Source organism: Dunckerocampus dactyliophorus, chromosome 5, assembly GCF_027744805.1.
Source record: "Dunckerocampus dactyliophorus isolate RoL2022-P2 chromosome 5, RoL_Ddac_1.1, whole genome shotgun sequence".
NCBI classification, from domain to species: Eukaryota; Metazoa; Chordata; class Actinopteri; order Syngnathiformes; family Syngnathidae; genus Dunckerocampus; species Dunckerocampus dactyliophorus.
The window spans coordinates 18607930-18752108 of NC_072823.1; the positions used below are offsets into that span (position 1 = coordinate 18607930).

General features: G+C 40.3%; 2 protein-coding genes and 1 long non-coding RNA gene across 4 annotated transcripts; 2 read left to right on the forward strand and 1 right to left on the reverse strand.

Annotated features, from left to right (window-relative positions):
- The first annotated feature begins 21435 nt into the window (after window positions 1-21435).
- Window positions 21436-34370, forward strand: LOC129181814 (uncharacterized). Its single transcript, XR_008570503.1, has 4 exons — window positions 21436-21553; window positions 25755-25786; window positions 32902-32947; window positions 34277-34370. It is a non-coding gene; the product is annotated as an uncharacterized LOC129181814 (long non-coding RNA).
- A 20233-nt stretch (window positions 34371-54603) lies between these two features.
- On the reverse strand, window positions 54604-59909 carry nr2f2 (nuclear receptor subfamily 2, group F, member 2). 2 transcript variants are annotated; one of them, XM_054777362.1, is made up of 3 exons: window positions 58848-59909; window positions 57763-58308; window positions 54604-56866 (listed from the first exon to the last, which is right to left on the reverse strand). In XM_054777362.1, exons 1-3 carry the CDS (start codon window positions 59296-59298, stop codon window positions 56592-56594), a joined length of 1272 nt encoding a protein of 423 aa, XP_054633337.1. In that variant the 5' UTR covers window positions 59299-59909; the 3' UTR covers window positions 54604-56591. The 2 variants fall into 2 exon arrangements, with proteins under 2 accessions (XP_054633337.1, XP_054633338.1); XM_054777363.1 differs by having other exon boundaries at window positions 57763-58290; window positions 58848-59908.
- Window positions 59910-67885: 7976 nt separating this feature from the next.
- On the forward strand, window positions 67886-94928 carry LOC129181107 (uncharacterized). Its single transcript, XM_054775817.1, has 5 exons — window positions 67886-68059; window positions 84896-85101; window positions 85214-85298; window positions 94289-94401; window positions 94496-94928. The coding sequence occupies exons 1-5, from the start codon at window positions 67886-67888 to the stop codon at window positions 94536-94538; spliced, it is 621 nt and encodes a 206-aa protein (XP_054631792.1). The 3' UTR covers window positions 94539-94928.
- The last annotated feature ends 49251 nt before the right edge of the window (window positions 94929-144179 follow it).

Below are 144179 nucleotides of genomic sequence, written 5' to 3' on the forward strand. Positions count from 1 at the left end.
TATGTTTATTTTATTTTATATATATATTTATTGATGTATGCTATACAAGTGAAAGACCATTTACCATTAAATAATGTATGTGTTTTTCAAAATCTATTTTAGTATTTTAATTAATGTATCAATTGTATTGTACTCAGAAATTACTACAGGAATTACTACTCAGAAATACACTACAGTTTTCATACAATAAGGAAAAAAACATTTTGATCAGCATTTTTTTCAAACTTGGTTGAAAAAAATTACAATACACCAAATTTACATTGGCAATTAAAATCCTTGCTGTAATAACACCAAAACAAGCAAATTACTCCAGTGTAAATATTACACGTTATAAATATTATAAACGATAAACATGCTGTTATTTATGTTAATAATAGAAATACTGTATGCAAGTACACTGCATCTCTTCGAATGTTTTCTCCTTCACAGGCTTGCAGAGCTCAGAGAGGGGAGGGGAAAAAAATGCTGTCGCACACTTTAATTTGCTCTATTGTAATGACGGGGCGTAGGTTAGTTAATTTCAATTTTTGATTTCAAAAGCTATCAAATACACCTCAGATGAGAAATCAATTTTCCCAGCTGCCCCGGCTTTGTGGCAAAAAGAGCGCCCGCCATTGGTGAAGCCCCTGTCACGTGACCCAGTCAGGGATTAGTTCAGGAGGCCGCGTTGCCGCCACCTCAATTACAGTCTGCCTCTTGTCATTTACCTCGAGAACACCTCATTCTCTCACATACTCATATTTAATTCATGAAAGTCTCCACCAGATTAATTGTGATATAGATGATTTAGAGCTAACCAGGAGCGCAACTTCGCTTTGCACGCCAGCAGCTTGCTTATTTCCTGTAATTCGGCATGAATTTAAAACAGTATTTAAACAAATATTCAGCAACTAAGAGGTATCTATATTTTTAACTGAATTCTATACTGCAGGAACGGTGATTTTAATTGGATGTGTAGCCAATACTATTATATTTACAATATGAAAGTGTGGCTGTGGGCAGGTTCACTGACCTCTCCAGTTCTGTTTCTAGTATTTCGGCTCCACGTTCTTCCAACCGTATATCACATGCACAATGAAACCAGTTTGATCATGCATTACACTTGCAATTACAAACTTTTTAAATGTACACAGCAGATTGAGCACTGGGAAGAAAAACATTTTTCATCTAAAATTCTTTTTGATGCATTTGACTGATTGTTGCATCTCTTGCTGTGTGTTTGTGTGCAAGCATATTTTACAATCTCATTAAGCCGTCGCTTTGGAAATTGACTCAATTTCAACAACAACAAAAAAAAAAAGAATTGTCAAACACATCCGACCCTCTTTTAGTCAAATTGGGAATATACTCAGTAATCAAAGAATCTTCTTCTTTCAAATGGATCGCTCAGCCAACCCTTGCAGAGTAGGCAATTTGCGGCCATATCATGAGATTATATCCATTTGACAGTTGTGTTATTCTATGATGGTTCCCATGGCAACTGTTTGGGCGAGGCCTCTGCGGAAACCAACCTCAGCTGTCATCTCTTCACCTAAAAGCTTTGTAATTGCTCTCATTTGCATACTACAATTAAGTGTGTTAGCTCACAGCAAGAACAATCAACCTCCACTAAAGACGGGGGATGCTATAATTATTATATCAGTGGATTCCTAGAACACATTACTGATGAGCCTGTCAAGCTTGATTCCTCCTCCATATACAAAGATACTTTTTCATACACATGCAGTTAGATAATGGGAACACACGCAGTACTTGGAAATGTTAAAAGGCTAAAAATTTACATTTTTTTAGTAAGTTTATTCGCAGTTTGATAGGGCCGTATACAAGAAATTTGAAGAATGCAGGGACACTTTGATATCCATCCTTTTTTTAATTAAACAAACTCAAACTAATCTAATGTAGGTCAAGATATGCTATAACAGTTGACTATATTTAAAGAAACTGCATATCCGCTTGTGTCATAATAGATTTTATACATATTATATAGTATAGTATATATAGTTATACTATACAACTATATAGTTGTGACACTGCTCCTTTGTAATTTTGTAAGCGAGGGCTGTGTTTAATTTAATTTTTAGAATATACTGCCGGCCACGACGGGCCCTCGCGTCAGACTTTGGATACCCCTAATTTAACCTCATCAGCGACCACATTAGCTAACATAATGATGCTCAGTTTTGATAGACTCTGTTGGATACGTATTCATTTCACAATATGTTTAATATTGTGGTTGTGCAGAACTGGTATTTTTAATATTTGATGACCTTGTTTGGAAATAAAGTAGAAACAACTCAGTGCAGTTATTAACCATAAAAATACATCTACGATAATGAAGTCATTGTTAAGTTAATGCCAATAAAAAGTAACATTATTCTCTCAGCAAACGATGTCATTGTATTTTTTTGTATAGAATCTAATAGCAGTATATTGTGCAGGTTTACCTAATGTTTTGGTCGCTGACAGTAAATCCTATTGATTTCCCAATCAAATTGGTTAAACTGGTTACAACAAAAACAGAAGCACTGTAAATTTTGGATCAAAATATTCAGAAGGAAGACTGTTCATCAAAATTGATGTTTATTTATCTTTCTAAAATGAAAACGCATATTGTATCTCAATCGATCGTGCAGGTGTGCCTAACAATTTGGGGTGTAAAATACACGCACACACTGTAACGCCCTTCCATTCATTAAGTATTATTTCTTAAGTATTTTAAAGTGACACAAATGACTAAAGGGCTAACTAACCTGCACTGTGAAGATGCCCAAATGCACTAAAATGCATCATTTATTGTTAAAACACTGCACTTGGAATGAAAAACACAGCAGGCATGAAATTCTTACCACAAACATGAATCATAAAAAAAACCTTTGCAAGAATAAATTGATGATCAATGCTAGAGCTTTGTCGACTGAATACAAACTTGACCTTAACCCTGCTTTCGATTGTGTACCTAATGATGTGACCAGTGAGTGTTGGTTCACGTGTATCCATGTCTGATAGGCAGCTACTTGTGATCCGGCGGTGTCGGCAGCACTCTTGTCGGTCTCCAATGCAACCGCATTCGCAGTGCCGGAGACAGTTTTGAAGCATCTCGTATGGAAGGGTTACATGCATGGCACTCTGAGCATTGCCCCCCACCCCCCTCAGATGTGCAGAGGCTGTAATGAAGAGCTCTTGAACTCGCAGGCAGGGACGCTGTGACAGGGGTTCAGGAGGAGGCCTCTTTTGGCTCTGTGGGATGGTACCACACGCACACACACTTTTAGTCATACATGCATCAATTTTCTCATCCTTAATGTTTTGGGGCTTGATGATTAAAGCAGGTGTCCCCAGCTATATTATCAAGCATGATATCCTGCAGCACATCTTTGGGCAATTCTTTGCCTCCAGGCCCTGTAATAACGGGCCACAAGCATCCCTCGCCTTCCTACACAAACTGGTCAAAGACGAAATGAGACCTGCATCAATTTTAATTTGTATTTATCCTTGTTGATGACCCACTCCCTCCCGCCGCCGCTGTCGATGTTGGAGGCACAAATTACAGCCATCATAGCTGTGATTCCAACAGCCCACGGTGCACTATCAGAAAATTAGCGTGGCTGTACACCACCGGCGGGTTCAAGGTGTCACAACACAATTATGAGACGGCGCCACCTGACGAGCTCTGACTGGTCACGGGTGTGTGACAACTAAGCTGGAGGGCTAGCACGTCTGTCACAAGCAGGCGATAAGTGCAGTCTCTATTGAGCTTTTTTTGATGCGGAATCATCTGCGACTTTTTTATTCGATGCACAGAATCCACAAGAAACAAGGTGATGATGTATGACGCAGGCTGCTTTCTGTGTGTCGTTAAATGAAGTTATCAACGAGAAGTCACATATAAAAGGAATGGTGGGAATCAGCTCGGGGTGACTTTCAATCAACCCTAATCCTTGTATCTCATAAAACTTAGAGCACAAAAATGAAGAGAAGCTCCTCACGGCGCTCTCTGTGTCAAGCCATTAGGCTGTGTGAAATGAGGTGCCACTCACTAGTTCTTTCGCTGCCGCGGCATGTCCATTGTGTAGACGCACTGCACGCATATATATATATATATATACAGTATATATATATATATATATATATATATATATATATACATACAGTGGTCCCTCTTTGCTTTGCAATTCAAATTTTGCTGCTTCACTCTATCACGGTTTTTCAAAATTACATTAATTAATAAACCATGCTGTTTCATGGTTGAATATGGCCTATTATTAGCCAAAACATGCGCATATTTAAACAAATATTATTTTTTTTTGCCTAAATTAAGCATTTTGTAGCATAAAAATGGCTAAGTGAACTAAAATACAAATATAAGGCATTGAAAAGACGCATTCAAAGATGTTGATATGTGGCGTCCTACACTGGTCACGAAGTTACATTCACACTGCAGGCCAATTCCATTTTTTTTCCTCATATGTGACCTGTATCTGATTTTTTGGTGTAAGTGTGAGCAGTACAATTCCGGTTGTTTCAAATGTGACTCTGGGCTCATTCAAATTTAGATATAAATCCGATATGTATCCAAATGTATCTACTGCAGTCTGAACAGTCAGGTCGCATATGTCTGACCTATATGTCATGGAAACTTGTGTTTTGCTGTGCAATACTTGGATAAAAGTACTCACAGATGTAAGCAAAAATGTTTGTCATCCATTCTTTCTAAAAAAAAAAGTGTTAGTGAAGCAGCTCACGTCAGTGTCTCACCACTCCTGGCTCCGCCATCCACCCACATGCTCCTCGGAACAGACATCGCAGCCAGTTCTCCATGAACTGCCATAGCCAAAATTCTTGCTCTCTTTGTTCTTAATATTCTATGCAGATGTTTAAGTAAGTGTTGACTCCTGTTGCACAAAATCTTTGAAATTGCCACACACGCGAAGGAGAGCAAAAACTGGGGCGATGTTTACTTCCGTAAACACACGGCAATGAGTGTGAAGTCATGTTTTGTGCATGTGCGTGGCTTCCCAGATGCATCGCATTCACATTTGGAAGTCACATTTTTAAAAGATCGGATTGTAACAAAAACTCAGAATTGGTAATCATACCCTGCTTGATTCCTTCCGCCAGAACAAAAGGCTTTTGTTGCAGGTTTGAATTACAATAATCCATAATAAAAACATGGGCTACTGCTGTGGTCATAACCCACACCAAGTTGAAACTCAGCCCTGAAACCCTGATGTCACTTCATGTCCGCTGGCCACTCAACTCACCTAGGGAACACATTTATCGCTGCGGGCTGCAGTAGCACTAGCCACAGGTGATTGGCTTTTGGGATCGGCGTTGAAAGGCATTTATCGGGATATACTGATCATGTGATTTTTCACAGAAATCGGCCGATACTGATCGGTTGATGATCAGAGCATCCCTAGTATGGATGTATATGTATATATGTATATATATATATATATATATATATATATATATATATATATATATATATATATATATATATATATATATATATATGTGTGTGTGTGTGTGTGTATATGTACACAAAAGTCCTATTTCTCTCAAATATTGTTAATAAACCTTCTGTTTTTGACGAGATAATTCATGCACCTCGCAGGTGTGGCATATCAAGATGCTGATAAGACAGCATGATTATTGCACAGGTATGCCTTAGGCTGGTCACAATAAAAGGCCACTTAAATGTGCCTTTTATTGTATTGCCTGGGCTGATGTGGTAGCTTATATACAAAATAGCCAAATTCTCTGAAACACCTATAGAAATGAGCATTCAATTTATGGGCACCAGGTCCGGTGGACATCCCTACAGTGAAAACACTGACATCTGTGGCATTGTGCACGTTTCGGGGTGGCCTTATATTGTGGCCAGTCTAAGGCACACCTGTGCAATAATCATGCTGTCTCATCAGTGCAACAAGTTTCCAAAAGAAGCACCATCGTGTGTGACTTTACACAAGATATGAAATCGCATTTTAAGATTAAGATTAATGATGACATTTTGCTTTTTTGTTTCTTTGGTTTCTTTTGTTACACTCATTCAAAAAGATGGATCACTATCATACATACCAGCACACAGATGTCACAAAACTTCAGTTTACCTCACAATACCTCAGTTCAGTCAGAATCAAAAAGCTAACTGCAATTTTGCATTTTCTTTGGCTTTTTGCAGCTTTTTGCGATGCTTCCAGATGATGAACGACCATTATGTGTGAAGTCATGCCAGATGTCAGCATATCACATGAAACCTCAGCATACGTCACCAGGAGCGTATTTAATCATTTGGGAGCATAAGGCAAGCCTATTCATTGGGGCCCTCCACAGTCTTCTTTATTTGAATTTTTACTAAATGTGAGTCTGTAATTTAAGCCACTTTTTTCAGTCTTTTGAAATCTGTTGCAGTTATGTGTTAGCTTAAGTTGCTAGTTACATAGCCATGTTTATACAAGTATATCCCCCTAAAAAGGATTTCGATATTAATGTTTATCATCTATCAACTACTGCATCCTTGGCAGACATAGTAGCGATGCTGTTGCCCTCATTTGTCTACTTTGTTGTGACTGTGAAAAAGGTTGACACCTTCGGTAGTTTTGATCAAATCTGTTTTCTGCTCTCCTTCTCCTCTTCTCTGTTCCACTGGAGAAAGTCCACACCGACAAGTTTCTTTCGCTCCCGTCTTCTGTAATCCATTTGCATCCCATTTTTCTGGCTTTTGTCCCAAAAACTTATTCCAAAAGATGCACCACCACCATGCATGACGTCACGCCAGGTACATATCAACTCGAGTGAACATATCGCTCGAAACCTCAGCCTACTTCACGAGATCTCAAGAGAACATCAAAGGGTTACCTCCGCAATTTTCTTTGCATTGTGGTTGCTTTTTTACAAGGTATTCTAAAAGGAATACCCCTTAGTGGTGGAGTGGTTCACTCTGCTGCCTTTCATGCAGACTGGATGGGTTCGATTACACCGTATCGCTGCGCACTGTCGCCTGTGCATTCATGCGTATGTGATGAAGACGCTCGTATCTTCTTCCGCTGTGGAACACAAACGTAAACAAGATGGCCGCGGTGCTCCATCGCGGAAGAAGAGTGGCATTAACGCGAGCGTCTTCATCACATTGACATATGAATGCACAGACAGATATAACACAGAGCTTTTTGTGAGGTCTAACTTTTTTGAGGAGGCATTTTTGTGATGCAAAGTATTACTCTTTTGAACGCATACTGTTTTGAGAAGCCAAACTCTTTACTTAAATGGCCCCAACAACTAAGCGGAACTGGACTCACGGGACCAACGGGGGGGGGGGGGGGGGGGGAGTCATTTTTGCTGTAGGACACTGCTGATGGGGATGTCATACAACTTCATGTCAAAAAATCAGAACTGTACCTTTAAAAACAAAGCCAAATCTCATGCAATCGGCTCGCTGTGCAAACCCCTCATGGAAAAAGCTGAAAGACAACAACATCCTAAACGGAGTGTCAAAATGAGAAGAACAATATACACTCGAACTTTAGGGAAGTACTCAGATTCAAAGTAGTAAGCGTCTACATGCACATCATCACATGTTCACCACGTCTTTTTTCACATTTGATAGAAAGTTTAGGAAAAATGAAAAGATTCACTGACTGTTTTACTGTTACGTTTTAACATTAAGTTAAAAAAAATCCCATTAAAGTCTTATGAAGTCGAAGCTGCAGTTATTTTAGGAACCAAGTGGAAGTTCTTTTGACTACGACTCCAGCAACAAAGGGGCGCCAGATGCTTGACGGCAATATTTACCCAGAGGTGGTGTGCAAGCGACAATGACGAGGAAATAAAGCTAATAAGTGTCACTTTGATGTGACAACAAATTATACATGCTTCTTTCAGATCATATTTCCATTGGGCAACACAGAGATACCCTGAAGCGTGGCTGTTAATGGGAGACTCCATCAGCCATGCTGGCAAAAGCCTGCCTCATTACTCACTCTAGCACAACTATGCCTGAGGGTGGTCCGTTTCCCTCAGCAGTCCCCTGGTTCACAGACCACTGTGAGACCACGTGTGATCTCTAGTATGCTCGGTTTGTTTAATTTATTTAGACAAAATAAAATGAAAGAGACTCATGTTATTGTCAACATTTAAAATGATGTGCTTTATATGGTGTGGACATTTATTGGATTTTTTTTTGCAGCTATCACCACTAATGGTCATTATACACCTGATTCTATAGCACCTGATTGGTATTCAGAGTGAATTTTCTATTCGTGAAGGTGCCAAACAGTCACATAACCTTCGGTCCCTCCTCTACCTGTGTAATGAATATTTTAAAACCTGAACGTGAATTTCTAGTCTTAGAGCCCAGTTTCCTCGTCATGTGCTTATAACCAAGCTCGCCGTGGTGATTTCTGCTGCTCTTCTCTAGCTAGTTCGATCTTCCCTGACAAAGTCAATAGGGGGCATCCTTCATCTGTCAAAACCCAAACATCGGAATATGTTTCATGCTATTTGCGTCTTTTCTTCTTGTGCCACTGATAATGTATAGTCTTCCATTTGTCAAACAGCCCAGATGATGACATTACCGCCTGGGTTACCTGGCAACCCTAATCAACAAGAGAGCGAGAGTGAGTCCAGAAGAGATAAAGCGGGGAAACAGGGTGACCCTCTGGTGACTGCCTCAGCCAGAGGGATGGCAGCGGCAGCTCACTGTGCATGTTGCAGTGCAATCTGTGGAGCAGATGGCTGGAGTCCCGGGCAGAGAGCAGCAGGTCTCAGCCTGCATGTCACCAGGATGGTTTGAACTGGCTGCCTCCGAGCTCGACTTAATACCGTCCCGTATCACAGACTTGTTAATAGTCTGGGCAAAAACTCACAGGGTCCCTTAGAAAAGAACAATAGTCCGTCTGTCTCCCTCACTTGTTTTGTGATCTCTCCATCCCTTGTGGCAAATGTTTGCTGCTATGCTGTGCCCTTCACTGGCTGAATAGACACTGTTTATTTTCTGCTTGGCTAGTAGTGGATTGCCAAAAGTTCTGTGTGGACACAGCTTTGTTTATAGATTTATACAAAAAATATATATATAAAAATGTCCCATTATCATTGATTGTTATTTCCATTCTCTTTGTTTAATGTGCAATCGTCCAATAATAATAATAATATTACACAAGGGCACCCATATTGTAAATTAATATTGCTGCTACTACTACAAATAATAAGAATAGTAACCATCCTTCCATCTTCTATGCCACATATCCTCACTAGGGTCGCAGGTATGCTGGAGCCTATCCCAGCTGACTTCGGGCGACAAACGTGGTACACCCTGGACTGGTCGCCAGTCAATCGCAGGGCACATATAGACAAACAACCACACTCATACTCACATCCATACCTATGGACAATTTAGAGTCGCCAATTAACATGCATGTTTTTGGAATGTGGGAGGAAATCGGAGTACCCGGAGAAAACCCACCCACAAGAACATGCAAACTCCACACAGAGATGCCCAACGGAGATTCGAACCCAGATCTTCCCGATCTCCTGACTGTGTGGCCAACATGCTCCACCACCAGGCCACCGTGCGGCCTCGAATAATAATAAGATAATAATAAGAAGAAGAACAATTATGATTATTAGCATTGTTGTAATTCTTAGTATATATATTTTTTATTATTTGTACTATTAGTATTACTTTGTAACAGTGGTCGTCAGTAGGCGGCACACCAAAGTTCACCCAAATAAACCAACGAGAGAAAGTGCTTGTTCATGCAGTGCTTCCTCCGCTCTGCAGGGGGCAACAGTGAGGCCCACGTGACACAAAGAAGCAGCAGGAGAAGAAGACTGCTTGCATCTCGGCCCGCCGACATTATCGGCCCGATATTGGCATAAAAATGTTATATCAGGTATCGGTATCGGGTTTTTTCCTGATAATGAAAACCGATTTTAAAAAAATGCTGTGTAAATGGACATTGTAATGTTCACATGGCCAGGATGACACCATAGTTTGTTCATATACAGTGCAAACCCACTTCCTTTCCCATTTCCACACGCTCTTGTGTTCCTGTCCGCTCTGACTGCCCTGCCTTGCTAGCTCCCCACGTTAGCATCTGCAATGCAAGGTGTTCGGTGAAGCACAAATAAGCTGCACTCCCTCAAGGTTCTTGCCAGCTTGTCGATCTTGCTCAGTAGTGAATTCACGTTTCCGATGATAATAGAAGGTACCGAAGGCTTGAATCTCCGCTTCCTTGCTAGCCGCTTGACTTTCATCTTAGCCCAGGCTCTGCCGCCTCGATATCAATGGGTAGACAGGGAATCGCACCAATGTGGGACGTCGCTCTCATGGCATGTAAATACTGTATGTACTGGAATAAACAAAAAGAGCTGCTTGAAAGGCAGCCACTCATGGCAGCAATGTTAATTCCACGACAGGAGATATGTTACACATATTGGTAATTGAGATTTGGACAGTATCGGGAAAAAAGTAGATAGATAGATAGATAGATAGATAGATAGATAGATATTTTATTCATCTCCAAGAGAAATTCACATTTCCAGCAGCTCTGCAAAAATGTCTTAATGAACTAACCAAGGTAAAATAAAATAACCAAGGTAAACCATGAGAGATAAGAAAAATAGATTACGAATAAATAAATACGGCTTAGATCATGTCAAATTTGTAGAGCGATAATACATAATAAATAATAATACATAGTAATAATAATACATAATAATGTAATACATCCAGTCCAGTCCTGACACGACAGGAGATGTGTGATGTTCACATATCAGTATCTGTTGATATCGGAATCGGAACTTGAGAGTTAGACGATATCGGCATATCGGTTATCGGCAAAAAAGCCAGTATCGGGCATCCCTAATTAATGTGTTTTCCACTTTTGATGACCTAGCATTAGCACAGTTGAAGTTCTGCTTGTAATGGCAATGGTGATACAGTCCTTAAGATGATTTATGTCTCGTGTCTTCACCTGATAAACCATGGCCTTCAAGTGCCATAGCCTTCAGATAACCGAAAGGTATCTGAAACATAAAAAAACATAAAAAATATACATTAAGCATTTTCCTATGTATGGAAACTTACGGCCCACCCTGTACATATATGCTGAGAAAAATTTTGACCCTCGGACCAATGTAATTGAGGACTTCTGTTTTATAATTTGCTTACTCTTATTAAAAGTTCTTAATATTAAAGGAGACCTATTATACTCATCTTCGGGCCTTTATATTGAATTACTCCTAAAGAGCAGCTACACACGATAACCCGCACAGAGAGCTTTCTAGATCTTCTGCAGTGTTTCCTTGGGTTTCCCACTCCGCTGTGATGAGTCACACTCCCAAACGCTTCCGAGGACTTCCGGACAGCTGCCGAACCCCACTTTCTAATTTTGACAGTATAGGAGTTGATAGTAAACTGCAATGTATCTTTTTAAAATGTCCGCTTTTAAAATCCAGCCCTGTAAGCACACTCTATAACGCTACACAGACAACTGCCTTAGTCCGATTACTTACACAAAACACAGTTAGGACACTGATTATTTGTTTGTTACTTACAGCTTGCTCTTCTGACTCTTCAACACGACCAAGTAACATTGGAAAAGTGTCGGACTGGTTGGACTTGGTGGATAGTCCAGCTTTGTATTGGCCAATGTTCACAAAACAATCCCATGTGAAGTGCCGTTGACAGATGAGCATATTTTTCTCTTGCTGGTTGGGAATCAGCAACTTCAACCACTTCTGGCTGTTTCCAGGGAGCCATTGCTAAAACGGTGAACAGAGCGAAGCAGAGCAGGGGAAGGGCAGGCCTACAGCGTGTATCTGGGCATACCCATATAAGGAAGTCCGGGTTGCATTGACGTCATTGGAACTAGGTGTTAAAAAAAACTCTGTAAAACACAGTGTGCAGAGCCATCCCAAATTGCTATCAGGGCTCACTTCCAAATGCGTAAACCTCATTATCTGACATGTTGGCATCGTTTAACATGAGAATACAACATTGTAACAACATTTATAGGTCAGAAAAGAGGAAAAGCATCATAGGTCCCCTTTAAGTTATTATTACATATTAAGTTATTGATGGCAAATGGTTCATAAAGTGTTTTTAATAGATTTAATACACTTTAACACATAATAAACTGCCATAATTAAGAAGAGTGGTACTCACCTAAATGCTTGCCAAATACTCAGCACACTTTTTTGCCCTATTGCATTTTCTTGCTATACGTGGGAGTGGTTAATTATTTAATTAGGGTATGCAGTGTTACAATTTACATTTAAAATATGATAAAATTGGACATGAAGACTGAAGATGGTCCCTATTTAGTTATAGCAAAATTAAAATGGCAGGAGAGTCACTCCTGTCAAAAGGCTTCATTTGGCCAGTTATGAGAGGTAGCAAAACATCAGACATTTGACCTCACCAAACGAGCCTGCACTAATAAGAATTTTTAAATGTGTATTAATGATTTACAAAGACTTGCTAACATGAACCTAATTATTAGACAATTTATAAACCCCAGTTCTAACAAAAATGTCACTAGGTTCTCAATAATGCGATATGTAAATATTTACAACTAAAATTTGATATATACAACATACAAATATATGCTATTAAAATTAACTTTTCTGAACTAAAAGCAATTTAAAGAAGAAACTCTCAAATCTGTGGAAAAGCCATAATTCTACGTTATATTGTAGTGTGAATTGGATTAATGCAACAAAACAATTAAAGCCAAAGCACTATTGAGGTGAATAAACATTTGCTTGACTTTTGTCCTTTTGCGCTCCCTTCCCTCCGCCTCGCTGCTTTAAAAAAAAATGCTGGTCTCAGGCAGGTAGAGCAGAACAGCCTTGCTGCCTCTCCTCTCTGGCTTCGTTTTGGATGAAGAGTGGCAGCAGGCAGAGTGACAGACTGCCCCCAGAGATGACACCTGTCACTGAGGGGAGTGCTGCTAATCTACAAGCCTCATTTTGTTTGAACTCTTTGTCACCTTACCGTCAAATCCTCCTGTCCTCAGCCGCTGCCAGTTTTTCCTCCCCTCTTGCTTCTCTTCCTGGCTTCGCTTGGCCCGATCACGCCACACTAGACAAAACAAAAGCTCCGGTACGGCACAAGGCTCTATTCTGGCTTGGAAATCTAAGCATACCTTTATAAAGGTGCTCTCATTTGCTTATAATAAGCTAGTAACCAGATTTTAAACCATTTACAGACCATTAATAGACAATGATGAATTTTATTCAAAAGAGCATGCCTTCTATATAGCAAGTGCCACACTCTTCTGTTCACATCTCCACTGTGAAAACCATTCACAGTCTGTGCCTCAGTGTAAAATGTAAAACATACCTATGAATAAATGAGCTGTTACCATTTATAACTGGCAAAGGAGAAACTCAGCAACATCAGCAGCAATTGTAAATGTGGGCTCACTATTTAGCAAACATTATGTCACGCTTGGCAAGCTTATAATGATGTATTGCACCCTATTGCAGGTTTATAATGTGTTAATAACAGTAACTAATGTATAAAGTATTAGGGTTTTTTATTTTAAATTGAAAGCTACAATAAGTTATAATGCTTTCCGATGTGTAAAACGACCCATGTAACCCCCTCCCCACCACCATACGACAAGAGGAGACATCCCTGTTCAAATGTTTTTATTTCCCAAACAAAGCCCCATTCATTCATATTGAGATGTGTCTTAGTTAAATTGATCTCAATAGAAATGCAGTCTGGAGTGGACCAGTCTCTATGGAGCAGCACACTCCGCCCCCTGGCCAAATATCTATATTGTCCACTTCTACAGACTGTGCTTTGTAATTATAATATAATTCATTATGTCCGTGATGCATGTGTCACAAAGGGGGAGTTCCCCCCGCCACCCTAAAAAAATCATTCTGCGTTGATCAAGCTGACCGTGCACATTGTTGTTCCCCCTTTTTTAACGCTGCTGCTTGGAAATCCCCTCTCACACCCCCAATAACAATAGATTTCCCGCTTTGCTTAATAGAGATATCAGACGCAAATCTGACAGCTCACACCAGCCCGTCCACGGGTGCTGACAAATATATAGGACACTGACAAGCCAGCTAAAATTCTTAATTCATAAAATAATGATGATATTAGATTATGTTTTTAGCGTTAATGCGTGTAACAAAATAATTCTATCAATTTGTCAACAGTTTGGAAAATAACATTACTACTAAGCCTCCCCCTTTTGTAGGATATTTTATAACCAACTGCCAAAAAAAGCCCAAAAGTCATATAATCCAGGTTGCGGTAGAGACATCAGCCAATTTGTTAAATGCTTCCATTAAGGGGAATTATCTTTTCAAGACACATTTTCTGTGGATGCGCCAAAATGGGGGGAAAAAAATACATCCCCATGTCATTTGGCTTGCATACAGTTTAATTTTGTCCTTTTGCTTATTGTAAAAAATAAAATGCTGCATCTTTGACAATAGGGAATAGTGCTTGTCTGCATCCAGCACAATGGCTAAAGTTAAATTGTGTGTTGCGTTATTGGACAGTATTCATGAGCAGAAATAACTGGTTGTTATTGCATTACAATGTGCAGTTCTGCATTGTGCAAGCAAATAGAAAATGCTATCCGGGGTTGCCTAATACAGGATAAAAGACCAACAATCATCTTTCCAATTTGTATCGCATTCTTGAAAGTGTTGCAAATTCAGTTGCTACCAAACATTTGATGACATGACCCAGCTTTTTGCAATTATGTAAACTTGTATTGTGTTACATCTGCTACATAATGGATTCACACGTGCAAAGTGCATTTCAGATTACATTATTAAAGAACTGAAGGGTAAATTAAAATATGAAAATACTGCACAATAGATAAATCTACAAAATGTGACATTTTACATGTATATTATGTATTACATGTATATTACATGTATGTAAGAGGCGCATTCACATACCGATAAGGCATGATAACCACATGTGTAAAAGTATAAAAGTGGAATCTCGGTTTTTGAACACCGAAGTTTTTGAATGAAGAAAATGTTTGCCAAAATTTTAACTGGGTTCTTGTACACTGTCTCGGTTATTACACAATATTGTGCGTAACAAACTTATATTTTACCCTTTGGCATGTTGAATCTCGTGGTATTACTAAAGATGTGGACCAACTACTCCCAGCATTGCTTGTTTATTCAGCCATCTTGGATCACACACCCAACAAGTTAGTTTACACACAACAACTTTTTACGGCAACCTGTAAGACTCATTCAGTTGGAAAACTCAAATGAGAATGTTACACAAACAAGCCAGTTTCTGCAGACTCAAGTGCCCACACAAAGAGTGCCATGCGGTTTTGATTCAGTCTTGTCGTGTTGTTAATACACTGCGTAAATCAAACGGAACATACACACAGAACATACTTGTTAGGATGTGCGAAAGTGGACACCACGACCAGTAGTCATTGTCCCACAGCTCACAGTCGCCCGTCTATGACATCATCAGTCATCAGACTCTGTAGTTCTTTAATACAGTTATGCCGCTGTTTTTCGTTTCAAGGTTTCAGTCAAGGTAAAAGTGATGTTTAATCATGTATCTCTTTCAGTCGTCATTTTGACATTATTTTAATTGAAATCTAAAACTATAATTGTAAAACTTTTTTTTAAAGTGTTTTGTGTTAACATTTTTGGGTGATTGGAACAAATGAATTGCATTACCATTGTTTCTTAAGGGGAAAATTGTTTCCATTTCATATCTAAGTCAGTGTGCAACACCAAATTGTAATTCAACACACCAATGTAACATAAACCGCAACACTAACTGAATAACACAAGTAAGTAAAATGCAGTACAAGTACATCCAAATGAGAAATATATTTTCCAAAGAGTGTTCTTCACAAGCATTGAGCGCTGACTTGTAAATGTATTTGCCTCTAAAGCTGAGGCAAAAAAAAAAAAATCATGAACTACATTAGTAGAAAAAGCACACGATGAGTCACGTGACTATTAGGAGGCAAATAATTTCATCGGCTATATTCAGAGCGTGTCGAAGAGGAGCTCTCGTCTTTGGCATCGAGAACTATCCAGAGCGTCTCTGGCGATTGGACGACCAACACAAATGGGTTGGTGCACCTATCCAATTAACACCCCGCCTGCCATTCCCTGTCAGGTCACATGCCAGCTCCCATGACGTGCTCTACCTGTCCGTGCTGCTCTCAACGCGCGCCTGCCTCCAATCTAGTATTAACGCCACTTCTCACCTGGTCACGCCGACAAGCCACAGATTAGACTGGTGCAGCAAGGAGATACGCAAGGCTCTCCAAATGAGGGCACCAGGGGTTATAATTTCAAAATTCAGTGGGGCTATTGTTTTGCCATTTCTTTCATATTAATTAAATGCTGAGGTGAAAATGTTCCTCACCCAAACTGCCTTTTTAATTCCTCCACAAGTGAACGACTGATAAGAGATTTTATTTTAATGAGCACCTGGATATTGGCACCAGTTTATAGCCTAATAGGACCAGTAAGCTACTGGGGCTAAGTACTTCTTTTGTATAGCAAAATTAGCAAAGATATGTGACTTTTTCTTTTGGTGATAAGAAGATGAATGTGCAATGTTTATATCATATTCATTGGCATATACAGTATGTTTATCGGGTTTTGGTAAAAGTCTGATCTTACACCGAAATTGAACTTAAATTAACTCCCAAGCCACTCACGCTGTACGCAGAACACATGGACATAAAATACAGCAATAAAACACTACATTACAAGGATGAAATGAACCTAATAAAGAGAACAACCTCCTTGTATCCCTGTGGTTTATTGGGAGGAGGAAGTAGAAGAGCCAGGAGAACCTGCAGAAGGTGCTGAAGTAGAGGATACAGGATCACTTCCTGAATCATCATAAGGCTCACAGGCTGCCATATTGGTTGTGGTCCTCCAGCCAACGTTCCATCTCAATAATGACACCACTACTGTATGTTGTTTAGTTGTCACTGTTGCTTTCATAGGAGCAGATCCTTCTACATAGTCAAGGATATGATCTTCACTCTTAATGACAGACCTCACAGTTGAACGGCTAAGACCAAAAGTGTGGCCCGTATTAGTGGGTGTTTCTTTCTCTCACAGCTTTCACTTCCATGGTGATGGCCTCTCTTTTTCTCAGAGCACTTCCACCACAAGATGCCTGGTAAAAATAATGAAGAACATAAAGTTCATTAAAAACAAACATTAATCATTCATCATTAATAAGGCCGTGAATGACATACACGTGTAAAGTATCCATCAGCGCTATGCATCTTTGCGTGCGGCACGTATTCTTCCATTGTGCATGCTGAAACAAGTTAGTCAAGTGTTTCTGACCAAAATTAAGTCAATTAATTCAGTTATGGAGGTTCGTACTTAACCACGAAATAGCAAAAGTCAGAGCGACGTGACCTAAGGCCGAACTAGAAATAAGTTCTTCTACGATGATCTACGGTCACAACAACTTTTATTAAACCTGTTGTTGACACAAGTCTGGTTCAATTTCAAGCGTTCATAATGTTGGCATATTTTTAAAAGCTTTTCCACAAATGTGCCTTCTTGGCAAAGATGCAGTTCCACTTGCCACTTTGCCAGAGTATCTCAGGACATGTGACACAAAATGCATACATTACTCTTGCAGTTGAAGTCCATTGCATTTCTTAAATGGTCCTTTTTGAGGTCATGTTCCACACAGAAGCGACAATCCTCAGTCAGCCAATCAAGAGACATCAGTGTGTCCAGTGAAGTGTAGTGTACTGCTGCGACTGATACAAAGACCAAAGTGTAAAGTTGGATGGTAGGGGCCGGGTCTCTTAGGACCCATTATGGTGAAAAATGCATACTGAACTGAACTAAGGCTTAACTAATCTAATATTGCAACTTCTTATTACAAAGTCTTAGGTCTGTCTTGTCTTTTCCCAGTAAAAAAATTAAGTTTTTGTGCTTTTTGATAGCGGTGACCACCAGTGATAGAAGAGTGACCGAAGTACTGTATGTCGGCAGGTAAAGAAGGTAGCCCAAGCGTCCAGCAGCACCATCCCTGTGGACCAAGTCTCAGGTGGTCCTCTATGCACAATATAGATAACAACTGATACAATTTGATACAGGAATCCAGGTTAGTATTGAAAAAAATTCAATAACACTTAAGCCATGGTTTCTCCCTTTTGTCAGCGTGTGCAAGGGAAATAACATTATAGGCCATTGGACAGCGATACGTTCTGCTGTCATGGGATGTTAGAAACCATTAACATCGGGAAGACCTATCACTTTGCAGGAGTGAGTATGGTATGTGAAAGGTTACACTCACCTCAGTGGATCCCAGTGGTTATTAAGACAACACTTGTGGATTCCAGTGGGCATTTTTAAACAAAAAGAGCCTTTTTATTGCACTGCAAGTTAAATGCACAGACACGCTGACACGCAAAGAAAAGCGGCTTTGGCATGTCATTAGGAATTCTTTATTCTGTATTGTGCATTCAGACAGGGTCTAATTGAATTAGATTCAAAGACGGAGACTATTGCAATAAATGCCTAGCTCATTTGTCTTTGCTTTGCCCTTCTTTTTTTAAGTGCACCCTTTAACTAGATACCTAACACAATCAAACACGGGCCACGTGCATCACATGTCGCAGCAATTGGATGAAGTCATCAAGGACTCGCTAGCGTGGTATTGCACTCTCATGATGTCCAGTTTCACAGAAACATTTAATATCTCATCTAATTCATAATGATCAAAATGTGATTTAAAAAGCTAACCTGATTTCTTCAAACAGTGACTGGGGGTGTTTATTTACTCAACTGCAGAGTGTACCAGGTGTCTGTTTGTAGGAGTTGTCTATTTGAGAAGCATTTACCAGTAAGGGTGGATCTCGAGTCACTGCTGTCCTTTGATTGGGTAATTGTTAAGCCTCATATTTACAGTTCCTATAAGTTTGTCCCTTCATTTTTGGTTCCTGTCAATATAATCCATTGCTGTTGAAGGCAGAGATTACTGTTCCCTTTTACGTTTCCAAATGATGCAAATGAACCCTCAAAAGCAGACAAGTGGGAGCGCTGCCGTTGCCATTTGCCTGGTCTTATGGCCATAATTGTTTCTGTTAGTCGTATATTTCATCAACAGAATGATTTGCTTGGTTTGTGTTTCTTGTTTATAGACAATTTTCCACACACACTTGCTATCCTGTCATGCTATTTCCCTTTAAACCATATCAAGGTGTAGTATACCGAACCAAACTACCACTTGGTGGAAACGTGGCTGTAATAAAGATGACTGCACCTGCCTAGTGGCAAAGCCTGATACCTTCTGCTGTGGGGTAAAAATGAGGTTTTTGTTTGTTTACAACGAGCCAAGTGATTAATGGAGAGGCACAGCATCGCTTTGAAGAGAGGCTACGACTTTGGGATATTTGCCTTAGGTAATGATTGCAAAAAAACATATTCCTCAGTTTGGTTTTAAAAATTGCAAAACTATTCATGTGTTAGCAATACTCACATTGGTAGCAAGGACTGTTGTCTAATTAATGAGCAAAACTGCAGACGCTGTTTTAATGACATCACACACATGAAGAGTGGGCATGAAATGGGCTCAGTAACAAAGTAAAAAATGATATTATGTCAAAGCCAAGAGAAGTGGTTTTATTTCCTGCTGTAGCAACTACAAAGTAGAAGAACCGAATCCGGTCCTCCTGCTTCGCTCACTTTGATAGTGGACCGGCGCGTTATAAATAATGTATTAAATGATTTACAATGCAGAGAAAGAGATCTGCTATCAAGAGAATGAAAATTCATTTACAAGTGCATGAAAAAAACATGTTAACTCTTTGCAACCTGGCCAATAAAAGACCTCATATTTTGTTCTTTCTAGCATTGTGCAGGTTGAGAGTGTTTGGTTTGCTTTTTTTACAGTTTGTGGTAGCTTATTTTTCTGGCAAAAAGGTGTTTGTGGTCTACTGGGACCACTTAAAAGTTTATGCAGAGCACTAGCCAAGTTGGACAAAAAAGGCCTTGAAGTATACACACACAGGCCCCTTTCTCAGAGCCTCTCAGTCTCGGCTTGGGGGAGTGTTGTTGGTTTATGAGAGGGAAAATAGCCCCAGCCCTCCGCAAAAGTGAAATGGGATTAAGGCCTTTGTTCGACCCACAATGGTGAGGGGAATTAGCAATAGTTGTAGGCACTTAGAAGAGCTCTCACACAGAAGCTTATCCCAGATTTTGCACAATAATCATTTGAATATCAACAGTGTTTTGCAACTACAGCGCTAATGTATAAACCTTGCTTTAGGATATCGAAATCCCCCAAAAGGAATTTCAGCACATGGCTACATCCCAAATGTTAACAAGTTTTTTTTGTGCAGAATTATTCACTTATAGACTGGTTGGACTTCATATTGGAGAAAAAATAACGGATACGGTTGTTGTGCTCTAAGCATTTATTTCAGCGCCATTTTAGGGCTCCAGTTTGAGAAATGTCTCTGGGTTTTGCATTGTTTTACATTTTTGACAGTACCTCGCGAGTTCTAACCGGGAAAAAACAGCAAAAGTTTAGTTTTGCTTTTCTGTTGCAACGCATCTTAAGCCCTTTTCGGGGGAATCCACAGACAAGTCGAAGCAGTGCCACACAACGTTCAAGAAGTGTGATGGCCTCAGCGTTTTTTTGCCCACACACTGAAAAACGTATTGTCCGAATCACAAAACATTGAGTGAGATCAGCAGACTTGTCAAGAGGCCCTGGCTTGAATATGAATGATGAGAGAACAGCAGGGTGGTCCGGGCGCTGTTTTTGGTGTTAGGCAGGTGAAAATAAGCTGGAAAGTCTCTGCTAGCTGCCTTCGCCAGAAATCTAGTCTGGGTAAAAACTGACTGAACAGTCAAGCAAGACTATGAATTTTATCTAGCTAAAGCTGAAATGGATTCTGCAGTTTTTGGTCATCATCTATAGCAGAGCATGTCCAGAAATAGCTCATTTAAGTCCTGACATGCTGACATTGTAGATAACCCAGAGGTTTTTAGTAGATTTCGTCAGTAGCTGTCAAAAGTAGAAATTAAGACATAACACCTCCCCTTCTGTCCTTAGCTGAATGCCCTCGAGTGTCCGCATAGTCGCCACATTCACGAGGATACAATGATGCACAAGATGAATAAAGTTATCTCGCGCCTGAATAGGATGTCGCCAGTAGGAGGGAAGCGGGGGGCTGGGGTTGTGTTGCGCCCCCCCTTGGCTGAAAGGAGCCGCAGCTTTGAGGGCCCGGCAGCGCGGGGTCACGGCCCAGCTGCCTTTTAGGGGTGAAAGGGACACCAGCGGGGCCGAACAGCCTGGAGAAAGCTAACAAAAAGCGTTCCGTGTCAAATAAAGACATCCCAGATTGGACGCTGACAGATTTCCCCCTTTTTCCCCTGAAGTTGCTGAACACACTTTGCGCTTACAGTCTTAAAGCTGTGGTTTGTATCAAGTGTCCCACTCAGTGTCCACTTGTTCAGTTTAAGGCACTAAGTATTTTATTTTTAGTTTATTGGGCTCTCTGGTGAAATCAGCAAATCTTCACAGGTAGGATTTGATTTTTGAAATATTCTTTCTTATTTAATTTATTTAAAAATTCATCTAATCAAATAATTAGCCAAAAGAAAAGATTGGAAATGGAGTAAAACACCGGTGCGCTAATGTGTGATATTCGTGGCTTGGCATTTGAAAGCCAGACGGCCAAAAATGGAACCAATCAGTGTCTTTCCACATAGGGAGCAGAAATTCTTCCAGGTTTAAATTTAGGAGGCTAAGTAGGATAATAATCAGGCCACATTATAAGGAATTGCTCGATGATTTAGCTTGTCAGCATCAGCAGGAGCTTTGCCCAAAGATGTGGCGACCTGCGCCGCTGGGGGGTTCAAAGGCAATTTCCATGTTAAAAACTCCTGCGTGCTCCAGAAATCCCTGCGACGGACGGACTGTGAGACGATCAGAGTGTGTGACAGGGCTGTCGTGTGAGACAGAAACTGCTCTTGTAGCGTGATGGAAGTGTACAACTGTACAACAAACAGCCTGTTCCGGTTTGAATGCTGTAATCGTGTTGTTTTCATGCCTACCCAGAGGCGATGATAAAGAGACAAAAGATGCCTCTGTCAAGTAAGCTGTCAAAATGGGAAATATGGACTATTATATGTGTCGGACTGTAATTACACAAACTGTATAAAAAAATGTTAAAAAAAAGTAGTTCTTTCTTCTTTTTTTTTTTTTTTACTTTTACTCTCCCTTTCATCAAATGTATGTCAAGTGTCGTTAGTTATTTCATGCCAGTAAAGCAGTTGAGCCATTCATCATTGGCTTCATATTTAAATTCATTTTCCTTCAGGCTCCTTTTTTTTTTTTTCTACATATGTGCCGAGTTTACTTGGAGACAGATCATTTGTGGGAAGAATAAAGAGATCACTAGGACAGCGAAAATTTGTTTGATGAGGTACGAGATGAAGCAGTTTTACAAAAGGAGGGAAAACATGCAAGCGTCTTCATGTTGTGGCGGACAGCAAAGTTTACGTCACTCTGCATATAACATGTTTATAAACATGGTGTGCATGCGAGGCGTGCACTAAACCACACCTAGCTTGGTTTGTGCTTTTGGGGTACATATGTTTAGAATTTCTTTCATGTACTTTTTTATCACATTAAAAGTGCCACTAGCCTGACTTTATACTGTATGCCTGCTAGTTTTTACAAAAAAGTACATTTAAAAAATACATTTTTCAAAATTGGAGTATTACAAGTAATAAGTCACAATTTTACAGAAAAAATGGGTTAAAAAAAGGGTGGAGAAACGATGGTATAACGTCATGATAGCATAAGAAAAAAGTAGTCATTTAAAATTGCATTTTTACAAAATATAAAATAAGGACTAAAATACGGGAAAATATTATTCCCAAGTATTCCATGAAATAGTGGTTTTATGAGAACATAGCCATGATATGCTAATCATAAACACATGAGTGACTCTTGAGGATGTTGCCGAGTTGTGGGAATTTTAACACTCAGTCACTGAAGTTACGACTTAATCCTCATAAAATTCAGAGTTTTTGACACACAAAAAAATACTGCATTGGCGTTATTTGACAATATTCACATTATATTGCTACGATGCTGCGTCTTGGCTTTCATTATGGCCCTAAAACACCTTTGCTTTGTAAGCAGCAGAGTTGAAGAGAAAAGACAAGAATTGTGCGTGTGTGTGCGCGCGTGTGCGTGTATGTGTGTCTCTAACAATAGATAGAGGCATGATGACTTATTAAACAGAGCCAACCTGCAGCACTGCTTTTCTCATTACCTTTTCAATTCCCTGCCTTATAAAGCCGTTGGGTCCGGTGACCAAACTCTTGCCGTGTAATTCTCTGTCTCGGGCTGCTTTCATCAGCCCATTTGGTGGAGAAATATGAAGCTGATTTTTATCTCTCGCTCTATAAATTCACAAAAGACCCTCAAGTTGCCCCCCATCTACCAACCTCCCCCCATGGCTCATCTCAGTGATGTGCCCACCACTATTGCTGATCCCCAGCGCCTGATAAGGCCCCCCTCTTCTTTTTAATGATTTGACAGGCATCTGACATGAGCTGCATTTTTAATACACTTTTCTTTGCTTGTTTACACCACGCTGCTCACATGAAAGCACGTATCTATAGCATCGCTCTACAAGCCTATACAGCCGCTGACAGGGATGCCTGCCATTCTATATTGCACATCATGCTGTATAAGTCTCACAGGAAAACTAAAACGTGGGTACTGTACAGTCCAGTGCATTGAGAGATGCATGCAGACAAACTGAAGGATGATAATTATTAACCTATTTAAAAAAAAAATGTATTCAGGTGTACTCAGCAGTTAAACAGCCCAAATTTCAGTTTTATATGTGACAAAGGAAATATTAGTATTAGTTGGATGTCAAGTAAAATAAAAAAATGCAAACTTTTTTTTTTTTTAAATCAGTGTGGGCCTTACGCTCCTTGATAATGTTCTGATGTGTTTAACTGTATTTTTAGAACACGTGGGGGCCGATGTACATAAATAAATAAATAAATGAAAAAACATCTGAGGCCCGCAAACGGCCCCCGCGCCACACTTTGGACGTCCCTGATCTAATGAGATCCAATACAAGCCTTCTAATTTGTTTACCTTGTTTAGCTACATATGAGTGGACACATTTATTATTTTTTTTAATACCTTGTACGTTTTGTGCTGCTGTTGGTGCAGATGTGCCTAATAAAATGGAAAGTCTCAAACGGCTTGCTCGCACCCTTGAGCTCATAAGATGCAATACAAGAAAGTTACCTTTAGAAAGATAATAATGCTCAGTTTTGACAGACACCGTCAGAGAGTCATCATGAGAGATCCCTCTATTGTGCATCTTGTTTAGTGGCATAAGAGTGGACGTATGTGAGAAAAACGTGTCAGGGTGATGTTCAGTAATAAACATTGTTAGATTAATACGGCACGCTGAGCATTTTCTTTGTAAAGTCATTTTTGATCCATTCTTGGCGCAGGTGTCCCTAATGAAACGGCTCGATAGCAATTCTCAGCCATCATGTCACTTGTAAATTCCAAAACGACACATCACACGAGAGACAAATTACTTAGTGTGGAATCAGACAGCAAATAAGACAATAATAAGACAGTGACTGTCATATATGGTTACTTTGAATGTGTGTGTGTGTGTGTGTGTGTGTGTGTAAGCGTGTATGTTCTAATTCTCTCAAGTGCTTTCTGGCACTTTCGCAGTATCCCGGCATGCTAGCAGGTTTTCTTTGAAAGTCTATGGTGTCACCTGTGGGAGGAGGGTGGGGAGAGAAACTTTCATCATGCATGGCTAGCTAATCAATTGAAATCCAGCTTCCTTCACTCCACCTCCAATCTTGGGTGTATAACGTTAGAGCCGCTTTCATCAGCTCAGCCTTTTAAAAATAGAAATGCTGCTGTGATGAAAATTTCAGTTTGAAATGGATACTCCACTTCCCCACCTTAACTGTACCGTACGTGGAGTGGCTGTGACAGCTGACTCCAAACTTTTTCTCATTTAATTGTGCACGATGATGGCATGTAGTGGCATAAGAACACAGACGACACTTTGCTGCTTTTCATCAGCACATCATGGAGTGACATCTTCTTTTTGAATTAATTAGATTGTAATAATTACAAAGTTTGACAACACCTCAACGTGCTGTCGCCTCTATCAAAAACATTTCTGCAAATAACTCACTGCGGGGCCACTGTTGCATCATTATTTCATATTTGCTATCTTCACCTCCATGGGGAGAATATTATCTGCAATCATCATTGTCATCACGGTGATTCTCTTGCCTCCAAATAAGTCATTTAGTTGTAAAGCAGTTTCATTTAGTCTACCTATTCATTTTTTTCTCTCCCTGCTATCATATATCTAAATACAAATCTTCATCTTATAACTGACAGCTTATTACCTCTGCGCACGAGCTGCTAAATTTAATTCCAATGAGTTAGCTTCCATTTTCGGGATCCCATTATCCACTAATGTGGTGGTAGGCCACCGGCTGGAGGATGGGGAAAAATGGAATAAAATAATAATAATAAATGCCTTATATATATTTGTATTATTTAAAAAACATATAGAAAATGGTGACGTGGATGTGATAATAAGATGACAAGATATTTCTGAGCTTTGAAATAAATATTATACGCGTTCTTTTTTTTTGTCTTTGTAGTAATGTGGATTATATTTACCCCCTTCTTCTTGCAGAATTGTGCCACCACTGGGAGCATTTCGGTGAAGTAAGTAAACAATTATTATTATCTCTGATGTTGGCCTGAACAGCACTCTGTTAACAATGTGGCTAACAAGCCCATTAAGGATGAAAGTGTTCTCAACAGGTATGAGAGGACACTGCTGCTTTTGGACTCTCAGTTCTGAGCTGTGAATGCAGCATTAAGAAAGTGAGCGCTCCTCCTCTCAAGCGCCTCAAAGAAAGAAAAGAGAGGGGAAGAAAGTGTTACACAGAGAGCCTCGAGGAAGAAAAAAAAAAAAAAAAAAAGGTTGGAAATTAAAATGTTAGCTTTGCAAAACTAAAACGACAAATATAACAGAAAAACATCCAATCATGTCTGTAAAATGGTAAAAATGGAGAGTAATTATCTTCTCTTTTTCTGGCATAAAAATGTAATCTTTAATCATTAAAATGTAAAGAAAAAAAATCCCCAAATGAGTTTAGTGCGTTGATGAAATTTGTGCTTTAATTACATGGTAGTTAAAAGCAAATATAAGCTTGTCTCAGCCTAATTAGTCTAGTGTGCAAATAAGGCTTTTATGAGCAGACTTTCTGCAGCCGCAGCGGTTTTGTCTTGCAGGACTTCCCACTGAAAGGCTTCACGCTTGGATTATCCGTGACTCCATTGTAGAGAAAATAAAAAAGTTCTTTCTAACTTGCGACATTTCCTTCACACTTGATCTTTTACTGCTAAATTTTGAACCAACTTGCAAATATATACACAAATATAATGCGAATTCAACCAAAATAGGTGTGACCTTTAGGTGTTACGTAGCACAAAAAAAAAACACTCACTATTTTCAAAATGCAGTTATTTTGAAACAGGAAATAAGAAAAGCCACAGAATGACTGTAAATAAATAAAATGATATGACAGTTTGTCAAATGGATTTATCTTTATGTGCGACCTGCTTGTCTGCGCAAGTTTGCCAATGTTATCAGTAGTTTCCGCTCAAGAATAGCTTGAGGTGTTTTGAGTGTAAATCCGTCCAAAGCTGCCAGTGCTGACACACACACACACACACACACACACACACACACACACACAAATGCAGCATATGCTAAATACAGATAAGAGTATTCCTAATAGATCTGCAAAAAGTCTCCTCGCGCAGCTCAATGGATGTGCTTTGAATGTAGTTGATAAGTTGGCTTAAGCATGAATGCTGTAGCCCAACACAACATTGTGCGACTGGGCCGGTCCATCACAAACTCGCCTTCCAGTAAAGACCCCTTTCCAGGGGAGGGATTAGAGAAAAGCCTTCCAGATCAGCTCATGTCTTACTATAATTTATGATGAGAAATACTGCCATGCAGGGCTGGGAAAAATAGGCATATAGAAAAATATTTCTAAGCCTTTATTTATCTATTTTGTTCAACTAAAAAAGGGAAAAAGTAGTCGTGAGAGAGATGTTTGCCACATTTTGTCAATAGAAAAATAACTCGCTGTGACTTCTTCCAGTTATATTTGTGACAAGTTCTCTATATTTTAGCCTCTTTGCTAAACTTGAAAATAACTAATGTGATCACAAACCAGCAAGCCAGTAAGATAGATAGATAGATAGATAGATAGATAGATAGATAGATAGATAGAGTTTGCTCTCTTCAGCTGATTATGTGCTTGAGGAAGCGAGAGGCCGATAAGCCTCTTTCATCCTTCCAAGCCACTTAAAGAGCTGAAGCACCAGTTTGTGTTGCTGCACCACGACGAGCGAAGAAAACAACTCATTTGTGTGCAACAAAATGGCTTCTCTCTCTGATAAAACAGCACGCCACACCGAAACACACCTGCCAAAGGTCACAATTTGGCTGTTTGGGGAAAAAAATGGATCCATGCAAGTGTGGTGAAAAGTATGTGGAAAAAGTTGTAAGAATCAAGTTATAAATTACAAGAATAAAGTTACAATTTTACAAGAAAAGAGTCGACTATGAGAAAATAATTATTCATTCTATTCTTGTCATATTACATGGCTTTTTTCCTTATAATAATCCAACATTGTTCTTGTAAAATTACAACTGTGTTATTGTAATATTCTTAGTCGTTACAAAAAAGCGTGGCTTCGTTCTCCTAAAATTCCAACTGTAACATTCCGACTTTGGCATAAAATCCTGAGATCCTACAACTTTTTTCATGGACTTTAATTTAATGAAATTCCAACTCATGCACATAAAATTATGATTTTCATTCTGTGTTATTTAAGCTTCTTGTAGATATATAACTACATTCTCATAACAGTGCGACTTATTTCTTACATTGTTACTGGAACCACGTAAATGTACGACTAAATCTCATGATATTTAGACTTCTTGTAATATTATTTCTTCTTTTTATAATGCGATTTAATTCTTGTAATATTTACTGTTCTTATAATATTAGCCTAATATTATATTTGATATTTACTAACATATCACCACTTTTTCCCCATATTATAAAACTTCATTCTGGTAATATTCAGATTTAATTGTCCTTGGTTGAAATGTATTTTTTTTCCCCCGATTGATGTGACTCCCTCACGATAAAGCCATTAAAATAGTTGTGAATATTTCTTTCACTGTCAAAGTAAATGTTTGTGTTTAAAAAAAAAAGCAATTGAGTTGACTTTTAGGGAACATAATACAGAATAAAGGATTTTATTTAGAGCTATATGGAAGTTTCCGGGGTGTTCGAGGCGAGTCAGGAGGGCATCTCTTCTCTGCCTCCTTAATAAGCTGCTTCTGTGGGCCTCTACTGTAATATATTGGAGCAATAAAGCAATTCCAAAGCCAGCCTGGCCTTTTGACCAGCACTGAGAGTGTGGAAAGCAGCAGGCCACCTCTGCTAACTAGGCTTCCTCTCTAATATGAGATACCCATCCCCTGGCTTTTCACAGGGGGGGGCTTAGCGCTTGATATTTTCATTTGGTCCCTCCAAGATGCCACAGCGCCGCTTTAATCTTATGTTTGACGTTAAAGCACTGTGTTCATGAAAAGTCTGGCTCAACTTTGACCCGGGGGTGGTGCTGTCGTCGGAAAAAAATAGTGGTGGCGAGTGGGGGGGGTCGGAGCAGGCTGGTCTATCCTTGACCCCTCCCATTGGCCTGCCAAAGTCTTTCCCCTGCCCTTCTTAATCAGGTGGGACCCTTCCCTTTTAGCCGGAGAGATATATTCTTGCATCCAGCTGCGTCTTTAATTCCGACCAGCACAGATGTCCACAGATAAAGACGCGGCCCAGAGATGAGGAAGAAAGGGATGCTGCTGGGTTTGTTAATTGATTTAAGACCCAAGAAGGAGTTCCAGTGAAATGTAGAATTCCATGTACTTGCACTGGCTGCTTCATTCACAATATGAGAACCAAAGCAAGAGCTGTAAATAACGGCTTTACACAGATATTGTAATAGGAAGGAAAACAGCTCAGTCGGGAAGGACTATACTTGGAGCTACAGATTCTGCAGATAAAAATACTACAAAAATGGGATTAGGTGTTAGAGACATGGCAGTTGGCTTCCCAAGCCCTGCCAGTTGCACTTTAGCAAGACAAGAACCCCCCTTTGGAGCACAACATGCCATAGCCTTGTGCCATAATGCAGACCCATCTAAGATCTGGTTTGAGTTTATCAAAGTCGAGTTATTTATTTGATGGTTAAGTTATTTCAAGGCATGGGGAGCAGGTCTAACACCACGCTCCTCATGCATTAAAGAAAGAAACCTCAAACAGGAACAAGAATGTAGTGTAACAGAAATCAGTTGATTGACATTAAGTTGGCATAATTCATTTTGGAACAATGGTCAATCGCAGATTTGTAGGGATTTGCTTTTTTTTCACTGGACTATGCTTCCTGTCGTTTTCGCGAGTCCCCCCATTTTTTAAAAACTTTTTGCATATCCTCTTCTGCATGTGGTTGACTTTGGAAGTTGACACAATCAATTCATGTCGCTATTCCAGCCTTGCCAAGGCAGCAGGGGGCACACGTCCACTTGAGGAGCACCTGCCATAGGAAATAATGAAAATAGAAATGATCCACATACCAGGGTCAAGCTGCCACCATTATAAAACCTTTACCAGTACAGACAATGATGTGAGTGACATTTTAACGTTCTTACCTGTCATACAAGTGTAAAAAGAAGCGATCTATAGTGTAACTTCTAACAAATTGAAAAGTGGTCCTGCTTACTTAATGTAACTTCTTTTGTATGAAGTGGATCCCCACACATTTGCGATTCAGCATTAACAGCCCCGCAAATTTGCCGATTTTTGGTGAAATTGTTATTAGTATTTTCAAAAATAGGCCGTTTTATTCCACAGAAAGCACATCGTATTCACCCTAAGGGTAATAATAAATAATACAGGTCAAATGTACAGCATACGTGTACCACTGTTTTTAAAAAAAAAAAAAAAAAACGCAATTTTTATGTCTTTACGCTACACTGCTAATGTTTTTTTCGTCAAATGTAGACATTTTTCACTTTTCGGCAGTCCTTGAACGCACCATAGTTGCAGTGAAAGGCATTAAAATGTGTTCAATAAGTGTGTGAGGCATATTGAAGAGAGGTGGGGAGGGTTCTGAGGCTGAATGTAATTGAATAATTAAAAGTCACTCTTATTGCAAATGTTGATCCAAAATTGGAGAATGTCAACCTCAAGCGAGCAGGACAGTTTAAAAGAGCATAGGCAAGCCATGTGTCAAATATAGACACTTTTTTGGGTGTCTCCATTATTTGCAGAGTATAAACCCCTGCGAAAAGCAGGAATCTGCTGTATTCTTCTCTTATTAACATCTTCGTTGAAGCTGATTTTGCTCAAATTCCAAATTTAAAAATCCCGGGGATGTTTGACTTTAAAAGTTTTACTGTATTAATCTAATAATATGTGTAATATTATGGCCTGCGGTGGTTTAAGAACTGCACTGCATCATACTGAGAGCTGTTGTTGTTTATTTTGGCCACCTTATGTAGTTAGATGAAAGGGTAAAACATCACACAGTATAACACAGTCATCAATCTGCTGCCACAATAATAAACATATTGTTACATTTTCTTTGATCAATCCTTGACCATTTTTGATGCCGCTCTTGGCTCTCACTGAAATTGAATGTGCATGAAAATAGACTCTAAATGTAATCCTATGTACTTCCATCTCAAAGTATTTAGCAGTGACATTATTGATTAAAAGGCTAACTAAACATTAGTCTATTTCAGTTCCGATGGAAGCACCGCCAGTACCAATGTTGTGCTTGTATCAAAAACAATGCATGAGGTGGAGGAGCGTGCTAATGAGTTCCTCCTGATGGCTAACTGCCTCCCTCCTCTATCCAGCTGCGCCTGTTTGCGAGGCTGTTTTCCACGCTGTTGTGGTGACGTCCAGCACAAACAAGCCACTTCTCCGCGATCGCTCCGATGAGTTTGCCTCCTGATTGATGTGTGGAATCAATTGCTCCCCATAGCATCCATGTCAGTCTATTACTGCGCCGCACGCTCTAATGATAGGCTGTTCTCCAGCAGATTATAGAGCTGTGGCACAAAGCAACAAAGACTCGCTTCCCTGCATCTGACCTGCCCTGCTATAATTGAGAAAAAGCCTCGTTTTTGCTTGTGCAGGTAAACACACAAAGATTACAATGCTGATGGAAAGCTGGCTGCATCATAGTCACTTTTCTGTAATGGGATGTTGAATTATTAATATTGTCAATGAGTGGATCATTTGAAACATCTAGATTGTTATAATTTCATAGTGTACTGTATATTTCACAATAAAAGTCTTCCTCACATATCAAAAGGCATCAAAACAAGGAGTGTTTTCCTTAAGAGACTCCCCTCTCTGTAATTGTTCTTTTTTTGTTGTCAAGTGAACACACCATGCCACTCTTACTGCCAAGCTGACTACGGTCCAAACCAAAAAGTGCCAACATTTTGTGTTCCTCAGTATCATCCTGATTACACACCATGAAAGATGTTCTTGAAGAAACTAAGAACTAATTGAAAAGACTTTTGTCAATCAACAATAAGCATTTCCTTCATGTTGACCGCTCAGCTATAGTACAGTAGGCCTATGTGCTGCGTTTACAATAAAAGCGGATTACGGGGAAATATGGTGCACATCAAGTAAGTCCCTTGCCCTGAGTAAGATTATTCTGTATAGTTAGAGTTGGAAAAAGATGACACAAGAACCTGAGGCGAGACAAAAGACGTGCGGCTAATGAGACTGGTTAGCGATTCAAATTTATGGAAATGTTATTAATTACAGACACCTATCTTTCATGGCTGCCATTTGGCACTAAGGTAATTACAAGCAACAATGACAGACAAGTCCCAGCAGCGCAACAAGCAAACGCGATCAAAGAAAGCCAGGGAAAGTTCTGTACGCTGAACCGGGCCTGGCCGTGGGCAACCGGGCCTCATTAAAGTCCCACTGTGTTGATCACCAATTAACCTGCTTTGTTTGCTTTTGATGCAACACTGCTACTCCCCACTGATGAAGGTGGGCGTGTGCTGGAGGTGACCATCCCAAGTGGTGCCTGCTGATGAGGGCAGACACGCTGATTGGTTGATCCCAAAGGGTGATTGACAGCGTGGAGGTAGCGGGACTCAGTAGGGAATAATTAAGGCAAGAATGTGTTTAGGTGATGTGCTGATGAGATGCATCCATCCTGTGGATTGACATAAAATTATAATCTCATTAGGACTCCTGTAGAATGAAATGAGAGAATTTTAGGAGAAACAACAGCTTCTTTCACACAGATCCTGAAAAATGAGTGCATCAGAGGAATAACTGCACATCAGTGCATTTTACACAGCAAGGCATGCCATTGTCGTAACTGCTTCCACAATGCAACACCGTAAATTGTAATTAATAATTATGAGAAGACGTCAGCATCTGATGTGACATATGAAATACTTTTTGGACAGAGACAGTTGTTTTCAACACTACAGGTCGGGAAAAGTGAGTCTTGGATTTTGAACTTCACACTCCGGTTCCCGTATTGCTTTCACATAGGTGGCTTCCAGCCTCTGTTATAGCTCTGATACTACCTTAGAATCCAGGATCCAAAATTGGCTGGTTGACAGCTGTGATACTACCTCTGATGGTGGAAAATTGCCAGGTTGACTTTGTCCCCTCCCTAATTCTGTATCTATTCTGTTCACACAGAAAACGCCAGGCAGTGAGAAATCCATCCATCCCGCCTCTGTTCCAGGTTTGATACTACTTCTGAATCCAGAAAGTGTGTCATTTGCTGGCTCTGATACTACCTCCCAAGATGTAAAATTGCCAGGTCACTTCATCCCCTTTCATTTTGTGTCTGTGCTGTTCACACAGAGAAAAAGCCAGGCATGGCTTTTGTTTGATAGATAGCAATGTTGTGTGCATTTCTCTACTTTTTTGCATGACCTGGCATTTTTCCGTCTTCCGAGGTAGTATCAAAACCGGAATACAGCTGTGTGTCAGGGTATTTCACAATGCCAGGAACGGACACTCACATTTCCCATCCTGTTGTGTTGAACACAATTATCACTGTCGAACAAACAATATTTTTTTACGTCACACCAAATGGAATTGTCTGATAGCAGTGTGCTAATGTGTGAAAGGGCACAGTTACACTAAATATCCCTCTTTGCTGCATTCTGTGTAAAAGGTGCAGGCGAATAAATTCCACATCTTTGACAATGACAGTGAACAACTCAATTTAAACTTACCTGTGAAGGTCGATTAAATCTCAAGTGAGTTTGAGGATATTTCTGAATTTATAAAAGTAAATGTCCAACCCTTTAATAAGCCAGACATAATGATATTCATCGTCGCTGCATAAACTTGTACTAGCGAGCTCTTCTAAAGTTGTCAATCCCCATTATTTGTATTTATTACATTACAAATATAATAACTGAGTGACGATGTTATGCAAATATCACACTAAAGTCCAGCCGGTGTTTTTCAAGGTTTAGAGCAACAACCCATCAAGTTATTAAAGTCAATTAATTGACTGGGGCTCTGAGAGGAAGCTTAGCGCTGCAAGCAGATGAATAGATGAGACAATCTCTCGGCTGATTAGAAACTGCCATGCGACCAACAAATAGGCGGTCAGTCTTAACTTTTATTATGCGCCGTGGAGGTCATATTTAAAATGAGAGATTAGCTGCTCATCACAATATTGGTGGATTATCAGCTACCTGCAAAGAAAGCCACCCGCCCCCCTGCCTCGGGGGTCGATAAGAGTTTGACTGCATTTCGAATTAATTTTCCTCAGCTTAGAGAGTCGGGCTCCTATCTTGTTATTGATCACAGCGTTAATCCATAACCAAGCTCATCCTTTCCCCACGGAACGAGCAGGAAAATAGAAAAGGCTCACCGTGGAGGACTCTTGACTCGGAATAAGAACTAGAACAGACGTAGAATACACTCCCACCATGCAAGGCACTTCATCTTTTTCTCCTTCATTCATTTTTCTCTTCATTCCATTGGATTGATTTCCACGACAGCAGGGGCTCGTCACACCTCGCCTCCTTTATCTGTTTGTCTTTTCCAACAGAGGGACCTCCACTGTGGATGAAATGTAGCCCACAACCTTTGACCTTTTGGGTTCAGCATTTGTCTTCAGTCCAGTGACCACAAACAACCCCTGGTTTGCTGTAAATGTCAACGCGGCGGCGTCTCCGCCCTCTCGCCTGTGAAGCACAATGCTGCTCTCAACCTGCACTAATAGGACACTTTGATGGGAGCGCCGTCATCGGTGTCCTGTATTTGATATCTCACATATACACACACTGTGCAGCAGGCCTGCTGGCTTTTTGTGCTGGTGACTAATTAACACTGCACAATACAATTAACAGCAGTTATTGGGACATTAACATGAATGAATTTGGAAATATTTAAAATAAAAATTATATACAGTGTATACATATATATGTGTGTGTATACTGTATGTGTATATACAGTATGTATATACATATATATGTGTATATATATATAGTTTACAAAATAAAGAACAAATCACATTAAGGTTTACGAATCAGGTGTTTTTATTTATGTAATTTATTCATTAACAATTAAAAGTAATAAAATATTGTTAGTATTAAATATGATATATATATAAGTAATAAATAATCATACTGTATATAATGTATAAGCATTATATATTAAGAACCAAAATGTTAGTGTTCATTATTTTTGAAATATCCCATAACATTTAACACAAAAATGCTCATGATATGTAATTTAAAAAAACATATCCTCCTGTCTTTTTTTCATATATTTAATATGGCCTGAATGCTTCATAAAAGCTGAAAAGGGAACGTGATCCCACAAAAAATGACACTGATTACAGTGCAATATGTGTGCACTGGCAATTTACTGTGAGAACAGGCTTGCTATTCAGAATGTTGCATCACAAGATGCACAAAGACAAATTAATTTGCAATTAATTGATGCGTTAACATATTTGTATCTTGCATAAACTCCTGATGCAATTTAGAATATAAGAAATGTTATTTTTGGTCATTATCGATAGCCTACCTATTTTATCATTTCTTATGCTGCTTCACTTTTAATAGGCTGCTCTGAAGACATCCAGAAGACATCCAATTTTGAAGCAGTGTGCCTTGCCCTTCCCCCTTCCCATAAACACACACACACTTTTTCTCCTGTGCGGGCCTCCCAAGGTTGGTGTCTCTGCATTAGGACTCTATTGTTACTCACCGCTGGAAAATGCCCTTATTAATTGTACCTCTTTGTAAGGTGTCAGCTCCAGCCTCAGATTGAGATGGATGGATCTCTAGAGTCTGGCCTCCACGGACGCTGCAGCGCCTGTATGTGTGTGTGCAACAGTGAGGGCTGCCACATTGTACCTAAATGCTCGTGCTTTTTTTCATCATTACATGTTAGGAAAAAATGAATATCCTTCTCCGTAAGATAATTACCAGAATATCTAAAAGTCCGATCCACAGCAGTGATAAATATCCTTTTATTTAGTGTCCTGCAGAAATAAAGTTAATTAGGTGGATTGAAGCCTCTGTGAGATCAACAGCATTAACATCAAATCCTTTCCCTCTCATTAAAGGAAACAGAGTCCAGTTAATTGATGCATATTAATCCTGGATGATGCTCCTTTTAGCTGGAGAAAGACGCAGCAATAAGACGCCAGAGTCTTCCTCTTCAGACTGTTCAGGTTTGATCAGTACCCCATTCAACATATCCCACTTTGAAAGTTGAATAGTTATTTTTTTCCCCCACAAATGTGACTGTGCACAACAGTGTGTTTACCTGTCCATGATCATTTAACTGTGTTGTTTATCCTCTCTTCTGTTTGTTGAGAAAATATGTTTCATGCTCTTACTTTTTAGGGATGCCAAGAAATTATTTCAAAGAGCCTTCTCCCTTGAGAAATAAGTATTATTTTGTACAAAACATGCGCTTTAATTGGTAGAAATGAGACATTTTTATAATATGCTAAATTTCTATGAAATTAGACCACACTTGATTGTTTTTGTGAAAATCTTTGTTCTTTGTGACAGCATTTTTTGGGGGCTTGCTGAGATTTTGGATGCTCAAGTTTGCTGCAGAAAATACAGTGGTTCAAGTATTTTTTTTTTAAAGGTTTACTTCTAATTCTTGTCCAAACTCATCTTTTATAGAGTGTCTTCAGTTACATGTTAAGCCACACGCATGACTATAATGCAGAGGAGCCATGTGATTACTGTCAGCCAGCCATTGAAAGTAAAATGATATTATACAGATATATCTTTATATATGTGCATAAACTACTAACGTAATGTATTTGTTTAAGTTGTACTACAATTATGTGGGTTGAAATGCTGAACTTCCAAGTATTTCAATGTTACCATTGTGTGATTTTTGCTTTTTGCTGTCTTGCTTTGCTTTGCTTTAACTTAATGAACTTAATGTGCATGATGATGTGATTTTTTACAATGATAGTTGTGCATGTTGCTGTATTTATTCCATTCTCAAGACCGCCCTTCCTGCGGTGACTCCGCCCACTCTGTGCATTTTAAGTGAGTCCAAATGATTTTTTTTTCTGTATTTTAATTGTAGCTCCATTGCTTTAACTTGTAGATTTAGCAGAAATGACAAATGCCGATCTGCCCTTACAGTGAACAACTTCCTCTCATGTTGTCTTGTTAGTATTGTTGCATCATGCATTGACTCCACAGGCACAAGAATGAAGCAAGAGAGAACACAAATCCCAGGAAAAAAAAAAAAGAAAAAGCACTGAACATGAAATGATCCATTCCCCTCAGATCCCATTTAGAGAGGCCCTGCACATTTTTAAAGTGTCAATTGTTTTTGTCTCTTCAAGTGTAGATGGGATGTTTGAATTCCACTATTAAGTGCAGTGCCTGCTGAGTTAAATTATGGTCCCAGGGCCGCGGGGTGGGAGTAATCAATAAGAATACACGAGGCGCTGTGTAATGTGTCTGCTCCTAGCAGCGGGGACGCCGTCCCCCTTAGCCTGTCCCCCAGCAGGTTAGATAAATATGATAGTGAAACGGGGCACACTGGATTATATGATATCAATGTAGAATCAGCCAAGTGCTATTACACTCTCCTAGCCCACTGTGAGTACTATTGACAAGGTTGGCTTTGAACACGGCTCTCTATATCTGCAGCTCTCTTTCCTCATCTCACCCCCTCCCTCGACTACCATAGCTACGACCACTCTCAATGCAATTGCTTTTTTTATGTTGGTGCCTTTAAGTTGATGTTGCTCACTTTTTTCCTCAATAACCCCATGTGCATGCAACATATTGATTTCTATGATATGACCCATCCTTGTCTTTCTTTGACCCTTCCCTCCAGCGTCCTGACAATTAGCTGATGTTGTTGTTGTTAGCTGCTCACCGGTGGCTCATACAGTAACCTCATATCGCTGATCCACTCGCACTCTATTGATTGACTTTGGTTCCGTGGCAGTGAGGGGATCAAACCTGGCTGGTCTTAAGAGGCCATTATCAGCGTCTTCTTCAGATGGACCCGATACGGCCTTTCTGGCAGGTCGCAACCTCTCTGGCCTTTGTAAGCCCGCATGTAACTAACCTCCCCCTCGCCCTCCGTACTTACACACACACTCAAAGCATCATTATCATTCTTGTGTTAAATGACACGCAGGTCAAGAAAGCTGCTCCGTGTTGATGTCTCACATGTGAATAATCATGTTGCCGAATGTCACGCGGATGCTTTATCGATATAGATTTTAGCATAGAAGAAAAGACAAGATTATGCATATCAGCTACCAAACAAGTGCACAGAAAAAAATGAAGTCTTGAGAGTAATTCCGTAACTCCGTATACCTTTTTTTTTTTTTTGCACCACAGAGCAGCCCACTGATTCAAAGTGCAACGAATTAGTGGCCTCAGCTCTCTTGGAAACAAACCTGAATTTTAGATAAGGGGGGTTCATAATTGTCATCATAATTATCAAACATGACCAATTTGATCAGTTGAGAATCATGTTGTAACGTAACGTAACATTGTTACAATTGCTTAAAAAAGTTTCCCACCGTGTGCATTGATGTTTGAACGCGCCAAATGTCGCACAACAAAAATATTTTTGTGAAAAATAAGCCCGTGAAGTTCACACCCATTTTGCCATTTTCAACCGTCATTCTGTACGTGACATCAGCACATCAGTCGATTTCATTTCAACTGGCATCAAAAGCATTAACGTTGCATGCGGATTTACTTTTCTAGCTTTGTACTTCCTGTTTTTGTCCCATTCCCATTGGCTTGATAGGGCTCTCTTAAGCAACATTTAGTCTGCAAACAACTTTAATTTGATTTGTTTTGGGGGGGTTTTCTCCTCTGTCTGTGCTGTTTGACAAGCACGAACACCCTATGTTAGCTTCTGGCGCTAGCCGCGGGCTAATTAGTCGCTCACTGGCTAGCTGACACGTGCTTGTCACTTTTGATCAGAGGTAGTGTGAATGTTTTACGTTACACTTGTTGCTGACTGCATTTTATATTTGTGTGAGGTTTATATATCATTATTAAGACAGTTAAGTCTTATTGATTTTTAAAATGACAGTGGTTAACTTCTTTTTCTACTTGTATGACACTTAAAAAGGTTACTTAAAACAACATAACACCTTGGAGGTCCCACTGTATGAATTTGTTTAAAGGTAGTTTAAAAAATGGTTAAAAAAAATACTTGGTAAATGAAAAGAGCCTTTTACACTATTTTGGGTGGTATAAATGAAAAAGGTGACTTCACTGCCATATGTTAGGAGACATTTCATCCAAGAAGAAAGGAAAGAAGCTCTCCAGTAACATTTCATGTTTATTACTTTTATTCAAAATTGTGTCATGGGAAACAGGAAATGTCGGGGTGACAAGATAAAGTTAAAAATAAAACACCCAACATTATTTAAAATATGGCATTAGACAAAAAATGAGCTATGCAGTCACTGTTTTCTCTCAAGAAAACCAAAGGCCAACATTCAGTGCAGCAATCCAATCTAAAAGTCCAGGTATTTGTGGCCGTGGGTGTCGTCTCTCACAGAGCCCATTTGGCACAAGCTCATTTGCATAAGGTCAGCTCCGTGATGGAAGTTTGACGGCATCTCTTGTCTCTTAGCAACACTATTCCACTGGCGGCGTCTGTGCACATTTCCACTGGTCCTTGGCACTTATCTCTCCTCTTCTGCGCTCTAATGAAATGCCACCCAGCTAGCACACAGACAGACACAGCCAGTGCACTTCATAGAAATCAATATATGTGACAGCAGTGCAGGAAATGTCGCCTCTTTGCTCACTATTTCAATCTTTGTCAGGGGGGTGTTGGTAGGGGAGTGGGAGGTTGCGCCAGGGGGTTTATGAAGAAGTGAGTCAAAATGAGAGACAAATGACCAGGTAATTGGAGACACCTGCAAAACAAAAGGAGAGGTGCAAATGTGGGCAGTGATATAAGGAGGGGCCTGGCCTATGTCCATTTATTAGACAAAGAGGGAAAGATTTGAAGAAAAAAAGAAAAGACTTCCTACCCTGTGACTTGTCTAGCATGTTGACAGGGCTGCTAAGAGACGTTAATATCAGGTCACATGCAGGACAATCATGTCTCATCAGTGCTGAAGATGTCCTCCAGTTGTTGTTGTTGTTTGCAACTGCAGCTTATCCCATAATTAACCCTCTGCATGATGATGATTCCTATCATTCTGGTTGCCTTAGTCACATGTGGCCTTAAAGCATGTGTCAAAGGTCAAACTTTTGCACATTTATCACATTGTCAGCACAGTTTGCACCTGGTGTTGGACATTACTATTATTACACATTATATTATATCATATCACATATCATATCATATTATATTATATTATTATAGTTAAATGGAATATGGTAGGTTGGTTGCACATATGAAATTATAGGAAATTGTACGCCTGTCCAGTGTAATGTCAACTGCACCCACAGCCTGAACATTAGGTGCACCTGCACAATCTAAGATGTAAGCTTATATCAAATATTTTAATAACCTAATTTATATTAGAAACCATACATTTCTACACCACAATAATCAATATTGTTACATTAATACGTACACTTGACGTATGAATTGGAAGTAATATTACACGATGCTATACTGTGCTCCTTTTTCCATTAAAAAAAATGACAAAGAACCTGGTTGAATAGTTTTGTTTTTATTGAAAAAAATCCGTTTTTTCAACTTGCTCAAAATCTGCCTTACAAATGTTTGGGGTATTTTTTTTAGGGTCTATTTTTGTCGTTCATATTACATCAGCATCCATTGCGACGATCGCGTTTTGGATATACGAGATTTTGTGTTTCATAAATGATACAATGTTTTAATCACATTTGACTGAAGAAGATTTTCCAAATAAACATATTTGCTATTTTGTTACCTCTTTTTAGTTCATGATCCACAGCCAAAATGTGATTAAATCGGGAATTATTCCGTGTTTTAAATTGGAAAAATAAATAAATAAAATAAATTTAAAATGGTTGTTATTGAATCAGAATCATTTTATGATCCACTGCGGCAATCTCTCTGCCTATTTGTATTATTTCCACCGAACTGTTCTCGGTGTGTTTTTCCCCCCGCAGCCAGAGGTCTTCCTCTTGTGTCACCCCCCCGATTTTTTTTTAAAGGAGCTGAGTGATTTAAATGTCACCAAACGACTAATTATTCGCTTTTTAATTGCGACCTAATCCGCCCCTGCGTGCTGTGTGAAATTCCACCCACGCAAACGGTTGGCAAAAACAAACCTTTGGTGAACCGTATTGATCGCAACCCGTGCAAGTGGGGAGGAGGGGGTTGAAGAGGAGGGTCTGGTCTGGGTCACGGACTCCGTGGGTCCATCTCCACGTCATCATCCGCACACACGACAAAGTGTGTGTTCTGCAGGCGAGAGGGACACTGGGATTGTCTGGTGCCTCGCCAGTCCTGTGTTAAATGTTGTCACGATGGAGGGGAGCCCTCCTCCACCTGCTGATGAAATGTCAGCTGATTTCCACCTGCTTCTTCTACAACTCCTCTTTTTTGTTGTTGTCTAACTGCACTTTTTGTTCACGTTGCGCAGCACTGTTATTATGTCCCTTAAATCCTTCCATTTAGCTCCAGTTGAATTCGTTTAAACTGAACATTCAAAGCAAACAAATTCAATATTTGTACAATTTATTGAAATAAAAATTGCATCTAAAACGAATTCGACTGAAATTAACCTTTTTGAGTTGGGGAAAAAAAAACTGCCACTGAAGAACTACTGAATAAATGCACAACACCCAAAGCTTTTAGCAAAGGTTTTATTTCATCGACAATTGTGAAATATATAATAAAGTGAAATGTGGTAAACGTTTCTGACACACTCCGTTTTGACTTTACCAGCGAACAACACACTGAATTACTATAGTTAATATATTCACGTTAATGCTGTTTTTATCTTGTTACCTCTGGGTAATGAGGTCGTAATGTGTGACTGTGTGACTGTACACACGTGGAATGTTTAATTTGTCAGAAAATAAACGGTTAAACAACTGCTAAGCTGCAGCTCCAGATCAATACACTGTATTTTTAAAACACTGGAATTTTCTAGTAAAGTGTTTATGCTACATGAACGGGACTATTTTTCACCATTATGCTGTCACGTGCTGTGCTGAAAATACCATTGGCCTTTACTACATGGTACATTCTGCCTTATTTAGCATTTATTTGATTAAAACAAACATATTTATGCCTATTTTTTAACCTTTTTATTCTAATTACAAACACTGTAATTAAAAGAAATGATCATCCCCCAAAATGTTTGTAGTTTTTAACAAATCATATGGTGCACCGTTTGTTTTTGTTTTTTTTACAAGATTCGACTAAATTCGACTCTTGAGAAGCTAAATGAGAAGCTTCTTCTGTGACCTCTGACTGAGTCGCTCATGCCTCAACACATGATGCTAACAGCCAGCTAAAACTGCTGTATTATAACAAAAACATGACCTAAAAAACATATGAATTCAAACATGTAGGGTTTAAGGCTCTAAAATTATTCATAAATAAATAATAACATGAATTATGTTTGTGACAAATATGATTGTATGATTTTTTTTTTTTTTACAAACTTCTCCTAAATTTAAGTGTGTTGAGGTGTTAGGGTCAGAACTTTTATTTCCATACCTTAAAATGAATATATATAAAAAAAAAACAACCATTGTTGATTACACTATTAATGTTCATGTAAAAAGTTCTGGTGGGACTCTTCTATCCCATCTGACTGTCCCTCGCATGTCTCTGCAAAGATGCTAACAGCCAGATGGCATCATCAGCTCTGAAAATGTTATATTTGGTCATGAATTTTCACAATTTGAAAGTCCAAAAATTCAATATTAAAAAAAAGTAATCAGAATGAAAATGTTTTTTTTTTTCCCCTTAATATTGCATGACGCTTTATACACAGTCCTATTAATATTAGAATCACACCAGAAGTGAATTTGAATCGGAAAAAAATGCTCATCAGGACTTTTGTCTGTTTTCCCAATTATTGTAGAAAATCCTACTAAGTTCTGGTGGAACTTTTTCTCCTCATGTCTGCGCAAGGTGAGCACCCAGCAAACTCATCAGCTCTGAAAATGCTAAATGTTACAACAAAAAACCTTTTCCATAAGTACACAATTCTTTGTGTTAGGGCGTTAAGGTCCAGAGCACATATTTATAAAACTCACTACTGTATAAAATAAATGTATTTTTAATATTGTAACTTTTTGTACAAAAGCCTACTAAATTCCAGTTTACTACGAAATGTAAGCCTGCATTTTCGTAGCCACATGCATATATTTTTAGCAAGTATTGTATGATTTTTTATTTTTTACATGCAAACTATTACATTCAGGTGAAGGGGCTCTCTGATGCCTCAACACAGATGCTAACACCTGGCTAACATGAACATTCTGCACTAGAAATGCTATGTTTTGTCTCACAGTTGCTATATTTTTAAAAAGTAATTTCACAGGTTATGATCAGATGTTATATCCAGTCAAACAACAGTCAAAAATGTAATATTTGACTAATTTGTTTTTTTTTTCAGAAGAAAACACTACATTTATCCCATCATTTAAATGCAGTTAGGGCATTGTGTGTTTTTGTATTATTATTGATCACAAAAAAGTCATATTTTTACTAATTATTTCCCATTTTTGTACAAAATCCCACTAAATTCACATGTCACATCTGACTGAACCGCCCTCTTCTTGAAAAATGGTATTTGTATTTTCACACAAAGATGTACTAAATTGCAGCAGGTTTTCTACTGTCACACCTGGGTGACCTTCTCATGTCTGCACAGATGCTATCAGCCTGCTAACATGCGTCAAGACTCCCAAAAGACTCTCAGGGTGGACAGCGGAGCACGTTGCCTGACCGAGTCACCCGGCTACACCCAAATATTGTGCATTGTTGCTAAAGCGAGGTCAGTAGCTGACTTATTTCAGGACATGCTCTCCTATTAAGTATTCATGAATCCAAGTATTAGTTTACGCCGCTCTCTGACGATATCCTGGTGCCTCCAACCCCCACTACAAGGCTGCAGACAGGCCATCAGTCCTAGTGTACTTTCAGCAATGATATCAAAAAGGGTTTTTTTTTTTTTTTTTGGTCAAGCCAAAGAGAGGTCACACTAATAATACTCGAGGTCAGCGGTGGGAGCCAGAGAGTCTCCCAGTCATTATTCATTAGTTCACAGTTAATGACAGTTGCAGGGGGAACCAGAACTTGGAGTCGGCGGCCGTATGATGTCATCAACACATGCCAAGGGATTAGGAGGGCAGGCGGGGGACAAGAAGTGTGGATTATACAAAGAATATCACCACTATTCACATGCTGATAGATAGATGGGTGAATTTGTGGGTGTTTCATGGTGCTATTTTCCTTTTATAGCACATTCTAGACACTGTTTGATTAGATAGGAGTGGAGCGCTTTAACAAAGCAACACACCTTATTCAGTCATTGGCCGTGAAGCGAACAATGAAGGCCCGCCTACCCCGTCTAGCGGCACGTCTGATAATGACCATGCTGATAACGCCTCTTCTTTTATGACCCACATGAGAATCAACACAGCTCAGATAAAACATTTCACCAAGGAAATTGAGTCTATATATCAGCCCTTGCTCCATTTGTAATGTTTTATTAAAATGTCCCATGTTGTGTGCTTATATGCCACCCGGAAAAGTCTCCAGCGTCTATATATAACGTATATTTCAAGCAATTATTATCAATAACGCCTATTTATATGCCTGTTCTGCGGCAGTACAAGTCCAGTGTGTTTTTGCATTACGTTCAGATGAGTGAAGCTGTCAGATCAATAATACGAGCTTTCAGTTCTGCTTTCTGCCACTTCGGCCCCCCCCATCCCAGCAGTGCGGGGTCATGCGAAAATTGAAAGCGACAGTGGAAGCAGCATGTTGAATTGGCTGATTGGACTAAGCTGTCATGGCCCAGATCAGAGCTCTTTAACACCAGGCCTGCACCAGGGAGCAGCACTGCTAACACTGACCTCCTGGAAGGGAAGAGACCACTAAAGATGCTGTGCAACTTCACTCACTTACTCACTAAGCCTTCCATTTGAAGGCGTATGCCATAAACATATAACATCTAATGTCTCTGTTTATTGACGTGTCTCGCTCATGTTAAATTCCAAAGAAAAGTGTTCTTTTTATTCCAGATAACAACTTAAATCAGTGTTGTAATAAGGTCACCACATTATTAAACTTGCACAGAAAATTATGATTTGACGCCCCCCCCCCCCCCCCCAGCATTAGCCACATTAGCTGTGTTAGCATGACACGCAAAACAAGAATAAACATCCATAATCTCGAAACATGATTTAACTCACACGAAAAAAGTGACACGCCAGTTTGAACATTTTGAGCCATCCAATTATTTCATCCCTCTCGTAGCATTAGTCATATTAGCCATGTTAGCATGAGATCCAATATTCACCGCCATTTCATAGAACAATTTGAAATGAAAATGCTAACAATGCTAATAGCGAGAATGCTAACAGCTAGCATGCCAGCAACCTTTGTGTATACAGCAATCCCTCGTTTATCATGGTTAGTTGGTTCCAGATCCGACCGTGATAAGTGATTTCCGTGAAGAAACTTATTACTTATTACTTATTTATAAATGGAATATTTTTAGATAGTTAGACCATAGAAAACCTGTTTACGACCTTCTAAATATGTATTTTTTGCATTATGAGAGACCCCAGACATGAACTAACACCCCAGAGTCACCTATACACTAGTATTACCCAATAAAATAGACATAATAAGAGTAAATAAGACATAAGAAATAAGACATAAATAAGACTCATGCTTGTGTGCGTTGCTATAAATGTGTTCTCTAGGGGAGCTGAGTGCACGGCAGACAGGAAGTGACATCGTAGGTTCAGAGTTGAGTTTCAGCTTGGCGTGGGTCATGGCCATCACAGTAGCCCGTGTTTTCATTAGGGATTATTGTGCCTGGTTTGAGATCATTAAAAACCTGCAATAAAAGCCTGTTGTTCTGGCGATCAAGTCTGGTGCTTGTGTGTCTCACCGAACATTAGTGACACCTAGTGGCCGGTGTGGAATACTACATATCAAAATTTGAATGCCTTATAATTTGCCTTGGATTTTAGTTCATTTAGCCATTTTTATGCTTGAAAATGATTAACTTAGTCAAATAATATGTAACATTTGCTTAAATATGCATGTTTTCTAATGATAGGCCGTATTCAACCACGAAACAGCATCATTTCTGAATACATGATAGAGTGAAGCCCCAAGATTTGAAGCATGACGTGACGAGGGATGACTGTACTTTGTGATAACATTGCACCATCTTTTGCTTCCATAGACAGTTGCTAAAGTGCTAATGTCAATATGATATGAAAAATGCTAAAATGCAAGAGCTACTTGCTCCCTATTTTCAATTTCGGGAGAATCCCAATGAAATGCAATTGCTTATGTTAAAAGCTACCATGCTAGCATTGCAATTATGCATGTATCCATTTATGTATGTTTGATTGCAGAATGGGGGGAAATCAATCACTGAACCCCTTTATCCACTTACAGAGATATGAAGAGTCCCACATTTTTATGATAGGTTTATTATAACACAGAGTGAAAGAAACATTTCAGAAATAATAATTTGTATTTAAGTGAGGGAAATCTTAAGGGTATTTGATCTCAATGCAAAATGCAGCTTTATACTTGGTGGACAAACCCTTCTTGGCAAGCGTAGAGGCCAGACGTTTCTAGTAGTTGGTGACCAGGGTTGAACACATCTCAGCAGGGATGGTGCTTGGGTCAGATACTGCATTTTTCTGCCTCAAACATGCTGGGTCAAGTTGACGCCAAAGAGATCAATTTTAGCCTCATCTGTCCACATCACATTCTCCCAGGCTTTGTCTGAATCATTCAAGTGTTCATTGGCAAAGTCAGATGGACGTGGACATGTGTGTTCTTCAGCAGGGGGGACCTTGCGGAGACCGCACGATCTCAATCCATGACAGCAAAGTGTGTTATGAATGCTTGTCTTGGTGGATTTGGTCCCAGGACCCTTGAGATCATTACCCAGCTCCTACGTTGTACTTCTAGGCTGATGAGGCTGCCTTTGGAATTCTCTTCCGCTCCTCCATCATGACATTGCGGAGCTGGTGAATGTTGGACACCTTGCACTCCTCCACCTTCGACCTGAGGATGCCACACAGATGCGCAATAGGACTTAGGTCCATAACCATCACCCTCAGCTTGGAGGTGTGCTTGGGGTTCTCATCATGTTGGAATATTGATGCTGCTGCTCGGTTTCAGAGTGTTGGCAATCTTCTAAAAGCGTAGACCTATAACATCTTTATGTAGAGCAGTGGTTCCCAAACTGTTCACAGTCATGTACCCCTTCAGACATTTGACTTGAGGCCATGTACACCCTACTCCTGCACACTTCAAAATCATACACCTTTTTTAATCTTCATTAACTTAAAAATACTAAACATGATTAATTGGCTAATTAATTTTAGAGGAAGTAAGTAATTCTGGTTCTAAAACCTCTATTTTGCATGGTGAAATCTTGTTAAAAGTTTTACATGAGCACTGATAAATAGATAAGATGTGATGAATAAAAGACCTACGTACTGGTCCTACATGTCTTTTATTTCATCTGGATGTTGGGATCCTTCCATTTGAATGGGTTGAACTTGAGCTTCACTTTTGTCCACTTGCAATCGCTATGATTTAAGTCTGTATATTAATTTGATACAATATTGAAAGGGAAGGTTTAACAAACATGATAAAGCAATATCCAACGTACAAATGTACACACAACCAGCGATAAAGCCTCATTTTGGGAGGAATCTCCTCTCTCTCATCCTGACACGCACATACATGTGCATTGACAGGTTTTCACAGTGCAGGGATTGGAACACCAATATAAATTAAACCTTCAAGATTAAACACTCTTAATACACAACATAACCATCAAAGTTACTTATTTATTCATATAACCCACACAGAGCAATGAAGAACTTCACGCTGTTTCCTTCCTTCTCGCTGCGCGCCTCTGAACTATGAGGCATTAAGGCGACTTGTAATTGTGAGTGTTAGGCTTGTGAGTGTTAGGCACTAATTGTTTTTCATTTTTATTCACATACCCTCTGTGACAATTGGCGTACCCCACTTTGACGAAAAACAATTCATTTTTCCAGATCCTCTGAGAGTTCATTGCCATGAGGTGCCGTGTTGAACTTCCACTGACCAGTGTGGCTCTGGCTTCTCTTTGGCACTATTGCTAGCCATGACTTCTTCGCTAAAGGCCGGACTGCGCTGTATTTGTAATGCGAGACACACTTCCTGTTCCTCACTCAATGTGTATCATGTAGGAAATCAGTAAGCCTCTGTACCAAACCGAAGGTTTTGCACATAAAACTGTGATTACCGACACATGTATCGTATTAATAAGCTGCATTGCTATGAATTGAGCAGCCTGCATTGCTTGCGTTACAATCTACTGCTGCTGTGCAAACAGGCGCGTAATACGAAACTTTGTGTGGGATTTTCGTAGATTTTCATCTCACAAAAACCAAAAAAAGTTTTAGCTGTTATTTTGCATTTTAAAGCGTCCTGGATATTTGCATCAATCTCCATGAGTCCACTCACATCATACATTCAAATGATCTTCATCATGTTTAGCGGCTGAATGGATTGTTTCCTATCAGGTGGAGAAATAACTTATGTACATTTGATGTCCTGCTGAGAACCCTTGAACGTAATAATACACCACAACAGAGACACACCAGTGCTCAGTGTTATAAATCTGATGGGATTTGCATAATAGTTCTTGCCTGGCAAGAAGGAAGCAGGCCAGCGAGATCGTGCATGTGGCTTAGGGAAGAAGAAGATGCTCACAGACGATAGGATTTTCCATGCACCACATGGAGACTCGCAGCCGAAGCTCTCATTTAGGATTTTTCCAAATTCATCACAAGTGAAATGGTCTGTTACAAAGTGTTTTTTAAAACCTGCAAACCAGTGTCTTTCTCTATGAAACCGTCTTTAACCGAAAATGACAAACTTGCAGTTGTAGGCTGAAAGAATCAGAAATTTTGCTTCAAATATTTTATTGATGCTGATCCCTGCACCCAAAAAGTCCATGCTGTTAGTCTAATTTATTTAAACTGATCATTTTTTCATGTTTCAATGACTACATGAGTTCATGAATGTTATGTCTATACTGAAAATAGTTTTGGAGGTCAGTATAAATTTGAAAAAAAAATCTGTCAAATATATGTACGAAAAAAGCTTATGTATGCAGTATGTAAGGGTATAGGCCTATATTCAATTATTAAAATGTTAATTTGAATTATTGTTATAACCATATTTTCTTTAAATTACTTAAAAATGTTTTTAATCTGTTTAATTGTATTTAATTAAAATGTAACATATTTTTATATGTATTTTTCATCTTCAGACAAAAACAAGATTAGTTTTAAATATGATAATATTAATAATAATGCAATAAATGCAGTAAAATAAAAGATAAATTTGGGAGAGTTTCATGTGGTTAAGGACTTAAAGTCTCTTGTTTTGCAGGTGATGCTTCCAGTTGTCAATCATGACAGAAATGTCACAAAAACAGAACAATATTCACCGATCAGGATTTTATTTTATTTATTATTTTTTACAAAAACATGATGACATTTTCAAAGAAAAATGAATGAAAATTCCTTACTTTTCTGTGGCTTCGGTGCCATAAAAGACTGGCGAGCTGTTTAATTCACTTTGTTTACACACACAGATCAAATTCGAAGAAGACGTCTTGCATGTTTAGTATTTTAAACAGCCTCACATGCAGACATCACACCGTGATGATGTTTGAATGCAACAACAAAAAATGTCTCCTGTCTTCCCCCCCCAAAAAAACGCTCCGCTTGTCCCATACGTGTCCATATCCCAACATCACTGCTTTTTCTCCTTCCTTTCCCCCCCCTCCTGCATGATTCCACTGATCTGAGCTTGAAATGCGAAGACAGCAAATCACCAAGCCTTCGAATGTGTGTGTGATTTTTTTTTCTTCTTCTTTTCCTTTCTCAAAAGATCTCTAGAAGCAATCTCTGCCTGGCTGACCCCTGACAGCTGCACATCTCTTTATTTCTCTCTCCTCTGGCACTTCATTTGGTAGAAAAGCTCGGAGATTCACACCTCTGTCAGGCGGCACAAGTGTTTATTATGTGCACACACACACACACAGCAGAGTGCAATGTGCTCCGCGAAGGCCTCCGGGAGGAAAAACATGCACGTTACAGACAGTGCTTGCTTTCCTTCAAGGCATTGCAGCTTCTTCTGCTAAAATAATGCTAAAATACTGTTATATTGAACACCTTCTTCTTGTATTCCTGCATCCTGCAGAACCTGGACAATAACTGTATTTGTGTGCATGTGTTTGATGGTGGCAGCATGCAGCATGGCGACTGGTTGGCTGCTTGCAGAGGCTCTATCATTAGATCGGATGGCAAGTCTTTATGCAAAGTGTTTTGCATAATTACATACCAAAGCCAGAATAGCCACCCTCAAATTTTATGGGTCACAAAGCATCAACAATTGCTGCATTATTGTCCACCACAGTACTGCCCCACCAATGACAAGCCACTAAAAAAGAAGCAGCAACAGAAGAAGAGAGAAAACGGTTCTAACTAATCTCAGCTCAATTTTCATTGCAGAATATATATAACATATATATATATATTCCTCCCAAATTACATCTTGTTTACATACACTTGCAAAGTTGCTTCAGGAGTTTTAACCATTACAAAATAGCGACAAGGGGGAAAAAATCATTTAAGACAAAGCATCAGTTTATAGAGCATTAGTTTATATTTCAATTAGCTTTACATTTTTTGGTATTTTGAAGAAGAAAAATCAAGTCAAGCTATTTTTTGTAGCAATGATTTTAATTAAATCTGGCTCTTGTACAATAAATTCGTTTCAGTTTCCAGTAGTTCAAACCAATCAGTTGTTATTTTGCATATTCTGTAAAAAAATAATTACAAATATATGCAAAGTCGTAAAAATGCATCAATTAAAGGTGCTTAATTCTACTAAAATGCATTTGGACTGCTAAAAAAATGTATTAGTAAACAACATGAAATTAGCTGAGTTTTTTTTTTTTCGATGACATGCATCTTAAATAATATATTATTTTTCTTTTTAGTCCGTTCATAGGAATATACAACGTGATAAACGAATACAAATATGTGGTGTCAAAAAACTAAAGTAACTAACTCAGTACTCAGTAGATGAAAACGTGAATGTACGTACGTTGCCCGTGAAGTAATATTTTAAAAGAATAAAAAATGTGATTAATTGTTTTTTTTTTTTTTTTAAAAAGGAATAATCAAATGAAAGTGTTGGAAGTGTTAGATAGCTTCAATTATTTGGAATGAACCCATTCTTTCATCTTGGCTTTGTAGTTATGATTTAACAACACTGTTTATTTTTTAAATGACAAATAATGATTTTACTCACGAAATTAGTCATTATTTTAACGACTAAATAGCGTCAATAAAATAGGCTCCTACAAGATTCCCTTCATGTTTCCCGAGATGAAATTAAGCCAAAGTGTATGAAATATTTTTTTGTACAAGTCCTGCATTTAAATTTGGTATATTTAATAAAAAATAATAATTATCAATGCTCATCTTTGTTCATAATAACGAAAAAACGAGAGGAAAAAGGAATAAATCAGGTTTAAGCGCTGCAGCAGCACAGCGGAGAGTTTAAAGGTGCTGAACAGCGCCCTCTCGCTGCAGCCTGTTGCCACTACACCACTACCAGCACCCTGCAATGAGCCTCCGCTGCAGATTTGTGCTCTCTTAAGCTTGACCGACTTCACAGTTGCACACAAACAGACACACAGTCTGTGACAGTAGCCCGCATGCTGCCGTCCTTTTGGCGGCCATGCTTGTGCTTCTCCCCGCTGGTCGTTAGTGCATGAGCGAGCCCGGCCGGCGCCACTCACCGGGTCCTGTGGGGGTCACTCAGTGGGGTGTGGGGAGTGGTGAGTGGATTTGTTCCTGTAATGTCATTCTCTCCAATTGACCGCAGATCATCACATTAACGCGCTACCAAGTACTAAAAGTGCTACAAATATTTATAGTAATAATTGCAGTGTGCAATAAGCATGTATTCGGTTGTGATTTGTTATTATTATTAGTAGTAGTATTTTGTATAAGGACATCATATTGATGTATTCGTCATCAAATGAACAGAGTATTGTTTTGTAAATATTACAAATTGAAGTAGCCAACACCATTTTGCTGTATTTTTCTGTTTTTAGTTTTTTTGTCAACATTAGTTGATAGTTTTTTTAAATATGTATTTTATTTTATTATTGATTTTTTCACGTGGACATGCAAATATCCATCCATCCATCCGTTTTCTATACCGCTTATCCTCACTAGGATCTCGGGTATGCTGGAGCCTATCCCAGCTGTCTTCGGGCGAGAGGCGGGGTACACCCTGGACTGGTCGCCAGCCAATCGCAGAGCACATATAGACAGACAACCATTCGCACTCACATTCAAGCCTATGGACAATTCCTATCCTATTAACCCAAGATGCATTTCTGATTTTTGGAAATTGGGAGGAAGGACATACAGGCAGCATACAAAATTATGGCATTTAAGTCAAATAATTTGAAGACACCACATTACACTTTGAAAGGAAATTCGCACCATACGTTTTGAGGTGTCATTAAAAAAATGTAATATAGACTTTTAAAAAACGGGTTTATTGTGTTCTTCACCTGTGGAACACGTGAACGTGTGGGTTGCAACTGTTAATAATAATGGTGGCGATGATGATAATGATGATGTAGACTGGGTGGGATAATGGAGTGTATCCTCAGCCTCAACGATGAGAAGAATTACGCCTAAAACAATCATTTCAGACAACACCTGAGACGTCCGTGTTTCTTTAAACGCACCATATCTAACTGCTGTATGAGCGAACTGTCCAACTTTCAAGCCTCACACGTTGTACATTTTCAAAATGTGTCACGTGTCATTTTTCACAAAATGTCAGCAAAGATTGTAAAGGGGCTCACACTGATGCATAATAATAATAAAAGATAAAGAATATATTTACAATTCACATTCATGGGCGAACAAATCCTACAGACTGACACACCACTATAATATATGCCAATAAACCATTCAAAGGTTTCTGAGTTGGACATTGAGACGCCAATATGAAAGCAGGGGTTCCCAAACTCAGGTTCGGGACCCAAAATTGGTGGTGATATCACTTTTACTGGGTCACAGAAAGCCATTTGTTGTTAATATGTTTGATATCTAATTTGGTTCTTGCACAGAAAAAGTTTGTAAACCCCCGGAGCATTGGCTTTGAAAGAGTGTTGTCTGAAATATTCTATTCAGTTGGTGTCCATCATGGAATATTACACTTTTTCTCCTCCTCTGAAGAGCAATTTTAGAGTGGACTTCCCTTTTGTGTACATGAAATATGTCTTATTTGTTATTTATTTAACATTATACAGTAGTTGTAGTTTGCCCTGCATCATACCCAGAGTTGTTTGGAATATTTTTGCGCACATCATACGGTGCAGCGCAGTCTAACAGCCACTGACATGAATATCTCTTTCTATTAGAATTGGTGGACCTATGAGGATGCGTGGAAACAAAAAGCATCAGTGTCACATTTTTCCCGTTACATGTGGACTCTATCATCTACGGAACGTCTTCACTTGAGCACAGAGTGCACCGGCGCGCTCACACACACACACACACACGCACACGCACACGCACACACACACACACTCAGCAAATAAAGTTGCAGCTGCTAGTCTAGAGAAGTGTGCTCGTTTTTTTTGCTGGTTGTGTCCAACTCAGTTGTAGTTCCTTGCACTGCGGGTAGATGGCACTATTTTCTCACATTTATGGCCTCTGTGTGTTGAAATACAATGAATCATGTCCATCACGGTTGACGTACAACGTTAATGCAAATAATTCAACACGTTATAGCGTTGAGAATGTTATTTATACGTAAGAAAAAAGTGGAATTAATATATAATAATATGAGCTCTCATGGTATACAAGCAATATATGTCGTAAAGTGACACTCACCATGTTATACTTTAATGTGCAGGTGTATTTAATTTTTTCTATAGAAATAAAATTAGGAGAAAATTCGCTTGTGGTCGTGCGTGTGTCAAAAAGCGTATCGCGTCTCACGGATGTCAAATAAAAGTGACGTTGCGTCGAGTCACACCTCGTTGGGGGTTTTTTAATGTTTTTGCGCTAATAAAATGTGTAATGCATCGTGAAGCTGTCAGGAGAAATCACGGCGATCAAACCACAAGCTCCGAGCACTTCGTTTCGTGCTAAATGCTACGATTAAGTAAGCCTTCCTGTCTTCAGAGACACTTTGCTCCGACAGACAGTGAAGGCATCATGTGTAGATAAATGACGCTTTCAGCGAGGAGCCCATCATCATCACTACCGTCATCATTTTAATCAACAGCAGCAAGCCACCCACGCATGCGCAATTGCAAACCACAGCAGCAGCAAAGTAAAAGTTGCAGCCTGATTAATCCTTCATACTGCCCATGCAGTTCTATTTCCAGCATCATGTAAGCCAATACTACTAATAATTAGTGACAGGCTCAAGCTCCTTTTGGGGGGATTTAAAAGCATCACATTCACATGTGTGCTAATGCAACATCCAAAATGTGACAAAATAATATGAAGGTGCACCGCACTAAAGCCACCCTGTGCGATATTAAAGCAGCCAAACCATTCAGAAAAAGGGACTTATAATTGTCATAATTCAGTGATAAAAAGAAGCCATGAAAGGATGTTCAAATTCATAAATTATAATTTAATACCAAGAACAAATTTACAGCAGAATGCTCGTTTTACAATAAGCTAACACAAACAAACAAACAAGAATCGTGTTCAACTATTATAAACTTTCACACACACTCACATATATCACTTGCAATTAATTCATAATAATCATCATCATTAAAAAAAAAGTATCTATACGTTATCAATACCCTGCAGTCATATATTTTTATATATTTATATAAAAAGGTGGGTTCATAATTACAATCATGTATCATTCTCTGGTCCATGTGTGTTCAATCAGCAGTGATCCCTTTTTTTTGTTGTTGTTGTTTTTAGAATTCATTCACTCACAATTTTTTTAAGTGGAATTGTGGTGAAGAAAAGCCTTGAAACAATTGGACAAAAAAGCACCCACACGCGCACTCACGCGCACGCACGCACACACACTCTCTCTCTCACACACGCACACACACACACACACTTGACAAAAGACCCCCTCAAAAAGAAGTTAAAATAACTTCCTTTTTTAAAACTGCTCACCCTGTTTTTTTTAAGTCCTAATGATGAACTTTGCTTCTTTGTGTGTATGTGTGTGTGTGTGTGTGTTTCTTTAAATACAAGGGCTAGTGTAGTGAATGCACAGATTATATCTATACAGTCCCAAAAGAAAAGAAGAGAGGAAAAAACATTTACATTTATATAGCAAAGGTAAAATAGGTTAGCGACCTGTGGCCATGCATTCACAGTCTAAATATACATGAAAGCAAATAAAGAAAAAAAAAACATGTCGTAGTAATAATAATAATAATAATAATAATAATATGTATGTACATTTCAAACAGAACTTTTCAGTGCTACTAGCTAAACTCCATTTTGAAGACAAGAGAGAGAGAGAGAGAGAGAGAAAATGGCAACCACAGATTTTATCTTCATCACATATAGCTGGTATAAAAGAAACAAGTTGACCTATATTTACAACAATACTGCCTCACATCGGCGTGGTTCCATGTTCGATTTCGACTCTGGTTTTAAAAATTGTCCACTTTTTTCTTTTTTTTTGTGGAGAAATCCCATCATGCTTGTCAGGCACTTAATGCTGAAAAGGGGAGGGTTGTTTAGTCATTTAATACTGCTATTAAACACTACATAGGCTTGGCTTTAAACTTGGATGACCCTTGACCCCCCCCCCACCTCAATAAAGTCCTATGAGTCCTCCTAATAGGGTCGCTTGTGTTTCATTCTAAATTAAAGCAGAGGAAGTGACTTTTTATTATTTTTTAAATGCTAATTTGGGAAGACCATAATAAAAAAAAAAAAACAATTTTGAACTTTAAAATTGTAAGGAGCTCATATTAATTAAAAAAAAGGGTATTTGCATTAAGTGTAACCCTCCCAGATGGTAGTGGTCATCCAATGAGAACATAAGTGCGCTTGCAGCATTAAGCCTAGATTATAAGTCTATAATAACTCCTATTGCTGTGGTTTTAATTCTCTTTTTTGTACACATCTGTAGAAAATAACACCACCTGTACTACAGAACAGAAGTCACATATTTAGCCGGTTTGGAACCAGGAAAAAAAGGAGTAAAGTACAAAAAAAAAAACACACTATACATTTGGACACAGGACAAGTCATTGACTGAATAAAAAGAAAATTCCCTTATTTTCCCCTCCTTTTTTTGTTTTACCCAAATGCACTTAATACTTAAAATTCCTCTTAAGGATGCCCATTTTTTCGTCATTTTTCCTTTCATTAAAAAACAACCATGTTCTCAGCCAGTTCAGTCCTTCTTTTTTTCACAGTTCATGAAAGCCAGCCCCATGCTTGCTTTTTTCTTCCAATATTCCTTCCACAAAAAAGCAGCTATCATTGTATAGTCTCTCAGCACCCTCCCTCATAACACACACGCACACACATACACACACACACACACACGCACACACACCATCATCACCATCTTGCTGTGTGTGTGTGTGTGTGTTTGTCGCTGTCCTTCCTCTACTGAATGGACATGTAAGGCCAGTTAAAACTGCTCCCCGACAGCAACATATCCCTGATGAGAGTTTCAATGGGGGTTTTACCTACCAAGCGGACGAAAAATAATTGTTCAATGACCGAGGAGGAGACTGTGCGCAGGGAGGGCAAGCGCAGGAGCAACTTGCCAAAGCGGGTGGGCTGGTTGGGGTACTGGCTCCTCACATACTCCTCCAGGGCACACTGGGACTTCTCCTGCAAACTTTCCACATGGGCCACATCTGACAGGCCACAAGCATCTATAAGGAGGAAGCAAAAACCCAAATTAGTAATGATACCACATGGATGCATGCAGTTATTAGACATTGCATTGACCATTTGGAGCTACTCCACTGTTGTTGGCAATAAGATGTCACCATTGTGCTAAAATAATTAAGCCTATCCATGCACAGTGTTGGGAGACTCCCAGTCAAGGGGAGGAGGGGTGGTGTGAGTGGGGGACCTACTAACCTTTAGCAAGCAAAAGATTTAGCTTTTTTGGGGGGAAAGGGTGAAAAAGCCCCCTCTTTCCCCCCCATTGACGTGCACGTGTAGAGGCGTCATCAAGACAACCCGTGAACAAAAATGTGCAAATTTGTACAAAAATAAAGAAAAAAGGGACCTATAGCAAGCAAGTCTATATTGACGATGTTACATGACTTTTTCATGTTAGTTTTAATTTTTTTTTCATATTCTCAAATATTGTTACTGTATCAATTTTAAATGCTGTAACTTTTCTATTTGTGATTTCACATTTTTGCAGCAACGCCTCGAAATGTCAGTGTTTCAAATGCAAATGAAAAGCTACAAATTCATTTTAAAATATCATGTTTGCACATATGGAAGGAGAATATTTCTACAGAGGAATGAAGTGAAATCACCCCCATTATGTGCATGATGTCAATTAAAACCTGCCCAATGTGCAATATTGGAGTCTCATTTTTGGTGACCCCCTACACCCCCTTTCTTCTCCAGTCCCAGCACCCCGCTGCACATCATTTATATCTGTCATTGTCCACAAGACTGATGAATGACAGAAAACCAAGCATCTTCAAGCTATGATTATTAGTCTTAGAATGTTTGAAGGAGTGTTGGTGTGAATGGACCCATGGCCTTGACCGTGAAGGCACCATGGGTGAGAGGAAGTTCTCCTTACCTGTGGTGAAGAGCACGATGGCCTTCAAGCAGCTGTACTCGGCCGAGTCGACGTGCAGGGCCTTGAGCTTCTCCACTTGCTCCTGGAAGATCCTAATGTGGTCCATGAAGGCCACCACCCTGTCCGCCGACATGGGCGAGGCATGCAGGCCCGCCGCCGCCAGCAGAGGGGCCACATGCAGGGGCATGGAGCACTGCGCCGCGTTGAGCACAAACAGCTCGCTCCATGTCAGCCTCAGCAGGGCCACCTGGTCGGTGATCTGCAGGTCCGGGAAGAAGGGAATATTCCTGGCCCACTCCACGGCGCTGAAGAGCATCCGGGCCGCCAGTTCGCAAATGTTCTCGATGCCCATGATGTTGTTGGGCTGCATGCACTGGCTGCCATAGCGGGACGTCGGGTAGGGCTCCGCTCGCAACAGCAGCGAGATATATCCCGATAGGTAGGAGTGGCAGTGGAGTGGGTCCCCGTTGGTCAAGGCGAACTGGCCGTGGTGTGGCTGCGTGGGTGGCACCCGTCCCCTTTGCACGGCTGCAGTAAAAAGAGAGACTACAGATATTGAAACCTGAATCCATCAAGCATTGTCAATTATGACACATTGGTCACATATTAGTGAAGGGGGGAAAATGGCTGCACATTAAAATGGGAGCAACACAAAGACCCCTAACCTACATAGCAATTCATCTTCTTTTCTTAATCGTTAACCATACATTGAAGGTCTATTTTGTAACAATATTCCACGCACATATTCAACAAAGGCTCGAGTGGACGTGAGGACGCTCTCTCTTTTTAATCCGACCATCGCCATAATCGTGCACAATGCATCTCTATAAACGCCATTTAGCTCCATTTTGTTACAAATTCCATATTCACCGCGAGATTTGGGAGGTTTTAGGTGAAAATATTAGCGATGCATTCGAAGGTTTGATGGAAGTGGGGAAAAACAAGGTCCAGCAGAGCACCGACTCGAGCGTCAGCACAAGGCGGCACCATAGTACGCCTCCGCCGGCTAGCTTGAGAGGGAGCACCCGCTGGATCACACAAAGACACAGGCGTACATGAGTAAGGTAAACAAAAAGTCTCAATACCTTCCCGTCTCATGCCGACCTTCAAGCATTTTTTGAGGCGGCAGTACTGACACTGATTGCGGTGGTGCTGGTCGATGGGACAGTTCCGGTTGGCCCGGCATGTGTACGTGAGGTTCCTCCGCACGCTGCGCTTGAAGAAGCTCTTGCAGCCCTCGCAGGTGAACTGGCCGTAGTGCTTGCCGCTAGACTTGTCCCCGCACACCACGCACTCGATGTGTTGCGGCTGCTTCTCCGCCTGCTGCGAGCCCTGGCTCCCCGGCGTGGACTGCGCGTTATTGGGGCCCCCTTGCACCGGGGTCTGCGGGGTCGGAGGCGCGACTTGCGAGGCTGTCAGACCCAGCTGGCCCGGCTGAGCGTTGGCCAGGGTGAGTCCGCCTTGGGTCTGCGAGGAAAGGGCGCCTTGGGTGTCAGCCACGTCGTCCTGGGAGCCTCTCCACACTACCATTGCCATATCTGCCTATCAGTCAACGGGGGGAAACTTTTTGTCTGCCGTTTTGTCTCTCTTGTTTTTCCCTCAGTTGTTTTTTTCTCCAAATGTCACCACCGAGACGCCGCGCTCGTTCCACTCCCGAAATGAGTCGACTGGAGAGGGTGGAAGAGGAGGCTGCTTCTCAAGAGCGAGGCCGAGTCGAGGGGGCTCCTACTGCCAGCCATCCAGCACCCCCATCGGAGGGGAAGGTGGGCCGAGTAGCGGAACAAGCAGCATGGAGGGGGGGTGAAGAGAGGAAGGATGGATCTGCTCTTCTTCACAACAAATGTGGCCAACAGCTCCGGTGCAAGTCTTGAAGAATCACTCACACACACAAAAATCTCCCTTCTTTTTGAGAGCCTGCAAATGTATTATTATTATTGGAGATGCCCCCTTTTTCCACAAAAAAGCCGCCCAAAAAAAGATCACAACCTCCTGTTCTTCTTCTTCCGTGCGGTGTGCAAAAAGAAGCCGAATCAAAGTGATCAAATATGTTAAAAAGGCAAGGAGGTTAGGAAATGATTGGGTATAGGAGCCCGGCTGGCAGAATGCTTTCTCTGTGATCAGCTCACTGAGCTCTCTATATAGTGAACTTTGACACGACTGCTGCAACTTAGAACACGTTACCATGGCGACGCGCTGCCATATAAGGAAGGCGAGTGTGTTTGACTGGTCAGAGCTCAGGGACCTCCCCCTGCACCTCATTGGCTGATCGGCACTTGTGCTACTTGGTGCCTCGCCAAGAGGAGCAGCCGTGGAGGTCGAGCGAGGGCCGCTGGGTCCTAAAAGGAGACACTTTCTCGGAATAGGAAGGAAGAGGAAAAGGGGGACTTACACACTTGTAACACATGAAAATTACTTATAACTCTACCTTAAATGTTATTTGTCAACACTTGATATAATTTCTGATAAAGCAGCACAAAAATAAATGCATAATACATGCAATAGGGAAGAAAATTAAGCATTTGGGCAAATAATCCATATGACCCTTTAAGTGCAGAACTCCTTTCATAATACCTTTTTTAATATGACAATATTATACTGGTATAGAATGCGGTGGGTGGTTACACATATGGCTAATTGCACTGGTCAAAAAGGTCTCATCTTGGTCTTAAATAAAATAAAATAGATTTAGTACAAACAAGCAAAAAGGTGCACATTTCTATAGATATAGATAGGTAGATAACATGCGAACATGTGCACAAATTGTTGTTGTTGTCAATAAAGTTAATAGTTTTTTTTTCTAAAGGAGAGGCTATGACCTCCCTCATCACACTTGAAGTGAACCTGGAGCACTGTGTGTGTACGTACGTGTGTTATCCTTGCTGCATGCATTGTCCCCACAACGCAGTGTCTGGCTGCCCCCTAGCGTATGAAAGTATACTGCATACAATGCAAGCAGAGCCTTTGCTTTCAATTCGGAGGAGTCATTCTTCCAAACGCAGCCTGCTTCAGTCTATTGCTCTCTTCTGCCTCGATCTAACTAACTAAGCAGCGAGCCTCTTTTTTTAATTGTTTAATATAAATTCTCCTGGACCACAAAGAGACTGGAGGCGTTCACTGTTTCACAAATTGGATTTACTTGCTTTGTTATTTTTAGTATTATTTTTTGCGACTTTGCAGCGCCTTCCATGTCATTTTAGAGAACTTTATTCTAGAACAAATTATCCGCTTGATTGCATGACTTTGTTGGTTGTATTTGCAGATCTTCCCACATCATATGGAGGATCTGTAAATATATATGAGGGGGGGAAAAAATCAACGATTTCGGATGTAGCCTCCCTCCAAATGGGGTAAGTATATATTTTTCACACTTTATTAAGCTACAATAACAGGAGAGTTTTATGGGTTTTAATTTCAATGCCGCATAGATGAGATAACGTAGTTGCATTAAATGTAAAATGGACTCGCATTTTGCTCATTAATTTACCCGCACAATATATAATGCCACAATAATGTATGCATCCATAACTCCATTTAATAGTGATTATGTTCCACAGCACACCTACCAAATGTATATGTCGCTGACTCGTCCGTAGCAGCGGCGTGCATCTTTCTTCTCTCCTATAAATCTTAATTTAGTCTTCTGTCTTTTTGACACAAGGAGTGACAGTCAACTTATCCTCCAGCACATACGAGAAAAAAAAGAATTAAAAATAAATACGCTGTTTATTGCAAAACATGTCTGAAAAAAAAGCTCAACTCATTGGCAAATTGCACATAAATAAAAGTGTAAGACTTGTTCCAAATTAACTGCAGCAAGAAAGAAGTATATAGATCCCCCAACGTCTTTTCTCTACTTACTACAGCCTGCAAAAACGCTGCTTTGTGTGTGCTATAGTGCTGAAGAGAGGGAGGGGGTGGTGGTGGGAGGGGGGTATAGCTGTGGTGGTGGTGTGTTGGGGGGGTGTGGTGGGGGGCACCTGTCTGTATGTATGGGAAGCGGATGCCGTGGATGCATACATACATATACATACAGTATATTTGACCACGTGCATTGCATGCAAAGATACAAATAATGGCGTGCAATTAGAGCTGCAATGATAAAAATATGAAATCATTTGATTTTAGTATGAATTTTGTCATCATATGTTTTTAAAGTATTCATAATTATGTGTATTTACTGCCTCATATATGAAATAATTAACTATGTTCTGGCTGCCTATTAATTATGAGGCTATAAAAAAGATGGTATGAATAAAAGTATGTTTCATTATGAAAAATAAGGTTCCGCCTAGTTAGAATGCACGGCTGTATTTAAGAACATATTATGGAGAATTATATTATTATTAACAGTTCATACAGTGTGCGATTGTTCTCCTTTCAGGCAGCATGAGGATGGATAAAAGCGCTTCATGTGAGCACAACAATCGCAATCGATTAAGATGAGACAAGAGGATGTCGCCTGCACTTAATATTTACTCATCAGTCACTAACAAACACACGCACACGCACACGCACACACACACACGAACACAAATATAGGTAACGATTTCCCATTCTGGGGCGTTATTCGTAAAACAAAGCCCCCCCCCCCCGCACACACGCATGCATGCAGTGTGATTGTCAGGAGAGTCAATCGATAAATGCATTAATAAATTAAGTGTCAATGCAAGATCAAATTGGAAGATAAAATGAATAATAATTGCACGAATGAGAATATACGAAATAAATGTGCATTTCTAGAAGCCATTGTTACACCCCTAAAAATGATGAGACAATGAAAAAAAACATTAAGCGTTCATGCACGCCGTAATTCACACTTCAAAAACGTGAAAGTCAAAAAAAAGTGTGTGGGGAGGTGGGGAGGGGCGGGGGACACCTTAATCTTATCTCTGCTTTCACCAAGTCCCCTATGCAGATAGCGGGACACTGACCCCAGAGGTCTCCAAAGTTCCCGGCCTGATTAACCCCCCCAGAGCCGCGCAGGAGTAAAGGTTAACCCGGCTAATCAACTTCAAGAGTGTGATTGAATTAAGGTGACGCAGCACGGTGAAGCCAACTGCAGCGACCACGTAAAAAAAGAAAGACAGAAGGAAAGAAACAGGTAAAGATAAGTGGTCATATTCATTTGCATTACAATCATTTCAAACTGAAGATTTAATTAACTTGCAAGAGACAATTAAAGTAAGTTTTATTGTTCTCTACAGTATTTGCGTTCACAGCATTCGCTTGTGTGGATGATCATAAGTACAGAATATATCATTGTATAAGCAATATAAGAACTATGGTGCAGTTATTAATCAGTTATATCTGTAAAGTTTTGTTTTTGTTTTAATAAATAGATAACTACTCTGTTCATCTCCAAGAGAAATTCACATTTCCAGCAGCCCTGCAAACATTTTTTCAAGCAACATATGATATTGGTTTCATACTTAAAATAGCAATTTTAACTTGTTTCTTTCTGTCACAGAGGTGTTGCTTTAACAATATTGTGGTTGTCGGCATGCACTGCATCACACTGAGAGGTGTTTGTAATATTTTCACCCGGCACACTTTAACAACCAACAATAATAAAGAGATGGTTCAAGGATGCATTATCTTCATCGTAAATGCTGAGTTTTTGATACTGTTCTTTGTATTGATCTGATATGAGACTGTGCAGGTGTACCTAATGTTGCGACCAGTGAAGCTACAATTGTAACATTCCAGTACACGTCTGCTAACCTTTGACATTTGGTAAATTAGGCTGTCTCTGCTCTACTAATGTGTGTGTGTGTGTGTGTGTGTGTGTGTGTGTGAAATTGGCCTGCAGGATAGAAAGGCTTGCACACAAATACACATTTTGTGTGTGTATGCATACATCACACCCATTCAGAAAGAGTTGTTCCATGTAGATTTAGACTTGCTGTGTGTGTGTGTGTGTGCGTGCGTGTGTCCGGGCCCTATGGCCACTATCTAAAAAGGCAATAGATTCCAGATAGCTTCACTGTTCCGTTTGCCAATGATAAATTATAGTGCCAATTTGCACAGATAGGGATCAATTTGTCTCAATGATCACTCTTTAGGCCCACTGCCAGCCTACTCTTAATGTATTTGTAAACACTGCTTGTTTGAATCATGAGCTCGCCACTGAATAAAAGTAGGAGAGCTATAAAGCGAACGGTTAGGGGAGTTTGGCTGCTGAAGACTTCGTGATGATGATGTCTCCAGGCAACAGTGGCTGCGAGGTCACAGGTTGAACTCTGCACTAGTCGCTGGGAATTGTGTGCTAAGTGTAACCCTCAAGAAGACCTGCTGGAGTGCCCTTGGGTGCGTGTGTCCCTGTGGACCTACACACACTGACCAGTACCCCGCTCAGTAGTGTGTTTGAGTGCCCTCCCCCAACCTACTTTTGTAGGTTGTACCCTCACCTCACATGTTTTTTTTCCAGTGAAAAAGACACAAAAGAGGAGAAACAAGCCCACATGTGCCCCCAAAGGCAGACAGCATATTGAATTACAGTAACTCAAAGTGTAGCATGTAATGTGTGTGTGTGTGTTAGAGGGCTCACTCGGGCTTCCCGTCAGAGTCGTTAAGGTTACATTTTAATTGCTAGATCATTCCATAGTGGTAATTGTTGCTACCACACCTTTATTGTGTTACATTGTGTGTGTTTTTATGGCTCCGTGATCATAAAACACTGACGAATCAACTCAGACATTTTTCACAATAAGAATATTTTTATTCTTCACCTTCTTGATTACCAATACATGAGCTGTGTAATAAATTATGCCTCAATAAAAACACTAATTTAATTTAACAACATTGTGGTTGTAGTGTTTGTTCTTGTTGCTAAAATGACCAAATTACCAAAATATTAGGAACACCTCCCAGTGCAAACTACAACCACAATAGTAAACACGCTGTATATATTTCAGATACTCATAATCATACCTTATTATGGCCATACATTTCCCGTACTTTAACGTTCATGCAAGAAAAAAAAAATCCTCTCCGGTACTTGTTATTTTGTTTCTTGTGTAACAAAATCTCAATTCTTTATTCACTTTACTCACTCATAGCTCAGACAACAGTGACCTCTCTTCCAGTTTCAGTCCACAGTGCTGAGCCTTCTGGGTAATGTAGTAGATCTGCGAGGACAATGGAATTATCACAAAAGGAATTTTCCTTTCAAATGCAAATGTTGACAGGGATAATAATATTAACAATAATGTAATAATAATTTTTTAATGTTCGAATTTTTGATTGTGCAAATGTTCTTACTGTTGTTACCAGCTCGTGTATATGAGGTGTGTTAATTTGCTGTAATATGCTGGCAGTGTCTGTGATTATGACAAATAATACGATTTTGTTACATATTTCAATGACTTTGTGACTTTGTTACACTTTTTTTTACAACTCATTTGATTTACTTTTTGGTCCATGGTATTTTCTTGTGAACACTGTATGTAAATAAAGTATTTTTCACCCCACTTGGACTATTGTTTAAAAATAATTAGGCATTTTATTGTGTCTCATGTAAATAGTAAAGTTACTACTACAACTACTACTTATTATTTCTGCAAATAGGAGTAGGCCCACTGCAAAACGTTCATTCAAATTTAAAGTGACGCGACGCAATTTGTTTGAAGTTGTTTGAAGCCTCTGTATGTTGTATATGTTTAAGATACTGAAACAATTGAAATGGTTTGTCTCCACGTCCCCCCTTTGGGGTCAGTCAGAAAAAATGAGTGTCACAATGCAAGATAAATACAGGCAATGCTAGATAAATACAGGGCATCATGTTTTTAAACCTTGCACACAGCCAATCAACCAATCAGCGAAGAAAATTACACTGTTATTGTACTGGTATGAGTACATATTATGACAAATGATTGTACATTCCATTTGCAGGTATTTTTTAAGACTAAACACATGTCTCCAGAGGCACCCTACAGTAGATAAGGCTATGCAGTATGATAGCTAACAACATGAGACATGAGACTTCCCTGGAGACTTAAAGCTATACCATTGATGATACAATAAGAGAGGGGGGTTGTTGTGGACATTTGATGCAACAGAGGTAAAAAAAAACCTCGCTTTTGTGCTCGCAAAGGTATAAATGCGTTGTTATTACTGAGTGACGATGTACAGTATATATGTACAACACTTGTATATACTAAAACACTACAACGGTTTCTTTGCATTAGAGTGTTTTGCACTGCATATACATTTTATGTAGATGTACGCATAGTACTTATAGATGTACTTATCAGTGGCTCACCAGCTTCACACATGTGACCATAAAAAGAGAAGGACTTTTAATTAAGATCATAAGCTCAAGCATGTATCTCCACATCAGTGGGCAGGTGACTGTTAACAGCTACACTATGGTGGCTGCCAGAGCGCAGTAGAAATGCGAGCAAATGCATGATGATGTTATAAATGCATATAATGTTCACAGTAACAGCAGCAGCAGACAGTGTAGCAACACGTGCCCTCAGGCCAAAGCATGAAAAAGAGAGCGGCCACATATTGTGCTGTGATAAAGCTACCAAGACTCATTTGCCTTGTGATGCTAAATACCAAGAGGAAAACAGAAGTGCTGGCAGCAATGATCATAAGCTTGCAAAAAAGCCGAAGTAAAAGCACAACGCTAGCAGAGGTAATTCTCATGTGTGCTCGCTGAGTTGAGGTATTGTAACTGCAACTTTCCTGATTTTGTGGATTATTTTGAGTCGTTCTGTTTGATTTCTTATGTGTAAGGTGGCAATTATCATTAATAACTGGCGGGAGGAGTGGCTTCTTTAATTATCATGTGTAAATTTTGTGTGTGTGCATGCACCAGTGCACGAGCACACTTGTGGGCTTTGACTGTGTGGATTATTTCCAGTCCTTCTGCTGTATTTCTACTGAGCAAAGTGGTGGTTGTCATTACTAACTGGCAGGAGGAGAGATCGCATTAATTGACGTTAAGGCATTTGCTTGGACCGTTGGCTTTGACTTGACTTATTTCGAATGGTTCTGTTTTATTTCCATCATGCAAGGTGGCAGTAATCATGAATAACTGACGAGAGGAGTGATTCCATTCATTATAGGCCCACCTCTGCCAAGCATGCTGGGGTCAAGGAAGTATACCACACTTGAGTATGGGTCAGAGACTGGATCATAGGTGTCAAGTGTGCCAAAACACAAAACGGATTGCCTAATGTGAAAGCCACAAAAAGTCAAAGAGAAAGCAAAACATAGAAGTTAGCATGTTGGCCACACAGTCAGGAGATCTGGCTTCGAATCTGTTGGGCATCTCTGTGTGGAGTTTGCATGTTCTCCCCATGTGGGCATGGGTTTACTCCGGGCACTCCGGCTTCCTCCCGCATTCCAAAAACATGTAAATATGTAAAATGTAAATTGTAATTGTAAATTGTCCATTGCTATCAATGCAAGTGTGAATGATTGTCTATATGTGCCCTGTGATTGACTGGCGACCAGTCTAGTGTGTACCCCGTGTACCCCGCCTCTCGCCCAAAGTCAGCTGGGATAGGCTCCAGCATAACCCCGTGACCCTAGTGAGGATAAGCAGCATAGGAGATAGATGGATGGAAAGCAAAGCTTTGTCCAACTTTAAAGTAATACTCTTCCTGAAAACTGTGGACATATTTCAAATTGTAGAAGCTCAGGGGTATTTCACTTTGGACGTTCTAGTGTACTTGACTTCCTGACATGACATAACATTAACATTCAAAATGTTTGGACTGTTCAAGACGGCTGCTTAGGAGAAAATCTTTGAAAAGTTGTATAACGGCTATGATGAGCTTCCACACTGCATGCGTCAGCTCCCCCAGAGGAATTTTTATGCCGAGATGGAACATTTTGGCTCCAATGTTATGTTTGCTCAAACAAATTTCATTAATGAATTCTACAGGACATTTAAGGACATGCAAATGTAGGCTAAATGGTAAGTAGCAAAGTAATGGTGAATTTGAAGTGTTGTTTTAGGAGTCAACCAGGTTATGAGCATAAAGCTTTCATTGCAGGAATTTTTCGAATCGTCCTCTGATAGTATATGAAATACATCAGTTACAACTGGTGAAAACAAGACCATCAAACTGATTTAAAATGTGATAAAATCCAACTCCACTGAACGGAAATGTCAGGCCAGAAGCAGCTGGAAGCTGCAGCGAAAGTCAAGAGTGTCAGCGAAGACACTTTTCTCCAGGCTGGAAAGGAAATTCCATCATCAGGAAGAGTTCTGGCAGACTTGGAGCGACGACACAATCGCAAGTTGCTGCTCACAAGACAACAGCTTGAAGCAAGTGGAAAGGTCACTTGTTTAACTTGTAACAAGAAGACTTGTTGCCCCTGCTTTGACAGGTCAAGTGGTCTGAAAGATAGACTTTACTTAAATAGTTTTCCTTTTTCTCGTAATTGTATTGGCAAGCCCTTAAAGAATTTTAGTGCTGATAATTGATCATTTAAATAAACAGTAAATATAAATATAAATATAAATATAAATATAAATATAAATATAAATATAAATATAAATATAAATATAAATATTTTATAAAAATGAGTAATCATAAAAAAAGTTTTACAGTTACTAACCAAGTAAAAAGATGTAGTACAAAATATTTTATTGGTTTAAAAATGTAATTTTCCCAGTATTTTGATCAGTTCTATGAGGTTCTAAGAAATGATTTAGTGATTAAGTGGATTTGTATGAAGCGCTACAGTCAGTGGTGAATGAAATAAGTACTTTTTGTGTTCTCATCTTGTACTTTTTGGTATTTAATATGGATCATATTAATATGATGCTAGTGAGTAGCATCATATTTTGTGTCAAAATGCATTGGTGTCTATTTTCGTGACAAAGTGTGTATACAGTATAGCAGAGATGGGGATTGGAGGGAAGATAGAGGTGACTAATAAAAAACTTTTTTTTGCAACTGGATTGTAGTGTGCAGCTCAAAGTGTCATGTTACTAGGAAGAAATAAAAATAGTTTTCAAGTGACGTGTGAAACAGAAATGCAGACGCTGCAACGTGACACGTTTGCAACATATTAGTGTCGTAGTGAACGTTGTGTGACATGAAGTCACACAGCAAACTACTATTTTGGGATTGTCACTACTTTTCATTTAAGGGAGACAAGATATCTTTTTTTTTTTTTTTTCACAGACTACTTCACAGACTAGCTTCAGCCAAAATAGGATGGAGGATCAGGAATTAAAGCACACTGAAAGCCCCTCCCAAACAGCTCTGTTCAAAGCAGTGGTTTTGGGGGGGGGGTGTCCTGTCTCATACAAATGAGACACTGCCTCCCCTGCCTCCCCGCCTACCTCCCTGTACATCCAACAACAACGCAGCACTGCTTTTGGTTTAAACAAGATAGTTGTTCCGTGAGGTCGCTTGCGAGAAACGACAATGTTATCCAGTAACTTTTGTCCAGGGCGCTTCCAAGTCAAAAGTGGTGAAATTCCGTGTGAGGGCATTACAATACACACCTGATCTATTGAATAATGAAACAAATTTAAGACCAGTAAACACAATTCCAAGAGTTTACATTTTGCACTGTTGGATTGTGAGGAGCTTCTAAGTAGAGCCTCAAAATGCAGAAAGAGGAAATGGGAGTGAATTTATTGCAAACCATTCAAGTAAAATTGACTGCTCATCAGCTGATCAAAACTTAAAAGACCACAGCCTTTAAAAAACAGAATCTTGGCAAAAATGTGGATTAATGTCATTTTGTGTCAGGTATTCATTTTCTGTCAGGTGTTCATCTCATGATCACGACATCATGAGATCTATAATGTGATCTGTAATGGCAAAGTCAAAAAAGCTTTCTCTCCGTGAACGCGGTCGGATTGTTGAGCTGCATAAGCAAGACGTCTCGCATTGTGCCATTGCTAGATGTGTTTTGCATTTTGATTTTAAGTGTTTTCCAAATGATAATGAGGTATTTCATCTTTGATTTAAGTGTCTAACTCTGTTAGTTTGGAGCTCGTTTTTCTCCCACTGGGAAATGAATATTATGTCCATCGGGTACCTACTAACTTTTTCAAGTGTCTTTTGTTGTTATCATACTATATGTATTGTCCTCTAAACAGTATTTGTGTGTTGTTGTTTAATGTACATTACCTATTGGCCAGGGGCCCTTGATTGTCTAATGACGGCCGTGGCCAATAAAACTCACTGTACACTGTACAGTTAATCCATGTGATCGATATCGGTATTGGACGATCTTACTCATGGATGATCGGTATTGGAATCGGCAGCATATAACCCTGATTGGTGCGTCCCGAGTTTTGAAGCTTTGGCCTAAACATTCGTTTTTTGGGTAAAAGCAGTTGGCAAATACTGTAAGTGTTAAAAATAAGGGTGCCAAGAGACAATCAGGTCACGAGATGAGATGATACACAAGATTGGGTCTACGAGAACGAGACGAGACGAGACGAGACGAGGCTACACTCTTGTGCACTGCCTGCTTGTGAGACAACCAATTCCCCTTTGTACAGTATATTCACCTCCACGCACTGAGACAAAGCGACTGGATGACTGACAAAAGGGCTCACTCCGTTCACGCTGTTGTTTTACGGAACACACGCGCCAAGTGAATTGTCTTCCTGCCTGTTTGGAGGTGAGAGACGAAGAAAACAGACACACATACACATGGCAATACATTTAGGCATATTTCGGGCAAAATGATCGAGTTCATTTTTATTGTGTGCTTAATGAATTAATTTATTATCATCCCAGGCCTAGCGCGCACCTGAACTAAATAGAAGTGTAACTAAGATTGGAAACAGGTGCTGCAAAGCAGAAAGTAGTATGAAATAAGAGCAAGAAAACAGGAAGTAAGGCTTAAAAAGGGCAACATGAACAAAGTTTCACGCAAGCCAACATACAGATCGTGACAATTTTTTTTCTGAACGAGAAATCTCGCTGAGTTTTAATCTGGCGATATCTTGTGACAGTTAGTAGTTAAAACATTGATTGCCAATGGACAACTGATCATTTCACCAGATTTTTCCTTCTTCGGTTACGTAGATTATTCTGTATTTCCGATCAGATACATGAATTCTTGCTGTATTGAAACGTGCTCTGTGATTCCAGTAGTGTCTGTGATTTAGTGCTGGGAAAATGAATTCCATTTATTCAAACAGCATTTTGTTAGCATTGCTAAGAGAAAATAATACCATAAACTATCATGCTGATGGTCACAATATGGCTTCACATAAGTGGGTTACAAAAAAAAAAGTAAGGTCCATTCCATCAAGCTAATTGCCTGTTTGTGAAGAGAGCGCAAACTTTTCGAACCAGCACTCCATAATGGAGGCTTTTTCTTAATCATAAATAGAGCTCCTGTATCCCACGGGGACTTGCTATTCTAATTTACAATTGAACTAAAGACCAAAGCTATCAATCTTTCACAGACACTTTATTTCTGCCCCCCTCCCTCCTCTCTTCTGGCTTGTAATTGTGGCGGCACAACCATAAACAAGAGAGAAAAGGCTGCAGTGACTGATCGCTGAAAATGACATATTAACACATGAGCTGCACATAAGCACTCCCATTCACTTTGCACTTCATTGTGGATGGGCGCACACACACACACACACACACACACACACACACACACACAATAGTGTAATGAGGGCAAACACCCAGTGACATTACTGCGAAATCTTAGCAGTGCTTTTGGGGGATGAAGGCGTCTTCCTGGTACATTTACAAGACAATAATGACAGTACACACAGCCAGATGTCCTCAAGCAAGTCTCGGTGCCACAATTTTGTCTAAAAATTGTTGTAACTAAAGACATGATTTGGTGTTAATAGATATTTTACTGCCAGTTCTGCTTTTTTAGAAGACATTAATAAGATGACTGCTCATGTTGCCAGCAGAGGAAATTCCCTCAACTGATGCAGTTATAAGTAAATGTATAATGTATCGATCGCAATAATATAAAGCCATGGAGCCAACTGTTTATGCTCATAAACAGTTTAGAAATAATAGATAATAATGATGTTAACCTTTTTCTCATTCGTACAGTGAAACAATTCTATCAGTCTATACTCATAACCGAATGCACCTATGGTCATGACAATGTATACAGTAGGTCAAAACATAAAGCCGTTTGTGCTACTCTACCACAGTGTATGCCGATGAACGTTTTATAACGCAATTAAAAGGTTAGAAAAGCACATATTACAGCAAATTACAGCAAGTTTGTTCACTATTTGGCTTTATGGTGTATTTATAGTCCATAATAGAAAATTACTGCATTTGTGGCACCCCCTTTGGGTTGGGGTCAAAATGCTTCGGAAGACATGCTAGCATACATGTAATACAGATATCCTTAAGGTTTTATAATCATTAGACAAGATTTAAGGCCAATTAGTTCTTATGGACATACTGTAAGTCTCACCTGTGCCCCGCAAAGATGTTTTGCTTGAAGGCGGCCACGTTTTTCATCAATCTTGCTCAATTTACAGATGTGTTCTTGTCAGTTCCCATATAAGTGGGTGCCAAATTCCGTGCCAATTTCATTAAACTCACTAAAGCTGCTGTGGTTGATTTTGTAGAGTGTATTGAGCTGTGTGAGAAATTGCAAGTCAATTCAACTTGTGGGGTTAAACTTTGGGGGTTAATAACAGCGCCACCATTTGGTGTATTGGTCAGAAAAAAAATAGCACTTAAGGCATGGAGGAATTAGTTTACACAAAGCAATACATGATTCACAATTATCTCGTAGTTATTATGCCGTAAATGGCACAGGGGCAAAGCAGTAGAGCTGAATGTGAGCTCACTATTTGGCAAGCAGGAGCTCCCTCTTGCTGTTCTTATCTAATGACTTATAGCGGTTTAATAGTACTTATTCAGCAATTGAATAAGCCTTTAATAAGATGCCAAGCTATACAACAATGCTACCCAAGCTATTACATCTTATGAAGGATGGTTCCAGATGCTGTGCAACTGGTTGTGTTTGGGGGAGGTAACAGTTGTGCCACTCTGTCATCAGTCCACCGCAGAGCGATGACATTGTATCACCACGGCCGCAGCCTCCGTGATACCTTTAATGATGAGTCTTTTCGCTGACGACTTCATGCAAAAACTCTCAATGTCATCGGCGAAGATAAGAAGGAAGAAAGCGCTGCATTGTCCACATAATGACGGGCTCCCGGCCTAGCCCAGAGATGTCACAGGTCAGTCATGTTAAGAATGTGTGTTCCCAATCTTCTCCCTGATTTTTATCTGGCCAGCCTGCAGCTAACCATGACTTAGGCCCAATCAGGGGTGTCGATGAATGGACAAAGAGGTCCTTGAATGTAAGAGGAGGCTGTCACATGACTTCTTTTATACCAAATTATGATGACATTTGCAATCAAAATAGGAAGTGCTGGTACCAAGATGCCTCGACAAACCATTCACTTTGTGTGAATCTTAATGTCAATCAAAGTTGGCATCTTTCTAGCACTAACGTTGGGCGACCGCTCCAATGCTATTCATGAGGCTGACCTCTGAATTGTTCTGACTTGAAAATATTTTTTTCAGTATGGAAATTGTGGAAACAGAATCTTTAACTGCACAATATTTTTAGTAACATTTTAACAGCATGAACTATCACAGAAGAGCTAAAATAAGTTATCCATTGTTATTAGGAAAAAGAAAAAAATCTCTCTTAACTTTAGGAACATTCTGAAGGTGTTATGCAAAGTTGATTAGTGTCACTAAAATATCTAATCCAACAATTTTTGGAACATTTTCGTCCCTCACATGTAAAAAGAAGTTAACCAAAGTTCACAGCACTGTCAAAAATAACGCCTAAACGGCGGTAATTCATATGTTTAATTAATTAAGTCGACATTTTTGCGTAGCACACAGTCCGACACTCTAGTTTGACTTTAACTTCGTACCTTAACACATCAACAGCAGTGCTCAGTTCCAGCATCATCATAGACTGTATGTATCTCCAAATCGTAAAAACGTCTCTCCCTATGTTTTAGTTTTATTTCAATTTTCAATTCATTTGGAGTTGTACAGTAAATAAATCCTGTCCTGCCATTTCTCTTTCTGATAATAAAATGAAGTGAAAATGAAAATTGCCATTTCAAATATAGTTACAAATGGTGATTAACCATGATTAATTAATTTCTAAACTGTGATTAACTTGCTAACAATTGCAATCATTTGACAGTACTACACGTTGGAGAGACTACGTCTCCTAACTGGCTTGGGAACGCCTTCGCCGGGAGGAGCTGGACAAATTGGCCTCGCTGCCTAGGCTGCTTCCCCCACGACCCGATCTCGGATAAGCGGTCGAAGATGGATGGATGGATGGATGATAGTACTAGTAAAAACATCAACTACAAGTGGCATTGTGATCTTATGAAATGTCATGGAAAAAAGCCCAAGAAAAAACAAAACACCCCAAAATGAAGCTTTTGATGCTTGTGAGGTAAGCTGAAGTCTTGCATGGTGTTATGTGCGATATGTGCTTTGGTACAACCAATATGTTATTGATTTAAAGAGTGCAGCATACCACTTAAAGACGTTTTACAGTTTTCAGAGTCAGTTAAATCTCTTTTTGGCCCTCTTTGCCTGAGGAAAAAAAAGCTGCTTAATAATTTTACACATTTTAATAGAAAGTGTAGGTCTCCTTAGGCCACACCCTCCCTCCTTACACAAATGTATATTACCAAAAGCATTCAGATTTATATGGCTTGGAGTTGGAAAATATACAGAAAAAAATGATCATTTGGTCAAAATACTTACTCGCCTAAAAACGTACACAGTGGTAAAAAAGGGTTTTGTATGGCTTTAAAATTCCAACTGTCAGTGGCATCATCAAATCGGACAAATTATCATAACAGACTTTGTAATCCACACCATTGTCATGTTCATCTCCTCAAGCCCTCCCTGACATGTAACCGCTCTCACATTCACGTCTGCAGCTAGCTTTAAACAAAAAGCCCCATCCGGTCTAGTGCCATTTGTCTTGTTCTGCATTATCTGAAATCAAATGCTCTATTACACTCCCAGCCTTATGTATAGAACAATCAACCCGGCTCTAATGTGGCAATGTCTGTAATCCACACAAAAGCGCGCTGACATTTATACCCGGCAGAAATGCAATAGACACGGGCCAGGATGCCTTCACTGGCTTTGTGCATGGCAGGATAGATAATGACACTTTATTACAGGGTCACGATGGCAGTGCTCTTCGATGGAAAGGCAGATTGAGTCAACACAGACAGCTGGGAGACAGGTAAGCTGCCATGTTAACAACTACAGCCAACATACAGTCGTAACAACAGCGACCATCCAAGGATTTTCAGGAAAGTCTCAAGGTTCAGCTTCCAACTAGCGTGACCTTACTTTTGACTCAATGATGGCCGTCCATTGCACCTCACACTCATGTTTAGGTCTGGCCTAAGTACAATCATGCATCAGCTGGTGCAGTGTAGGTAAACCTCACTCCCTGACACCTTATTAGAGGTGCTGGACATCGAGTCTGGGTTTTTAGCTTGATGACTTGCGTTCTTGACTCACATTCTGCGGTCACATTCTGAACCTGGGCGGAATTTGGGGCTGGCTGAACCAGGCGCATTAAATTGATCAGTACAATACACCGGAACAAAGGTCGTACAATTCGGAAAAACTGTAAGATTTGGACTCTATTGTCAGAGGTAGAATCCCCATCGTGAATGACAAGACCTCAGCACATCGTTCAAACCCTCAGCGCACCTCACAAAAGCTTTCAGAGAACACTGGCACACTCATTCCAAAGAATTCAGCAGAAGAAAGAGAATAAAAATAATATAGACCAAAAGGATGGTTTTATGGATTTATAGATTTACAGGCTTTCACTTGTTAGCGAAACTTTCTTAGCATTGTTTTTTGATTAACATTGCTTAGCTTCTTTTTACACTTGTGTGACTAGAATGTTAAAAAATGAGATGCGCATGACTTCAAGTCATATTTGCATTCCTCCTTTACAAGTTGCCATTCAAACTTAAAGTGTATTTTATTTGTTTTTATGTTTTACTTTTAACACTGGTGAACATATTTTTACAGTCATTTCCATAATTTCCATTGAGAAAATTCATTTCAAATCCAAACAAATCAGACGTCCACCAGCGTCCCCAAAAGGATTCGCAATCCACATAACCCAGCTTTCACACGGTTACTGGTTGATCGTTTGCATTAATCCAAATCACAACTTCCTAACAATCAAGTCGCAAATAAAACCTGCAACGTGTTTCATAGATAGTCAGGATGTGAACTGTAAAAATGTTAAATGTTGCTTCACGTCAGTGTGAACAATGATATTTTCTTCTTTCATGTTGCTGTCACTCTATGGATAATAGCACTTCCACAGTGTGCTTCTTTTTGTCACTCTGCCAAAGCGATGAGATCAGTCTAGATGGCTGCAAATCCTATAACATGAGATTAGCCCTTTTGGGTTCACAGACAAGATAATGACATTAGGCAACGTATGGACAATGGAATATCTCGCTGTGTGGACTCTGTTGCCTCAGTGAGAGTGACGTGCATGCAATTTGTTCACAGGGTCCAGACAATCTGTTTGTATTCATCATCATCCATCCAATGACAATTATATACATAAAAGGTTGTCTGTCGTATGGAATGGTTCGATTTTCAATTACCACGTTTCGGTCAGTTGGAAAAACTCTATTGGGATTGCTCTTCTTAAAAACAGATAAAGCGCTCCTGTCATATAGAGCACTGGTCCCCCGTGAGCCACATCAGGCCAACCAAAGCTTTTCATTTGGCCCACCAAACATCACCCAAATGTAATGTAAACCATCCAGCCATCCATTTTCTATACCGCTTCTCCTCTTGAGAGTCGCGGGGGCATACTGGAGCCTATCCCAGCTGACTTCGGGTGACAGGCGGGGTACACCCTGGACTGGTCGCCAGCCAATCGCAGGGCACATATAGACAAACAACCATTCACACTCACATTCATGCCTATGGACAATTTAGAGTCACCAATTAACCTAACATGCATGTTTTTGGAATGTGGGAGGAAACCGGAGTACCCGGAGAAAACCCACGCACACACGGGTAGAACATGCAAACTCCACACAGAAATGCCCAAGGGAGAATCGAACCCAGGTCTTCCCGATCTCCAGACTGTTACTGTGCTGGCCAACATGCTAACCACTAGACCAGGGGTCACCAACGTTGAGAGCTACTTTTAGAAAATGAAAATGGCCAAGAGCTACTCATTTTTGTAACATTTATTTTCAGAGCTTATTTTAAACCCAAACAAAGCAAATATGCTTGTTTTACCAGAACATTAACAAAATGCTCGTGTCCACAACTCACATTTTGTATTTCAGAATGCATTTCTTTCTACTGTTCTTTCATTATTAACTGATAACCTGAATGAAAAGCAGGCTTGCGGGCACCTCATGTGGTCGTGGGGGGCTACCTGGTGCCCGCGGGCACCACGTTGGTGACCCCTGCACTAGACCATCGTGCGGCTAATGTAAACCATTCAGTCTAAATAGAGAACTGCTCGGTCATGCAGTATGTCCTCCGCTCGGGAGTGGGTAACAACAAGGTGTACGCGTGACAGTGAAACAGCAGTAGAAGAAGACGGCTTAGATTTAAACAAATATGGTGCTATCGATACAAAAAAAAAAGAAAATTGGATTTTTAACAGCACTTTCACACCGTGTAGCTTTAAACGAGGGGCACACGTCATCTGGATCCGCAGTGTGCAAGATGAGTAACGTGCTGTAGTTCTCCAGCGAGTGTTGTGTTTACGGACCAAAATTAAGTTTTTAATTAATTAATGGGAGCCTTTGTAACCACAAAACGCTATAACCCGAGTACCACCTGTATCAGCCATTTGATTAGGTAGTCCACCTCCCCTCCCTGCTGTGGGTAAACGGATCAATATCGTGATGGCTCTTAAGTCCATGAAAACGTCAAGGAGCACCACCTGAACACATGATCTCTCAGTAATTAGGCACAGGGCTAAGGTTCAAAGCACCACCGCAGTCTCTCTGCCAATGAAGTTTCTGACCTTGTGGGCTTTTTCCATGTGACCCCCACCAATAGGAAACGCCTCAGTTCATTAGAATCAAGAGAAGGTGTGTGACTCTCAAAAGACTTCACCGGAGTAGCTTACCGCTCCCCTCCGACCAGATGTGCGGGGCGTTCCTATTACGCAAAGACGAGAAGCTGATAGTTACAGGTGCAAGGCTTGACAAGAGGTCCGGCTTGGCGGGCTTTAATAATGGGGATAGCCATTGGCTGTGTTTAATCAAAGCCACCAGGCCAGGATGGGATTCATTGCTCTTTGATGGAGAGCACCCTTATGAAGATGGACAATCACTTTGCTCTCTAAGTGAAACCATCGTTTAGCCCCAATTCCCACAGAAAAGGCCCATTTGTTATCCACAGGGGGAGTGAAGCTGCGGTGGTTATGCTAGGGTGCAGGGCGCATGCATTTTCCACACAATTAAAATGTATAGGCCGAAATGGAGATAGGCTTTAAGAAAAAAACAAAACAACACGCTTTGCTGTGGGAGAGTTAACGTTGTAAGTCAAGACTGTACGTTATCAAAGAAAAACAGGATATGGGCCTTTGGGAAAATTAACAATCAGTTAATTATGTTTTATGTGATTTACATCTCATGTTTACCCTGACGGACATCACCACCGTGAAATAAAGACAATCAGGTTTTGGTGTCAAATGACTTCATGGAGTTTGGCCGTTTACTTACAATACAAAAAGTTCAACTAAAATATTTGAGAAAAATGCACCGCTAGTGCTCAAACTGCCCCCACAACAGTGTTGTTTTTGGCAACCATTTTATTTTTAGTCTTAGTGTTTTGAATGAAAACGCTTCTTGTTTTTAGTCACATTTGAGTGATTTCTATATGTGATAGTTTTAGTCCAGATTTAGTCGACGAAAACTAGAAAAAAACATCTAGTTTTAGTCAATTTTAACAAAAAAAAAGTACAAAAAAAAGTACAAAATATAATTTATGTCAATAAGTATTGGAAATTGGATGAGGAAAAAAACAAAGAGGGATTACAATTACTGTTTCTGGATACAAAGTACACCTGTAAAACAGGTGAATACAAATCAAATGTGGGTATATCATATCTTACAAAACAGAAAACCCGCACAATGTCTGATACCAGCCTCCAACCACTGGGCCACGGGAACCTTTCAGTTGATAAAAAAAAAAAAAACACTTCAAAAAATGGTTAACTTGTCACTGTATTGTTTTCGTCATGAAAAAAAGTTTCCTCAATGAAATAATTTCGTCATCGTCATCGTGCTCCACGAAGCTTTTTCTTTTCCTGGAATTTCCCCTTGTGGGACGAATAAAGAGATATCTCATCTTTTCTTTTTCTTTGGGTTTTTGGCTTTCTGAGATGTCACCCCAGAAGAGTACCAGTGATGCCACAGTGCCAAATTATGATGATAATGAACATCAAACCGGCCACGGAACTTATTGCCATGTAGCAGCAGCTGCTCTTTCTGTCGAGGCTGCTCAGTACAATATGTTGACAATAATAATAAAATATGAACAAAGTGTACATCGTAAAGTGAGCTCTGTTTCGTCCTGCCTTTCTCCCACTCCTTGTTCGACCGCTGCACTCTTCCTTGCACGTCATTTTATTGTTTTTACGTGATCTGAGCTCATATTTTCTACAGATATTGAGCTAAATTACCACTTCTTCAAGTCCAAGGAGATGATCAGATGCTGTCTCCTCTTAAGAGAATGCAGCACTGACCTCCATTAAGGTTTAGGAATTAATTTGAGGACAAGTTTATCAAGCAGTTCCTTCAAAGGGTGTGACAGAGTGAAGAAGACATGCGTCGCCTTAATTCTGACACCGTCTCATTTTCTTCATGAATTTGGACTCTGAGTCTTAATATACTAAGTGTGTGAGTAAAGGTTAAATCGGAGAAGAAAGAGGGCCTTGATGAGCCGTGAGTTATTGTTCATGATAATAACTAACAAGGGTGCTGAAGCAATTAATGTGATAAATTAGAAACTGCAAGTCACACCCCCAACACACAAGATGTTCCGCTGATATGTTCTTAATTTTTCTGCTGTATCCACTTCGCGGAATTCTTCAGATCCATTGTTTTGTTTTTAAATAAGCCGAGCTGAAAGGCGCGCCTTGACCCAGTGCTTTATAGTATCTGTGCCTTTTCAGCCACATGCTGTATTTCACACTTGTGTTGTTGGCTTGTCATGCGTTTGTTGTGTTTAATGGTATCTCCAGCCTTGAAGCTGTGATAGCAGCTGAGTGCTAGCACTCCTCCGTATCACTTACAATTAGTTTTTGATTAAGGAACCCTGAGCGGCTGTTTGAGGCCTTTAATGTTGTGTCAACTGGATGATGATGGAGAGAGCGCTGTGGACGCCTCCCAGTAACAACGGAACCAGTAAAAAAAACACTCAGACTGAACCATTTTATCTTCTTAATGGAAACCAGATGACCTTCCTATTCTCTATTCCCCCTTCACTCTTACAATGTACAGGTGGTCCTCAGTTTATGACGTTTCGTGGTTCAAAAAGCGATCCCATAAATTCATTAAAAATGTCATTTTAGTCCGTAAACATGGACTCCAGAACTAGTTACAGTGTGGTAGAATAATACGTGCCGGTCACGCGCAGCTACACTGAGGAAGGATTGCTTATGGGTTAACATTGTGCACTTCATTATGTCTCCTCATCATGTCTCATATCATCATGGAAATGGAAATGAACATCATAAAGAGCTCAGAGAGGAGAAAGCCCTCCAATATTGGCCACACTTTTGCTCTCAACACTCGACTTATTAACGATAGAGAGCGTATTGTAACGTCTACCTGGACGTTGTAAGGATGACAACGATGTGATGGATCCACAGTCTCTTTATTGCAAAAACAAGACAGGCTCCTGTTGGCTGCAACCAAGCCAAAACAACATCAGCAAACTCAGCTATCCTCCGCATGCAGCCGTGCTCCTCCCGCACACACACACGCACAAAGTCAGGACTCAGCTCGTCACATTGACCGCCTCACAGACAGTTGTAAATCACAAAACTCTTTAACATTTCAGAACTTCCAGTTCACGACAGTATCCTTGAGCATGTTCAAGGACCTGCTTGTCTAAAAGCGTCCGTAATAACTGAGCAGCGTAGTGGTCTTATTATTGAGATGAAAAGGTTGCTAGTGCTTTGGCTTCTTCCTCTTCTACTTCCTCCTCCCAATAAGCCGCAGGGATGAAGGTAAGGAATTGTTATGTCTTTTTTATTACTGTTTCATTTCATTATTTTATTTAATGTTTTTATTTATGTCCTTGATGTGTGTTAATTTAGTGTTCCGACACTAAAGTTGGACAACAACAACAACGGAACATGTTTATAACCTGAGGGGCACCTGTACAGGATTTCTTTTCTTGAAGTTATAATCAGTCAGAAAATGAATGCGCAAGGAGAACAGAGCAGAAAGCAGAAAGGAGACAGAGCATGAAGTTGTTCATTGCTTTGCGTGCATTATATGAACAAATAAGTAAGTTTGATGATTATTTTGTGCATTAAGAGTGTTACATCTTTCAGAAGATTTTCTCTTTTTTTGTCCTGTGCAGTCATTAGGGCAGATAGTGTTTTTGATCTAAATGCCGTTACGTGCTCAACAGATTTGCTCTGCCAGGGAAAAGTATGAGATACACTTCCCCTGCTATACAGAATTTATTTAACTTTGATGTTTTCTTGTTATGCAAATTTGGAGCATCCGGACCAGAGCAGGAGGGGATGGAGAAGAAGAGAGAAGAAGACAGAGGAGGGAGTGCGGGGACAAGAGGTGGACAATAAAGAGAGTGACAAGGACAACAGCAACAACAACAATTGTGACAATAATAACAAAACAACAGAAACAAACAGGACTACATTGGCACATGTCTGTGACGGCTAAAAAGACCACGACGGAGAGGACAAAATAAGGTCAAAATCTTTTCACTGTGAGTGGGGATTCCCCTGAAAATGTTGTATGTATTTTTGTACTTTGGACACTGCTTTATCACGATTGTTAAGCTTTCCCATTCAGTTTGATGTTCAATTAATATGCAGACTTAAATCATCATGAGTGGACAAAAAGTAAAGATCAAATTGAAGCCATTTATACTGAAGGACGATAACATCAGAGCAACACAGCAACACACAAACAGTTTAAGTCGATAAAGAGCAACCAAGACGACACATGCCTTGCTGAGGAAGATGTAGGTGAAGGTGATGGAGGGGCCAAGTATGTCTCCAGACCACAACCAAATTGAGCACCAGGGACGTCATCACAGAGGAGTGGAAGAGGATCCCACAAACAACCTGTGCAGTTCTGGAGAATTCCATGTCCAAGAGGATTAAGGCAGCGCACACACTAAATATTGACACTTTGGACACCATTTGGACATGTTCACTGTGTGGTGTACTCACCTTGGTTGCCAGCTCTTTAGACAATAATGGCTATGTGTAAAGCTGCACACTTACACATATATCCAAGTATATCCAAGTTGTATTTACTATATATTGAGGAAAAATAATAAAACGGTGGCTGTAACCTCACTACTAGATACTGTTTGCTAACTTCATATTTGTCCCAATATTTTTGTCCGTAGAGTACATATTCTGATATGTAATATGAGTTGCTATTTCCTGTATAATGTTCAAGTCAGATAAGCACATAATTTGCTTTCCTCTCAGCAGAAGAGTCAACTACTTCGCGTGTATAAAAAAATCAAACGAAACACAAGACATTACCACTGTGTACAGTATTGAAAATAAAATGAATTCTTAGCATAGTGGAGGTATTTTCTTGTGTGCAAGAGGACTGTAAGGCCTCTCTTTGTGCTGCTCACAAACACGACTGAGAGATAAAAACGTTCTGGCATGCAAGCCGTCTGATAAGTTGCAGCTTGTGTCGTTTTGTTTAGTTTACTTAATCCTCCAGCTGGAAATGACCTTGTGAACTTACGTTGCCTTCAGTGTTTGTCTTCTCTCCACTCAGTCAGCAGCTTACTGTCTTTATAATACCTGCATTGCAAATTTTGGATGGCTTTCAACTATTTCAATCGCAGAGTCATAGTGTGTGGCCTTCTCACGTCGCAGGTCAAAGATGGCTGTTCTAATACTTTAGCAGGAACATAAACACGCTTTCATCCAACATGCTTTTGTGCACACATGGCCTCTAACCTAGCCAACCTTGGCTTAATCATTACCATGACCTGTTATCTGATTGTCAAGCAGGTAACCATTAATAAGTGTTTACTTCCAGATGACCTCCCGAAATGCGCACATCGCCTTTGGCCCACAAATGTCAGCTGTGGCTGGTGGATGAGGTGACCTGATTTCTTCTTTTTCTCCAAAAGCCTCTACACCCTTTTTAATAGCTTTCTGATTCACATATTATACAAGAACAAGTAGGAGAGAAAGAAAATGATGGAAAGGAGGACAGATAGGACACGGGAAGAAAGAAAAAAGTAAAGACAAAGGGAAATATGAAGGGAAGACAAAGAAATAAGGAAACCAAAGAAAGAAAAGATGGCACAGAAAATAAACAAGTGAGTGAAGGAGGAAGAAAGAAAAGGAAAGAGGAAAACTCAGAAGGGAATGAAGGAAGAAATAAGGAAGATAAAAAGAAAAAAAGAGACAATTATGACAGAAATATTGAGGGAGGACAGCCAGAAAGAACATGGAAAGGAAGGAAAGATGGAACGAAAGAAATATTGAAAGAGAAGAAAATAAGGAACAAAGGAAGGGATGAAAGAAGACAAGGAGGAAGAAAGGAACAGACAAAAACAGGAGACAAAATGGACACGTGAGGGTGAGAAACCAAACAAACAACAACCAGAACTGAATAAATTGAAAGAGCAAAATGAAGAAGAAAGAAATGAAAAAAGAAAGACACAAATGAGCAGAGGAAGAAAGAAAAAAGAAAGAAGAAAGAAAAGGAAGAAGAGACAATGGAAGGAAGGAAGAAAATATACAAAGGGAAAGATGGCGGGAAGACAAAGATATAAGCAAAGGATACCAAAAAGATGGTAGAACAAGACAAGAAAAGAAGAGCATGTGAAGAAGTAAGAAAAAAGAAAGGGGGAAGATGGGACAAGGGATTGAAGGAATAAAAGAATGAGGGTAAGGAGAAAGAAACGGACAAAGAGAGAAGAAAACAATTGAGGGAGGATGATGGCAGGATGGCAGAAAATGGAGGCAGTGAAGGAGGACAAAACAAGAAAGAGGAAGGACAAGAGGAGGGATGAAGAGAGAAACTATAGGGAAGAACAAAAGAAAGCAACAGAAAACAAGTGAACAAGGACGGTAAGAAGGATGGAAAGGAGAGAAAAAAGTAAGGCAAGAAGATCAGAAAGGAAGGAGGAAGGTAAAAATAAAGACAAGTAGGGAAATAGGAAGGGTAGTAGGAGAGAACAAAAAAGAAAAACAAAAGAGCGAAAGAAAGTAATGTGACAGAAGGAAATAAAGAAAAGAGAGATGGGAAGGAAGACATAAAAACGGATGAACGGAGAAGTAAAAGTGAGACATGAAGTTTATACTCATGGTGTCGCCCTGTGGCTCCTCTACTGTTGTGCTGATGTGATGCACAATGATAACTCAGCAGCTGTCCCCTCCCCTCACTGGGAAGGCTGATATACAGCATGGAGGTGTCCTGACACACTTATATCTGCTGGTGTCCTCCAAAAAGACAAGGAGAGTCAATTACAATGGCGGGAGCGGCGCGGCTGTAGCACGGCACGGCTGTGATAAATAACAGCTGACCTCACACAGCGGGTGGGTGGCTTCCTGCGCAAGGCCCGACAGGACGAGGCTGCACAGGCAGACATGTGGGACGCATGCCGTAAATGTGGGCCACGTTGGAAGAGGGCTGTAAAGGTGGAGGGCACAGCTCGGGAGGACAGAGGACGTTTGCAATGAGTGTCGGGAGACATGAAGCTACTGCACCTCTGCTGGTAGTTTCAAGGCCGAGACACGCTTCAGTCTGTGCTGTACAGTGGCAGGCCCTACTTTTACGCTCTGTTTGTGCACAGGACACAAAAAGCAGCGGCCTGGATGTCCCCCATCCTCCCATCGTGCTCATCTGAGTGTAATGTGTGTTGACACAAAGCAAGTGAGAGTATCAGGTCTCTTTCTAGGGCTCGCAGAAACGCAGACACTCGGTGTTGCGCACCCAGCAGAGATTACAGCTGCTTCAAGCACAGACCTGTGTGCACAGACCCTCAACAGACAGAACGCTGCAGGATATCGACGATTTACACCAAGTGCCACAACAATCCTTTACACTGCAACGGAACAATTGAATCTGAAATCAAGGTCAACAATGCTGTATATAGTTTTGACTCTTTTATGTTATCTTAAGTAACACATTCTAAAATTGGCATGTGCTTTGTTATGTATATTTCATTTCTCCTACTATTGTACTCAGACCAACAGCACCCCGACACCCCACGTCCCCGGAAGTTCAAGATCTACTCTCTCTGTCGCACACGGTGAAGCAACTGTGCGCACTTGTGAGTGAGCATGCCTTGGGTTTTGACTCTCTCTATTGATTTTGTTATGAAATATTTACTGTATATATTGTATAACTGGCGAGGAGCAATCGCATTTCAGTCAGCCTATGACTCTGCTACTCGCGCAATTTAGCACCATCAGCATTTTCAGTCTTCACTGTATGCTGTACATGTTTTGAATTTTTTGAAGGGTTTAATTAGACTTACAAGAACGTCTGTTTCCAAACAAGGACATACGTGTAACTGTAGAACAATGTGTCGCAAGGTAAAACAACTTGTTCTCACAAAGCTAACATATCAATGCAATGGTATTCTAGATGGTCTGGTCTGAGGTGGAAGTACGTGTTTTGAAGAACAGTTCTATCAGCCAATGGCGGTATAAAACATGTTTTCTTTGTTTGCGTCAAAAAATGGCAAAAAAAATATTTTTTATTAATAATAAGACATTACAGTGTTCCTTGCTCCATCGCGGTTCACATTTCGCGGACTCTGCTGTTTCACAGATTTGTTTAAGTGCAATTTTAGTGCTTTTTTTTAAAAGTGTGTGAACGCTTTCATAGGCCAAGCCTGGCCTTTTAAGAAGAATTGCATTGTGGGAAGTTGTAGCGTTGTAGTTCTGTGTTCTGTGTTGGGGCGGTGTCTCTGTCTGCACCGCCTATCGTCTTCTGTGTACTGATTGTCAGTCAATCTCCTTTATGCTGTCTTTTGTTGTGGTCATGGCTAACAAACTAGCCATGACCTGCTTGCTAACTGCCAATACTGTAAACAAAAGAAGAAACAGACAAAACCCACAATGCCGACGAAACATTCTGCACCCAAAAGGCAGAAGAAGCCAGCCATCACACAAAAAGTTGGACTTCTGGACATGCTGAAGGAGGGCAGAGGTTACGTGGCTGTTGGGCGCCATTATGGAATACTGTAAACGAATCTTAGGTACATGGAGGATGAGGAGGAGTAAAATACGACAACAGGAGCAATATGTTTTAACAATGATATAAAAACGCTACAGCCGAACGGTGTTGGGACGAAAAGGCACGGTCATGGGAGTGAAATACCCGGGAGTCACTTAATAATTTCTTGTGTCCAACCTAGTAGGTTGACCATTAAAATTCAAATGAAAAGATGAAGACAGGGAATGACTGATGACTGATGAATGACTTTTCTGGTTGGCAACTGTCTGACCAGCCATCTTACACTGACTGTTCGGCACTGTTTGGAAAAAGGATTTATTTAATTAAAAGTTTAAACAATCTTTCTCTGTAACATCTTTCTGTGTACTAAAGATCCCATGTTACAAGGTGGACACCTGCGGCTTATAGACAGGTGTGGCCTATATATATAAAAACAATTTATTTAAATTTAGTTGCTGCTGCTTATATTCAGGTGCGTAAATTAAATTATTATTACAAATATACAAATTCCTTTACTGCTGCTACTAATAATAATGTGCATCCTTTTTGAATGAATAACTGAACTGCTGAGCCTAAGTACATGCAGATAGTTTGCGTACATGCATAACTGTGAGGGCCAGAAAGGGGCAAGGTCCGAGGTCCTTTGGGAGACACGCTAGCTGAAAGAAGCGAGAAATGAGCAACAGGCAGACGCAAGGGCACAGGCAGATGTGTGCAAAGATAAATGAGGAGATAAATCACACAGTGTCTGGGCCCAAGGCATTTGCATTCCTCAAATGAAAGTCCAAGGAGAAACATTGGCACGGAGCTCCAGTGACTTTAAATAAAACATACAGTATATGCACAGTGTAAATATAATGTGTGTGAAAGGGAGCGTACGCTTCCTCCCAAGCACACCAACAATAGCAGACATCGCATCGCATCCACACTTTAGTTGAGTAGCGATAAAGAAACCTTCTTTTTACAGCTCTGTAATAAAGCCCGCTGACAGTCACAGAGTGACGACAACTCCCAGCGGAGCTTTTATCACATGTTGCACTTAAATGAAATAATCGACTCCGGCAAATTAGAAGTAATTTTCATAACAAGCATTCCTGAGCTTGGCACGCTAAAATGAAAGATACAAGGGGTCACCTACGCATGGCTTATTTAAGGCAGGTCATGTTTGATCTATGGAGGTCCTGGGTTGCCTCAATGTCACAAGGAAGGACGCCTCCCCCTCTTCGGAATCACAGCATTCCATGTCTGATGTACATGTCTCTGTGATGGACAGCTACGACAGAAGTGCCCTGGATGGGCAAATGGTCCTTTTGAAAGTATATTTACATAAAAACAACATAAAAAAACAACTAAAAACTGTTGTGAAAACAATCCAGATTCCCACAAACCTGCAAAAAATGCTGTACTCGGCATGTCGGGCCTTTAGTTGGCAATGGAACACAACATGGACCTGAAGAACACATTGAATGTCCTTAATCAGGGTATACGTGTGCATTTCACACATGTGATTCATGCATACAATTAGTATTTCCAAAAATGGACATGTCAGAGTTATCATAGCTCTTAAACAAACACGGATATTTCCACACATTTCCCCCACCCCGGTGTTAAAAAACCTCCATCTACATGAATGGAGGTTTAAAGAAATGTCTGTCGACATTAAAACACATTCATAGGCTGTCACGCACATTCTGGCTAATCAGAAGCCTGAAAAAGTAACCACAGCTGACTTGGTTGTGCATTATAACGCATCTGTTCATCAATGTAGTGATATATTAGATGTACAATGACGTGTACATTATCTTACACAGACCCCAGTAAACATAATGAATGTAATGCTTTTTTTAATCACCCGTGCATGTTATAAGGGGCATAGACATGCATCTACCGCTGCACAAAATGAAACCACCACCCTTAAGTCAACAACTTCATGTTCCGTTGTCCAAAAAATTGAAAACATGAAATAATATTGCACTTTTCTTATGATACAAACCAAAAAGGTCTCTTTTACACTTCTACACACAAACGCTGAAGCCCGAATTTTCCGAAAGCTCAGCCCCGCTTTTTAAAGACAAAAAACAACATTTGCATGTTTACAAAAGACCAAAACACACAGAAAAAAATGCATTTTTTTAAAATTTGTATTTGTGTGGACATGGCCTTAGTCACTCTCGTGCAAGAAAACTGCAATCAAATCGACATTGTTCTTGTCTGTTATCAGTTGGGAAGTTTGTTAATTGTACCTGAAACAATGTCAAACTCTGTTCTAGTGATGATAAACTTGACTCCTTTTACTTACTTGAGTTTTTATAAGTCACTAAAGTGAATCGAGTAGTCGATTTAGTGTCACAGCACGGTTGAGAAAAAAACAAAACAAACCCTCACACATAGACTTTATATGCGCACTATGCAAACACCTATTGAGATGGTTATTATGTTGTCTGGACACTATCAAAAGGCCAATGCTGCCAGGGAAGCTCAAACTGTGGTGCCTACAGTTTGGACATTACCCTAGGTTAATGTGGCCACTGACGATCTACGAGGTCCCAAAAACAACGGTGGAAAAGATGGAGCGAAACATAACTTCGTATGTGAAGAAGTGGCTTGGCTTTCCATGCTGTCTGACCAACGTCAGCATCTATGGCAAAGGAGTCCTTGAACTACCTATCACGAGCCTCACTGAAGAATACAAGTACTCAAATGTGAGACTACAGATGTCATTGAAGCACTCCAGAGATCAGACCGTCAGAAATGCGGCACCAGGTCTGTCAACGGGAAGGAAATGGACACCATCCGACGCAGTACAGCATGCTACGTCAGCCCTGAAGCACAATGACATTGTGGGACATGTCCAGCTGGGAAGAGGAGGATTTGGCGTTGCAGTGAATGAACCAACTTGGCACAAAGCTTCAGCCTCACAAAGGAGGAAAACGGTAGTAGAGGAAGTGCGCCTTTCAGGAAGAGGCTGAAAGCAGGGACAATGGATGAGGTGGGAAGGCGTAGAGAAGAGAAGGCTCACCTGGAGGCAGCTCTGGGAAATGGAAGCAAGAAAAATCAGCTTCATCATAAGAGCTACATATGATGTGCTCCCATTCCCAAAAAACCTTCACCAGTTGTATGGCAAGGACCCAACCTGCGCCCTCTGCCCACATTCAGCAACTCTCAAACACAACTTGACCAGTTGTAGGACCAGCCTACAAGAATACAACCTGGCTATGATAACCTACACCTGGAGGCACAATCAGGTTCTCAAGAGCCTGGCAGCATCCCTTGAGAGCAAGAGGGACACCATCAACTCCTTGCCCTTGAGAGCTGCCAAATCCATCTCTGTGCCAACATGTGCTCTCGAGGGACACAACCTAACCACCCAGGTACCAAACCAGAAACTGGACAGCTAGCCATGGCCCGGGATTGGAAGATGCAAGTTGATATTGGCAAGCAACTAATCTTTCCCCAATAAATTGCAACCACCACCCTCAGGCCAGACTTGGTGCTATGGTCCCCTTCACTAGAGGTGGTCTACATCATAGAGCTCACGGTCCCATGGGAGGATTCCACTGAAGAGGCCTACAAACGAAAGAAAGCCATCTGGCAGATCTGGCAGCAGATGCACAACGAGGATAGAAGCCCAAGGTCTATCCAGCTGAAGTAGGATGCAGAGGTTTTGTGGCTTCGTCTACCATCAGACAGGCTCTGCGACAGACAATGAGATCAGTCTCTGAAGCGGCCGAAGCGCAAGGAAACTTACTGGGCTCAAAGCAGAGGGGGGTACACACCTGGGACGCCGGGTGTTTCCGATGAGCTCTCTGGAGGTGTCATGGGCCTATTATCAAAACACCAATGAAGGAGGGTACCCACCTGACGACCCTAAAGAAGTTTTAAACCCACGCCTTTCCTTCCTGCCCTTACTCAAGGGTGGGGCGTGGAGGGAAGGGGTAGAGATTGAGCGATGACCCGGTGGGCGGGGCATTTTTTTTTGGATCCCAGGTCGGGACCTTACGGCCTAGCTCATCTCCCTCCACTTTCCAGGCACTACTTTACTCATGATTGTAGTTGACAACTACAGTCACCCTGTAGTTGTCCGCCTTTGATGAGGGTGTCTAGTTTTTAAAGGCCAAAACACCCACTGATTCAAAGGTACAGACAGTACTGATGATGTGCCCCAAAATTTACATCCTTCCCATGGCTGAGATAAAGTTACCACGCCACGCTCAACATCCATGCCAAAAGCCAAAATCCAAAAACTTACCACTTGTACACGGAAAGGAAGGAGAACTTTTGTGCGGCCCCCTATCATTTTTGATTAATTAATTTTTGAAAAACCGCGATAGCATGAGGGAGCGATGTTCAAACCATGTTTTAGTGACTGTATATGTACTGTATATATGTGCATATACTGTGTCTTTGAGATATAAACATTGACTTCAAATCACCATTATTGTGTACATAAACGCCCAAACCAACACAATTCTTTTTGTTATCAGTTGGAGAAGTTCATACTTGGTGTTTTTGAAGTTTTGTCTTACATTAACCACTAAACATGCAAGTCATGTAAACAGCACTTATATTTAAATTGTTTTGGAGCTAGGCGTGAATGCTTTACAACATTGCAAGCTTTGCAATGTATTCACACAAGAGAGCATTTAGCACTTGGTTTGCAGAGCAATTGTAACCATGCATATAACACTTAAAATGTCAATTTGTGTTTGCCTTCCTACATAATCATTCACTCTTGCTCGTAACTTTAACAGCTAAGGGACTTTCCCATGAAGAGAGCAGGCGTAGGGAGAGGAGAGGAACGTCGTAGTGGGAGGCGTGCAAGCGTGTGGGGGGAGCATGAAGGGAAAGACTGTCATCACTAATTCCTTGCCAGGCAGCCCGAGAAGTGTTGACTAACTAATGGCCGTGTTTAACAAGTGAAGTGTAACATGCTTGAGGAAACGCAGCTGGATATGAGTCCTGTGCATTGAGTGACTCAGAGAAAACAATTCATTGTCTTAAAACGACACCCACTCGCAAACACACAACGACAAGAACACGCCTCGGTGAATGAAGCAAAGAGGGAGTTAAAAAGTCGTGAAGGGAAACAGCTGGATTTTTTCAAAAGTGTGCTTGGCGGCAAGGTCACAAAGGCTATATCTGTGGTAATGTGGTGGGAGTGGAGAAGAAAACAGTAGTCCCACACATGCATAGAAAGGGGAGGGAGAAGATTTAGGAAAGCATCTAAATGGAAAACAATGAGAAAAACTATTTTATTTAAGTTTTCTAAATAACAATACTTAGTGTTTGGGTACAGTACAAAACAACAACAACTCTTGTATAAAAACTTTATATCATAAATTTAACCCCAGAAAACAATTGTAGTAAATTACAAAACTTTATTATACTAAAGGAAATGGTCTATTTTAAACATGCTGAGAGCAAAGTTGCATCACATTTACACTTGCCCATGTCTGAAATGAGTAGGAAGAAGCTGAAGCTACCTTAAAAAATGTAAAAGTCTTCATCATTATACATGTATTTCTAATATTTATATACCAATAATATGCATTCATTCAGTCATTTTGTATACGGCCTGTCCTCATTAGAGCCATGAGTGAGATGGGGTCTGTCCCAGCTGACTTTGCCCCTCTTTCCTCACCCCCTTGTTTTGTTTTTGTTATTGTAGCTTGTACATTATATGTTCAATTCAATAAAATATATTTATATATATATTCATTTTATCTCGGTTAATTGGTTCCAGGCCCAACCGAGATAAGTGAATTTCCGGAGCCCGGCCAGACCGTCCCTCCGCCCCCAGAACCAACGATGCACCATCCATGTACAGGTTCGACACCCGCTACAAGCCTGCAGACAGACCGGGGAAACCAGCCTAGCACAGCACAAAGACCGGAGGCAACAAACGGCCAAGCGCCCAGCAGAGCACAGAGTGCAGAAACCCCATGCAGGCCGCCAGTAGCACGGACCCTTCCCCCCGAGAGTGCCAGTCCCAGCTCCAAGCGCAAAGAAGTGGCCACGGCCCAGGTCAGCCAAGGGAAGCACCGCAAACCGCACCCCCCAGCCCTGCCCCCCGCCACGCTGCAGATCGGTCACTGCCCCACCCATCCACCAACACGCTGAGGAGGACAACCCGAAGGCAGACAAACCGCCACCAGCCCGGGAACAGAGGAGACCAGCCAGACACCAGCAAATAGCGGGGACCGCCTGCCAGACCCGCCCCAAGCCTCTGGCACCCCGCCATGGCCACCCCCGTGACACCGAGCACACCACCCAGCTCCAGGACAAGTGTCCCCCCCCCCCGATCCTGGCCAGCGCTGCGCCAGGCACCACCCCGCCCCCACACCTGTACACCCGTCCACAGACTCATCCCCACCCACTCTCACATCCACCACACCACAGCTGTCCCACCCCGGAAGAGTGAGAGGAAGGGATCCCCCCCATCCCGGCACCACGCACTCCCCACCCCAAGCCCAAACTGCATAGCCGAGACTACCCAGCCACGCGCGCCCCGTGCATCCCACCATGCAGACCCTGAGAGGATCAGGGGGAAACAGCCACGAGAGTGGGACGATAGCACACAGTCGCCACGCATCACACATACTTTACACAAATAAATAGATAAAATACAATAAGATAAGTATTAAATTAATTCAAAGAAAATTCACTTAAATTAAAACCCCCCCACCAAGCAGACCCCATGCTGTAGCCTAGCAGGAGGGCCAAGGGCGAACCCCGCCTCACAACCCCCAGAGGCAAGGGAGACCAAGGGAAAACCACACGGGCCCCCCAAATCAAATACAGGTTTGGACATGAAATCACAGTCAATACCCATATAGTCATCTTTACATTCATATTAGCCAATATAGTAAATCTAATCAAAGAAAATAAGCTATTTAAGACATAAATAAAACTTGTGCTTTCGCGTGTTGCAACAAATGTGTTGCGGATGTGTGGAGAGGAAGTGATGTCGGGGGTTCAGAGTTGAGTTTTAGCTGGATTACGGCCGCAACAGCAGCCCGTCTTATTATTATGTTATTATTATTGTGCCTGTTGTGAGATCATTCAAACCTGCTATAAAAGCCTGTTGTTCTGGCAATCAAGTCTGGCGCTCATAAGTTTCACCTACTGACACCTAGTGTAGAATACTGCATATCACAATTTGAATGCGCCTTATACTCTATATGTATTTTAGTGAATTCAGCCATTTTTATGCTTGAAAATGCTTCATTTAATTTTAACTGTGATAGAGTGAAGCCACAAAATTTGATCCGTGTCGCAATATGGCAAGGGGCAACTGTGTAAATATATATATTATACAGTATATACAGTACGTTATAAATAGTCCTCCATTATATATTATCATTTTCTCATAACCTTTTCATTGTAATACTGAGAAATAACAGGTTTTTAATGCATTACAATGACTGATTAGACTGAACCAATATACCAAATATGGCTTCTTGTTTATTACAGTACATGTAAGTACCATGCGGAGGGAAACCAAGAATACTGTAACACAAATTAATCTGTTAGAAATCAATTCAGTTCCACAAGCATATGCTAAGAGTGTGTCTGACAATAATTTCATCACAAATTTAGGAGGTAGCAGCAGCGCAAACATGTGTTACAATGATGCGCTGGAGCCGACTTGATGTTTCATATTATAATAACTACAGTGCTTCCTGGCCAGGCTGAAGCTCATGCTGTTTTGTATTCCACTCAAGAACTTGTTCATAACTCAGTTTGCATGCCAAGGTTTTTTTTTTTTTATAACGAGACGAGGAGAAGTCATTTCATTTTACAGGGCTGTTTTGGTATGAATAAAGAGAGAGTGTTTCCCTTAAAAAATGTTGCCTCTAATGAGCCATTTTGCTCTCTATCTGTTAGGACCAAGGGGTAGTTGTCTTTTAACCGCATGCTCTTAAAGATGTATTTGTACAGACTTGCCTGCCCTCTGGAGATTACATTTTAAAAAGAAAAGTTAGGTAAAAGTTAGGTTAAATGGTGACTCTAACCTGTCCGTAGGTATGAATGTGAGAGTGAACGGTTATTTGTCTATATGTCTGTATGTGCCCACAGGGCACACAAAAGGCGTGCCCCGCCTCTCGCCCGAGGTCAGGTGAGATGGGCTCCAGCATACCCGCGACCCTGGTGAGGATGAACGCCATCGAAGACGGATGGATGGAAGAAAGGTTTTATGTTATACAATACGCTGAACATAAAATTGCAAATAAACGTATTACAGTATGTCTGGATGAGTTACTAATGCCATTTTTCACTGCACAGCTCATCTCGCATCATTCTGGGGTGGTTTCCCACTTATAAGTAGTACCCTGGAAAGAGCAGAAACCAAGCTGCATTGAACGCATCAGTTGGAATGAGACAGCCTACAACCAAGCAACCTACAGTACTTTTATCCTAGTTGGCCACTTGAAGGAGACTCATTTTATCCAAGAGGAGACTGAGGGCAGAAAGTAAGTGGACCATTGCAGCAAAGTGGAGATTGTGTGCCCATAACGGAAATAAATAAATAAACAAAAACTTGCTAGATTCAGATTGAGATTGTAAGTACGAGGTGCGTGACAGATTTTACAGTAAGTACAGTAAGTCTCCACTGAGAGTTCCACTTGGGAGGCAACTAGTTTTGATGTAATCCCGCTGACAGATGGGTACTTGGACCATGTAAGAAAGTGTACTTTATTTGCTATGTGAAACAGATCTGCAGCAACAATTAATGGACGTCTAGCCTTCCCAATGTAAACCTGCTCCTCTCATTTTCAAGATCGCTTTGTAGTGTTTAGATTACGGCATCGCAAGACAGATAAATCAAATCCAATCGTTCATGTTGTATAGATATTCCCCTTTGTAGAAGTAATGATTTTTGACATATGTACACACAACTGTCTGCAAATTAATTTTAATTGCTTTCTGCACTAAAGTACCAATAGTTCTAACACTATATTTCATAGATTGAGCACTTAAATTACAGTCTGGTTTGAATCCCATATTCATATTCTTTTTATTACCACAAATATGACTACTCATGTGAAAGTCAAACCACAGTTTACACCCCAGCTCAGCATCTATTTAATTATTTGGTTCGTTTTATAGCACTTTTCCACGACCATAGACTTGATTTACGCACCAGACAGTTGCAGCTATTTGAAAACCCAAATTTTTTTAAATGGTGGAAAGCCAAACAGATTTAAACGCAATATAGCCTGTAAACCCTTAAGCATGTGCCTAATTGGATGACAATGTTGCCAGACAGCTGGATCTGTAAATAGGTCAACAGTGGTCCCGCCCTCCAACCCTAACCGATCCCCTATGTCAGGGATTCCCAAAATGTGGTGCCTGCCCTCCGGGGGTGGGGGGGTGGGGTGAAGGGGGTTAGATAAAAGTGTAATGGCGGATCGGTGGAATAATCACACATTTTAAGCCAAAACTGTCTGAAATTGGGTAAATGTATAGGTTGGACACATAACATTGATTTTATATGTTGCAATAACAACAAACAGCAATAAATAATACTCATAGATAAATGAAATAAGGAGGAAAAACTGAAGCAACTCAAAATGAATAGGCGTGCTGGACTGGGAGAGTAAAATGAGGTGTTAGAGATGTTTGTGTGTTGTGAGGTTCTGGGTTGCTCTGGAACTCTCTTATTGACATCCATGTTCACATGAGCAATTCCATCGCTCCACTTTCCAGTTTATCCTGTTCAGTGGTTGGGTGGAAGCTATCCTTGATGACCTTAAAGGTAGACACTCCGCATTGGTCGCCAGTCAACCACATGACAAAAATATTAAATTTTGCATTTTGTCTTTTCGTCCACACGTGTGTGTTTGCTGATTAAGTTAGTGCAACTTATAACATGGCAGGAGTTTGACACGTGATTTTGTAGTAGTATAAAATATAGTATATTTATTTACTAAACATTATTTTTGTTTATTTTATTTTTTTTTTTTCCAAACTGGCGGGGTTGCAAAGCAGCCGCAGTCTCATTCATGCCTTCCATGCACAAAATACACACCTCCAGCTCCTATATTGCTCCTATTGAAAAATCACTGCCAAAGTATACAAAAATAAGTCTATGAGCATATCTATCCATCCATCCACTATCTATCTATCACAATGTAAAGCAATGGGTTAAACATTCTAAAAGTTCATACACCCTAAAGCTCTGATACTTTGTTGTAAATGTCTGATCATCTTCTGCTGAGCTTGGCTATATAACCCTTCATCTTGATAGTCAAAATGATTAATTTATTCAGCAGAGTATCAAAATATTGGTCTTTAATGCATTTGACTTGTCTAGTTCTAGCTGGTGTTGATGTGTATTTCAAGAAAGTACAAAAAAAAAAGGTGGCCTTTCCTCACTGTAGAAAGACTGCAGCGACAAGCACCTTCTGGAGTGCTGCATATGACATTTCTCTGTATTGTATTGTTCGTACAGCAAGAATAATGATGTCACACTTACATTAAAGACATTACACGGGCTGTAGAAAGTCATGGTGTATAATTAATGTTTCTGCAAACATATCGGTGACATGCTGACAGAAATGGCCAACCAATTCACTGCAGTGCTCTGAGAGGGTAGGCTCAGCTCACTGCCCTTTTTTTGGAATTTTGCCTATCACCCACAATCCTTCTGTAAAACATGAACACACATCTTTTTTCTTTCCTGTGCGTTCCAAACAAATAAAAACAGCTAAAAAAGAGGTAGCTCATTAACGCACGTAATGGGACACAACTATTCCGCCTACAAAGCCCGCTATTAAAACACCTCCAAAAACTTCCAACGTTTTATCGTTTTGTAGCTGCTCTCCTGTGACCATATAGTACCAGGTACATTCATGATAACATGTAATACTTACAGTATTTTGTCGTATTTTGGTCATTTTAAACATTACCGGAACTTCCTTCCTGGGTGCATTGATTTCACATAGCAACATAGAAATGAATAAATTTTCCAAACGCAAAAGCAAAAAGCGCGGTGCTCTGAGCGAGTGTGTGGTGAAGCTAGTCGCTAGCTGGCTAGTAGCTAGGCAAGATGTCACTACGCCGCTAACATAGTTCTTTGGCATACCAATGTTAATAATAATAATAACAATGTCGCTGTCGCTAGGTTAATATGCAGGTCACATGATAAACGGAGCGTTGTTAGCCGTTTTGGAGGTTTTTCCAGAGACTTTATAGATGGAATAGGAGCTTTCCATGACATTCATTTTAGCTGCGCCTTTTTAGCTGTTTTTATATATTTAGAATGTACAGAAAGGAGAAAGACATAAGAGTTCATGTCTCACATGAGGATTGTGGATAATGGGCAAAATTCCCCCAAAAAAGTGCAGTTTTCCTTTAAGCCGAGAGGAGCGACTCAACATCATCTCACGTTTCTGCCCTGTATTTGATCAGGAAATGTGCAAATTCAGCGATTTTTACGTAGAAAATGTTAAAAACTATTGGAATCAGGGAAAATACAGGTATAACTCAATTCAGTGGACAAATATCAATATGCATTCATGTTATCATTATTAGTTTTTTTTTTATCTTTCATGATGACTGCCTCCCTGACAGCATGTCACTGCTGATTATATTAAAATGTGTTTTTTAATTGCAATGAAACAAGATCAGGATCTTGAAGGGGATGTGTGGTTTAAAAAGATTGGAAAAGACTGTCCAAGATGGATAAATGATTGGTTCTTTCATTGTTTATTGAGGAAGACCAAAATATTACTCACAAAATGTCTAGTGTTGTCTAATAAATAACAAACATCATGCTGTTTTTCTATTATTTAGAGTTCAAGGACACAGCTGTCTAATGACATGAGTGGAAGCTGAAGAAAGTATGAAAACAGCAACCTGCCTTCGCCTAGCCCACCACTTATACACTCACACACAAAACAACAACCTTGTGAGGAAGCCGTCCTAAGCCACTTAAATCTGTCACATTTGATAGTGTTTGTGAAACGTTTACTTGTGACCTGTGTGCACCAACTCCTTAAGCCATCCACATGACTGAGCCGAGAAGAGAATGGCCTTTTAAGGCCTTAAGTATTGCCAGACCCCTCCTTATATTACTGATGATATCTGTGCTGAAGAGTTTGCTGACAAGAGCCCCGGGATCAGAAATAGCCATAAAGCAGATGGGGAAATTACATCTTCTCCAACACGTACTGAAATGGCCTGTCTGCTGATAGAAAAGGCTCTCTACGGTTTCTTTAAGCAGGGATTTAGCCTTTGACCTTTCCTCCTCAAGCCCATGGACACTACGACATCCTGACTCAGTGGCCATAGATAGCTTTGGACCGCGCTGCAACACAACGCTTGTACTATGACGATGTCTGACGCCCAAACAGCAGCCAGGGGAATCATTCAGCAAACCATCTGGCAGAAGTACATAAGATGTTCTAGTACAGATTTCAGCAAATAGATGTTGTTAAACCGGCAGCGGTAACGACATGTTTGGACAAATTGTCCTGTATGTGCTCTCGCAGCACAGAGTTTGATTGAATATTGGAGAGACAGAGTGAGAGCGTGGGACGACATTAATCCTTTAAGCCCTTCAATGATGGCCTCTGACCAGGCCATATGAGATCCACTACCCTCTACTAATCTGCTCCAAACAGTGATGAACCCAGAAAGTGGCTCTTGCATTTAACAAACTGTTGACAGCCGGATTATCTAGTTTGTGGCAATTCAAACGTCGGAAATCCAACCATGAGTGTATGTCTCTTGGTGTAAACAAGCATTTCCCCCCCTCCTCGATGAAACCTACACTCAACAATTACACTTGTTGACAGAAAGCAAAGTGATGGGTCCACAGCTCCTGATCACTTACTGGGGGGATGATTACAGATGTAGCTTGGATGATGAAAGCTGTCAACAGCATCATGCTTCACAGAAACTACGCTGAGGTGATACTCTATTTTAGAAATGGACAGTTGCTTTAGGTAGTAGAAAAGACACGCAATGTGAAACTTTGGAAGTTGAACATTAGGGATTCTGGTCAATGTCAAAATTCATATTTTGAATACATTTTTTCCTATTGGTAATAATGAAAACTGACATCTGTTCCCTGTGATCGACTGGAGAACAGGCCCAGCTCACAGGTTGGTCCTCCAAATCTGAGGCCGTGGTTCTCTGCTGGAAAAGGGTGGATTGCACCATTCATGTTGGGAGTGAGGTCATGCCGCAGGTAGAGGGGTTCAAGTATCTCGCGATCTTGTTCACAAGTGAGAGAAGGCGTGTGACATCAACGGGCAAATCAGCATCAGTGTGTGCGGTAATGCGGTCGCTGTATCGGACTGTCGCGGTGTAGAGACAGCTGAGCCAGAATGCAAAGTTATACATTTCCGGTCGATCTAGTACCTAGTAGTTACTAGTCCCGGTCGTTACTACACTCGCCTATGGCCATGAGTTTTGTGACCAAAAGAGCAAGATCGCAGATACAAAATATAAGATACAGAAATGAGGTTCCTCGGTAGGATGGTTGGACTAACCCAAAGAAATGGGGTGAGGAGCCCAGTCATCGGGAGGAGTACAGAGTAGAGCCCCTGTTCCTTTGCATTGAGAGGAGCCAGTTGAGGTGGCTCGGGCATCTATTTCCTAGTGAGGTGTTCCTAGCATGCCTAGCTGGGAGAAGGCGCCAGGGCAGATCTAGGACATGCTGGAGGGATTATATGAAAGCCTCGATGTCCCCCCGGTGGCACTAGAAGAGGTGGCCGGAGACCGGGAAGTCTTGGCTCCCCAACTGAGAATGCCGGCCCCGGTGACCCGGACTCAGACAAGCAGAAGAAAATGGATGGACGGGCAATAGGAAGGACTGGCGATCTTTCTATTTTTTTTAACTTGAATAATGATTCGGAGTGCATAAGAAAATCGAAAGGAACTCATAGCTCTCGTTGATCACATGGTCATTTATTAACAAGTACCTGTATATTGCACATCATAGCAGCAGCAGAACCAATGTTGCAATAGCCGTAAGAAGCAAACTGCTCAGCCAGCATTAGTACCGCCGATGAGTTCATTGTAAACAACAGTACGGCAAGTGGAGCATGCATGAGTTTCACACCAACAGTTAAGTAGCGCAATCAACAATTTAAAGCGCATGCAGAGGTAAATAAAGCTGCTGGATGCTGACCATTCATGATACTTGAATTGCAGCTACTGCCATCTTGTGGAGTTAATAAAAAGTACATTAGGAGGTTACATACAGCCGTAGTTGTTGATGCCAATGTTTCTGACCCGGCGGTATTTGCTTTTGTAGACCACGCATCCATCCACTATAGGAGACTCGATGGAGCATTTATGAATGGAGCATTTATGGTACATTAAATACTGAATAGTGGCAGTTTTGTTCAAATGTGTTTGTGTGTGTCTGAGGGTTGATGTAATTCCATGACAGAACTGAGGTTTGATGGTACATTTCCATGAACATGACAAACTTTTTCCTGACAACTGATGGCCTTTAAGCTAATGTCTGAAACATTCAGTAAACTTGACAGTAATACTGAGGCCTGATGTTTTTTCATCGGACCCCTGAGGATGTCCTCAAACATTGGTGTCAAACTCAAGGTCCGGGAGCTAGATGTGGCCTGCCACATCATTTTATGTGGCCTGCAAAAGCCTTGGAATAATGTGTGTCAATCATGCACTTCACCTTCTTCCTTCTAAATGCATTTATTCTTTCATTTGACAAAAAAATTGTACTGCGTGCAGTTCTTCTAAACTTTAATATTATCTGATCATGCGACAAGATATTCCAAGCATTTTTTGTTATCAAAAATAAATTAATGTCTTCTTGTCACCTTGAAATTCTCACTTCACGTCTGATTTGTTCGGAAAAATATACAATAATCAAATGCATGGACAATTGTGTCATAACATTATGAGGTTATATTCATATTTACATTCATTTATCCTTATTTAGAAGGAATGACAGTTAGTGGTCCTTTGAGGGCAACCATAACTTGCATGTGGCCCTCAATGAAAATTTGTTTGACACACCTGTCAGAGAATGTACAACACAGGGGTGAAAATATAAACCAGTATGGCATCTACCCCTCCTTGTTGTTCTATCCAGAATTCCTCATTTTTATGTTGCAAGTATATGCAGCCAGGTGGCAAAGATGTCGCCTCACAATTAAAGCTAAGTCCAGTAAAGCTAAGTCCTGTGGTTTATGGAGGCAACCAATGGAAGATAAAAACTCACAGCTAACTGTCCACCAACGCTGTGAGAAAAGTCGCATGAAGACAGCGGCTTGTCGCCGCATCGTTTTGGCAGCGACCGGGGGGACCGAATCTAGGCCCAGTCGGTGAGCAGGAGGCATAATCCTGTTTTTACACAGACTGGCAGCTTAAATGAAAGTGGAGTTCACCATTTGGATTCGCAGATGACAGAGCTGTCTTCCCAGATGGCATCTAATCTAGCGGCGGGTGTGACGCTATGCTGTAACTCTCTGTGCTATGCAGTTATCCTTCCCTACAATGACATGTTTGAGGACAGGTTGCCAGATTTAATGTGTCCATGCAGGCTCTCCTCCAATCCCATTGCCACTAGGTATCCTCTTTAGCAGCACACCCTCACATTATGGGGCAGTGTACAAGAAACAGGGACAGGGCCAACAATGCCTGTAGGTTTGCTAAAAGCTGTGCAGGCTTGGCAGCGAGGGGTGCTGAGGTGGCCTTCCTTTCTATTGGCCTAATGAGCCATGGTGTAGAGAGTGGAGCAGCCCGTTGGAGTGGCTCAGAGAAACCTTTGAACGGTCTCAGCCTGCAAATGTAGAGTAAAGATAAGTTTGCCCATTTCGAATAAAACTAGCATCTACATCAACATGTTCACAACTTACTTGACTACTTTAGACCATGCAAAATATTTCAGTATTAGAGCTCTCAATGTAACGCAATGCAGTGTACACCTCTGCAAACCAAAACCATAATGTTATATTAAACTGATTATTAAAAGATGATCTCTGACAGTGTTAACCAAAAAATCTCTTTTTTGACACAGCTTCTATATTGGTTCTTCATTAGGTGTATCTAATGAATTGACCTGTGACAGGAGGAGGCCATTAGATTGTTACTATGGCAAAAACAGCTTTGAAGCGGCAATTTAACTCCTACACCCAGAAAGACATGTAATGGTTAGATCTAATTGAAAAATAGCAGCAGGCTAATCTGTTGTTTTGGATGGATGTTGTATGTTAATTGCGTTCATAAATACAATATATCAAAATCAAATTCAATGCGAACAATAATAAAAATAAAGTTAAAATATCAATTTAAACTGAAATATAATGTCCCCTTATTATATATGCAATGCAAATACAAAAAAATACATGATAATAATAATAATAATAATAATAATAATAATAATAATAATAATAATAATAATAATAATAATACTATGGGATGGTGGCCTAGTGGTTAGCCTCTTGGCCACACAGTCAGGAGATCTGACAGATCTGGGTTTGAATCTTTGTTTAGTGTTTGCATGTTCTCCCCGTACATTAGGTTTTTTATGGGTTTTCTCCGGGTACGCCGGCTTCCTCCCACATTTCCAAAAACGTGCATGTTAGGTTAATTGGCAACTCTGAATTGTCCATAGGTATGAATGTGAGTGCTGATGGTTGTTTGTTTATATGTGCCTTGCGACCAGTCTAGGGTGTACCCCGCCTCTCTCCAGCATAACCCTGCAACCTTAGTGAGGTCAAGTGACACAGAAAATGAATGAATAATTATTATTGTAGTATTATTGTTAATAATAACAACGTGAATGTTACATAAAAACGTGAATTATAATAACTAGGAGAGCTCAGAGATCATGCTAAATAACACTAAGGTTAGTTGGGAATCCAACATTGCTCAAAGAAAAAAATCCATCCGGTTCCCATCCTGATAGTCCACTGAAAGGAAGACCCCACACCATGACTGATAGAAATGGGAGTCAGCTGAAAATATGTGACATAATCACATTAGTGTCCTGAAGAACACAAAGCTCATAGTCAACTTCCCTTGATCAAGGCACATCTGGAGGGGCAGGGGACTTGAAACATGCCCCCCCCACTCCACACACACCCCCATTCTCAAATAAATACAAGCTGTTTCACTCCGCTTCCAGGCCTACGCTGGACAAGAACTTTGACACAATAATGGATGGCCCCGGCAGCCACACAGCTCCATGTGAGAAAGGGGAGAAGATCTTGAATACGCTTCGGAATAACGCCCACTGCTTTCCCAGTGCGATTGAACTCTGACCTGTAAATCTGAACATTCAAAGCAACATTTTTATGCTGTAAAAGTGGGAGTACTGCGCTAATGTTGTCCCACTGTTTTGAATGAATCACATTGTCTGTATAATTAAGAGAAAATATGTATAATACAATATATAATATAATGGCGTAGAATAATGTGAGTTGTGAATTGCATTGCTGCAATCGTACACATCAAGTTGCCAAAAAGTTCCTGCTGAGAACATATATGGAGGTGACGGTCATTATAAACAGCACTGTGCTTTGTAAATATGAATGCACGTTAATATTTTCCAGAGGTCCTCCTCCATACTCCTAATGCACGCGTTTTGTCTTCTCTCCATCCGCCAGGAACAAAGACTGGTTTCTGTTTCTGCTCTCAGCCTGCTGTGAGAGTAAGGGCCTGGCCAGCCCATTAACACCCACCTCCACATGTTCCATTCCAACACTGGGAGCTAATTACAAACACTGGCCAGCCTAAAAAAACCTCTTCTCGGCAGCCAAGGGAGAAAAGAAGCGAGGAAAGAAAAGAAAAAGCAAGAAAGTGAAAGTGAGAGCAAGGCGCTGGAGTGAGGGACGAAGACAAAAAGACAGAGAGGCTTATTGCTTGGTGGTGGGCACTCACGGCTCAAGGGTGGGAGGCTAATGAATCCATAGGCACGTCCACTGCACAAATAGTTGTTCACTATATGCACAGCTACTCAAGCAAAATGGGGCTTCAAAAAATGTTCCGCTTTTGTTCCTCTTGGAATTCCAAGATCACAGGCGGCCAAAGGTGTGGCGACTGTTCTATTCTCCTTTCTCTTCAGCACCCTTTCAACATGTAGTGTGGTGTGGAGTGTGAAGTGTGGAGTGGGGGTGGAGGAGCCACTATAACCCCAACATGAGGTTCCTCAGAACTGCGTGACTGTGTGCGCGCTTGGAGGCAACATACTGTAGAGACACATTGCTAACTTTGTTCAAATTGTTTGATTTTCTTATATAGAACAAAATTTTATACACAGTGGAGCCTAAAACACCGTGAAAGTCATACAATTTGTAACTTGACCAATTTTTTTCAGGCAAAATATGTGTTTGCTCGCACAGACCTTGGAGGTCAAACTATCCCTGTGAGCCAGAAGTGTGGACTCGAGTCACAATTTTGATGACTTTGGAGTTATCAAAATAATCATAACTGCATTCTTGCAAAAAAAAATTCTGTAGAAATTGCAATGACTTACTATTGTAATACAGTGGAACCTTGGTTAGCTTATGCCACAGTTCGCTGACAAAGCTCTTCAGATGAGGAGCGAAACGTCCGACACCTTCTTCACAGAAGTATAGATGACGTCTCAAGAAGCCTTTTCCTTTATGCCACAGGTAGTGTATTTTTCGATCTAAGTCACAAAAATACTGCCTCGATTTGCGTACATTTCCCGTTTTCCAGCATCTTGTGGCGTTATTAATACACTGCATGAGTCCAACTGTATTTGTAATGTATTTTTTTAGCACAAAACGTACCTGTTCAGCTGGAAACCACAACCAGAAGTCATTGTCCGCCAGCTTTCTGTCGCCCGTCTATGATGTCAGCGGCTGACTCTGTAGTTGTTTGTTAAGTAACATATTTACACCACAAGAAAGTTGCAAGTGCCAGCATTTTGACAAAGAAGGTGAGAAACACTATTGAATTCAAGAAATAACCCATAGCAAAACATGAAAAGGGTGTCTGTGTGGCTATCTCTTCCCTGCTCCACCTTGCCTCACCGCCGTCTTCAACCAATGTTCATTCATCCCTTCCATTCATCATTTACATGCATTCATATGCATTTCAAATGTTTTTCTTCATGTAAAAATTATAATTGTAAAACTATGAAAAGAGATTGTGTTAACATTTTGGGTATTCAGAATGTATTCATTGGATTTGCTTTATTTCTTATGGGAAAACTTGATTTGGTTAGCATATGTTTTGGTTAGAGTCTGACCTTCTGGAACGGGTTAATGACTGTGACTCTGCACTGAGGTTCCACTGCATTTGCTTAATTCAGAATCAGAAACAGGACGTAGACAATGCAGTGCTAGTGTTGTGTCAAACATGCTACATACTTCTCTGCCCTGGACACTCAGTACTGTCATGGCAGAACATTTTGGGAGTGACTTCAATTTTGTGCTTCAAGAACTTTTTTGTCATACCTTCTAAATTTGCAGGACAGGTCAAATGTTTTGCCTAAATTTTGGCCATGACTGTACAATATGGAGAACATCACATTAAGAAAAAATCATTAATTAAAGAAAACAGAATGGCAAATATTACTCTGGAAAGCCCATTGTATTCAGTATTTAAGGGAAGAGACAAACCTCCCGGGCACACAGGACAGTGATTGATTTTTTTTATGCTTGTAGGGCAGTTAAGAATGTTCAAATGTTACTTTATAGCCTGTGCAGTTAATAAAGGTTTCACGACAGTGACAATTTGACTCTTGAAAGGATTATTTCTATTTCCAACACTGAGAAATTGCATGTGAATGTCAAGAAAAATTAAGACTACACATTACAGCATATCATATCAGTCCCCAAATACCATGCGATTATTCTCCCTCATGACTGTGAGCAGACAGTAGTGCAATCTGATTGGATGCTTGGAAGGTACCTTGAGGCGGTGTAATGACATCATTGCAACATCATTGCATTTCTTGTCCATGAGCTCACCTTTGCTCTTGTAGCAGAAAAAGTCAATATTTCAGAGCCGATAAGTGTTTGGACTGCAGAAAGCTCAGCCATCCTGAATGACCTGCACATGTTGCTCTTAGACTGAGTGGAGCAATGATGCGTTCGTAAAGTTAGGCAGTACAAAAATATGTTTTATCACACAATAAGACAAGTGCGAGTCTCTCACCATTCACTCCATCAAACGTCACTGTGTCTTGATCCCTGACTAGTCATAATACCTTAAAGGAGAACTTGTGATCACCATGAATCCGCTGCCTCTCTCATCGTCGGGGCTGCAACTACAAGAATGTCTGCGGCGCTACATCTCCACATAAGACACATGACATGCATGCGACTAATGTAGGCCCCGGGGTTGTGGTTAGCGCAGTAGTTCCCAGCCTCTAACAGCCTCTAATCAAGTCCCGTGCAGAGCTGCCCGAGGCAGAGGGATCAGACGGATCTGAAAGTGTGCCATCAACCACAAATTACAGGCCTTGATTTGAGGTTAACCGAGTGCCACTCCTCCTAGCGGAGCAGACACTTAGAGCACCTTGATTGGCAGCAACCTGCGACGGAACTTAGGAGTATCAAGCAGGATAAAGTCAGACAATGTTACAGCAGGGTTGCTACTCTTTCTTCTTTTACATCCAGAACAGACACTGACTGGTCTTCTCATTACGTACACCTGCAATCTGATCACGTCCAACAGCGGTATCGGCCATTCTTCGACACTGCCTCTTAGGAACACACTAAAAGGAAAACATACGGTATATTATGAGAATAAAGTGGAGATGTGAGGTTGCCACAAAAAAGTGGTATAATTCAGACTTTTCTCCTCCAAAATTTCAGGTTTTATTTTCATAAAATTCAAAAATTGTATTTGTGTTTTAGTTTTGAAAAACTTTTCTCTATTAGAATTACAACTTAGATATCTAAAAATCTAAAAATCATTCTCGTAAATTCTAAGTTGTTCTCTCTCTTAACATTTTATGCTCATAAAATGCTGGCTTTTACGTCAGGAAAATTATAACTTGATTCTTGTAAAATAATATTTTTTTAAACAACTTTATTCCTGGATAAGTACTACTTTGTTCTGGCAAATTACTGTATGTATTTCTTTCATTCCAATGTATTCCTCCAGTGCAATAAACAAAGAATAAACATTTTATGAAATGAATACTTTTATGACGCCGCATAAGCATAGATTGCATTGTGCAGACATGCAGGTGCCTTAATAAAATCTTATTTTCAATCTTATGGTTGCCGCTGCATTGGTACATTGGTGAAACTACTGAGAAGGACTGAGAATGACTGACGAGAGTCAGGGGTCTGAGATTTTTTTTTGGAACACTTAAACCCCTCAGCCAGGTTACGTCTCCTGCCAAATACCTACTAAAGTGACCCATAAAAGTAAAAGAGTGAAGACTGTTTTATTTTACTTTGCAAGGAGGTTTTTATCATGTGTACTTTTTGGCACATAAATAAAAAGAGTCGTAGCCTCATAAGGAGCAGCACAAGGACATTGCGGGTGCCAGATTTCGACTTTTTTTTATGTCAGGTCTTACTTTGCAGTCACCTTATTCAGCGCCTTTAATTACCATATCATAAAGCTCAGGCAGACATTTTCCCTTACCTCTGGCATCACAACCCCCTCAGCCAACCACCACCAACCTCCTTGCTCTTGAATATCCTATTTCAAGAATACTCCAAGTCATTTGTTAAGCTACAAGTCCAACTACAGCGAAAACATTATCCTCTAGTTGAGTGCAGAAGTGATGCTGTCTCAGATGCAAACGTGGTGGTGTTGACTCCACTGTAAGAGCGCAAAGCAGCCTGCCGAATGTGGCTCACAGGCAGGCAAGCAGCCAAGAAAGCAGCTTCCTACTGTTTAATGTCAATAAATTTACAGCCCCGCTTTGGATCACTCTTGTATTTTGTAAACAAGGTTAATGCTTCTTTTAATTGAGAATCCGAGGACAGAATATGACAGGCTTATTATGACGATTCCAAGCAATGAGATAGTGATTGCAGGTTAAACGCAGCATAATGGTGCTGCATGTCTTTTCCTGTTTTTCTTTCGCTTATTCTTTTGACTTGGCAGCAGCTCAACAGTACTGACACTAATACATTACAAAAGAAACCCATATTATATTACAGCCATTTCAGTCTCTGCAAGGGTGTGATATGCCCTACAAAAGGGACCTACAAAAAGTATACGCTTGGGATTTTAAAATCCAAAGCTGAGTCAGCATGTATTCCCTTGCAAATTATATATGGACAGTCTAATTGTGCCTACATTCACCACATTTTTCAGCTATTGTTCATGCAGTCATTGGGTGGTCAACATATCAATCATTATGCACAGCACCATTCCTTGGTTGTGATGTACACACTAGTTTAATAATGTTATTTTATTTTATTGATTTATTTTTATTTTATTTACAGTCAAATGTTGACAAGCAGAAATGATTATAATTGATTATTTGGGCAATAATTTGCTTTTATTTTTATTTTTTTAAAAATAAAACCTTTTAAGTCAAACCTCAATTAGAAAACAAATTCAGTGATTTCGGGAATAATTTGTGTTTATTCATTTTTTTATTTAAAATGTTTATTTTCATGAGAGCCTAACAATTTAGAAAAAAAGATGATTATTTGGACAATATTTTTTTTAACAACATTTTCTTCAGAGCCAAACACTGGTGAGAAAACAATAGGAATATTTGGCAAATTATTTGGTTTTGTTTAGTTAGCTTTATTTTGTATTTCATTTTAAATTAAAAAAAAAGCATTTTTTTCTTTAGTGCCAAAAAATATGATTATTTGGCTATATGGCTGTAAATATATCTGCTTATCTTCATTAGTGTCACAGAGGTAAGCTGGAGCCTATCCCAGCTGACTTCGGGCGAGAGGCGGGGTACACCCTGGACTGGTCGACAACCAATCGCAGGGCACATATAGACAAACAACCATTCACACTCACATGCATACCTATGGACAATTTAGAGTCAGCAGTTAACTATGCATGTTTTTGGAATGTGGGAGGAAACCGAAGTACCCAGAGAAACCCCACGCACACGGGGAGAACATGCAAACTCCACACAGGCCCGCCCAAGCGGAGATTCAAACCCAGGTCTTCCTGACCTCCTGACTGTGTGGCCAACATGCTAACCACTTGGCCACCATGTGGCCCGCTGTAAATATAATTACACATAATTCTTCAAAAGTTGTGTACATAAGTTGTATGTCAATCAAAATACCTACGTAACGTTCATTTTACATACAGTTCATCTATTACATCCGGTTAGCATTTTCTATCAAACATTACCGATATACAAGAGATTAAAATGATTACGCAAAAGCCAATGCAGCCGAAGTCAAGGCCACATATTTAAAATGGTTTCTGCAATGGGCACATTTTCCAATTAATCGTGAAATAATAGTTTCAGAAACAAAATGCAGAAAATATATGTTTCAATAGTGGAGTTCAGGAAGCTAAGCAGAGCCGTCAAACAACTGACCTTTTTTCTACACAAACAGCCGCTACAAGTGAACAGATCACTTTTGTTATAGATATAGGTACGGTATCTTGCCCCTGAGTTATTTTATCCGTAATCGGAATAACAAAGACGAAAGTTGCAATTCCGTGTCTCGCTGGAGACATATTGTTCACCACTTACTTTGTCGCGTAGGCGCACCAGCGATCAGGAGGGGGGATTCATGTCAGCTGACTGATGTCATATGACATCTACAAAGTGACGTGTATGACGTGTGTGACACACGCGATCGACGTAATGGGCACCCCTGCTATAGACTATGACATATCATATTAAGTGATGTTTTATAGTATATACAATACACAGGAAGTACTAGTACACATTATATGTGGTAATAGATAATAAATAGATAACACTTGAGAAGTGTAGTCATGCTTACATTGGGGTTTTGATGAGCGTAACGCAGACTAGGTGTTGCACATTATAATTCATTTTTAAATGGTAATAACTTGTAATATACTGTATAAAGAATTCATCTTAGAAGTAAATTGGCCAACACTGCAACTAAACACACATTTCTAAAATTATGTTTTATGCAGAGTCAATTTTTCTGCCAAGGATATAAAGTGGCTTTTGCACAAGATGGAACTAGTGTGTGTTTCATTTCATCGTACATAGGTGTTTCTTACTCAAGTAAAACCTAAAGCCTGACTATTATCAAGCCAAAAGAGGGATTATGGCTAATTGAGCATTGTAGCCAGATAATTGGGCCCGAGGACCTATCCACATGGAGAGAATAACCCTCCTGGTCGCCTTGTGAAAAAGAGACAAAGCCAGGGGGAGGAGTAATGTGAGTTAAGGGATTCTCAGCAGCTCCTTGTGAGAGCTTGTTTCACATACACGGCTCAAAGTGGAGCTAATAACTTAACGCTAGTGTGTTTTCACTCTTGAGGGGTCTTTCTTCTTGGCACCTCCAACGTTCTCCCAGATCCTTTTTGCTCAAGGACCCTTGAGGGACTTTGTCGAGCTCGCCAAATTCTACACAAAGACTTTCACTCTCTATTTTCACTCTCTTTTTTTTTTTGTTTGTGTCTCGCTCTCTCTCTCTCGCTCTCTCGCTCACACACACAACTACATGAACAACCCATCTCTGAAACACAGGGTTTGTTCTATATGTCATTATCTACATTAAAAAACAATGCGATTAATTGCTAAGTCCCGTAAAAAGACATTTTACTTCATGGCGGCCATGTCTTTCAACCAATATAAATAACATATTACACGCATGTGCCTGTCAGTGTCCTAAAGGTCCATCCATTCATTTTCTATGCCGCTTGTCCTCACTAGGGTTGCGGGGGTATGCTGGAGACTATCCCAGATGACTTTTGGGTGAGAGGCAAGGTACACCCTGGACTGGTCACCAGCCAATCACAGGGCAGTGTCCTGAAGGTGTGTACCAAATTTCACAGCGATTCCGTCAAACACCCTAAACCTAAACCCATCCAATTTAAGGGGTCTAACGTTGGGGTTTAATAACAGCGCCACCATGTGGTGTATTTGTTGGAAAAATAATAGCACCAAAAACACAGCAGGGTTCCATGTTTTGCCAAATGTTCACCCTTTTGTATGCCGTGTTTCAGGAGAAGAAGAATTAAACAAATACAAACATGTCATGTGAAAAAATGAGACAAAAATTTGAATTGGGGTTTGAAGACCTGCAGTGTAAATCCAGTCTTACAGACACAGTGGTTAAAGATCATCACTCAAATGATTGCATGAATCCAATTGTCAAGTATTTAGGATGTCATCCGTCTGAGACCTTCACGCAGTAAATTGCTCTTTAAGTCAGGGGCTAAGCAAGTGGAAGTAAGTGTAACGCCGCTAATGGGCTCCCAATCCCTCTGCAGTGACCCCTTACTTCCTCCCATCCTCTTTTCCAGACAAACTGTCCATGACTGCCCTTGACTCCTCCTCTGGTGCCTCACCCTCACGGCCTACCTAGCGCTCATCGTGACCCTCAGTTGACAGTTCTCTCCTCACTAGGAACTTAAGTTGCCTTCATGCTAAGCCTGCACTGAGGACAGGGGCATCCAGAGAGTGACCCCCCCCCCTCGCCCCCTCCAGTGTGAGGCCTGTTAGTGATCCTCCGTTGCTCACAGGAAGAACCACCCTCCATATTGTCCTCTGAGACGACAGACCCCGGAGCACACATGAAAGGTGACACTAAGCTTTACTCTGTCCAATTTATGGTCTCCTGTAATCATGGACTCCCTCCTGTACTACTCCTCGAAAAAGGCAATTCATTCTGCAGGTGTCCTTACTTGCAGAGTTCCTTAGCAGAGCTCTGAAAACAACATGTGATCGTAAATAAACTGTTTGCACAGATGGAAGAGTTACTACTATGGGTAACACACCTCTCTGCAGTGCAAGACAAATGTTATTGCTATATGAGAAACACAGGTGGGAGTGACTTTTCACTTCTTGTATTATAATGCCATAAAACGTCATAATAATTGACTTTCCACTCGCTATTTCTATGAGCCACGGCCACTTGCTGCGTTATACGTCACGTCACATGACATGGAACGGCTTTATGCATACTGTAAGAGAGGAAAAATAACATCAACTTACGCAATATGTTGACTTCTGCTAATAGTGGATTCCTATTGACGTTGAATCCGAAAATGTCAAAGAGATACAATGGGGGTGGGGTGGGGGATCATATAGAGAAATTGGAGGGTGTGGGGGTCAAATCATACAAATAAGTAAATGAAAATAAATAAATAAAAATAAAGAAATTAATAAAATAAGAATGTGAAGAAATATACATGATTAAAGAAATAAAAGTCACCAATTATTTGTGGAAAAATTAAAAATCTATAATCAATAATCATGTTTTTTTTAATCCAAAAATCAATTGCATTTTATTTTTTACATCAAAGAAATAATATTATTAGTTAATGACTTTTATTTATATAATACAACAATATATATATAATTTTTATGTTCATGATAAATTATTATTAAAAATAAATGGTATTTTATTTTTTACATCAAAGAAAAATTATTATTAGTTCATGCTTATTTATATCATATAATAATATATATATGTAATGTTTATGTTAATGATAAATAATTTCAACAATAGATGTACACTGACTGAGTAAATCAGAAAACTGTACTTTTAAAAAATCGGTTTGTTTTAGCTTTAATGTCATCAAGCTTTTCGGGTCCCCCACTTTTTTTCACAGATATCCCGCAAAATTGGTAGATTATAGCCAAAACAGAAATTTACTTATGCATTTTACACAGAACCCAGAAATAATGCAATGTGGGGCCATCCAATTCCAGCGTCTGGTGTGACAGCGATAATTGCTTTCAAGACAACAAGGCGGGAGAAGGGAGTCTTTGGTGTTCACACCCATGTTCCGGCGTTGCAGAATACCCTTACTGCTCTGACAAAACCTCCAAAGGCGGAAAATTGACCTGCCATTCCATGTCAGTGATGTTTATACAGAAGAGACACAGAGAGGGGAAACGCTGGCTTTTTGCGGCAGTGTATGGTTTTACATTGGCACAAAAACATGCCACTAAGTAATTTGATTACATATTCACATCTTCTTGAGTTGATGTCATGATGGCGTACGCAGGGCCGAGTGGTAGCAGTCAGTGGTTAAAGCACAGTAGCCGAAAGGTTAATACACTCAGCACATGTCGCCTCTTACAACAGGTGGTGCGGCGTGATCGGCGGCTCACTGCATTCCAGCTTTTCCATGCTGGTGGCCCTTGGTATTCTGGGATTTACGCTGCCTCCCCTCCTTTCAAGCACAGAGGCCTGACTGACAAGCTAATCGTCAGGCTGGGATCCCCTCAGCTATTGACTCCTCTGCAACACAACACCTCCCAGTCAATGAAACTGCAATATAATGCTTGAACTGAGACGAAAAGGGGAGTATTAGCGTGTTGAACAACTGGAAAAAATTTGCTGCTGCTGCTGCTTCCGCCAATGTTGGCTCGCTGGTGCAGCTGCTGGTTGGTAGAAACAGAGCGAAACAAATAAAGTTGGGGAAAATGTGTCTCGTGGGGGGTGGAAGCTTGGAGGGGTAGGTTATTAAAAGCCACAAAGTGGAGCCCATGCTGGGTATAGAGAAATAGCCGCAGCATGCTGGAGGCACAAAGGAAAAGAAGGGGGCCTTGCTTACTAAATTGTTCTAATCCTTTGAGTGTTTTATTTCATTCAATTTGCTAGTTTCAAAAAACGCTGCTCAGCCACAAGACATTCAAAGGGCTGGGCATCAAAGATGAGAAAAGACATTCACGGTTTTATAGAAAAATAAATGTGTTTACTCAGAAAATAGTGTTTTAGATGTTCCCACATAGCCAGCTACCATCAGATGTCATCAGGTTATTTGATCCCGCTTTTACTGTTGTCTAAATCTATAGCCAGCTACTCTAAATATTGATCTGTAACCACAATTAGTCCTATTAGTGGCTCCAGTCATTTGCTCAAGTATCCAATGTCTATGCTGTGTGTGAACACTTAATTAAAACAAATGTGCTACAAATATATATCGGAGATCAGCAGCCTTCAAAAAGCCTCATGTGGCCTCAGCGCACACAGAGTCAATTCAACGAGGAGGATGGCAAATCAATGACGGCTAGTCACTAATGCAACGGGGACTTCATCAAATGTGAACGGTGACAACAACACCCAGAGTGGACGGGGAATTATGTCTAATGGCCTCTCTGGGACAAAAAAGACCAAACAGGTTGTTTGTGTCCTATAACAACTGTTGATTAGCCCTTGTTTGGAGGATTTTAAATAGAAAAACACAACTCAAAAGTGGAGGATACCTTGAAATGAATGTTTGTAGACAACTAAAACGTATCCCACTAAACAATTATTTCCTGCATTCCAATTGGATCGAATCACAAATACAGTATGCCCCTTTTCCACGGCAAAGTAACTGCTGGGCTAAAAGGGACAGTTCTGACTTTTTGACATGAAGTGGTGTGACATCCCCATCAGCAGTACACTACACCAACAGTGACTTACCCCTCTAAATGGTCCCGTGAGTCCAGTTCTGGTCGGATTTCCGTGACGAGGAATGTAGCTCCGCTTAGTTGCTGGGGCCATTTAAGTAAAGAGTTTGGCTTCTCAAAACAATATGCGTTCAAAAGAGTAATACATTAGCATCATAAAATGCCTACTCAAAATATCAGACCTCACAAATCGCTCTGCGTTATATTTGTCTCCAGCCGTATCCCTGCGCACCGTCGCCTCTCCATTCTTGTGTATGTGACGAAGACGCTCACATCTTCTTCCATGACGGAGCGCCGCGGCCATCTTGTTTATGTGTGTGTGTTCCACTGCGGAAGAAGATAGTCACTTTAATACTCCTATTATTCTTTGCAACTGATGTGAAACAGATGAGGGGGAGGATTCATAAACTTTGCTTCTTCCTACTCCTTTTTGGACATGTGGAACTGTGAACTTTGCTGTGTGATGACACAAGAGACAGCCGCAGCTTTAAGAATAGCATGCTACCGAGCTAAATAGTCAGCCTCCAATTTATCTATAATAAATTTAAAAAAGGTTTCAAACGGAGTGGGGAAGAAGAACGAAGTAAGAGTAAGGACAAAGTAGGCCAAAAACCTACCACTTCCTCAAGGAATAGGAGGTGGACCTTGTTTCACTGTCATGTCGGACATGCCACCGTTGACTCCATGCAGTGTGACTAGTGACGAGAATACTACATATGGTTGGTCTTTCAATATTTTTTTTTTTTACTAATAACAGGCAATACTCAAACACAAAACAGAGATATTTAATTAATTAATTTTTGAAAAACTGTGATAGGGAGCGATGTTCGAACCACAATTTAGCGAGGGATGACTGTATGTATCGTTCTGATTGATGCATTAGAAGCAGTGTCGTATAAGTGGAAAACTGATCCCACCAACAAAAAAAAATTGTGAAGTTGCTGTACCAGATAAGTACTAGTTCATCAAGCCTTTCAAAAAATTTAATAAATTAATCAGATTTAAAGAAAGAGATCATTTTTCCATTGATGCCGAGTTCACATTTACTGTCTAAATGTGCACATTAGTAATGTTTGGTAACCTACTGAGAACCAGCATGCTCTGCAGTGGACATTTGTGTTTTGCATAACAGGGCTATTTTGTCCGAAGTTTGTAACTCTGACAAAACATTTAGACCACAAACAAATGTCCACTGGAGGGGACACTGACTCTCAGGAGGATAAAGACTTTTTGTGATGACATGTGCCCAACCGTGGCAGTGATATGGCTCCCTTCTCTGAGACTGCCCTCATCATTTAGTGGAAGTTCAACATAATGAATGATGATTAGTGCATCATATATAGCAAAAGGTCATTAAAGAGCCTGTCATGGTTCCAACATGCTGTTGGTTCAGGTAACAAGAACAAAAAACAACAACAAAAAAAAGTCTTGAATGACTACTGTTGACTTAAGAGTTTCTAATGACATGCAGAAGTATTACTATGCTAAAAGTGCAAAAAAACATATTTTTGGGTTTGTTGCTTTTATTATACTGATATACTGTATTATTAGTGTCCAATAAAAAGCATGTGTCTTTTCTGTTGTCATAATATCATGCAAGAACAGTACAGTCATCCCTCGTTTATCGCATTTAATTGGTTCCAGAACCGACCGCGTTAAATTAATTTCCGGGATACAGGATTCAGTGTTAATAAATGGAATATTTTCTTAGAAATAGAGCATAGAAAACCTGTTTATGACTTACAGTTTTTAACATTACTTTCTAGTTTTTACTTTAGACATGAAATAACACCCCTAGAGTCACCTTTACACTCCTATTAATCATTGTTTACACCGCATTGAGCAAGTCCTATGCTGCAGGGACTTGAGATGGCAGCAAGGTAGCAAGCAAGTGAAGAAGAAAGCTAACAAGCTCGCCATTCAGCCTTGAATTTATTTCTTCCAAACTTAAAAGAAAACTGCACTTTTTTAGAATTTTGTCCATCATCCAAAATCCTTATGAGAATAAAGGTGTAATATTAAAAGAAAAAAAAATTACAAAAAATAAAAATTTAATTTTACAAAAAAACTCACCATTTCATAACAATAAATTCCCTTTAGTGAAAAATGCAATTTTACAAGAATAAAGATTTGAGATATGAGATAAAAATGTGAAAAAATGTATGACTTACCCTCAAGTTACATGAAGTATAAGTTGACAAACTCTTTGTGCATTGCGATTTTTTTTCTAAAGTATATTTCTTTTTTTGCTCTTTCTATGGCCTTATAATCCTTTGTATACATTAAATTACCAGTTGTAACAGTTCATGATGCACAATTTGGTTTCATTACAATTACAAGCAACGTTGGCTACAATAAGGACATTAACCAAAATAGTGTGGTTATTCTCCTGCAATGGCATGGAATTAGAAGAGCGCATAATTACAGTTCAAACAGAGTTTAAAAGGTCTATGTAGGAATATATAGTGCAATTTCTGCAAAGATAAATCAAGTATATTACATAAGTTCAAGTAAACAAAGAAGAATTGTGGTGTAAGCACTTTTAAGGTAAGCGTGCTCATAGTGATTTGTAGCGCTTTGGAATGACATGAGGAAGTTCTGCTTGTTTATCTACAAAAGAACTTCCTGTGTGTCCCTGAGCAGACAGCAACATGGTTTTGAAGTTCTACTGAGATATACTCCCAGGGTTGTATTACACTTGACGGCCTTGTACACTAACTCAAGCCTGTGGACACTTTGAAACTATCCTCTATGTGATTTATGGCGTGGTAATTCACTTTAAACTTAACAAACTACACTGGTAAAAGTGCTTCAGTACTTTCAGTCTGTATTAAGTTGATTTTGTGTTTTATCTTTGCATGAAGTAAATAAGCATGTGCAGCATGACTCATCGTTGAAAAATGGTAGCGGCCGTTATTATTCCTGAGCTTGTTTTCTTGACTTGTTTCAGTTGGATGTCACAATCTAGGTTGTGGGTTGGAGGTCGTTTCTGGGTCATTCTCAGCGAGACATGGGCCAAAATATCTTGCAGTGAAACTATTTTCTTAATATTCCCCCAGAAATGAGCCATGGCTGCTCTGCATAAACAGTGGGGGCTCCAGCAACATTTTTCAGCCATTTCTAGGGCAAGCGTGCACTCCTGGGAGTCGACAGAAATATCCATAATATCACAGGGGCTGACTTTTTTTGTTCACATTCACCTTTTTGTTGCTTCTAAGGACCACAAGAGTCAATTGGAGTTCTGACAAAAGAAGGTTATGGAGTTCCTTGTATTTGTTGATGTCGCTACAAGGCCATAGTGTTAAGAGTTTAACATTTGTGACATCACCGCATTCAACAGAACCTAGGTTACCTTAAATCGTCACTTCCCAGCAACGTTAAAGTTCACGGGCCTGTTAAAGACTATGATTTTTACAACAGTTTTGGGATTGTTCTTCTTACCAAGTGCAACATTATGCACCCTTCACTTGCATTTACTAAAGTCTAGGTCACAACCAGACGTACGATTTTAAGGCTATGCGATGTCTGGCGTTCTCCAAATCGCAGCGTTTTTTGTTTTTTTGTTTTTGGTGGAGAACACAATTGTGGTGACCAAGAAGGAGTAAGGTCTCGACATGCGTGGAGGATGTATGAAATACCTGACCGTACATTGTCCACACTAATTAGGTGTGTGAGGTCTGCAAGGACTCTGCAACTGCAAAATACGAACAAATTGACATTTTGCTCAAAACGTCCGAAAGACACACAAACGTACGGACGACGCACAAAGACGTATGAAGTGCGTACGGTTGTCTTGCAAACTGCAAAAAAACGCAAGCGCCCGTCGAGTTTGTTTGACATGACAAAGAACCTCCATGCAGTTTTTTTGCACGTATTGGCCGTAGGAACCCATACGACTGGTTGTGAGCTAGGCTTAAGACAATTGTCCTCATTTACTATTGACACTTTCAGAGAGGTATTCATTTCACAATATTTGCTCTTCACAGCGGTGCAGTGCTTAGTTTCCGAAAGAGGGGTACGGCAAATGCCATTAAGGGTACGTGAATAAAAATGAAACACAATTAGCGCCTACCACTCACAATTACGAGCGCACCTGAACGCCTCATAACACAGAGAGCACGGTCATAGCAGAAAGAAGGAAGGAGACATGGCATGAAGTTCTACATTGCTCTGTGTGAGTTATATGAATAAGTAAGTTTGATGGTTATTTTGTGTATTAAGAGTGTTTAATCTTGAAGGTTTAACATATATTGGTGTTCCCATTCCCACGCTGTGAAAACCTGTCAATGTACTGCATGTGCGTGTCACGATAAGAGAGTGGAGATTTCCCTGATAATTATGTTTTATCACTGCTTATATGATTTGTTGTACTTTGGATACTGCTTTATCATGTTTGTTCAACTTTCCCTTTCAATTTAGTATTGAATTTTTTTTTCAAATGCGGAACATATTGTTGACCTGTACATCATGGTGAGATGAAATTCAATAGTGTTTTTCACCTTCTTTATCAAAGTAATGGCACTCACTTTCTTTGGCCCCATGGCGGGTCATTTAGCAGTCACAATCAGCAATCATAGGCTTTGTATGGATGCTCAATTTCGTGGAACAATACAGTACAGGGCAAACAGACTAGTGCAATACTGTACAAAAACTGAGACGGTAAGCAAAAACCAAGGTGACATTTTAGACAAAAACCAAGTCATACAAAAAGTGGGGCGTACGAAACCCGAAGTTTGACTGTACATATAATAAATACAAAACCAGGTTCTTGAATTAACCCAATGCATTGTTAGCCTCAGTCAATGAACTAATGAGAGTGAGATTGTTTTGACTGTAGGAAGAGGACATCAACAGTTGTTTCAGACATTTTTACAGGTTGGCAGCCATAGTGTTTCCCATCAGATGTACTGTATCTGCGGTGTAATTTACAACCAAAGATGATGCGGGCCAACATTACTGCAAAAAGTCCAACATAGCACAGCAAATTAGTAATTTTCTGTCCGAGTGTATGGGCAGCAGGAAGTGGGGTTCAAGGGAAGGAAACAAACGGAGAGAGGATGTCAAGAGTCAAGGCTCCACCTTAAAAGGTGAGCTGACATAGTGTACATATTAGCACATATCATTGTTAGGTGACCACCATGTCATGTTTAAACATGGGTGTTGTTTACACATATTTAAATGAAGCCCGCTGAAACGTGACCCATACGAGCAGATGAAACAGTCACAGTCAAGTCGAAGGATATTAGCTGCTCACCTATCTGAGGAGAAACACCTTCCTCGCTACATGCATCCCATTATAAAAGGTAGGAAACAACCTGGCCGATTAATGAGCCTCTAAAACGGGATGAAACCATTTACTTTTTATTATTCCATCTCCTCCTCGCCGGACCACAAAGTGGTTCGGAGAGGCTGTTTTATGTATTCAGCTGCCTCACTCTCAACAAGCATGTGGAGCCGCTTAAACAAACCATCAACGAGAGCACAGCTGCAACAACAAGCGATCGATCGGAGGCAGGTTAGCGTCTGAACACAGCGCCGCCAGCACGCTGGCTTCAGCAGGTGGGGTGGGACTTGTAATTTGCTGCTGAAGGGGTTTTGTGCCTGCCTGACTTCACAGAAACTGTAACTTGCGCCTCCCTTGATAGATAGCCATGACGGCTGATAGAATGTGTGTTCGGGAGGGATTCGCCGCTGTATAAACAATCGACTCCCTACCTTCCACAACATCTGGGAACTCTCAAGTATTGAGGCAGAAACAAATAACTGGAGACTTGTTAGTTGCTGATTAGATTTTAAACAACTCATCACGGCTCATGGAGCCTGGCTCACCGCGCGGCGTGGGATCCGCCGCTGGAATACGCAAAGAAAATCATTTTGATTTAACTTATTGTGGGAATGCTGAAATTCAAGCACTAAGCTGTTGTACACATTAAGACTAACAAGGCCAACATGTCAAATTGCAATTTAATAGAATATTGTACTTTTTCACTGCAAATGATCAGACAGAAACGTAATGATGTCGAAGCAACTGTCCAATCAGAATGTATTGATGTCATCCCTGTACTGCTCAATATACTCAGAGGGAGCATATTGGTATGGTATTTGGGGATGCCTATGGTATGCTTTGATATTTAGACCAGTGCTAGACAGTGGAGCAGCTAAGGTCAAACCTACAATTTTTTGGGATGTTAAATTAATTTTACGCATAAGAAATAATAAGTTCCATTAACTTTAGATCCCTTTCACACAGACGTTAAAAGACAACTGTTTTTTTCTCTTGTATCACTGTTCTTTTGTGAACAACACCAACATGGAACGTGGGGATGAAGTTTACTTACCAACTTTGCGGCACTGGAGGCACTACCAGATCTGTAACAGAGGCGGGATGTCACCTGTGTGAAAGCCTATGCCTATGTTTAATACCCAATATTCACTTCTAGGGAGTGTTGATAGCAACTGTGGCAGTCCAACAAGTGTTTTATTTTAAACATCATACCAGATATCATCATGCATATAATGACTTCATAGTAGGATTCTGTGCTGCTGTGTGAAAGAGCATATCTTTACAGCAATGTCTTAGCTGAGTTCTGTGTGAAATGCATTCATTCACGCATTTGAATGCATGCAGGATCCACTGTTACGGCTCCACTCTTACAGTACATGCGTTTTGCGAGTTCTGTGTATAAAGGAGGCTTTTGATGAGGAGTAAGGGACGCGCATTTTGTTGTTTTGCTTTTATTATTACAGTCAACTTAAGAATATTGTACTGAGCATCCAGGACAGGGACATGTGTAGTGCTCTTGTTACTGCTACACTTCAACAAAAAGCCTAACACACAGAGTGAAGTCTTTAGATACTAACTGAGGTGAGGTCTCATGATATTTGCTACATCTGGTATGATGACGAGGTGTTTGTGTGAGTTTAGAGGCCATAAAATGTTGGTCCAACGCTGACTCGCACCACTAAAAAACAAAGTAAGAGCAAAACACATCGTATTCTTTTTGGAAAAACGTTATATTGTGAATTGATGGCCCGGTGAATCATTCGACTCTAGAGGTTCCATATGTAGTGCCTATTTCATATATTTCGTTGACATTTGTCCTGGCAGCAGCATCACCCAGAATTCATTTGCACTTCATGAGGGAACTCCAATTTCTAGTATCGCGACTCCTCTGCTCTTCAATAAGGCAAATGGAGAAGAGTGGGCCCCGCCGTCTTCACAATGACGGCAATCTGTCCATGGTATTTACTTTTCAATTCTATGTTTTCACTCCCCTTAATCTCCTCGTTCAAACAAACAAGCAGCATAAGTATGCACATTCTTGTCCCCGTAACTCAGCTCAACCATGTTTGCCAGCTCGCCTTCGATGACGACTGGCCACGTTGTCATTGATACTCGTCTGTCGAGTCTGTGTGGGCTTTATGAGTAAAGTCTGGACCTTGTTTTGGCTTAGTAAAACATGAAGGGGGGGAGCATTTGCATGTGGGAACTCTATCCCCCGATAAAGTGCATAATGCTTCAATAGTTTGCATTAAGATTTCTATGGATCTGTGTCAATAGGCAGAAACAAGTCAGTATTGTTACTATTTAATCCTTTTTTTCTTCCACATACAGTATTTCGATTGAAAAGCTTTGAATGACTCAAAAGCGCCTCTGCTGGTTGCAGCCAAGTAGTGTACTCCATTTTGCCTCAGTTGCGTTTAAGGGTGCGTTCACATTTGTCATTTTTGGGTTTGTTTGGTTCAATTGAAATCTGGTGCTCTGCTAGTACGGTTCTTTGGTCAAGCTTGAACACGATCATCCGAAACCTGGTTTGCACAAAACATGTGGGAAGAGACAACTTGAGAGATGGGTCTTGGTTTGCTTGCAAGTTATCTCTGCGGTTTATTTCACTAGAGCTCATATGTGAATGCTACATGGACCAAAGACAAACACCAGTGTCAAAATGACAGCAAAAAGGATGCAGAAATTGCAAAAATGTCAGAGAAATTGTGTTGTCTGCTCTGTGTCCTCCCTCTGTGTGTGAACGGTGAGGTTAATTGGCGACTCGAAATTGTCCATAAGTATGAATGATTGTTTGTCTATATGTGCCCTGGCTGGCGACCAGTCCAGGGTGTACCCCAGCCCTCGCCCGTAGACAGCTGTGATAGGCTCCAATATACCCCCGTGACCCTAACTAGGATAAGTGGCATAGAAAACGGATGGATGGATGGATATGTAGGAACTTGCATGGTTTTCTTGATAATAACTAAAATCACTTAAGTTCTTACATGAATAGCAATAGCATTATACTGCCAAAAAATGTAACTCTTATGAGCTATTTTTGTTGTCATTGTTATATTTGTCCAAACAAAGGTCCCTTTAGTTGTATCAAACATTAAAATGAACAAAAAACGGAAGAAACAAGGGTGGTCTAATCATTTTTTCCATGGCTGTATTTACACATTCCCTCTCTCTCTCTCTCCCCCTCTCTCTCTCACTCACACACACACACACACTGACACACAAAGATCACACAATCATGTTGGCCGTCGCTGAACTTTTGCACTGCAGCACGGTGCAGGTTTTGCCCCTGCAAATCCGGCTGCTAGACAATCTAAGCCAATTACGGTATGAGGGCAAATGGTTAACCTGCATAATATGCATTTCCTTGCCTCTTTCTCTGAGCTCGCTTGTCATCCCGGGAGTAGAATTATATGCACCAGAGCCTGGTGTCCCAGGCGACCCGGTTTGCATTGGCTCAATTCATTAAGCCAGGATCCCGTGCACAAGCCCGAGTTCACACTGCGAAGACACTCACAACAAACAGCTGCCGCGCATTCTTGATGGGACGGCCAGGCAGATGTCCAAGGAAAATCAAAGGGAGAGACAGGGAAAGTTTATGAGCCAGCGTTTGCCAACCTCAATGAGAAAAGTCTTCATCCCCTCCTCAAAGACAGGGTGCAGCTGGCGGAACTCAAGGCCCCGTCCTGTTTGGGACTCCCCCCGGTTCTCCCACTCACTACACTGCAACAACTCAACATGCTGACAACATCAGTTGTCTCCTCATTGCTCTCTATCTCAACTACAACTACTTTGGCACAACATACTGTGTCTGGCTGAGGGGAGGAAGGTTTCATTAGGTTCTCTCCCTCTCACACTGGAATGCTTATGCAAAGTTGTATATTTAGAAAAGGGAATATTTGATCATTGTAAAATGCACCGAATTAAATTTTGTTTATTTTGTTGAAACATGTTTATTTGTATTTGAAAAAGTCAAGCAAAGGTCAGATTGCACCCGAGCCAAACAAGCGTCATTGGATCAGTACCAATTTGTACATACAGCATACAACCTCCTATTTATGTCTAAAATCATGCATCATTCACTCAAAAATTTACAAAAAAATGTGGAATTGAATGTTTAAAAAGTGGAAAAAATGATCTGCCCCTTTATTTAGATTTAATGTGTTTTACAAGGCACCTACCACACCCCTCCACTAATCATTAAGAAAAAAAAACAAATGAATATGAAAATTAATATATATTCAGTAGGGGTAATGGTACATGTATTTCTACTCAGATTTTTTGGTGGAGAACACTCCTTAAAACCGAGGTACAGTACATACCAAACCATTATTATTGGGCCTAGTATTTATTAGTAGTTAGTAGGGGTGTCCCCATCAGATGTTGATATTGCATATCGGTTGGATATTGGCAAAAAAACTGATCATTAATCATTATAATCGGATTATATTGGCTTGCATCTAAAATCCCCGATATCACCACTTCAAAGAAGTGGAAGAAGTCATTACAGAGTCCATTCCAGCACTTCTACCCAGCAGCGGCATCTCGGTTAAAGCCCACCTGATCACGACAATACACCAATACACACGCGCTAACGTCCTAACAGAGTTAGCAAGGAGCAAGAGCAACGTTGGAGACCAAAAAAAAATGTCCCAGCCGAGTGAAAGACTCGCCATGCACAAGTCCCTCATGGTGGCACAGAACCGGGGAAGCTCAACATGACGAACCCCTTTGTGCATCTGAAGCAACACCATAAAAAACAGTCTAGAAAAGGTTATAGAGCCATTTCTAAGGCTTTGGGACTCCAGCGAACCACAGCGAGAGCCATTATCTACAAATGGTGAAAACATGGAACAGTGGTGAACCTTCCCAAGAGTCGCCAGCCAAAGAAAACTACACCAAGAGCGCAGCGACGACTCATCCAAGAGGTAACAAAAGACCCCACAACAACATCCAAAGAACTGCAGGCCTCACTTGCCTCAGTTAAGGTCAGTGTTCATGACTCCACCATAAGAAAGACACTGGGCAAAAAGGGCCTGCATGGCAGAGTTCCAAACAAAAACCACTGCTGAACATCCATCTACCCATCCATTTTCTATGCCGCTTCTCCTCATTAGGGTTGCGGGGGTATGCTAGAGCCTATCCCAGCTGACTTTGGGCAACAGGCAGGGTACAACCTGGACTGGTCGCCAGCCAATCCCACGACACATATAGATAAATGATTAACCTAACATGCATGTTTTTGGAATGTGGGGGGAAACCGGAGTACCCGGTTACCCGAGAGAAAACCCACGCACTGGGAGAACATGCAAACTCCACCCAGAAATGCCCAACGGAGATTCGAACCCAGGTCTTCCAGATCTCCTGTCTGTGCGGCCAACATGCTAACCACTAGACCACCGTGCGGCCCCCACTGCTGAAAAAAAGAACATTAAGGCTGGTCTCAATTTTGCCAGAAGACCTTTGGGAAAATACTCTGCGGTATGACAAAAGTTTAACTTTTTAGAAGGTGTGTGTTCCATTACATCTGGCATAAAAGTAATGCCACATTTCAGAAAAAGAATATCTATACCAAGAGTAAAATATGGTGGTGGTAGTGTGATGGTCTGGGGCGGTTTGGCCATCTGTTCGTGACCTCAAGCTGAAACCAACTTGGGTTCTGCAGCAGGACAATGATTCAAAACACACCAGCAAGTCCACTTCTGAATGGCTGAAGAAAAACTAAATGAAGACTTTGGAGTGGCCGAGTCAAAGTCCTGACCTGAATCCTACTGAGATGCCGTGGCATGACCTTAAAAAGACGGTTCATCCTCGAAAACCCTCCAATGTGACTGAAGTACAACAATTCTGCAAAGATGAGAGGGCCAAAATTCCTCCACATCGCTGTCAGAGACTCATTGCAAGTTATTGATTACAGTTTTTGCTGCTAAGGGTGGCCCAACTGGTTATTAAGTTTAGGGGGCAATCGCTTTTTCACACAGGGCCATGTAATGGTAATGATGAAGGTTCATCTTGAACAAGCACACAAGGTACACTTGAGCACATCACATAGCACAATTCACTGTTCCTCTTGTCCAAAAAGGAGTAGGAAGAAGCTAAGCTTATTTAATCCTACCCCTCATCAGTTCCACATCAGGAGCAATACATGTGTTCACATCCTGTCTTCCAAATGTACTTTTTGCCTCTTCTAAATACCTAGGCAAGTGATAATATATAACCATATAGTGCAATGATAGTCAAGGTTTATACTTAATGTAAGGAAACTACAGACTTAATAATAGTAATACATTGATAATAAGTGATCTTTAAAATAGTTGACAGAAACACTGTTTGATAATGAATGAGTACAGACAATGTGCTTACCAGAAAAAAGGAGATGGTATTAGTAGTAGTAGTAGTGTACGAGTGGTTAGACATAGCATTGTATGCACACAGTGGTTCAGGTGTCTTCTTCCTTGTATTTTGTAAACATCAACTGCTTGTACCGTTTCTTGAAACTGCTCATTTTAGTGCATTGTTTGAGCTCCTTACTCAGTCCATTCTACAAATTGATTGCAAAAGTTTTTAGTGTTGTCTGTGCATATAAGTGTTTTCGGTTTAATTTTCCCCTAAGATAATATTTCTCCTCTCGTTGAGAAGAATTGTTTTACGTTTTTGGGTAGCAGGTTATTGTTTACTTCATGCATAATTTTAGTATTTTGTATGTGCTCTGTAAGCGGCACTATGGATTATCCTAAGTGACCTTTTTTGTAGCACAGTTAGTGAGTGAAGTGTACTTTTATAGTTATTACCCCATATCTCCACACAATAAGTTAGATATGGTAATACCAGAGAACAATAGAGCGTATAGAGTGATTTTTGGTCCTGTCTGCCATGTCTTGCAGCACATTGCTGAGCCGCCAGGGAGGAGCTAACGATACACACCTGCTGGCAATTATCACCTGACTCCTTCTTAAGCTGTGCTGTGAACTTCACTCCTTGCCAGATTGTTCCCTGATTCCTCGCATACGACCTGCTCCTCCCACCACCTCGTTTCCTCAGTGTTACTACTTGCTAGTCTTTTTGCCTTGTTCTGTGAGTACTTTAGTTTCCCTGCTTGGCTTCCTCCAGCAGCGGCTTCACGTTCCTGCTCTGTGTTCATTAGTGATTTTTGGTATGTACTTTTCTCTGCTAGTTTTTTTAGTGTTTTTTTTCCTGCTATTTCTGCTCCGTGTATAGCAGCGCCTTTAGTTCTAGTTTTCAGCTTCCCGTGACGGTGTTTGGGTCACTTTGTGTTGTACTTTGCATTTGTTTTTCCTCTTTGTATTTTGCTATTTTGTAGACATTTTCTGTAATACATTTTTGTTACAAGGACTGTCTCGTCCCTGCTTTTGGGATCCAGTATTTCGGCCTGTGGCCAATCGTAGCAAAGAAATCAGGAAGGGGGCAAACACTTTTTCACACCACTGTAATGACAATTATAATGTAGGTACCTAATGCTATAATATTCATGTTGACAGCCACCTTGTTATTATTGTGTTCAGATATAGTATTGTTATGTATTGTATTGATCTGTCTATACATCAATTAATGTGAATCTGTTAATAGAGAGACACAACGTATCCCACTGGACATCCGACAAATAATGTCCACCATTAAAACAATCAATTTATGGACTTTAAAAGAAACTTTTACAAGTTTTTACGTCACAAGATGAGATCTCAACATACAAAATATGAAATGAATAAATCTGTGACCTTCCCACAAACAAATCCCTGCGGTGGACACACAGTGTGATACGATATAATACTTTGCATGCTTCGTGTGCAAATGGAAACATATTAGAGTAGAAGTGATAACATCTAAAAGTCCGTTCAGTAACTGACATTACTCTGCAAGTGTCAGCTGATTCCTTGGTTGCTGTTTTTAATGTGATGCTGACCGACTGTTGCTTTAGCCTTTGCATGACAGCTTATCCTTTCAAGACAATTCTCAGACACGCCAATGCCTCCAGCGCTGCTTTGCACTCTAATTCATCATTTTACAAACAAGCGCAGGAGCACGGTCATGTCGATGTGTGGCGTGTGATAGCCTACCTTTATCGTGCATGCCGCCTCCTCTTCCTCCTTCTCACGCATGACCTTACTTTACCATCAACATCACCACCTCCGCCTCATCTCTGGCCCTGCTTCACTTGAAACATGCACAGTAGGGCACCAGTTGTAATCACCGTTGGACATAATTTCAGTCCTGTTTGTCATCCTTGGTCAATAAAAAAACGGAAGACAAGCATTTTAAGTGTGTGTTATTTGAAACATATTGACTGCTTTATAAATGGATCACCAGGACGGTAATTATTACGTCTGATGTGGTTTCTTTGTGGGTTTTTATTTGACTTCTCCTCTTCTTTGACTTCTGTACACACACAAACACTTCTCAACACCCTTAGTCACAATAAATGACTAACTCGATTAATTGTTGAATTCAAAGAAAATCCTTGGAGTAGCAGTAGTAGTAGTAGAGGCTCCTTTGCCTCTAAAATGCATTTTTAATTAACAGAAACCTCCTCAAAATAAATTCACCCAAAGTTCCTATGAGTATTAGCTTGATTTAAGTTTAATGACTATGAAGATTAAAATTGAAAATTATTGTTAATTAATACAAGTAGTAATAATAACAATAATACAATATTAGCAGTATTACTAGTATATTAATAGTATCAATAATAATGTGTTTTTTCATTATAAATGGTCATTAATGGTCATTAATTTCATTATAAATTAATACTATTATTTTCATCATCATCCTCATCAACACCATTACTACTAATGGATAACAGTAATAAATATTGTGTAATACGCTATTATTGTGTTCTTATTACTTCTTTCTTTTTCAGTTTTTTAAAACTGCTTAATCAGTGGTGTTCCACTCAGTCCTATGGATGAAAGTAATGTGAATTAGTGGTACAAGTGGCTGACCTATAACAAACAACTGAAGGAGAGGAAATCTTGTCCGTGGTCTCTGAAATGGAATGTTCCCAATGACAATTCAAAACAAGTCAAATAAAAAAAAAACTTAAATCGGTACAAAATGTTTGTTTTTAACAACACCCCTTCCCAAAATTTTAAAGAAATCCAAATTTTCATACAAACAGATCAACACACCGGTATGTGATCTAAGAGTCTTTATACTATAAAAACAATTAAAGGGACTATTTTCAACCGTTACGCAGTTGCCTAACGTGCTTCAAGCATTATATCACGCCCAATTCCTGCTACGCCCCAAGGGGCACACAGTTAGTGATGATAATTCAGAGTCAGCTAATGATCGTGATTTGGCAACGTATAGCTAGTACCACTAGCTATCATTGACTGCATAGCCTTGAATGTATATAATAATAACAATAATGGATTGTATTCGATTTTATATACAGTAGAGCTTTTTAAGGCATCCAAAGCATTTCACAATGAAGTGAACCCATTATTCACACACTGGTGGTGGTAATCTACATCTGCAGTTACAGCTGCCCTGGGGTATTCTGACGGAAACGTGGCTGCCCATTTGCGCCTACGGCCTCTCCGACCACCACCAAACATTCATTCACATTCATACACTAGCGTGGTCAGCACTGGAGGCAAGGTGGATGGACATCAACAGTGACTGGGTGGAGGACGACCTGCTCAACCTCCTGCGCCACTGCCGCCCCAACATAACAACAGCATACGCTAGCTGGTGTTCTTATTATATTTTTTGGTATAAAAAAAATGTAATTTTGAACATGTTGCATGCAGTCCCCCTTGAATGCAGCTTGTTGTGTACACTTCCACCTTGTTACTAAATGGACTAGCACACCTGTGATGGTTCCTCTGGGAGAATAAGAGTGATAAAACTCCTGCTAAATGCTTCCTTATACATCTGTGGCCTTTTCCGAGATTAGTCGTCTCCTCCAGGGAAACTTTCCTCAGCAGGACTCCAGGTAACACAAGCCTCTTAATCACACATGACCTGGCAGCTAAGAGAGAGTTAAACAGCAGCATGGGGCCGCCCATCGTGCTCCCTCCCTTCTTCCTACAACATCATTAGCTGAGGCACACGGCACGCCTGTTCCCCTCACAGTGTTTACAAACACCACCATCCATGACGGGCCGCTGGCCCATTGTAGGATGCGTCACAGTCTATACTTAACTGTGGAAATTGGGCTAAAGGCACTACAGTATGTCGGTGTTTGGTGTAAACATCTGTGAGGGGCCAAATGTCTTCAACCAGACCGCCACTGACCCACACCAATAACTGTCACATCTGATTGACTGCGCTTCCTGCACAGAAAATGTACACACTGGTGATGCTAATACATCACGAATAGGGTTATTTTAACGCTGAATGTCACTTATCACAGGGAAAAGACCCAATAAAAAGCTGACTCTGCATTTTTCAAATGATATAACCGCTGTCGTGCATGATGTCACTCGAGACGTCATTATATTGCAGAGGATTAACTCTGTGAGTGTTTTGCACTTTTGTTGGCTTTTATTTGAGGCAGCGGGAGTATTAGAGACGAACATGCAAAGAGGAGAAGAACATGAAGTTAGGGGAAGTAAGCGGATTCCTAATCAAAGCAGTACCCATACACATTTATTAGCAAAAGTTAACTCCAAGTGTTGTAAGGTTTTAAGAATTGTTTAAAACCTTACAACAAATTGTGAACAGAAATGCCTTTAACGTTTATAATGAGGGTTGTTGTTTTAATATTAACAGTGGTTCACTTCTTTTTACACTATGTGCCGAGTATGACTATTAAAAATGTCTTTAATGTTCAGAATGAGGATTTTTACACCTTAATATTAACAGTAGTTAACTTATTTTTACACTTGTTTGTGTAAGTGGTTGTTAATTTATATTTATGTACATAATAAGTGCATAAGTGTTTTTTTTTTACACTTATGTGACAAGTAAGAATATTACAAAATGTAATGTTAAAAATGAGGGGGGTTTTTACGCCTTAATATTAACAACGGTTAACTTATTTTTACACTTTGAGCACCATTATACCTAATAACATTGAAAATAAGGGAAAAGGGAAAATCAAATAAATTCTGGTGTAATGCTGTTGAAATTCTGGGCTGGTGTCAAGCCTCAACTGCTGTTCCGGCAGAACCAGAGGATTATTTTTTAAATACGTGATAATATTAAAATAGGCTGAGTGCCAGGAAAGAAGGACAAAATATGCTTTTTTTTCCTGGTAAAAGGACAGGTATGGTTAGATTGTTACTTAAAACAATGCCTGCTAAAAAAGTCAATAGTCATATAATGGCAACAGTTTTACCTTGCAACAGATTATTTCAATTTGTTACTGAAAAACTGTTTTGAAATCCATACAAATCTGACCTTGACCGATGTTCAACCTGTGTTCAACCTTAGAGGTTCTACGGTATTCGGCCAATGTCAAAAGCTTCGTAGCAAGCCTTTCACTGTAGTTCAGTGGTATTAGTTGAGATCATGTTGAGCCATGTCTATGACTTGCTCCTGTTCGCCTGCTCTTTCTATGCCTTGCCAGATTTATAATGTCTATACATTAAGTGTGTATTCAAGTATTTTAAGGTGACCTTGGCAGTAAAATACATAATTCAAAGTATGATAAGGGCTGACATAGCATCACAGACAATGACTATGAATAACAAAGTTGAATCAAAACAATGTCAAATTCCACATGAGGTTCAATTTTGCCATAATTCTGTTTGTACAGTTTTAACATGACACCTTTGCGAGGGGCAAAGGCGAAAGGAAGTTTTTAAGACCCGGGGAGAGCCGATCCATCGTGCAAAGAATGCAGAGGAAGGCTTATAAATTAGAGGCCCTTAATGAAAACTCTCTGGTGTCCAACTGAAGCAATCATCTGGTTATAATCAATCAGTTATTCTGCTAATTTCCCCACAGCTTGCTCTGAGCCCTGCAGGTGTAATTTGGAGGGGGAGGGAAAAAAGTCCATGCTCCTTTTTACACACCTGCACTTTGGATTTTAAGACCCTGGAAATGTCAAGGAAAGTTGTTTCTTTTCTTAATTGTTTCACTTATTTTTAAAGGCACATTAACAGCATCTCATCACCATACTATATACTGTAATTTCATTTGGTATGTTGTAAATAAATGTCATAATAACATATTAAAAGTAACTACTAAAAGTGCTCTAGTAGTAGTGAAATACATGAGTGATGATTTATGTAATGCGGTTATGTTATATGTTATATGGATATGTTATAATATATATTTTTTTTTAAATGGTAGGGTGGACTGAAGTAAGGTCTAAAAGGCCTTGGTCACTAGTCTCCTTGGAGTTATTCAACCGCCCACCTACCGGGCCCCCTGAAAGTGACCTTTAACCAGATGCCATTTACTTACTCCCAGCCAGTTTCCACCTCTGGAATCTGCAACACAACAATTACAAATTTGCATTGTCAGGCTAAACTGATTGGTAGCATAGTTTAGCCAGTGGTTATTCATTGTTTGCTAAGCCTAAGAAACAGCACTGAGGAATGTAGATCATTATTAAATTAAAGATCTTACATTTGCAGGAAGGCTCCTACATGAGATTCACCCCAAAGGATATACATATACTACAACGTGTGGATGACGCTCATGTTTGCCAAATAGTGAGTCCACACTAATGGCTGAAAAATGCTGTGTTTTTTATTTGATCATTTATACTGTCGCTCTCTGTGATCTAGCCTGCGTGACAGTGCGTTTATGTTCCTTTTTGATGCCTTACTTCTGGGTTGTATGCTCTTATTTTGTATTTACTTCCGTTTTCTGCTTCGTCCTGTCTTTTGCTTGCTCTGCCTTTCTGTTTACTCGCACCTGCTGCTAATTTTGGTTTCTCTTCTATTTAGTTCAGGTGCATGTGTCATACCTTGTCGGAGCATTGATTGTAAATGTCAGTGTAAGCTCTTTTGTGGATCACTGCCACTGCACGGCAGTTATTATAATAATAATAAACATTTTACCTGCAATCAGGTCTCATCTCTCGCATCCTGGGGTCGCCGCCACAACACCACAATGCCAAAACGTGATATAATGCTCTGACCATATGTCGACCCCGCGGAGATAACCACCACCAAGTCTTTTTTCCTGGGAGTTGCTGCTTGGGTGGAAGAGCAACTTTCAGGAAGGAGTGCGGCGGCTATTAAGACGCTCTGGGTTACAGTTCGCCTTACGCCTTAGGGTTCCCTCCCGATCAGGCTCTCGACGCCCCCGGAGCTTTCCTCCTCGCCAAGCCAAGGTGCAACTCCCTCCTCACACTCTTGCTGAGTGCCAGTCGATGGCTCAGCCCACAAAGGTCCCCGGTCAACGTTAGCACGACGAGCCCATGCTTCCCTACTCCTTCGTTTCTCCGTTGTTTGCCACACAACACCAAGAGCAGGTCAGTTTAATTCCTGCACCTTGGCACACCAAGCTTCTGACTCGCCCTGTGCCCGCTCCACAAGCTTCTGACGCCCTCGATGCTTCTGGAGTCCGCACCATGTCTGCACTTGACACCACCACGCCCGCTCCACGTGGTCAGAAGCCCCAGATACTCCCAGAACCTACACCTCGGTTCCTTAAGATTCAGACCCTCCCCGGATTCTACAGCACACCACCTCGAGTTTCATTCCCTTCCGGTGGCCGCCCCACCACGTTCCAAGCCCGTTCTGGAACCACTCCTGAGGCCCCAAGCAGTTCCGGTCTGGGGGTCAGAGCAGGTGGAACTGCCCTCCTCCAGGCTCCCCTCCTCCCTTCCCTGGTTCCAGAGGTGGCGGGAATGACGTCTGGGATCCGCCTTCGGAAGGGGGGCCTAGTACTACCTGCTGTACGGGCGCCTCCCTCACTCCTGTCCGCTAGTCCTGGACTTCCTGTCCTGTCGTCTTCCTCATGCCAGCGTGCTCTGCCAGGAGTCCCTGTTGCAGCTCAGCTCATGCGCCGTCCCCACCTCGCATGCCATCCCGGTCGATGCCCGGAAGGGTCTTGCCAGCTTTGCCACACATGCCGTCTCGACCGTCCCCCACAGGGGTCCCGCTGGCTCCTTCACGCATGCCTTCCCGGCCATCCCCCGGAGGGGTCTAGCTGGTTCTGCCGAGCTCACCGTCGTGGCCGTTCCCCGGAGGGGTCCTTCCCACCACCGATTTGATTTACTTCCGTTTTTTGCGCCGTCCTGTGTTGTGCTTATTTTGCCTGTCTGTTTACTCGCACCTGCTGCTAATTTCAGTTTCTTTTCTTTTTAGTTCAGGTGCGTGTGTAATGCTTTGTCAGAGCATTCGTTGTTAATGTCAGTGTAAGCTCTTTAGTGGATCCCTGCCGCTGCTTGTTATTATTATAAAAATAAATATTTTACCTGGAATCATATACAACAATTATACAAAGTATACAACACTTTTAAAAAAATATTTGTATATAATTACACAATACTTCATAATTTTATTTACTACATTGATGTATGAATTTCCTAAGTGTTTAAAATACTTTTTTTTTTTTTTTTTACAACTTTCTAAGCAAGGATGAAAATTACCTACAAATAGTGGTCATCTGTATGAAATAATGCATTTATATTAACCCTTGATAGTGCATTTAAACGCATGGAAATTATAAATGTTAACCCCAGAAAATTATTATGGTATTATAAACTACTCGTGTATAATAGTAACTTCAAATATAGTTATCATTATAGTCATAATAATTATGAATCCTGGTTGTCACTGATTAGGTGGAAGAAATCAATTGCCATAGTGAAGTGCCTATTTTGACTTAAAATATGGTTGCTTGCCCATTGTTTTTGGTTGCAAGCTTTTTCTCCATTTCCCAATGCAAATGAGCTTCTGCTTTTTGACATTTCTTGTATTTGCTTACATCTTTGTAGATTTAGTCCCTCCTCCTGCGTCCCATATTATCTCAGTTAGAAAGTGTGTGTGTGTTTTTTTTTTTTTTTTTTTTACCAGGGAGGGTGTCAGTGAGTGGCTGTGCTGATGTATTGAGCCATGTTGCTAGTCTTTGCTGAAAGCTTTTGTTTCCTGGGGGCTCTCTATTCATCACAAAGCCTTTGGTGGGAAGAGACGTAAAGACAGCCGCTGACCCTGGTGTGAGCCCTTTGACCTCTATGAACCCAAAGGGGACAGATTTTTTGGCAACTGTGCAATCACTATTAGGTGACCACGGGCTTTGCGGCAGAGAATGTTAGGATGTGGTGGGAAAATCTGGTAATTTATAGAAGTCGAGAGTCTATTTCAAAAGGGGCGATGGCGGATCACCTGACAAGCAGGGTCGGAGGTCATGTTTGGGAATGATTTCCTGCTTGTGTTACTGTAGCATCTGCATGTTAAGGAGTGTCTGAGACAAAAGTATTTTAACCTCCTAGGGCATTTAAAAAAAGTTTACTTTGCTGATGTCATGTGACCATGCCCATAATTCTTGCAGCTACAGTATTTATAATATTTTAATATTAAATCAGCACATTGCAACCTCCAGCATTTCACTACAACAAATTCACTTTTAGGGTTCAAGTCGCAGCCCTCTCATGAAGCCAGCCGTGATTAAGTGGATGTTTTTTTGAGAATGAGGGTCCCCCGCATTTACTTTTTGGCATGTGGCAAGGAGACAAATTTGATCCAATCGGAGACTGAGGACAACGAGAAAATAGGCTGCAGCAAAGCGGACACTGGGGTGTGTACAGTATTACTATCGTATCCAGAGAGAAGGCATCGCATTGGCTGAGTGTCCATTTACTAATGTGGAGTTGTGTATGAGAGATATCAAGAACAAAAGCATTTTAAAGAACTTTACATTACTGCGTGCGACCATTTCATTTTCAGCTATTGCAACTATTTTAACATTAAATCCGTGCTTTGCAACCTTAGGTGTTTCACTCCATTAAATTCACTTTTAAAGACAAAAGATGTTCCTTTAAAAGGGCTGGAGTGGCGCCCCTCTTATGAGGCCAGGCCGTGATTAAGTGGATCGTTTTGGCTCCTGCACTGTCATCCACAAGTGTCCGAGTAAAGAAATACTGGGCAGCCTCGGGGCTAGCCATTAAGTAAATTGGCCTCTCCAGACCTATAGCAGTGCCACTGTCCGTGACGAGCTGCCACCTATTTGACCCAAGCAGACGAGTCCATTGCTGACCAGCAGCTGTTCTGTGGGCTTGTCTTTCCAAAGCCTGGGAAGTGCTTCCTAATTAGCCTCCCACACCCATAAATGTGTCCAGTAGGTCAGTCACTCGGCACTCATAGATCGCAATGATGTGTTCCATGCTGAGGTTTGACTTTAGCTACTTCATCAGAATGACGGAGTGGCAGTAGGTGACACTGGCAGTCAAAACTACTGGAGGGTTGAGCTGGATCAGATCTTTTTTAAATGAACTTTAGTATTATTTATCTTAAAATGGATTGAGGTGATCTGGTAGCGGTGAAGTGAGATGAAAATGTCTTGTTGGGATTGTTGTTCCCTGAGGATTTATTCCCAATGCACTCTGACCAGGTCAACAGGTCTGCGCCTGTTATGACGGCGATGAAAAATGGTGGTAGTAACACCAGGACTGGAGTATAACATCATCTCTGCCATGTCAGACACAACGTTCTCTTTTAGCAAAGTCACAGGAAACTCGTTTTAAGGACCTGCCTTCAGCTATCAGTCATCCTGTCACAATTATGTGGGGACAGCAAAAGATTTGTGGACTCTGTGACTTTTAGGGTTTAGGGGTTTTATACTTCATACCCAAGATGATCATTAAAGAAAATCTATTTCACAAGTGCAGTACAGTGCAAAAGTCTTGGGCCACCTAGCATTACTGTAGCGATATCAATAGATTTTATTCACAGTCATTTTTCATTAGCATAACAGTAAATAATATATACAGTAGTTTGTAAGGTTATGCATTCATTCATTCATTTTCCAGGCCATATGTCCTCACTAGGGTAGTAGGGGTATGCTGAAGCCTATTCCAGCTGACTTTGGGCAAGAGGCGGGGTACACCCTGGACTGGTCACCAGCCAATCGCAGGGCACATATAGACAAATAACTATTCACGCTCACATTTATACCTATGGACAATTTAAAGTCTCCAATTAAAACCTATTTTACATATTTTTGGAATGTGTGAGGAAGCCGGAGTACCTGAAGAAAACCCACAAGAGTGGTGAAACCGCGTGGGTGAAGAAAAGTGAAGCCGCAAAATTAGAACCGCCAAGTAGTGAAGGATGACTGTATTACACATTGATGAAATCAATGACTGAAAACATGAAGTAACTTACTAACGCTACCTAGACACAATTTTTTCGCAGTGGTACGCAATTATGTATGCCAATGAGTAAATTTGTCGTAAACAGGTATGAAGTATGTGTAATCTGTGCGGGGCTGCATGCCAGGGCGCAAAGGAAATTTTGAAATGTTAAACATTTCTGGCACGCATAATCTTTGTGCCACTTGCGTCAACAGAACACAAACAGTGCATAAACTAGTGTTTACACTTTTCAGGTATACCATCTAAATGACACGCATTGCCACTGCGAATTGCGGGACAATGCAGAAGCAAGAGTCGTACAAGTGTCAAGATGGTGTAACTAAAGAACAGATAAACAAACATACAAAACTTTTTGCCACTTTTGTTAAAGGTTCGACTTTGGCAGAGGTCTGTGCTCTATGAGGTGACATTCTAGTAATACATGTTCATTATAGTATAGAAGTAAACTAACAAAAACTCAAACATTATATTGCTATTGAACTGTGTCCAAAAAAGTGCTAAAAAAGTGTTCTGTGATAACAGTGCATTCTATTGGTAGGAAGCTCTACAGTATGTACAGTACACAGCGAATTTGCTTTGTGTTCTGGCAGCCCATTCCTACACCAGGGCCCACCTGTGTGCCCTCCTCGTAACTCCTCTTGATATTTTTCTTCTCCTTTTCTGCCCTCCATGAGTTGTGAGTTGTTTTCCCTTCATCTATAGCTGGCTTCCACCAATAAAAATGCAAGCCAATTTTCCAGCGCATTAACCCAAGAGATCTTTAATACACAAGAGTTTTGGGTGCAAAGGGGGACTGCAAGGCCTCAAGGAAAGATGGATGGGCCTGCCGACTAAGTGTAGGCAGTTTTCCCACTGCCCTGGTCTCAGGTTTGGACAAAGACCTCATTGAGTGTGATGCTTGACATCAGCATCATAAACTAGTCATTGCTACAAAGACAGTGACACTTTAAAGTACCAGCTACTGCCGCTTTCCTTTTACAGCAATTGCATAGGCTAATCACGTCAGTGACAGTTGTTTTTTTTTTTTTTACAATCCTGCACATGCTGATAATAAAGAGCTGATACCAACAAGAATGGCTGTTTATATTTGTGCTGAACAGCACATTATAATTAACTAAAATGTATATACATTTAATAAAAAAATGTATTTGATTAATAATATAATATAATAATATATAATAATATGCATATTATATATATATATATATATATATATATATATATATATATATAGTGATTTTAATTTGTAGTTTTATAGCAATAAAATAAGAATATCAAATATAATATACACAATATATAATATTTAAAAATATTATTTTATATAAAAATATAAAATAAGAACATGAAAGTTATCAATCAAGATACTGATCAGCAAATTAATGTATTTTAAACAGTACCCCTTGAACTAAAAATGAATTAAATCTTTCCAAAACATAATGTGCATCAAGGCACAAGAACTGGTTGGTATCGGTTGATATCAGAATTGGAAATTGAGATTTGGACAATATCAGCATATAGGCTATCCACAAAAATATATATATATGTAAATGTATATGTGTGTATGGGTATATAGTGGGGATTTATTTTCTATATATAATGTGTATATATATACAGTATGTGTGTGTGTGTATGTATATATATAAATACACACACGCACATATAATAGAAAAAAATATGTTCAAGGCAGATGACAGAAAGGGATGAAGCATCTGAACAGCCAGCTCAATGACATTAAAGTCATGGCATCAATAAGACGGGGAGCCAGCAGACTGCTCGTGTCCGCGGAAGCCTGATCCTTAAACATGATGTCAGCTCAAAGCCAGTCTCAGATTCTCAATGTCATGGAAGAAGGCAAAGGGTGCACTTTAATAGATTAAAACAGCCAGAGCCAGACAACTGGGCTGCTGCCAGGGAGGTGCTGATGGATGCAGTCACATTTAATATGAATTCATGCTGGATTGTGGCTAAACACTGCATGGAACATAAACAGTGTGGGGGAAATATGTGTTAGGATTAGGCCCATCAGTGTTATGAACACTCTTTTTAAATCAGAAGCTGGATATATTTATTGCAGCAATAGTAAGTATTTGCTACTTTGTTACAGATGTAAAGTGGAATTTTATACCAATCAACATTGTTAAACATGCTTTTTTGTGTCGAAAAAATGTGGTCAATGGTAAAGAATCCTACAGAAGAGCAAGTGCACTTACAGATATCGTGCAACCTGGAAAGTCAAACGCACATGAAGTGGTACGATTCAGAATTTGGGAACAGTTTTGGCAAAAATATTCCTTAAAGTCGCAAAAAACTGACATGTATGATGTCAGGCAAGACGTCAGAATATCATGCGACAGCTTAGAGTACCTAATGAGACAGTCAGCCTTAACTCCGTGTATATGTTTTGCTTTTTCTTTGGCTTTTTGTGACCCTTTTTCCAAAAAAAAGAAACAGTCTTAGCAAGGGTTTTTAAGAGAATAACATTAATGATTATTATATTATTATTATAAATATTTAGATTGTTTTAACATTTTATTATTCGACGTGGTCAACTTTTGTATTAAAAGTCTGAATAATGAACATTGCCTCTACAATTAATGATTATTTGCATGCAACAGTTTGACCCAGGAACATCTCATCTATATATTAATTATTTGTAATCGGAAAATGTGATCAAATGCTGTACGAACAAATCAACTGGCATCCCAGAACAGATTATGTTTGATCTGAAAGGATTGCAATGTGAATCAGCCTGCAACAAAATACGGTACAAGCACTGCACACAACTGTGAATATTAACATTAGCACTAGCGCTAAAGTGTAAAGGCTGGTCCACCAATTATATAGCCTGCTAAAGCAGAGGATGTGTGGTTGCCATGGCAACAACAGTGATGCTATTTCAAGGAAAATCTCAAATGTGATTATTAAAAATGTTTGGTCTGAAAAAAAATTGTGTTAGATAAAAAAAAAATGTGGAGATTTACATTTTTTGTTGGCCAGGGCTGATAGTGTAAACAAACAGAAATATAGAAACGACAAACAGTTTGCATCTTGTGCCTACAATGAACTTCTTTACACGTGTTTCCGTTGTTCAGGTCATAATGATGTTTGACTTGAGGCGATAATTGCCCTCCAGTGTCATGGCTGCAGATGAGGTGTGTGAGGATGACAGAGGCCATGTGTTTTTACGTATTTGTGTTTGTGTGTGTGCATAGGAGTGCTGGTGGTGGTGGTGTGGGGTGGGGGGGGCGAAGACGCCTAGACACGTATACAGGGAAACAGCTGCTTCACATTGCTAACCCCTGGAACAATGTGATGATTGTGTGTTTGGACAGGTTTGGGGAAGAAGCCTTTAAGGCAGACATCAGCCACTGGGTAAGCAGTGGAATAGCATCAGTTAGACCTCACTGCCATCTTACTGTGGTCTCACTGCGGTCGTTTAAGGTGAATTTGAAGGAGTAATTGTCATTTTCCTCCACCGGCTTCTTCCGTCTGGGGGTTCACAAGCCACACCGAAGCAGCAGGCCACCTGTCATCGATGCTATTCTGCATGGATACAAGTTGATCCAAGATAGTCAGAATGCAGGGACCTCAAAGACGTGTGACACTATTCACCGTTGTGACTGACAGGCTCACAGCTGCCCCCGCGATCCATAGGGCAAAGTACTCCAGTGTGTTTTGTCACCTATTTACTGAGGCATGTGTAATCGATCCTTCATGTGTTTGGGAAAAGAGGAAAAAAAATACTTCAAGGGGGGTAAAGATTATCACCCCTGCCAGCTGGCTTACATGTGCCCGTGAGGCTATTTTTAAATGCAGCAAAATGATGACAAAGAATGAGTAAAAGCTGTCCTATCTGCAGCCAGAATCATCAATGATGTTGCTATGCTAAGTAATGCTTGTTTTCTGCTTCCTTGCTCCCCCTGCAGTTGTAGAGTGTAATGTACGCCACTGTAAGAATACTAATTACGTATTTTACGGACTATAAGTCACACTTTTTTTAATAGTTTGGCTGGTCCTGGTCGTAATATATCAATATATATTTTATATATAATTGAACATGTGCTGCCTTTCAGTTAAAGTAGTGTGGTGATTGTTTTTGTGGCAACATCTAGTGGCTGTAATCATTCATTGAGTTGAGCTCGTGACGCAGTTAGGCGCACAAATTCAATGATACAACGCATACCGCACACTTTTTAATTACTGAATACTTATTCCATATAATATTACTTATTCCCTATAAAACTGGAGACTTTGTGTCTATTAAAATTATATCATACCTGTGTGGATTGAGAAATGTTGTACATGTCGTGTGTGGCAAAAAGAAAAGTTTCTATATAAATCTCGATACCTCTGAATATAAGACTACCTTTTTCAAGCATTTTTTCTCGAAGGAATAAATGTGCCTAAAATGACCTAAAACCCAGGTCACAGTCAAAGATCACCTCAAGTCATACGATTTGAAATTCAACCAAAATGGCACAAAACAGTCGTGCAAGACGCCTGCATATTTAACTAGACCTGAGTTATGAGCATCAATGCATTATTTTTCTTTGGCTTTTTTGCAACACCGTCCAAAATATGGACCATCATCATCACGCCTGGCGTTACGCTAGACATTGGCAGTGGCTCAGTATGTTTGCGGTCTGACTAGAATTATTTTCCAGTTTCGCCTCCATATTGTAAATATGCAATTTGTAATGACCGTAAAGCACTCTAAGTGGGTGGTAAGGTGCCGTCCTTTAAAACTTCCAATCTAACATCACATCTCAGGAAGAATCACTCGGACTCACATGCAACTAACATATCTGCATAATAAGTGACGGGAGACGTGCTGAAAAAGTTTATAATTTTTGATTGTATCCGTCCAGAGTTTCATGTTTTGGACTTGACTTTGTTCTTATACTGATGTTTGTGCCACATAAAACTGTGCAGCTTTCCAAATTGTATCATTGCCAGCATTATTTAATTGTATCATATCTGAGAATTTATTATAACTATTATCTAGACTATTTTTTTATTTGAAACACAAAATGTTTCAAATAAATATGGCACTTTTTCTATAACTTCCATTGCACATTGCAGTATTTGTCTTATTTTGGACAAACAGTGCTTATTTGTGAAATTCATCCAGTGACATCACAGTAAGAGAAGCATAATGTGTTCTTTCATTACAGTAGATGTGACCTGACATTAGTTTGAAGGAAGAGCTGCTGCCAATATTGGTATTGGAAATGAAGTGCTGGACAAGGTCGATATATCGGATATTGGTAAAAAAAAAAAAAAAAAAAAAGCCAATATCGAGCATCGTTATTTTTTAATAAACATAGTTAATTTGATTTTCCACTTGCGTGACAGTGAAGCTAAATACCAACTTCGGAAAAATCTTTCTACACATAGTTTCCTGTAAATAATGTGCCGTCGTGATCCGTCGGTAGGCTTTAGTGTCTGATCAAATGTTGTTGGGCAACACAGTAATTGCGTTAGCATGGTAAATTGATAAAGTGAGCTAATCTCCTAAGATGATTTGTGTCTTCACACTGGCAGCCACGCCGTGGTGTCCTTTGAGTGACTGTGGCATTATTCTGTTAATAGTTGATCTGTCCTCAAGTCCTTGACCTTCTTGAATTGTAAACACGTTTTTTACACCACTCTCAGCACTCTTTGACCAAGGGAGTTTTGTCGACAGCGGGGCCCCGAGATAAGCAAGCAGGAGCTGAACCTGTTCCGGCCTGCGCTGCCCTCTGCGGCACCTCTGCTCCGCACTCAGTCAAATTTCTTCCAGCGCCGCCAGATCACATGGGTTAATCTCCTGTGACCCTGACTCCTCAAAAGCGCAAGCCCGGCTCTTTTTGGACGCAGGCCCGGTGTGAGCGCAATGCAGAACCCGCACACATCCCCCCGTTCACTGGCACCGGTCCGCAGACTTTGGGAATAGCACAGATAAGGTACAAGAATGTCAGGAAGTCTGACAGCAATGAGCGCTATGGTAAACAAACAGTTGCAGACGTCTGCCCGCATCCACAACCTCTTAACGACCTTCAGTTCCACCCTTTTAAATGTCAAACTGTGAAATATGGATCTTTGCTATTAGGTAAACAAATCACAGTGCATCAACACAACTGTGGACAATCACGACAAATAGGAAAATGACTTGATTTCAACCTTTGCAATGAATAAGAAACATTTTCTTAGTGACACAACCTAACCGGATCCAGTGCAAGTGCTGTATTTAAAAATCTGCCTTTACAAAAACCAGAATAGCTCTAAAACAAATACAGCCCTCCAACCACAATTCTAGAAATATCAGTCTGTCTCCTTTGATTGGCATATCATGACTAAGCGACACAGTTTCATTCCAGTCTTGTAGGTGGCAGTAATAAGTATTACCAGTGATGTTCGGTCAGGAGAGGCATGATGGAAAAAAAAACAAAACAAAGAACAACATAAAATAAATAGGAATATTATATAGAATATTATACTATTGTAATATCAATGTATTTGCTGTATGTTTCCAATCATTTTAAACATTTTCTTCAGTAAAATTGCTCAATTTGCCCATTTCCCCATCAAATACAGGGCAGAAACCTAAGATGAGGATGCCGTGAGAATCTGTTCAAACCCCACCTACCATCTGAGTGCACTCTGAGTTGGATCATCGCGCCTGCCAGTTTCTGTTTGCCAGCAGGTCACCAATAATATAATGCTGCAGAAACATTTATTATACACCATGAGTTTCTCCAGCTTGTGTAATGTCTTTACTGTAAGTGTGACATCATTATTCTTGCTAATGGTATAATAAAATACCTAGAAATGTCATACAGGAGGCACTTGCAGTACCGCCGCATTCTGAGGGGGTCAGGTGTGAGTCAGCTGGAGGGTGCTTTTCACTTCCATCCTTCTATAGAGAGAAAACCTTGCGTTTGTTGTTTTTCTTTTGGACAGCAGCAGAAATAGCTAGCATAAAGTCAAA

Excerpts from the sequence above, each read along its gene's own strand:
- LOC129181107 (XM_054775817.1), top strand. The coding sequence starts at position 67,886 with ATGTCAGGCCAGAAGCAGCTGGAAGCTGCAGCGAAAGTCAAGAGTGTC. Across the intron at positions 85,102-85,213 it reads CAATTGAATCTGAAATCAAG|ACCAACAGCACCCCGACACC; the intron begins GTCAACAATGCT and ends TATTGTACTCAG. Across the intron at positions 94,402-94,495 it reads GACGGATGGATGGAAGAAAG|CTCATCTCGCATCATTCTGG; the intron begins GTTTTATGTTAT and ends TTCACTGCACAG.
- nr2f2 (XM_054777362.1), bottom strand. The coding sequence starts at position 59,298 with ATGGCAATGGTAGTGTGGAGAGGCTCCCAGGACGACGTGGCTGACACC. Across the intron at positions 58,309-58,847 it reads GGTCGGCATGAGACGGGAAG|TCTCTCTTTTTACTGCAGCC; the intron begins GTATTGAGACTT and ends CAATATCTGTAG. Across the intron at positions 56,867-57,762 it reads CATCGTGCTCTTCACCACAG|ATGCTTGTGGCCTGTCAGAT; the intron begins GTAAGGAGAACT and ends TCCTCCTTATAG.